Source organism: Arvicanthis niloticus, chromosome 5 (genome assembly GCF_011762505.2).
Source record: "Arvicanthis niloticus isolate mArvNil1 chromosome 5, mArvNil1.pat.X, whole genome shotgun sequence".
Lineage (NCBI taxonomy): Eukaryota > Metazoa > Chordata > Mammalia > Rodentia > Muridae > Arvicanthis > Arvicanthis niloticus.
The window spans coordinates 103,194,990-103,339,168 of record NC_047662.1 but is presented as its reverse complement, the minus strand read 5'-3'; the positions used below and the strand labels follow the sequence as shown (position 1 = coordinate 103,339,168).

At 43.1% G+C, this 144,179-nt stretch overlaps 2 protein-coding genes across 3 annotated transcripts; one reads left to right on the top strand and one right to left on the bottom strand.

Annotated features, from left to right (window-relative positions):
• The first annotated feature begins 32,012 nt into the window (after positions 1-32,012).
• Positions 32,013-87,068, top strand: Aco1 (aconitase 1). Of its 2 annotated transcripts, XM_076935172.1 has the most exons (22): positions 32,013-32,176; positions 51,785-51,903; positions 52,966-53,134; positions 55,653-55,790; positions 62,696-62,765; positions 62,881-63,064; positions 63,958-64,097; positions 66,044-66,215; positions 67,214-67,314; positions 68,141-68,257; positions 69,360-69,519; positions 70,784-70,919; positions 71,604-71,688; positions 72,905-73,061; positions 74,472-74,596; positions 75,771-75,875; positions 77,270-77,412; positions 78,745-78,892; positions 82,497-82,619; positions 84,872-85,057; positions 86,283-86,442; positions 86,777-87,068. In XM_076935172.1, the coding sequence occupies exons 2-21, from the start codon at positions 51,807-51,809 to the stop codon at positions 86,394-86,396; spliced, it is 2,670 nt and encodes an 889-aa protein (XP_076791287.1). In that variant the 5' UTR covers positions 32,013-32,176; positions 51,785-51,806; the 3' UTR covers positions 86,397-86,442; positions 86,777-87,068. The 2 variants fall into 2 exon arrangements, with proteins under 2 accessions (XP_076791287.1, XP_034358917.1); XM_034503026.2 differs by having other exon boundaries at positions 86,283-87,068.
• A 7,191-nt stretch (positions 87,069-94,259) lies between these two features.
• Positions 94,260-141,796, bottom strand: Rigi (RNA sensor RIG-I). Its single transcript, XM_034503779.2, has 18 exons — positions 141,549-141,796; positions 128,148-128,282; positions 123,046-123,227; positions 121,989-122,136; positions 120,772-120,894; positions 119,148-119,255; positions 118,656-118,809; positions 117,027-117,285; positions 115,227-115,389; positions 112,432-112,536; positions 109,157-109,314; positions 108,194-108,329; positions 105,643-105,791; positions 102,720-102,810; positions 100,630-100,800; positions 99,491-99,643; positions 97,457-97,599; positions 94,260-95,530 (listed from the first exon to the last, which is right to left on the bottom strand). Exons 1-18 carry the CDS (start codon positions 141,652-141,654, stop codon positions 95,234-95,236), a joined length of 2,781 nt encoding a protein of 926 aa, XP_034359670.1. The 5' UTR covers positions 141,655-141,796; the 3' UTR covers positions 94,260-95,233.
• Between the last annotated feature and the right edge of the window lie 2,383 nt (positions 141,797-144,179).

Sequence of the window (144,179 nt, the reverse complement as noted above, 5' to 3'; positions counted from 1 at the left end):
GATTCCTTGTAACTCTATGGAGATATGTTCTTCATCGTGTCTCTCAAAAAAAAAAAAAAAAAAAAAAAAAAAAAAAAAACCTCCACTGTCTGTAATTAAATGCATTTCCCAGCCTTAAGATTTTCTGCTTGTGGGAGTTTATAAATCTATAATGCAAAGCCAAGGAGATGCTTAGATCACTGTCTCTACCTCTTAAAGAAAATCTAGCCAGATTTCCCACAAATAAGATAACAAAAGCATGAAACGGAATTGTGCATAGATTTAATGGAGAACAACTTAAAATGTGAGAATCATTTTAAATCATGTTCTAAAGGCTTAATGGAGTATTGGAAATGTCAACATGCCAATCCTCGTTTTTGGAGCAGGTTATGTGTGAGAAATCAAATGTGGAGCCAAAGGGACCACTAGGTCTCATGATTATGCATCAGAGACCAACGCCACACGCTGAACCTGAACCAATCTCACCGTTCCACTCCCAACAAGAGAGCTTCACCCTTGAGGAATGTATTCCCTTCTGACAAAGTAAGTCTCTCTTGGCTTAAACAAAATGCCCTTGAAATTCCTGTGATGTTCAATCTCTGTGTGACTATCTCTGTAGTGTAATATAGGATACATATACGCTTCAGACCTGAGACTGAAATTCAGATCTTCATGGCTAAAGAGATAGCTCACTGATTACAAAGCTTGCTGCCATTGCAGAGAAGTTATGTTCCCAACACTGATATATTGGGTGGTTCACAGGTGATCCAATGCTCTGGTCTGGTACCCACATGCACACACATCTGTCCTCCCACCACACACACACACACACACACACACACAAACAAATCTTTAAAACAAACAAAGCCATCCAGGCAGTGGTGGCACACACCTTTATTCCCAGCACTTGGGAGGCAGAGGCCGGGGATCTCTGTGAGCTCAAGGCCAACCTGGTCTACTGAGCAAGTTTCAAGGCTACACAAAGAAATCCCCCTCCAGTTCAAAGTATGAACCTTAAGCTAGTCACTCTTCTCTCCTCATGAGTTTCTTTCTTCGTGTAACAATTGTCTCTCTGTGTTAAGTAAGATGCTATTTAAAAAGTAAACACCACTAAACAAGCACTTGACAAGGGTAGCTTTTTACTGGAAGTTACTGTCATTGTAAGAGGAAAGAGTTTTGCTGTTTTCCCATGATCTCTTTCTTCGCTAAATCTCTCACATAAAAAGAAAGTGTCTATGAGGACCCAAACACTGGGAGGTTCACAAACAGCAAGAAACAATAAGACTCCCATGAAAACTCTGAAGAATAGAAGCAAAAACAAATGAAAAGTAAGTCCCTTCCTTCTCCAGTCTTTCCAACCCTACCTAAGCCTCACGCTCTATTGGCACAGCATCACAAAGAGCGTCCTGCACAGCACATAGGAGAGCAATGGGTCTTGGACACAGCAAGGCAAAAGAGAAGGCAGAAGGGTGACATTGCAGGGAAAGATGAGACAACAGGTTTGTTCTCCTAGAAAGGCCAGTAAGATATACCCGGAGACTGGGTTGACCATGTGAAGGGCTTGGGAGTCACCATGTTATCCTAAGAAGCTAAGAGTATCAGAAGAGAAAACATCAATAACTCTCCTTAGATCATGAGAGAAATGCAGACTCCAAGCAAATCATTCCTCAAAAAAAGAAGAAAAAAACCTAGAGAGATGAAGAGGAAGATTCAGAGACTTGAAGCTATGGAAGCAGAAACCAGAAACTGGCAAGCTGAAACCTCCAGGGAGCCAAGTGGGAAACCTGAACCTTCCAGGTCAGTGGCTGGAGACTTGAGGGGCATGGGACTCAATTACAGGCTAGCGGGGAAGTGATGATAGTGTGGAGTTTGGCCTCAAGGAGTGCCAAGATCTTCACTGTGCTGGTCACTGAATGTACACCATGTGCTTCCAGCAAGGGGAAGAGAAATATAACCATTTACAAATATGCCAAGATCTGCCCTCAAAGAAAAAGATGTTACCAGGCTCTAGACTGCTAGTAGGTTATCATAGCCTAACCTTTACAGAGGGGTGAAAAAATACCCAAGGTCAGCTCTAGCCAACCATCTAGCCCCACCTAATGCAGAAAAATCCTAAGAAGCCCTAGTCAGATCTGCAGTCCAAAGGCACAGGTTTTCTAAGATAACAAAGAGTGATTATGAGACTAAAGAATGGCTCCCCTCACCAACACACTACCAAAGTTCTACTTACTGCAAGCTTTTAACCTGTACATCATACCTGCCATTCAACCAAAATGAACAGGGTATGTTAAAACTCAAACAAAATAAGATAAGATAAAACCCAACTTAAAGACACAAAACATGTAATAAAAATAGATATGGCAAGAATATCAGAACTATTAGACCAAAACGTTTTTAACTGTAGCATAGACTAAAGGGTCTATAGGAAAATTAAATACTTTGCAAGAACAGACAGGTAAGCATCAAGATGCAAATTCTTTGGAATATGTGTTTATTAATTCTTTGAGAATTTTATATACATATACAATGAATTCTGATTATATTCATACACATACACACACACACACTTTCCCTTCTACTCCTCCTGGATTCCTGCTCCACATATTCTTTCACACTTTCATGTCCACACTACAGTATAACCTACTGTAGTAGTTTATATGAAAATCGTCCCCAGAGATTCATAGGGAATGGCATTATTGGAGGTATGGCCTTATTGGAGTATGTGTGGCCTCGCTGGAGGAAGTATGTCTCAGTCTTCCTCCTGCTGCCTGAGGGTGAAGCCGTGGAACACTCAGCTCCTTCTCCAGCACCATGGCTGCTTGCATGCTGTTATGCCTCCTACCATGACAGCAGTGCACTAAAGCTCTGAAACTGTAAGCCCGCCCAATTACAAGTTTTCCTTTATAAGAGTTGCTGTGATCAAGGTATCTCTTCACAGCAATAAAACTATAACTAAGACACCCACTGAGTCTAATTCATGTTACCCATATCACATGGGTATGGTGCTATCCACTGGGGAATGGACACACCCTTGAAGAAAATAGACTCTTCTTCCTCAGCAGCCATCAACTGCCAGTAATTCCTCATGAGGTCCTCCCCTATCCATGATGGAATGTTGTTAGGAGCCGCAGTGAGAGTGACAACATTCACCATTACAAGATGGCGCTGGCATCCTGTGCTCCCACAAGTAAACAACTAACTACGCAGGTGCAAAAGGCAAAAGCACGTCAGTCACTGCCAATCCCGGGGTGTATTATGGGTAATGAGTGAACAGCCAATCAGAAGTGAACACACCACTCTAGGGTACATATAGCAGGGCCTTTCCCGGGCTTGGTGTCTTCCGCTTCTGCTGATACAAGAATAAAGCCTCGCTGTAGTAACCACCCGAACACTGCCTCACGTGTCTCTTTCGCAGGCGAAAGGCACTCGGAGGGGCACGGAACAGAATGTTGACTGGTTTGTTCTTGTGTAGGCAAACACATCCTCATCACCAGCTTCTCCTACAGAAGTGACAGATGCTCCATACTTACAAGCAGGGGTGCTGGGACAATAAGTCGACATGCTCAAAGACAATCCCAAAAGGTGAAAATAGAAACATGGGATTCTATCAAACAAAGACGCTCCTATGCAGCAAAGGATGCCAATAATAAGTAAAATTTGAATTGACAACCACACTGCTACTTATTTTAGCATCCTCCCCCACAAGAGATAATTATGTATCGACCCAACAAAGTATATATGTAAGATGGGAGGTAAAACTCCGATAGAGGAAATCAAAGGATAAAATAAATGATGAGAGATAGATGCTAGAGCATAGACTGAAAACAGTGTCAAGATGTCAGCTCTTCCCAACATGCTCTACAAATTCAGTGCAATTCCAGTTAAAGTCCAAGAATGTTATTTTGTGTGTGGATTGGGTGAGGATTTATCATCAATAATGTGACTCTAAAGTTTGTGTAGCATGGTAAAAGATCGAGAAAAGCCTACTCAAGGGAGAACAAAGTAGGAAGCTTGGCACTCCTCAAACTCAAAGGATGCTGTAAGCAGCAACAATCAAGACATGAGAATTAGTGGGCAAATCAAACAGCGTGAAGAGACCAGAAGCATACCCAGGCACACACATTCAAGTGATCTAGACAAAGAAACATATGCAAATCACAAAACAAAGGTAGCCTTTTGAAGACAGTGTTGAAAAAAAACGAACATCCATATGCAAAAAGTGACCCATGACACATCTTCGAGCTTCAGTAAAAATTAACTCAAAATGGATCATAAGAAGAAAATTAAATAATCTTAGGTATGATGATGACCTTTTAGATACACCAAAGCCATGGTCCATGAAATAAATAATGCAGAACTGGACTTCATTAAAATTAAAAGAGTTTCTCTGTGAGAGCTAATGCCATAATAATGAGAAGCCATAAACTGGAAGGAAATATTTACAAAAGCCACTTTGATAAGGGCTGTTAACAAAAACATACTCAAAATGTAATGATAAAATAACTCAGTCAACTACTGACTGCTCTAACTTGAAGCCCACATTAGGAGAGGGAGCCCATGTCTGCCACTATCTGGATGGCCAGGAACCAGAAGCTGGATGACCCAGAGAACTAGGGTAGAGCCAGATTATAGGACAAAAAAAAAAGAATGAAATGATTCCTAATGATATTCTGCTAGACATATAGATTAGTGCTGTATGAGTCAGTGTTCTCTAGAGCCACAGAACTTATGGAATGAATCCATATATATTAAGAGAATTTATTGGAATGATTTACAGGCCAACTAACCCCAAAATGGCCAAAAATGACAAGTCCAAGAATCTAGTAATCCCATGAGGCTGGGTGGTTCAGCTGGTCTTTTGTATAATCTGAAATCCTGATAAAGTAGGATCCAATAGATGTGCTGACATTACATTGTCCTAATCTAGGTCTCTCTCCAGCAGAAGGTATGGCCCAGATTAAAGGTGTGCCTCAAGATCTAGATTAAAGGTGTGTGTCTTTCAGCCTCAAGATCTGGGTCACAGGTGTGCCCTCCATTTCTGGATAGTAGTTTATTCTAGATATAGTCAAGTTGACAACTGGGAATAGCCATCACAGGTGCCTGATGAGAGCAGATGCAGAGACCCACAACCAAACATAGGCAGAGCTCTATGGAACTCCTCAGAAGAGAGGGTGGATTGTAGGAGCCAGAAGGGTTAAGAACACCAGAACACTACCCACAGAATCAGCTAAGTTCACAGAGACTGAAATGGCAATCATGGAGCATTTATGGGTCTCTGCTAGCTAGGTCTTCTACATATATGTTGTAGTTGTTTAGCTTAGGTTTTTCTGGGACTCTTAATAGTGGGAGTAGGGCTGTCTCTGACTCCTTTGCCTGCTCTTGGGACCCTTTTCTTCCTGCTGGGTTGCCTGGCCCAGACTTAATATGCAGGTAAGTGCCTAGTCTTATTGTAGCATGTTATGCTGTTTGGTTGATATCCCTGGGGTGGGTCAGCTCTTTTCTGATGGGAAATGAAGGAGGACTGGATCTGAGGAACAGGAAAAGTAGGGAGGGATTGGATAGAGTGGAAGAAAGAGAGGCTGCAGTCAAGATTAATATATGAAAAAAGAATAAGTAAAAAGGAAAAAAAGGAAAATAACTCAATTTTAAAAAAAAAGACCAGAATACCCAGGTGTGGCTATAAGCCAAGTAGAGTGGTGTATATGAATGGAAACAGCAAAATGAAATCCATTGTTTTGTAAACTAATTATAAAAATGAAAAAGACCCAAACATCAAAGAAGATACACAAATGGAAAATACACACAGATATTTAATATATATCAATTAGGGAATTACAAGTTAAAGTAAAAACAAAACACTGCAACACAAAGATAAAATGGCCCAAATTCAAATCACAGCCAACAATAAATGCTTGCAAGGATGTGGATATCTAAGAATTCTTCATTCTAATTGGAATGTAAAATGATGTAGTCACCTTGAGGAAAAACTTTATTATCAGTTATTCATAAAACTAAATGTATTCTAAATATTCAATTATAATCTTTGGTACTTGTTCAAATTAGTCAAAATCTTACATCAACACAAACACAGAGAGATGTTTAGAGAAGGTTTGTCTATAGCCAAGAATTGGGAGCAACCAAAAATAGACAAAGAAACTGTGATACACCCAAGCATTGGAATATTACTCCATGCTTAAAAAAAAAAAAAAAAAGAGCAATTGAGCCATGATAAGACATGAGGAACAGAAATGAATATTTCTAAATGAAAAAGATAGCCAACTTAAAGAGGTGGATAGAGTGCAACTCCACCAATTTTACACTCTATAAGGAGAAAAAGTGAAGATCCATGGTTCCCAGGGTCTGGGGAGGATAAGACACACAGGCAAAGTTTGGAGGATTTTTAGAATGGTGAAAAAGTATGATTCGTAACAATGCATATGTCAGTCTAGAGTGAGCCCTGCTGTAAAGTGTGAGAACTGTGGGTGACACTGAATGTGTCCACGTGGGGTCGTCAGCTGCAACAAAGACAGCATCGTGGTGCCAAATGTCAGTCGTGGGGAGGTAGCTAGGAGTGACACATGACAACTTTCTGTATTTTCTATTCAAGTTTATTGTGAACCTAAAATTACTCTTAAAAGTTCATTAATTTTCTAAGTTTCTATTTGTTTATTCTGTAAGGGGTCACATTGGAGGAGATGAGAAAGGTGAGAAGAGCATGCCCTGTGGAGAAGACCAGAAGCCTCAGACTAGACCATGAACCTGGCAAGTGTGGGCATCAATAAGATGGGCAAAGTGAACATGAGATATATCAGAGGCAGAATTTAAATTTTGTAAGAGCTCATTGAAGATGAAGCATTTGGATCGTATCAAACACCATGTGAAGCCGTAGGGGAGACCTAATGGTAGAGCAATGCAGTCCGATTTGTATTTTAAAAGGAAAACTCAGCACTCTGTGGATTGTAGTGGGAAATGACAGCCCAGGCAGAATGCTATCGAGAGAGTAGAAGGCAGTTATTGGTAAACTGAGGGAAGGAGGTGGTTGTAATGATAGGACAAACATAAAGAGACAGAGAGAGATTTTAGAGGGGAAATTGACTGTCCTTGGACAGATGGGATGTAGGACTCTACAAATAGACGAGCCAGGAGTGATTCCTAGGGTTTCAGCTCAAGCAAGGGAAGGTCATGCTGCTCCCTGAGATATGAAGGGTAGGGAGAAGTAAGACCAGGCTGCTGAGGAGAAGGAGTGAGATTCTCCTCTGGACCTATGACATTTGGAAGTGATTTGAGTTCCTGTGAGAAGAGCTCAGCAGGGAAAGGATCGCGTGAGTTTGGACAATAGGAGAGTCTAAATCTAAGAGCTGTTTTTGGCAGTGTTCAATAAATATTCTGGATAAGATCATCAGGAAAAGAGAAGGGAGGATAGAGAAATCCATAGCAGAATCCTAAGGCTCCCAACATTATTATGTCAAGCAGATGTCAATCTAAGTAACAAACTAGGGAGCAGTTCATTTATTTGGAAGTAAATCTCATTAGGAAAATGTATGTAGGAATATCCAAGGAGGCAAAATATATCACTGGTTTTAAAGATAAGACAAAGAATGTTATTTAGGTTGTTGTAATAATGATTCTCCTTGACTACAAAAATCAATAACAATGATATCATTAATCCAGGAGAATCATGCAGCTGCTGGGTGGATGTTCTTACAGGGAATATTTGTCCCTTAACGTTGTGGCTTAGTTCAAGGTCATGGTTACAGTAGTCTTCTGATATTTCTTGTTATCAGCTATGGGATAACCTTCTGCCTTTGTTTGTAATCTTTTTCTAGGCTTCGGTACAAATAACTTCATTATAATTCAAACAGCATTCAGAGTGAATGAAAAGAGAAAAGGGAGCTGATAAAGTGCAGCCAATGGAGGAAGCAGAATATCCAGAAGTTATGCTGCTGATGCAAAGGAGAGAGCGCAATTAGAAGGCAAACTAGGCCACCGCTGTCAGGAGGCCAGGAGAGATGACTGTTGGCTTGGCAACATGAAGTCACCGCAGCCTTAACAACAGGAGTTTCCAAGGACTGTTGACAATAGAAGCCAAGAGAAACACTGTGTGTAAATGAGAGTCAGAATGGCAGGGTGGGAAGCCTTGAATTCTCACACTGTAAATGCCTAGGTACATGGTGGGGGTTGGGAGGAGCAGGAACATTCTTTCAAGCTTGAGTCCAGTGGAGTTCTAGTGGAAGGAGAATGGAAGCTCTCCAGGAAGCCCAAGTGAAGAGTTTTGCATCATCTGGACATCTAAATCAAATTAGCAGCTGCTTCCCGTGAGAGTAAAGTGCCTTGGGCAATTGCACTCAGAGTGTAGCAAGCTCAGGATGTAGGGAATACCAGCCTGAGAAAGTAGCCCCTACCCTCAGGATGCTGGTGATAATTCTATGCTCTCTATCATATGCAAGTGCATGTTTATGAACACTTAAGGAAGTCGGGTCATACAGACAGCAAGTGGGAAAGAAGTCCACTCAAGGAACACAGTGAAAAACTACGAAGAAAATGAAAAAAATATTGTCTTAGGCAGGGTTTCTATTCCTGCACAAACATCATGACCAGGAAGCAAGTTGGGGAGGAAAGGGTTTATTCAGCTTACACTTCCACATTAGTGTTCAGCACCAAAGGAAGTCAGGACTGGAACTCAAGCAGGCAGAAACTTGGAGGCAGGAGCTGATTCGGAGGAGGGATGTTACTTACTGGCTCACTTCCCCTGGCTTACTCAGCTTGCTTTCTTACAGAACCCAGGACTACCAGCCCAGAGATGGCACCACCCACAATGGGTCAGGCCCTCCCACCCTTGATCACTAATTGAGAAAATGCCTTACAGTTGAATCTCAAGAAGGCATTTCCTCAAGGGAGGATCCTTTCTCTGTGATAACTCAAGCTTGCATCAAGTTAACACACAGAACCAGCTAGTACAAACATCTACTGAGGACTTATCACCTGAGATAGGATTATAACGTTACTGAAAAAAAAAATGTTCACACGATATATTCTGGTTATGGTTTTCCCTCCCTCAGCTCCATTAGATTCTTGCCACCTCCCCACCCACTTAACTCCATGTCCTTTTTTATCTCTCTCTTTCTTTAGAAAAAAAAAAGTAGACAAACAAAAAACAGAATTTAAAAACACTCATACACAAAAACGTAAAAACACAAAGTCAGAAACCATAACAATCAAAAGACCAATGAAACAACAACAAAAAAAGACGTGCCATAGAAAGCAATAGGAGACAAAGACCTACACAAATACCACTGAGATCATTTTGTGGCAGCCGTCTACTGTTGGGCAGAGCGCCCACCCTGAAGTGCGGTTTCCATATACAGTGAGACTCCACTGGAGAATGCTGTTTTTCTTTGTAAATGGTTGTCAATTGGAGACAGCTCTTTGGTTAAGGATGGGAGCCCATGTCCAGTTCCCCATCTTAGTGCTGGAAACTTGTCTGGCTTGAACCTGTGTAGGCTCTGTGCATGCTGCCACAATCTATGTGTGTCTGTCTCCCATGCCTGCTGGCTCTTAACATCTTTCCACTTCTTTCCTGAATAGCTGTCTGAGCCCTGAGGGGAAGGGTTTGATGAAGACATCCCATTTAGGACTGTTTCAAAGTCTCTCACTCTGCACATTTTTCAGTTGTGGGTCCCTGTATTTATTCCCATTTACTGCAAGAGGGAGTTTCTCTGATGATGGCTGAACAAGCCACTGTTCTCTTGGTATAGCAGAATGCCATTAAGAGTTCTTTTGTTGCTATGTTCCTTTAGGAGAACAATAGTATTTGGTGTTCCCCTAATGTAGTGAGCCGCTGTTTCAGTGGCTACACATTTGCATTTTCCAAGATGGCGTTGGCCTCGTGTTTCCCCAGCAGTAAACAATTATTCTGCACAGCTGCTAGGCAGACAGAGCGCCAAGTCACTGGCCTATCCCGAGGCGTAATATTGGGTGGTAAGTGAACAGCCATTCAGAAGTGAATACGTCACTCTAGGGTGTATTTAATCGAGCCGCTTCCGGTTTCTTCCGTCTTTCCGCTTTACTGTGTGGAATAGTAAAAGGTCCTCGTCGCAGTACACCCGATTACCGCCTCCTGTCCTTATTCGAGGGCGAAAAGGGATTTGGGGGGCGCTCGTTTCACCCTAAGAACATGACCTATCTAGTTCTGGGTTCTTGGCTACCCAAGCAGTGTGGAGACATGGGTTCCACATCATGGTTACTCCTATATCTGTGCTGCTACTGCAACAGCATGGCATACAAACATGGCATGGTTACACATCACAAGGTTTGTAGCTGGGTGATGGCTACCTCTCTCTTCTGGTGGTCCATGGGATGAAGGCTCTAGTCAGGCACCAGCTCGACTTCTCCATGTTCAAAATGATTGTTAAGTATAGTCTTCAACAATAGGGCCAGGATTATAATTTAATGGAAATTAAAATAAGCAAGTTAAATGTATAATTAGAGATTATAATAAAGTAATAGCCCTCTATGTTTGCGTTTCCTGACTGTGCTACTTAGGTGGTCAATAAGACACAGCTAGAGTTACTGGGAAGAAGAACCCATGATTGAGAAAGTGCCTCTATCAGATTGGTCTGTGGGCATATTTGAAGAAGCATTTTCTTAATTAGTGATTGATGTGGCAAGACCCAGGCCACTATGGGAAGTACCATCCCATTACAGGTGGTCCTAGATTGTATATGAAAACAGGGGAAGCAAGCCAGGCGAAAGCAAGACTGCAAAGAGCATTCTTCCATGGCTTCTGCTTCAGTCAGTTCCTGCCTTGAGTTCCTGCATAGGCTTCTTTCAATGATGACTATAATGTACAAGCCAAATAAACCCTCTCCAAGTTTCCTTTGATCAGAGTGTTTTTATAACTGCAGTGAAAATAGAATAGAATAGAATAGAATAGAATAGAATAGAATAGAATAGAATAGAATAGAAGCTGGTACCAGGAATGTGCAGCATGGTTGTGACAGACTTGACCATGTAGTTTTGGGGAGGATTGTAGAAACATTGAGAACTTTGGGCTGAAAACACTGTTGACTGTGCTGAGCTTAATGGGCTATCCTGTGGGAGCTCACAAGATAAGATTGTTTTTAGAGAAATACAGACAATGGAAGCCTGCCTTATGAGATTTTACAGGGGAGTCTGTCTGAAACACTATATCAGAGTTGTTAATGATATTTTTAACTAAGGATATGTGATTTCTTCTCAGCTGGGGCTGAAGAAATAACTGTGACTAATAAGAGACCATCATGGATTTCAAATCTTCTGGAGGTGTTTCCTCAGGAACAGAAGACAGAAGCTGTGGTCTAAAGGAAGCAAAGACTGCATCAAGCTGACAGCAGAATATGGCAAATATTGTGTGAGAGTCTTCTGCCTCATACTAGTTTTAAAAGCATGAAGGGCTCATGGACAGAGCTGAGTTTGACATTCTGTGGCTCAGTTGGAATTTCCCAAGAGAGGCCAGTAGAAGCCAATGGTGCAGGTGAGCCTCAGTTGCAGTGGAGATGCCAGGACCATGAGATGACACCAAGGGCAATGCACTGTGGAGTGGAGCCACCCTGAGCCTACAGGGGAAGCCATAAATTCTGTAGGTGGCAGAGCCAGACACGTGGAGATGCTCAAGCCCTCAGGCATCCCAAGGATAATGAGTGAGTCCCAGATGTCCAACACTGAACTATTTACATCCTTAGATTTTTGGATTTGCTTTGCTTTGATAGTAACTGTTCCCTGACTCTTCCCTCTTGAAATACACACACACACACACACACACACACGAGCCTGCAGCTGAAAATCTAAGGGGTTTGAATTTTTTAAAAACTGTCAGACTTTTAAAGTTGTATCGTATTTAATATTGTGATCTGTGCATAAGAAAAAAGAGTTACGGTTTAATATTTATCATGTATTTGCTTATCAGATTAACAAAGGAGTCAATTATGCTGTTTAGTTTTTGTCAACGTGACACAAGCTAAAGTCATCTGGGAAGAGGGAATATCAGTTGAGAAACTGCTTCCAACAGACTGACTGGTAGGCAAATTTTCTTGATTACTGATGGATGTGGGAGGTCCAGACACTGGGTGCAGCGCTACCCCTAGGCAACCACTCCTGGGTTGCATAGGAGAGCAACCTGAGTCAGCCATGGAGGTAAATTTGTAACCACCATCCCCTTCGAAGTCTCTGCTTCAGTTCATGCCTTCAGGTTACTGCCTTGAAATCCTGCCCCAACTTCCTTCAGTGATAGCCTATCATCTAAGAGTTGAAAGATAATAAGCCATTTCTCCTTCTCAGTTAATTTTGGTTAGTGTTTTGCCAAACAACAGAGAAACCTACCTTAAACATCCCTATACAGTTCTATGAAAGTGTATAATCAAGATGTCACTTCCAAAAACATCTTAATGACTCTTTGAAGTTCCTTGCTGTGTTACGTTTTGGTCCTCCAAATATCCCAGACCAACACATCAGTGCTGTTACTACAGATTGATTTGTACTTCCTAAATTTTATATAAAATAACTCACACAGACTGTACTTGTATAGGGCCTTATTTTAACTGGATAATATGTGGGAACCCATTCATTTTGATGCATGTATTGACAGTTTGTTTCCTTTTCATTGTTGAGTGGTATCCTATTGTGGGGCCACAACATAACCATGCAAAAATTGTGTTTTTCAATTAGCTTTTAAGAAAAGGTTGTGGTGTTATATATGGTGATTTAAATAAGAATGACCCCCATAGGCTCATATATTTAAATGCTTGTCATTAGGGATTGGCAATATTTGGGAAGGATTGAGAGGTGTGGCCTTGGAGGAAGTGTATCACTGGGGGTGAGCTTTGAAGTTTCGAAGGCCCATGCCAGGCTTAGGCTTCCTCTTTTTCTGCCTAAAGATCCACCATGTAGCTCTCAGCTCCTGCTCCAGCCCCCACCTGCGTACTGCTATGCTCCCCACCATGATACTAGTGAAGTAAACCGCTGAAACTGTACACCAAGCTCCAGTTAAATGCTTTCTTTTATAAAAGTTGCCTTGGTCATGATGACTCTTCACAAAAATAGAACAGTGACTAAGGCACTGTGTTTATCTAAAGCAATCTTATTAGGAGTTCCTTGTAGAGACAGGTAGCACCAGACATTTTGGTAGTCATAGGTCATCAATGAAATATAGGCTTGTGTGTGTGTGTGTGTGTGTGTGTGCATGCGCATGTGCACATTTTCAAGTATTTTTCAGTAAATATGTTTTACTCTTACAATAATCAGAGTGCTATAAAAAGCTGCTCCTTACTTCAATTTTGTTCGAATCCACATTTACTTACTACTTAACGACAAATGTCTCCTTCAAGAGTACTTCGTTTTTGCTCTCTCTAGAAGTTGTGAAAACAACTAAGAGACTGAGCAGTTTAATTGCAGTGATAATGTATTGGCTATACTTAGGGAATTAGCTCACAGAACTTTTCCCTGAGGCAAAATAAAAATGTCATGCACAAAGGCATCATGGTGCTTATGCTAACTCTGGCATTTTACACACTTGAGCTCAATATTAATCTCATTAATTTTGTGATTGTTAATAACACTGCTATTTAGATGTAACTTAGCCTTTGCAGATTTCCATCAAACACAGCAAAACCCAATGGATAATGGATCTAAAATGTTAGGCATGTGTCTGAATAATTTTCTGCAGTAGGAAATAGTCTTTAAGATTCCACACAGATGAGCATACTGTGATGACTGAGAAGTGTTTTCATTTATGTTTTGATACGTAGGGAAAAGTCAGGTAAAATGCATTCATTTGCTCAACTGACAATAAGAAAGATATATTTTTCTAAAACAATATCAGGTTGAAAACAAAAAACCACGTGAGTTCATTCTCCAATTGTAATATTTTTTAAACCCCAGCAAAAGCAATTTAAGATGGAAACATTTGTTTTTGCTCACAGTTCAAAGTTACAGTTCATCAAGTCAACATGAGTTTGGGGAATCAAACTCAGGTCCTCTACAAGAGCAGCAAGTCCTCTTACCCACTGAACCATCCCTCCAGCCTTTAGTTTGTAAAATTTTATAAAGATTAAAAAAAAACAGAAGTTTACAAGAAAAGTTGCTTGTTCCGCGCCCCTCCGGTTCCCCTTCACCCGCGAAAGAGACACGTGAGGCGGTGTTCGGGTGGTTACCACAGCGAGGCTTTATTCTTGTATCAGCAGAAGCAGAAAGACCTCAAGCCCAGAAAAGGCACTGCTATATGTACCCTAGAGTGGCGTGTTCACTTCTGATTGGCTGTTCACTCATTACCCATAATACGCCCCGGGATGGGCAGTGACTTTGGAGCGCTTTTTTGCCTTTTGCACCTGCGTAGTTAGTTGTTTACTATTGGGAGGACAGGATGTCCGCGCCATCTTGTAATGGCGAATGCTATCACGCTCACTCGGCTCCTAACATCTCCCCCTATCAATTTTATTAAGATGGAACAGCCTTTTGCCTATCAAGCGCGGCACCAACTCAGTGAGGGAAAGCAGAGGCCTGATCCCCTGTGCAAAATGAGATATTGTAATGGGTTTCTTCTCTCGTTGTCGTGCAATGAGGAATATTTCCCATACCCATCTCTTTTGATGGGGAAAGGGAGCCTCTGCCCTGTGGTGCCACCAGGGAAGGAGGTTTCTTGGCATCAAACCTTTGTGCAATCAGGCATACTTTCGGGAAATCTATCCACACTCGTGGAACATTCCCTGTCGAGTACCCATTCGCAACACCTCTAGATATTCTGGTACCACAGTTATTCAGGCAAGGGCTGGCTAGACTTAGACCTCTCATCGACCCAGTGCAATGGGCTGAACCCTTGGGGTGCATCAACTGAGGGTCTCAGTCATCAGCTACTTTCTTAGCCTAGATAGCCAAATTTCAGGGGGAGATGCTTGCTCAAGGCTACGAGTGCTTGAGCGATAGCAGCCTTGTCACGTTTTTGTTGGGCTCTGAGCTTGCAGACCAATCATAACATGAACACTAATCCACAACATAGGGCTGCACCAAACAGGCCTATCCCCACCCTTTAAGAAAGAAAGAAAAGGCAGAGGTAAGCCAAGAAGTAAAATCGCCAGGGGTAACGGTGTCCACTCGTGTTCCATTAAGGCTCGAAATCCGGATCTGCAATTGCTGCTGCATCTGGTCCAGCTCCCTAGTCCACTTCCCTTGTAAATAAGCAGAAAGATTATGGCTTTGAATAAATGTATCATTCATAAATCTCAGAGGTGTAATAACCTAGATGTGGGGTTGCTGACACGCAGCTCATTTGAACCACATCTGTGAGCTGCTCCACATGGGCTTGGAGCAAATCAACTCTCTGATTGACCAACAGGATGCCTGATGCCAGGTATGCATCCACTTTCTGTAGAATGGTCAAAGCCTCAGAGGTTTTTTCTGAGATTTGATTAACAACAGTAGCTGCTGTAACCTGATCAGCCAAGGCTGTGCTGGCTGTCATGGCTGCAGCTGCAGAGATGGTAATAGCAGTGATAATGGCTGCAGTTATATCAAAATCTCTCTTCTGTCGAAATAAAGTCAAGGTCCCAGACGTCTGAACGGGGATAGGGATCCATAGTGGTATACTGGCTATTAGGGCCTGCTTATAGACAAGAGCAGACCAGCACTGGGACATAAAGCAAGTTACATTGGTACAAGTTAGCAGAAGCGGCGCCTTTTAAGAAGGCAAGGGCATAGGTTTTGGAAAAGCAGATAGGATAGACATCTAAATTCACTATATATACTAGGAACCCGATTTAGGAGAGTCCAAATGAGAACTGAGAGCGTCTGCAGATGAATCCTTCGGGGGGTCATTTTCAGGAACCGCGAGTTGCCGTGTCAGTCACTCTGGCAGCCAAAATGGGTTGTCTTCTTCCTGTGGAAAAACACAAACCGCTCCCTGGGATCTTATTAAAATAGGATCCGGGCCTTTCCATTGACCAGTCAAAACATCTTTCCATTTTATCATTTCTTTTGGCCTAGTTGGTTCTAGGCAATGGTGATCAGCCGCAGTGTTGCCCTGACTGTCCAAATTCAAAAAGTTGAGGGTAAAAAGTGCCAGAGAAACAGTAGCTCGTGGCACCGTGGGCAGAGCTTCCTCAACTTCTCCTTTTTGTTTTATCAAATAAGTTTTAAGGGTACGATGAGCACGCTCGATGATGCCCTGTCCCTGAGGGTTGTAAGGAAGACCCGTCAGGTGTGTCACCTCCATATGGCGACAAAATTGTTGAAATTTTTGAGAAGTGTAGGCTGGTCCATTGTCAGTTTTAAGGATTTTAGGCTTTCCCCTGGCACTCCAAGCCTCGAAACAATGTTGAATAACATGGGCCGCCTTTTCTCCGGTCAATGGAGAGGCGAACAGAACTCCAGAACAGGTATCAATGGAGACATGCAAATATTGTAATTTGCCAAAGGATGGGATGTGAGTAACATCCATTTGCCAGATCTGTAATGGCCTAATTTCCCAAGGGTTAATTCCTGTATGGGGAACAGGTAGGAATTGACAGCAGTTTTGGCATTGAGTCACGATATCTCTGGACTCCTTTCTAGAGATGTTAAACTGACATTGTAGTGTCTCAGCTGTCACATGAAACCTTTTATTTCTAATTTTGGCGAAAGGGCAATTGCAATCAACTTTGTGGCTCTATCTGCCAGGTCATTTCCACGGGACATAGGTCCCGGTAAGCCTGAGTGAGCCCTGATATGAGTTATAAAGACAGGGAATCTTCGCTTAGCCAGGGTAAGCTGAATCTTTTGAAAAACTTCTACAAGTCTGCTATATGTCTTAATTAACCCAGCAACTTCTAATGCTTTTACTGCATTAACCACATAGAAGGAATCTGAAACAATATTTAAGGGACCTGGAAAGATTTCCAGAACCTCTGACACTACTAAGCATTCCACAATTTGAGGTGAGGTTTCCTGGTATTGTTTGGATGTAACCTTATCATTAACCACATAGGCACCCACTCCTGTTTTTGACCCGTCCGTATAAACTACCATTCCATCTGGGAGTGGCTCCTGAGACACAATATGTGGAAATATGATAGCTTGAGTTAAGGCAAATTGTAAGATGGGATGCTTAGGATAATGATTATCTATTTGACCATTGAAGGAAGTAACCAGCACTGCCCAAACATCAGAGGTTGCCGTTAATATTTGGACTTGATGGGCAGCATAAGGCACTATCAAAACCTTAGGCTCCCTTCCAAAATGAGTAATGGCTGCTTTTAGTCCACGAAGGGGAAGCTGAGCGACTGAATCTGGATACCTTTCAATAATCTTTGCGGGAGAAGCATTGGGATGAATCCATAACAAGGGCCCCTCCTGCCATAATACAGCAGTTAGTAAGTGTCTAGTTTTAAAAACACATAAGTCAAAGGTTTTGGTTTCATCTATGCGTTTCAACTGGGCATCTTGTAAAGCATTTTCTACTACTTGCAGAGCACAGCTCGCAGCCGGTGTTAAGGCCCTCGGTGAGGAAATATGAGCATCCCCTTCCAAAATATCAAATAAAGGTTTCAGCTCGGCCGAGGGAATTTTTAAAAATGGTCTTAACCAATTTATATCACCTAATAATTTCTGAAAATAATTCAAAGTATGTAAATGGTCTCTATGAATCTCCAATTTCTAAGGAATTATCTTTTCTGGATAGATAACCGTCCCTAAAAAGGAGCCAATTTCTGAAAATTGAACTTTGTCAGTAGCAACATGCAGCATATGTCCCGCCTTCCCACAGGCAACGAATTCTATGATTCTGACCTTTAAGGAGGACTGCAGCCATTTCTAAGTTTGCTGCTGCAAGTCCAGCACCAGCAAGGGGACCTCCCAAGCCGCGACTGACTCCCAACCAGTCTTGCAGCCCCCCCGGCTCTCCAAGGAGCAATGGCTGCACGGCATTCAGCCGTGGCATCCTCAAAGACCATCCGTTCAATCAATGGCATCTCTTGTTCTGGTTCCCCAAAGATTCTGCCAGCTGCCTCAGTCATGCGGGCCACAAAGTCAGAGAAAGACTCATTAGATGTCTGAATTATCTTGGACAAATAAAGGTTACTGCCTTCCTTCCTAGGGAGGGACTTCCATGCCTTTATTACAGCTGATGCTATCTGTACGTAGACCTGGCAGGCATGAGCGGTCTGGTCGTTCTCGTGTATGCCAACTCCAGCCAGCATGTCAAAAGTCCATAATTGTTGTCCCTCAGTGTTTGCATTAATCCTGGCTTGTGCTTGTAGTGCCTAGTGCCACAAGGCCTTCCACTCTAGGTATTGGCCCATATTGTTAAGTACCGCCTTCACTGTGTCCTGCCAGTCTCCTGGCGTCATAGCAGCTGTACTTAATCTCTCCACTTGGGATATAGTAAAATTAGCCCCAATTCCATATGCACTTACTGCCTCAGCTAATTCTTTGACCTGTCTATACTCTACTGAGGCATAGACACGAGCGCCTTCTGCCGCTTCAAAGACCGGAAATGCAAGCTGTAGTTGTCTCCGATCTCCTGGGCTAAGAAATGAATTAGAGGCGCTGCCCGAGGCATAGGCCGGAGGCAAGGCCAGGACCGAGGGGCTCAAGGTCTTTCTTAGTCTTATCCCAAAACGGCTATCCTTTGCACAGGCGGCTGCTTCCTGCTCTAGGCTCTCTTCCTCTCCTTGCATTAGGTCTTCCTCAGAGCTGCTAAGGTCTATGGAAGCAGGCTCCTTAATGGGGTACAGGGGAGTCCCCCCGAACTCCACTCTCTCTTCACCAGCCGGTAAAGGGTCCTTAACTTTAACAGGCCCTGTAGTGGCCTCCGTTCCTTTTGAGTACTCTTTCCTATGACCAGGCTCCTTGGCCTGCTTCTGTTGCCCAGGCTTTTTTGCCTGCTTCTCCTTTCCAGGCTCTTTGGCCTGATGCCAGCTAACACGCTCTGTTTCTGATACTCTGGAGTGGACCTCTCCTGAAACCTCTTGACTTGCACTAATAGCTGTGTTGCGAGCTGGATCTTTACAACACAAATAAGCTAAAAGCGAAAGCAACACAAACAAGAGGCCAACTATTGCTGCGGCGGCAATGGGTGAAAATCCGCCCACAACGAAAGCTTCCACCCCAAACATATCTCTCAGAGACGTACCTCGATCCTGTAATCTTTTAACCCGCCCCGAGTCTCGGGGGGTCTTCCACGGCGCCTTGAAGATGTTCCGCGCCCTTCTGTGTCCCCTTTACCCGCGAAAGAGACACGTGAGGCAGTGTTCGGGTGGTTACCACAGCGAGGCTTTATTCTTGTATCAGCAGAAGCAGAAAGACCCCAAGTCCAGAAAAGGCACTGCTATATGTACCCTAGAGTGGCGTGTTCACTTCTGATTGGCTGTTCACTCATTACCCATAATACACCCCGGGATGGGCAGTGACTTTGGCGAGCTTTTTGCCTTTCGCACCTGCATAGTTAGTTGTTTACTAGTGGGAGGACAGGATGCCCGCGCCATCTTGTAATGGCGAATGCTATCACGCTCACGCGGCTCCTAACAGTTGCTGTACTTTATTTCTTGAAAACAAAGCATGGCTTCCCAGAAAGTACATTTGCAATAATGGTGTAGCACACCTTGCTCACTGATAGAGTAACTCATAATTACTTATCTCCATCCACTGTGTCTCTATATAGTTGTAAAGTTATGAACAATAAACATTTATTCCATTATATATGACTATATAAAAACAGTGAAACTATTTTAATTTTTGTATTACTCTATATTGTCCAACCATGTGTAAAACATAATAATTACCTGCTGTTAATGGTGAAAAATCTAATAGCTAATATGATAATAGCATTTATTGGTGATAGAAATACCTCTATAGCATTATTGGGGATGGTTTTGTTTGCTTTGGAAAGATTGTTTTGTTTTCAGTACTGGGAACTGAATCCCAGATCTCATCCATTCTACTTGAACATTCTACCATTGAACCACATCTCCGATTCCTTTGGTGGAAATATATGTCAATTACAGAAAGTACTGTGGATATATCTCCCAACAAACATAGAACTATCTATGATATAGAGATCCCAATCCTAGATACATTACCAATAACTATGAGATAATTATGTCAAAGACATAACTATATTTTCACAGAAAGTAATTTGGTTTCAGTCCAAGTGTCCATGAAGATATGAGTAAATAAATAAAACGTAGTATCACTATGCACAGTTACCGGTCTTTATCAGTTGTGAGAATATAGATGAACTTGGAAAACAGTATTTTAAGTAAATTAAGCAGGCACAGAAAGACAAATGATGTCACTAATGTATGTAATCTAAAACACTTGAACTCATAGGACAAGTACGAGTAAATTGGTGATTAGCAGAAAGCTGGAGGGTAGTGGTAGGAGTTAGGAAGAAACTTAGGCAAAAATTAAAATTTCTAGTTTAAAAGGAGGACTAAATTCAAGAGGTCTATTTACGTCCTGGTGACTACAGATAATAACAATACACTGCATGTTTGAAATTGATCAAAAAGTAATTGTTTTTACCACCAAAATATACATAAAGAATTTGTGTTAAGTGACTTGATTAGCTATTTACGCATCGTACATAGTATATTTATACATCAAAACATAAGGTGATAGCTTTATATACAAATATATACTATTTTTGTTTATAATTAAAAAAATTACTACATCATATGGAGACTTATACTGATGGAGATTAAATTGTTGCCTCTCGGATACAAATCTATTCTTTTATACCCTGACTTTGGTGTTGAACCACATCTCTGTTTTGCCAGATATCTCCAGGTTAGACTCTGTTTAAGCAAAGAAACAAACAAAAGTTGAAGGTGTTACTTCTATAGAGATCAGCCTGCCAGGAGTGAGTTCCACAGTGCTCACTACAGTCTCTAAAGGAAATGGGGCTTTTTGGAGAATTGGCAGGTTCTGGTTCTGCATCGGACAAAGCAAATGAGGAGACATATTACATCAGAATGGAAGGACAATATCAAGGATGGCTAAGTTACATCAAAAGAACCCAGGAGCCAACCTGAAAGTAGTCTCACTGAGTAAAGGTAGATTAATTTAAGCATCAGTCAAACTAATCCTGCAGATATTGAAACCTATATCTCTAGATTCATGAGTTCATGAATCCAAGAAAAACATAATTGGTCTCTTTAGAAAATCATCAGAATCCAGTTTATTACTCTGGAACCTAGCAGTAAATAAGTAAATATGATTGATGAGAGTAAAATAAAATGTTTATCTTTCCTAGGAGAATTAGACCTAGAGGAAACCAAGTAGTCAATAAAGAAAGATGTTCACGTATTGATGATGAAGAAAAAAAATCCATATACACATCAAGGTTTGCTATGATCTCCACTTGCAATTGGTAAAGCATGTTCTTATTTTATGGATCTTGAAGAAGACGCAGGATGCCTGGGTCATAGGAGTCTCCGTACTCAGGACACAGAAGGCAGCATGAACATCCTATGGCACTGTTTCTCTTGGCCCAGTGGAGGGATCTAAAACAGTACAATGCATACACTGGGTTTGTGTCACAGCAGGGAACACTAAACTGATGACACTTAATGCCAAAGGAACCATGCAGCTGTGATTGAATCAAATCAGGTCTGAGAAATAAGGACAATCTCACTGGAGTGGGTCCAGTATAATCCCAGAGAGCCGTATAAGAAGGAAACAAGGGTGCCAGAGATACAGAACATGGAGAGTCAGAGAAATGATGATGACCATTGCTGGCTTTGACAGTGGAGAAAGGAGCCACAGCAAGGCATGCATGTTGTCACTAGCCCCCGGAAAGGAAAGGAGAGTGGAGTCCTTCTGCACTCTCTAGATGGAGCACAGTTCTGCCCACTGGAGGCCATTTCAGATTTCTGCCTTGCAAAACATAAGACAAAAACTAGTATTGTTCTGAACTTCTAGACACCTGATAACTTGTTATAGTGATAATAAAAATATTATTAGGAAAAAAAGGATTTTTTGAAGGATCATAGTGCCTCTTCCCTTAACCTGGACAATGTAAAGGGATGTAGGCCATTGTTAAAAACTCAGTAAGTTGCATATCCAACCACATGTCTACTGTCTTCAGGCCACGTGTGGATGGTTTTATCAGCTCTACAAATACCATCATAGTTAGCTTTTGTCAAGTCAACATAACTTAGACATACCTGGGAAGAAATCATCTCAGCTAAAAACTTGTTTCCGTCAGTTAGGGTATGGACATGTCTGTGGGTCATTTTCATGATTGCTGATTGATGTGGTGGCAGATGCCATGCATGAGGAGCTGCAGTGGGCAAGTGAGTTTCCTGGAGACTGGAGACAGCCCACCATTCTGTAGTGCTTCCACTTCCATGGGTGTACCCTGGAAGAGGCATAGCCCCAGGACTTTGTCTCAGGATTGCTTCTTGCAATATACCTTCTCATGTTTGTCATTGCTACATTCCTCATACATCTGGCATGGTGTGATTGGGTGTGGGGAGACCCTCACTGCCTACAGCCTGGTGTGATTCCTTCCTGGATGATAGACAGCCCACTCTATTGGACAATTTTCCTGCAGACCAACATAAAGATGAGCTTTGATAAAATATTATTTAGATGAATTAATTATTTTACAGGATCCCTGATTTTATTTTAATAGTTTATTTAAATAAATAGTTTATTTATTTAAATAGTTTTAGGAAGTTAGAGCAGTTGATAGGGAATTTAAGGAAATGGTTTAAAATGTTTTGCCAGAAAGATATAATGCAGTTAGAATCAAGACTAGAACGTGCCCCTTCCATGAAGAATAGCAAGCAAAGGCTGTGTAGGTTAGAAAGCTTTCAGGCATTACAAGCATGTAATTGTACTAGAGAGAAAAACAGGCTTGGGACAAGTTAATGATCAAAGAAAACATTTCTTCTAGGTTGGGTCTCAGTTCTGGATCTTGTGATCTAGGGATGTAGTCACAAGCACAGGTTTTGGTGTGCACCATGAAAAGTCATGGTTATGAATAGAGTAAATAATTCTATTATAAGAATAGAGGATAGATAATTAGCCAACTTAGCTGGACAAGATTTCATAAATAAGACATAAGATAGTTGATGACCTGATTCTTGGTAAATACACATTGTTGTCAGTGAAGCATGGGGGAAAAACTTGCTACTGTAGACTGACTTGCTTAAACTTCATTAATCAATAACAAAAGAATTATTGCTTTTGGGTTACATTGAACTTGTGGAGAGAAAGATAGATGGGAAATGTTTAGTTAGGTATGAGTTTCAAAAGAAGAATACATAATCAATAATGCTGTTGTAATTTCCTTTTGGGTAATGATTTTAATTTGTTTTTGAAAAATATGTTTTTGTGGTGATTGTTTTTAGAGAATATGTAACTTGTGGCTATGAGGTAGGTAATCTTTTTCTTACATAGAGAACTCTGTCTTAGGTGGTATAAAAAGGCTAAAAGAAAAAAAATAAAAGTTGTTGGAGTCAACTCATTGGAGTTTGCACCATCCACCAAATGTGTGTGTGTGTGGGGGGGGTGTAAAATGGTTGAAGCCTGCTTGTTGGAGCTTAGAGAGAGAAAGAGAGAGAGAGAGAGTAAAATGGTTAAAGCCTGCTTGTTGGCTGTATGTATGTATGTATGTATGTATGTATGCATGTATGTATGTATATATGTATGTATACACACACACGTATATGTGTATATGTATATAGCGACTGGAGCTTTGTTCTATTCACTCAATGTGTGAATGTGTGTGTGTGTATGTATGTATGTATGTATGTATCTGTGTATATGTGTCAAGTTGTTGAAACTTTCTCATTGGTACTTGCTCCATCCACCAAGTGTGTGTGCTTGTGTGTCTGCTTTATATTGTCACTGACCCCACATCCCCTCCTTGAATCACTGAACATATTGTTGGAGCTAGTCTTAGACAATGTGGTAGGACCTAGCCCACTATAGGCAGTGCCATTCCGTGCGACTGTAAAAGGTAGGTAGCTGAGCAAGCCAGACAAGGTAAGCAGATTTCTCTCTGGTTTCTGCTTCAAACTCTTAGCTGACCTCCCTCAAGGATGGACTATGTCATGGACGTGTAAGCCAGATAAACCCTTTCCTTCCCAAATTGATTTTGGTCAGTGCTCTATCACAGCAACAGAAAGCAAACTAGAACAGAAACCCAGCAGGAAAACTGGTGAATTTTTAGAAAAATGAAACTAAACAAAAAAAAGCACAACGGATTATTTTTAAAAACATTAAAAAACAATAGCTAAGCTTCAGAGAATGGAGATTTAGACAACAGAGGACTTCTCAACAAACACCACGGAAAACAGAGGTCTGGCCATTTTTAAGAGCTGGAAAAAATAATTGGGGGCTGGAGTTGTAGGAGTGCTCGCCTAGCATGCATGGGGCCCTGAGTTTGATGCCCAGCATCACGTAAACTGGGCATGGTGGTACATGCCTGTGATTCTAGCACTCAGGAAGTCTATGCAGGGCAGTGAGTGCAAAGCCTCAGCTACATATTGAGCACAAGGCCAGCCTGGGGTAACCCTATAGAAGTAGAAAATAAGAATTGGAAGTGGGAGTGGGAAGGAAAACAGAGAAGAGCAGAGGGGAAGAGGAAGAAGGGCATTTCCCCCCAAAGGAAACTTGTGCAGAATTGTTACCAGTAGACAGATGTTAGAGAAAATAGTAAGAAATATTACTAACTGAATAGGAGCCCAGAACCTCTGAAGAAAGCTAGACATGAATGAAAAACAACAGAACTAGAAAGTGTATACATAAATCCAAATAAATACTGAACAATAATAATGCTTTAAAGACTTATTATGTATGAGCATAACATACAAGACAATAATGGCACAGAATGGAAAGGCAGTAAAGTGGTCAGTGTTGTAAGAACCTGGAATTACTGGGGGAAAAAAAGCAAAAGTCATAATCAACATTAGATTTTGATATAACAAAGATGAACACTGTCCAAGCTTGGTTAAACATTAAAATGATAACCAAGGAGCTCTGGGAAAATAACAACAGCAATAATCCCCAGGTACTTCCAAGTACTAATTAATGTAATCACAATCATTCTGGGACCCACAATACCAAGCTCTTAACAAAGCCAATTTGCTGACCCAATGTTTTTTATTTCTACTCTCACATTTGGAACACTTAAGGGACAGAACATTCATTAATCTGTTAATGTTTCTTCTTTCAAAAACGTTTTATTTTAGTGTGTGTGTGTGTGTGTGTGTGTGTGTGTGTGTGTGTGTGTGTGACCACAGGCAGAGGCTAGATGTCCATGGCGGTCAGAGATGTTAGATCCCCTCAGGAGCTGGAGTTGCAGGGTTCTTGTGAGACACTTGATTCAGATCATCTGCAAAAGCACACATACTCTTGACCATTTCTCTGGCTCCAATTAATGTTTCTTCTTCATCATTACTCGATAGACGCTCTGCGTTGCCAGGTGACTGCCTGTTTACCACATGTTCACATTCCACCAACAGAGGGCAGCAGCAGACCACGATCCTGTTCACCTCATCTCGCCACTTTCATATCTGAACTTGGAATAGGCAAAATGTTTTATTCTGTGTTATAGTTTGTTGCTTCTTGTCACCAAGAAGGAGATGAACATGATGAGAAAGGCTCTTCCATGTTAAAAACCACTCCTCCAACTGAACTTCACTACCAGCCCCCAGCTATGCTTCTTCCTCAGCATTTAAACTTACATGTGGAAGTGGTTTTCATGAACTGGAAAAAGAAATGAGCCAGGCAAACAACAAATTTGCTTTTCTTTTCTCCTTCATCTGTCAATGCTACCCAACCATTTCATTGGAAACATAAATCAGTAGCAGCTGCCTTTGGTCATGGCGTTAATTTTCTGTGCCAGAAGAGATATGATGGGTCAGTCCTGACATTTTACTATCCACTTTTTAAAAAAAGCAATGCATTTAAAAGGGACCTAGAAAACTAACATACATGAAGAATACTAAACACTAGGCAATTATGTAACAATCCTGAGATTTCCAGTACCTGAAGAAACTAACACAACCACTCTGAACACCGTTTTCTCATCTGTGAAACAGTACTGGTAACGTCATACACCACAAACAGTTGTTTAAATGGGCATTTGAGAATACTTTTGATTATCAACAATATTGAGGGAAATGTTGCTTTATTATCAGTGACTGGCCAGGGCATTCTGGGAAGACCTCTAAGGATTCAGATACCTAGGCAGGAAGAAAGAGCAGGAAATTACGTATGTGGCAGATTGGGTGAGGGGCAGGCTTGAATATTATATGGCACAAAGACACTGCTGCCTTTCCTTATGGTGGTGGCTTTTTGCATTTTAGAACAAAAAAGTATTAATTTCGATTTTTCCTGTCATGGAAAGGGACACACATCGGATGAAGAAAAAAGTAGATATCTCAATAAGGAATTCAGAGGAAACACTTTATACTTTGTTCATTGACAAATTCTATTCCTCTGTGTTATGCAAGAGAAACCTGAACAGTGTGGAGGCTAACAGGAGCCAATGAGCAAGCAGTGGAGAGGTGGTGACAGCAGGCCAGAGTCAGCAACCCCATGCTGGCATCTGTGATGTGTCAGGCTCCGTGTGCCAGATAAGGAACAAACTGGCATGCTTCCCTACCCTCATGAAGTATATCTAGATAGCAGGTCCCCAGTGCCTGTCTATGAGCATGGTAGAACAGAACTGTGTGTGGCAAAATCTTAGCTTCCTCGGAATCTGAAAACAAATCCCATCCACAAGATAATGAATCAGACACTTTAGGACAGGGTACATGGGAAGCTATATTTTTAATGTGTCCTCTGGTGATTCTGAGAAATATCACCAGTGTTTCTCAAAAGGTGAACTTCTAACCACATTTTGTGTCAAACCAGCCTCTTTATGAGTGTAGTGTTTATGTTTTCAGGGTACTCTGAGGCTTGAGAAGCAGTATGATAAAGCTTTCTCTGATACCCCTTCCTCCCTCCCTATGAAATAATGCACATACGAAAGCACACTATACACTGTATAGCACGGTACAGTCAGTTAGATAGAGTTCTTAGAATCTTTCACCAAAATGAAAAGTCCAGTGTAATAATGCACCTTGTAACCACATTTTAATCCACAAGAGGCTGCCATGCAACTCCGACCACATATTCTAGCGCCTACTGATCAAGAAATCTTAGGGATGCATTTCTCAGAATGTGCTCCCACACCCCATATCACTGTGATGGAGTCAGTGTGGAACAGAAAGAGGCAGCAGTCCTAAGAGCTAAACAGGCCTCCAAATGTGCTGGTTAGTATTCTGTGAACCTGACAAAAAGCAAGGGTGATCTGGGAAGAGGGAATCTCAAGAGAGAAAAAGCCTCTGTCACATTGGCCTTTAGGCAAGTCTGTGGGGTATTTTATTATTATTATTATTATTATTATTATTATTATTATTATTATTATTATTAAGTATTGATGGGTTTCGGGGCTGGGCACTGTGGCACCTAGGCAGGTGGTCCTGAGTTGTACAAGTATGGGGGCTGGAAAGATGGCTCAGTGGTTAAGAGCACTGACTGCTCTTCCAGAGGTCCTGAGTTCAATTCCCAGCAACAACATGGTGGCTCACAATCATCTGTAATGGGATCTGACGCCCTCTTCTGGTGTGTCTGAAAACAGCTACCGCATGTTCGTATAAATAAAATAGATAGATCTTTAAAAACAAAACAAAAACAAAATGAAAGGAGATCAAGTAGAGCAAGCCATGGGGAGTAAGTCAGTAAGCTGCATTCCTTTATGGCTTCTGCTTCAGTTCCTATCTCCAGGTTCCTGCCTTGACTCCCCTCAGCGACAGACTTCCACCTTGAAGCAGAAGATAAAATAAGCCCTGGCCTGCCCAACTTGCTTTTGGTCAGTGTTTTATCACAGCAACAAAAACCAAACTAAGGCACTCATGAAAATCATTACTCTTCTCATGGTAAAGCCATGGAAAGTAATGTTTCTAGCTGAATATGGTAACTTTTCCTTAAGGTTCTTCTGCTGCTGGCCAGTAAAGTAGAACTGAGCACCCACAATACTTAAGTAGTTTCATCTCAGAAAGTCACAAAACATATACACTCTGCTAGGGTACTACAACTTTTCCTACCATGACTAGTATTTAGGAGGCAGATTCTGTGTAAGCATGGTCTCGTGGTTCTCAAGCCCCTGAATGTTCACCTTTCACAACCGACCATGAAATTCAAATTCAAGATGCAAGAGTCAGGACAACATAGAAACTAGGTAGATGGACAGAGAGTTAAGAGAGGACACTAAACTCCCACTTGAGATATGATGACTGACAACTGCCTTGAGAAATCCGGTGACGATGCTCCACACGACTAGAAATGAAGAGTGTGAAGATCAGAAGAAGGTTAAGTTACAGAAATAAATAACGGATACTACCCTGTATGGGGACCAAAATTTATTTTTGATAATACATTTCAGATGGTGGAGACATCGCAGACTTCATCTTGGAGTGGCAGGGAGTTTGCATGATAACAAAGGAAAACTTATCACCTTACAGAGTGATATAAGACACAAGATGCACAAGAGTATCATGGATGGGCCTCAAACAGAGGATCCAAAAATGAAGACTTGAATCATGAAAGCACAGAGTTGGAAAGCCTATATGAGATTAAATTTTCTAAGATTAATCACCACAGTTAAATAGCACAGAGAGGTAGCAAGGACAGCAATGGAAAAGAGGCCGCTATGTTCCCAAATATCGTGCCATTAATGCAAAGAGCGGCTGAGAAGAAGGGTATAGGAGCCTCCCAGATGTTGCCAAGCATGCTTAGCTGTCTCCTTTCTCTTCATATCTGTGATTGAATTGTTTTCTTCACAGGTTATCAGTTATAGTCATGTTGTCACTGAGCCTTAAGATAGGCCTGCCTCAGAACAAGTCAAAGTCAGCTTGACTACTCTCAACCTTTCATGGACTCTCACCTTAATACCCAGGGGATGCTAAAGTTATTGTCCGTCAGGTTTTGTGGTGAACATCATATAACATATGTGGGCATCCAAGAAAAAACATTGTTCACTGAATGTGAATGGAATTTGAGAAGTGGGTGAAAAGTCTCTTCTCTTGGAATACAGAAATTATACCTCCTCTTCAAAAATAAGTATAAGACAAAATTAAGTATAGGTAACATTATGTAGCATGATGGGCAAGGCATAAACAAAAACACAAAAGTCAGATATACTGAGGTCTGAATCCACTATGTCACACTTCAGACCGGCCAGTTCTTCAGTGGTGGTTGGAGGAGCTGAATTGAGTGACATGTGAAGGTTCAACCATGGGTCTCTACTTCTAGTGGGAGCAGTACATGGTAAGAGCATTACTGTATAGATTGGTCAGACAGATGAGGACCAACTCTCCCCCCATTGACATCTGGCTAGAGATTAAGCTCAGATGATAAGACTTTACTTCAAATGCTCACTTTCCCTCCTGATAAGCTAAGCTACTGGGAGCCAGAGCTCGACAACTGCCAAACATGTTCTTTGTACCCTACTTCCTTGGGTGAGGCTCTATCTACCAAGCAGCTTCTCTTGGCAACTGGCAGATTGTTATCAGGGCATTGTGGTTGCTTTAAATGCACCATAGATGCCCTGGGGGAAATGCTGAGACACCAATCCTAGAGAGATATGAAATAATGTCTACTCATGCCAGACAGGAAACTGATCAGAGATCAAAGTACAGACACTGTCAAAGGCCAACCTATCGAACCAATGAGTTTTGTGTTACAGAAATATGTGAGGGGTTACTGATAGGAGCAGAAATTACTCAGAGACATCTGTATCACTAAGCCCACCCTAGTGTGGATGACAGTTCACAAAAACTAAAAACCTGGAACACAATGCACATCCCACAAGCAATTCAGTATTTTGGAGAGGTTTTTTTTTTTTTTTTTTTTTTTCCTAGGTGGCTTAGTTGGTCTGAATCTCTTCCAGGTAACTCTGCTAGACTTTGCTTCTTCCAGGCAGATTGGCTTCTCTGAGAGTGACTCTGAACAATTCTTACTGCTTATATACACTTGAAGCAGGGAGTGATTCTGGTCAGTTTTAGGGACTTCCTGAAACCTATTTTGAGTCATTTACTTTCTGTTTTAAGAAGCTTACCTGCAGGATGAAGTGTTTCATCTCCGTATAAATAGCCTGTTTTGAAAATCCTGTTGTTTGACATCTCCTTTATATATCTTAACAAATTTCCTTCCAAAATGCAAGGCCGGCCTCAGCAGTTAGCTATTTCACAGAAACAAGGAGCGCTGCACCTACCGGCTGCTGCTGAGGCTTAAACTTTTGATGCAGGAGCCCCTGCTCCAATCATGACTTCTTCAACAAACTGTACTAGCTTTGGAAGACTCTGCTCTCCATAAGACATCATAGGCATTAAAACCTTACAGCCTTTCATCTAGAGCTAATCATATCTCTGAATTCACATTGACTTGAGAGGCTGAACTACTAAGCATGTACGGAACCCCCGCTCAGTCTCACAGCTCAGACTTTAGAACGGTGGACAGCATGTGCTATAATGGCTTGCTGTAGGCTAAAAACAAGTTTTATACATAGAAATTTTGCATTCTGTTTAAGCTACAGAAATCTTGAGGTCCTGTTTTTCCAGTGTGTTCCTGATGCCCACGTCCCATGCTTTGTGCAAGTAAAAACAGAGAAACTGACTTTTTTAAAGAGCTGGGCATGGTGGGGCATACCTGCAATCCCAGCACTTTAAAGGTGGTCGTAGGAAGTGCAAGGTCGGGGAGTTCCACCAAACAAAGAGCTAGCTCTAAGCCAGCATGGGACCCATGAGTATCTGTCTCAAAACCAAACCAAAATCCCAAATCAAGTAAAACCTCACGAAGAAATCTAAAGCAAAACAATAACTGGAAGTGAAGTGAAGGGCAAGTTGGAAGAGGTGGGGACACTGGTGGAGGGAAATGACTGATTATGCTGCGTACTGAGGTACTCAGAAAATGACGCCTGTACTTACCGCCAAGCATTTAAAATAAAGGTGGAGAAAGATTACCGTACAGGCTGGTTTTGTGGGTCAACTTGACACAAATTAGTCATCAGAGAGGAAGGAGCCTCGGTTGAGAAAATGCCACCATGAGATCCAGCTGTAAGGCATTTTCTCAATTGGTGATCAATGGGGGAGGGCCCAGCCCAAGGAGAGCAAGCGGTGCCATCCCTAGGCTGGTAGTCCTGGGTTCTATAAGAAAGCCGGCTGAGCAAGGCATTAAACAGTACCCCCATGGTCTCTGCATCAGCTCCTGCTTCCAGGTTCCAGCCCTGCTTGTGTTCCTGTCCTGACTTCCTCCAATGAATTCGAAGTGTAAGCCAAATAAACCCTTTTCTCCTCAGCTTGCTTTTTGGTCATGGCGTTTCATCGCAGCAACTGAAATCCTAACTAATTCCTTTCTTCTTCTGGCTTCCTGCACTAGTAAAGCAGTTACACGTCACACTCTGCCCCTCCTGGGCGACAGTCAGCCTTCCCCATGCTCCTGAGGAGGAAAAGCCTAGAAATGGGCTCTACACTTCCTGGGACTGAGCCACCAGAAAAGCTGGAAGCAGCCCCGGGGCCAGTTTCTCCCGCCTATGGGTGGGGCCACGAAAATCAATGGCCTTCAGCATCAGGCCTTCGGGCCTGGGCGGTACACAGAGGAGTGGAGCGCGTCCTAGGTCCCTCCCCGCCCCGCCCGTGGCCAAGATTTTCTGGATCTGGGGGTGGGACGGTGCCCACCTCCTCAACATAAGGCCCTTAGGTTGTTCAGGTAGGGATGTGGGATTCGTCCCTCGGTATGGCCTGCCTTCAGGCTCAGGAAAGAAGAGGTGTTCCCAAGCTCTGCCCCTTGGCCGCAACCTCAAGTCAGATCTGGGCCTTGGGGCGGAATAGGCCCTAGACTCCTCCCGTCTCCCAAGATCGGAAGGTTCCGAAGGGAGGGCGTACCCCGAACAGACTGCCAGCTTCAGCCTTAGCCTGCAGCTTCAGAAGGGAGGAGGTGCCCAGGCTCCGCCCCTCGGGGGGCGTAGTGAGGCCCAGACCCCGCCCCTCTCCTGCAGCAGCTGGTTCCGGCCTCCTCTCCCACCGGTCCCGCCTCGCGGCCGGAGCGTCTGAGGACCACTCAGTGGGAGGAGCACGGAATCGGCCTGGGTCCTTGGTAGCACCCGCTGTGTGCTCGTGGAGCCCCACTGTGAGCGGTGAGTACCACGCGGCCCCGGGGCGTCTGTGCAGGCCTTTCCCACGATGTAGACCCGGGGACACGGGGCGAGCTGGGGAGTGGCCGTGGAGCTGGCTTCTGGGGTGACCTCTCTGCCTGTTCCCCAGCCTGCGTCGCTTTAGACTGGGAGTGGCTCTACTGGGCGCCCCGGGAGTTCTCGCCTTGGTGTGAGGGCCGCACGGCTCGGGTGTCCGTCTACCAGGCCTGGCCCACAGGATAGAAAGGAGCGATTGTGCCCGGCAGATTGGAGTCCCCAACACCGGGCCAAGGCAGGTGGGGTGAGATTGAGAGACTCCCTCAGTGGAAGGGTTGGGCATAGAGTCCAAGGTGATTGATTAAGAAACCCAAGGACAACGGGACTGTACTACTTGGCCAGACCGGAGCACTAGAACCCCACATCTCCCTGCAGCACGCATGACAGCTTCCAAGCAGAAGTTGCCGAACTTTTGGATTTAGGACGGGCTGCGCGCCTAAGGAACCTTTGTTATATGGATTTTACCTATTGATTTTTGCCGCGTATAAATACAGCATATAGACACTTAATATACTTAATAATTCAGAATAGACCAATAATAGTTAATATAACATTTTTAAAAAATCTTGTATTTTCAAAAACAGTTATTGCTTAACCTTTCTGCAAATCTCTGCTTAGAAGACACTCAGCCCGTTGCAGTATGCCGTGTCATGTAGCTTCCTAAGACTTTTAAGTATATTGGTGAAAATGTAACATTGTATTGTTTAGAGGTGGTTTTGACCGCCCTAAAAACCCGCACCTGTGTTTCTCTGCAGCATACTTCAGAACCACTGAAGTGGCCAATGCTTAGGAGGCATAGTTCACTGGGTTTACCACTTTGTTTATGGTTATTCCACCCGGCACGGTGGAGCGAGTTAACCTCTGATACCTCTGAGCACTCTGGACCTCACTTTAGAACTGAGTGCGAGATCCCCACAGTTTGTGGTGACCCTGGGCTTCTGCAAACTCAGTGTGCATGTGTTCACGTGTACCTTGGTTGTTTTTATGTAAACATCCATTTCCATGTAAGCATCGGGTTGCTGCGTCGATGTAGCAAACCAAACCTGTGGTTTCCGGGAGGTGTGTATGAACAGACCATGCCAAATGTGTAGGGGTTGCTGTAAGATTACCAAGTAGTTGAGAGGTCATCTTTAAAATATCAGGTAGCATGTTTTTGCCTCCTTTCCCCTATGTTCAGCTCTGTTTGTGGTTTCTAGCCTTGGATTTGTTGAAATACTTGTCCTAGTCTCTAAATTCTGCCACCTCCACATTTCTGGTGAGCACTGTCTGTGGCCCTTTTTCGGCCAATAGAAAGCAATTGCCCAGTGTTGTCAGCGTGTGATAGATGGAATCCTGCATTAGATTTTTTTCCCTTTGTTTCATGCTACCTATACAAATTTGAGATAGAAGTTATATACATATTATCAAAAATATATATCTAAGAGCAAACCAATTTCTTTATTCTCTACCCAAAGAGGCTATGGTGTTCTGATTGAGCAGCTTAGACACATTAGGTCACGCATTAGAAATGATCTGTACACGTGCTCTTGCTCCCACAGTTGGGGGAAAAGGGGACTGGCATCGAAACTCTGAGCACTTGTGTTCTGGTGTAAGACTTCACCTTGATGCTGGAGCCTCCCTTTTATCTCATCCCCAACTCTTCTGGACCTTGGGAAATTCATGATTTTAAAAGACGAAGGGCCTGTCTGGAATTCACAGTCAAGAGCATAGGTAACTACTGTTCAGTTGAGATCATTTCCTGTCTCTACGTGTACGTGAAACACGGTCACGTAAGAAAGCAATACCTGCTAGTAAAGTGTGCATCGAAAGCACATGCGAAGGAAACCAGAGGCCTACATGTGAAGATGACAATTAAAATAAATGGTATTTATTCCCATGTGCCTGGCAAACGACATCGTCTTGTTTCCTCCATTCTTCTGTCTTTTAGGAGGAAACACTTCTTCATGAGGTAGCTAGAGTCTGGCTAGATAGGAAAATCCCTTCCAGCCTGTGTCTGCTCTTGGCCTTGTGGAGGTTACTGGATCTCACAGAACCTTAGTGTCTCTGACTTTAGGCTGTTGTTAGTAGGTGTCCCAAGCACCCATGGTTTCCTGAGAGAGATTTATACTAGTATTTCTGCTTGTTTCTTCTCAACTCTGGGTACAGCGGTGTTATATTTCTGTAGCTTGAAATAGGCCATAATGAGAATATTTACACCATGGAAATCATCCAGCACTCCACGTATGTACGAGCTTCTTCTACCCGGGAACAAATTGCTAAGCATTTACCAGCACACTGCTGCTGTTGTTGGAGCCAAGGTACATTTAATTGGTTTCTTTTCTCTTTCCTTCTTCTTTTTTTTTTTTTTGCGGGGGGGGGGGGGTAGGGGAGCAAAACCAGACCCCTTGGCCTGAATAAAGATACTAGGTATGGAGTATTTTATTCAAGTCTTCCAAATTTTTGATAGATGGGGTGGGGGAGGCTGTATTTAAAATATACTAATATTGATCAACATTCTTGTGTGTGTGTGTGTGTGTGTGTGTGTGTGTGTGTGTGTGTGAAAAACCAGACAGCAAAAACCACAACGATGCAGTTCTTATGCTGCTACTGTATGAAACAAGCCATGGCAATATATAAGTAAAAGAACGTATCTGTGTTCAAATACAACGTTATTTACAGAACAGGTACTGGGCCATAGTTTATAAACCCTTATGCTAGAATATAAAGAGGAACCCTGTTTCAAAAATATCTTCTGTGTAGAAAAGGAGATTCTTCAGGAATTCTGGGCGGGCCTGGAATCTTCAAGATGGATGTGTGTGTGTGGAAGTTGAAGCTACAGAGGACTTAGAAGCAATCATAGAGGAATGCAAAGTAGGTTGTTCACAGAAGGACTCCATGGCATGCACAGTGAGTGGGAATCCTTATTCCCAGCTCTCTGGAGCCATCTCACATTTACACTGGGATAGATGGACCCACCTTCTAATACAGTGTAAACTTTAATTGTAGGCGCGGAACCAGCAGCATCTAACAGCTATCCTAACTTCAGGAGCAGGGACATTGTGTATAATACATATGTATAATACATGTGTGTAATATTTATTGTATCTGTTATATATACATGTTTTACACATACTGTAGGTATGTGCATATTTATTACCTGTTTACAAATGTAATTTGTATTCCTGTGTGATCTCACACCCAGGAATTTAAAGTAGCCTTAGAAATGGAAAATCAACACTAAACTATTAACAGTTGCTGTTTTTGAGAAGGAGAGAAGGTGAAACCAAGTCAGGAGCCTTCTCCGTCCTAGTGTCTGTAATCTAAGAGCGTCATCTGTCCTGTCAGATTCATGTGTTGTTTTGCAACTTAAAGCAAAAAAGTAAATCCGAACAGCCTATGCCTTTAAAGGGAGATGGGGTGATTTTTTTGTAAGAATGCTCCTATATCACACCCCCTAAATAAGGTAAGTGTCTCAGTGTTCCATTGCTGTGAAGAGACATCATGACCGTGGCAACTCTTAGAAAAGAAAGCATTTAATTGGGGCTGGCTTAGTTTCGGAGGTTTAGTCCCTTGTCATAACCAGGGACTCGGTTGCATGAAGGCAGACGTGCTTGATCTACATCCAGATCCTCAGGCAGTAAAAGGAGGAGATGCTCAAAGCCCACCTCAGGGACGCACCTCCTCCAACAAGGCAATGCCTCCCAACCCTTCTCAAGTAGTGTGACTCCCTAATGACCAGGCATCCAAGTGTATGAGACCATGGGGGCATTCTTGTTCAAACCACCACGGCAAGTGACATTGTCATGTCACATTTCGGAACGAGTATATGTAATACTAGTATATTATTAACTCACAATATTCAGAGCAAACCCTCTCAAGTCAAAACATTTTAGTATATATTCCTACTGCTTGACTTAAATTCTTACCAGTGGTTAAAAGTGCTAAAAGCAAAATGTTTGTTGATGGGCCCTTGTACAAACCATTGCACGGGTGATACAAAGATCTGGTAGGTAGTTTTTAAGATAAAAAGTCTAAACTGAGTATTTTCCTGTGATTTCTGTTTTTGAGGAAAGAGTGTATGCTCATGGTTTTGTGTGTGTGTGTGTGTGTGTGTGTGTATGTGTGTGTGTGTTCATTTGGATAAAGAAACTGGGTTTATCACATTAATGAGTGGATTTCTTGTGACGGGGTTAATGTGGGTTTTGGATTTTCCTCAACCTTGCTTCTTAGAGCTTTGCAGCAAAAGTATATTCTAAATTTGCTTGTGATAAAAGCTAATCTCTGCAGTTGCAGTTGTTTTACAAGTAATTCATGGAGGAAACAGTTGCTCCATTCTTACCGGAGTTACCAACAGGCTGCCTGGCAGCAGAGCCTTTCAGGTCTTTTTCCCAATGAAGAGAAGAGAAGAGAAGAGAAGAGAGGAGAGGAGGGGAGGGGAGGGGAGGGGAGGGGAGGGGAGGGGAGGGGAGGGGAGGGGAGGGGAGGGGAGGGGAGGGGAGGGGAGGGGAGGGGAGGAGAGGAGAGGAGAGGAACAAGGCATGGGGAACTGAAAACAGGTGCACTGACCACTGCAGTCATGCTGTGCTGTGCTGACTTCCCCCTGGAGTCAGCTGTGACCCTTTGTCCACTTGATTGGGAGCTTAGAAGGTTCCTTATAGGCGTAGTGCCATCAGCTGACCATCTTCCTGGACCCTTTGGGTGCCTCCCTCCCCCTTTGGGTGCTTCCCCACCCCACCTCCCTCCCCTGTCTATCTCTGGCTTTCTGTCTCTCTCTTGCTTGCTCACTTGATGTCTCATTTTGAACTATTTTAATAAGAAATCTGGGGCACACAGGTACATGGAGAAGAGAGTGATCTGGCTTCTACAGTCTGAACATTCCCTAGTGACCAGTCCCTAGTGACCAGTCTCATTTCATCTGTATCCTTCTTCCTCCCTCCTCACCTTCTCCCCATGCCAGGAGTTGTCATCTTCATGTTTAGCTACTTAAATTAACAACAAGAACAAACACCTTTCTTTGTGGCGCTTTTCTTGTTTGTCTGTCTTTCAGTTGCCTCGTGTGAGCCAGGTGGAGCCTCTGTGAGCCTTGAACCCCTTCCAGCCTTTTCTCTTCCCTCTTCCTAAAGCCTTCCTCTGACCCCAGTTGTGACTAGTTTTATCTTCCTTCTGGGCCTTATTGTACTGTAATTAAATGTGTGCTTATGTCAGTCTTTTCTGTTAGGTTGTAATCTTTGTCTTAAAGGTGTGTCTTTTTATCTTCTTTTCTCCTGTGGCACCTAGTAATTACTACAAAGAAGATCCTCAAGAAATGCCAAGCTGATAAGACTCACTGGAGGGGGGCTGGATAGATGGCTCATCAGTTTAAGAGCACTAGCTGATCTTCCAAAGGACCTGGGTTCTGGTCTCAGCACCCACATGATAGCTCACAACCATCTGTAACTCCAGTTTCAGGGAATCCAATGCCACCTTGTGGCCTCTCCACCTGTACCAGGCACCCAGACATTGCACATGCATACATGCAGGCAAAACCACTCATGCATTAACTAAAAATATACTAAAAAGAATCAATGAAGGAATAAAACGAGTGTGAAAGATACATTTTCAGACATTACCTATGGCTGAGTGAATTTTCTCTCATTTGCATAGATTTTTGAAAGTCTTAAAAAGTTGTGTTGGACCAGTTATTTGCTTTGCTTGGTTTTGTTTTTGTTTTGTTTTGTTTTTGTTTTTTGGTTTTTTTGTTTTTGTTTTTGTTTTTTTAAATAACATCTGTATCTGGAGCCTTTAGATCCGTCTAATCTTACAATGCCTCTTCCCATTCCAGGAAAAATACTTAAAAATCCATATCTTATTGGGTCCCTTTTTTTGAATGAGAGTGTTTCTTGGTTCTTTTTAATAAATGTGTTTTAAAGTGTAGATTTAAATCTTTAGGAAGAGAATGGGCTTCTTTTCTAGCCTGCCAGACTTCATGCAGTAATTTGGTAACAATCTCATCAGTTACTGTAACTCATGTCGTAGAGCTCTCAGAAGGTACATTGCTTAATGTGTTAACTCATTCAGTTATCCCAGTACTCCTTGTAATGTGGGCAGAGATGTAAAGACAGGTACTGTGACTTTAAATCTGCAAAGAAACAAAGTGATGTTTCTTTAAGCTTCTTTAAGAAGATAGAAGAAATTCTTGTCTACTGCCCTAACAGGCAGTCAAACTAAAGTGCAGATTAGAAACCAAAGAATTGGGAATTAAATGTTACAAACTTGCAAGGACATGAAACCACATTGCTAAGCACTGTGTGTCAGAGCAACTCAGCACTGGTTCTTACCACTGGATTCTTTATTAACTACGTTATGACACCCAGCTCCCTGAGCCAGCAGTTTCTTAGACTTTGCTGTTAAGAGTTTCCCCCAGGCACTCTGTGATAGAATTACAGAACAGGCTACAGGTTGCATGGTTCATGAAGATGCACCATTCTAAGTTGGCCTCCTACATAATTCACTACTTTGCATCTTTGGTTGAGAAGAAGAGCAGCCAATAGACTTGGTCAAGAACTGCCAAGAACCTGCCATGCGTGAGAGCTGTACCAGGGAGATGTAAGGAAGCTCTGGGTTCCATTCTCCAGCCTCGGGACTCAGGATGTTGTTTCCTACATTAGCAAAGATAAGGAATCAGTAGCCTTCATGCTGCTGTTGCCTTTACTATTCACACCAGCCCATCCTTTCAAAGTTGCCCAAAATTAAGGACATTTTAGGGCGCTTGAGGCTGTCGGGTCCTCACATAGATGCCTTAGATTTGAAGAATATTTGTGAGCATATTTTTTTCAAACACTATTTAGTTCGGGTATTCGTATGTGAAATGTGGGTGCAAAAGTTGTCTGTGGCAAGGGAGGCCTGAGATTAACTCCTAGCTAGGTTACTACCCAGAGGCCTCAGCTGGTGACCTAACCCTTCTGTCTTGTCACCTATAAAATAAGGTAGTGGCACCTTGTGGATGAGTTGCTTAAAGATTTTATAGCGCTTTGAGGTGCCTGGCACTGCATTGACAACCCACATATCCGTGAGCAGTAGCTGCTTCTTGTGTATAATGCAGTTACTGTGCTTCCCAGTTTTGCTCCCGACCCCACCCACCTCTGGGCCTCAGCAAATGCATGAGTGGATCCCATCAGTTCCCTCTCTCATGTCAGGAGACATTGTAGTATAGTGGTGTTATCTCCAAACATATTAAGTCACGTTATCCTAAGACACATGTGGCCCACAAGCTGCAGGTTTGATATTCCTTCCTTGGACAGTCCAAAGAGGCACAGATACTAAGACTTAATGTCACTCTATTACTTGACACATCTCTGACCTAGTGAAGTTGGAATCACGTGCGTAAGCCATGCCATTCACTGAACTGGAACTAGAGTGTTATTGCCTAAGAGTTGGAGGGACTGCATTGTGCATTGCAGTCCCTATCTCAGCACGTCTGCCTATGGCTTCAGAGTATCCGACTGCCTGGCTGTGATAATGCCCTGCTGTGGGGCAGGAATATGCTGGGCAGAGAGAGGAGCCTCAGGTCCTGCAGGCTTTTGCTGTTCTTGTGGGAAATCATTGAGACCGATTTGTATACGTGAGCTTCTAGGAACTTGATTAGCATGGTCATTTTCTCTGAGTCTTAACAGTTCTGAGACCATGACTAGACCACCTTGGACCTCCAAAACCTGGCGAATGCCAAGGTAAAAGTGGCCCTGGGAGGTCCCTGGAGGCTACACATACAGCCTTTTGTGGTGACGTCCTTTCTCAGTCCTAAAATTTAAGTCAAAAGTTCATCCCCACATAAATTCAGGGGCTTGAGGAAATCATTCAGGTTTCTTTAAAAAAAAAAAAAAGAGTCTCAGCTGCTCCTGCTATATAACACTGCCCTCTGCTCTTCCTCCAGTCTTATATGCAAGCTGGGAATGATGGCACACATGCCTCAAATTCTAGCATTTGGGAAACTAAGGCAAGAGGATTGAGAGTAAAAGGCCAGACTAGGCTATGCCTGAAGACCCAGCCTCAGAACAACAACACACACACACACTCACACACACACTCTCTCTCTCTCTCTCTGTCTGTCTCTCTCTCTCTCTCTCTCTCTCTCTCTCTCTCTCTCTCTCTCTCACACACACACACACACACACACACACACAAATACAGGAATTTTAATCCAGCAACATGACTGCTCTAGCAAAGGATCACATCCATAGACTTTCTAGGTCTGTGTAATCTGGCTGGATTGCAGACACACTTGGGATTATAGTATGATCTGCCTGGACTGCAGACACACACTTAATACACACCTTTAATCCCTAACAATAAAGGTATAATTAGTTTGTAGAAGGAAGCACCCATGTTTGAAAGTGATGTCTAATTGAGTGGCAGACAAACTGATGAATCAGAGAAAGATTTGACAGAATGAGTCAGAGATACGATATTCCCAACTCTTACAGGAACAGCACCGGTAGGGGAAGCACAGAGAGAAGATGTGGCAGTTTTAACCAGACCATCTTTCAAAGACAGGTGACAGAGAGAACAGGTTAGACACAGGTCAAAACAGAGAGAGTAAGAAGGAGCCAGACAGATTAGATGTATTAGAATGTATTGCCAAAGTTAGTATGAGGCCAAGCAGAGAAATTGAGTGAGAGCCAAGAGAAACTGGATTGAATCAGTCAACTTGGAAGATTAGATTGTATGGAGGCTAGAAGCTGCCAGGCCTCGACCTAGAGATAGATAGACAGAGACAGAAATGCTCTGAGCTCAGCCCAAGCCGTGCACTCACACAGATTGGGTATGGCTCTTACCTCATTACGTCATCTGAGAAAATACACATCCACTCACTCTCACACATCTACAGCCACACACCCATTCACACACACACACATTCATATACACTCATTCACACACATACCCTCACATATATACACATTCATGCACACTCACATCGTAGGTGCAGAGAACATTGTTGGGGGGGGGTCTCTGCAGGCAAAACTTACTAAACCCACTAATGACCATAAGAAACCTCAAAGTGAAGATACACATACCCAAATGAATTTAGGGTTACCTTCCCAAGCAGAGAGTGAGGCAGGCTGGCCTAGAGCCCCACTTCTACCTCAGCAGGTCTGCTTTCTGGACTAGTGTTCTGTGCCCCGTGCCTATTTTTTTCTAGATGTCTACGGAATCTATAAATGCTGAAATTCAGCAACATTTTGAGAAACTGTTTGAATTAACTGCCCAGTGATACAAAAAATAAAAACCGAGTCTTCTGTTGTCTTGATTTCCTTCAGCTAACTTAAAATGAGTTAATTGGGTTCATTCTTTGTCTTTGAGATACAGGTACAGACACTGCCCCCTTCAGGATTGGGAAATCCCAAAAAGGAGAGAACTTGTCAAGCATTTCGGTGACCCTCCCCTGTCCCCCAGATCATGACCACATTTACAGAGCCTATAGAGATCTGCTAAGTACTACATGATCATTTCTGTGATGTATACCCAGAATCTCCAGTAAACTAAAAGGAAACAAAGGTTAGACTCAGGAAGGAACCACATCTTAAATTATAATCTAACATTTATCTACTGAGTTCATGTCTCATTAAGTTTTAACAAACTTTTTTTGTCAAAAGCCTCTAATTTAAACCAGATGGTCAGCCAGGAATGTATAACGGTCTTTATAAAGCCCCTCCAGTGGCTAAAAAGCCCCAAGTAGCCTGTTATGTTCCCAGCTTGGTGTTTTCCCTCTGGTCCTCGCCTCACCAGTAGGCCTCCACCACAGGGCCTTTGCATGGGATCTCGCCCTCTTGCAGATTGCTCATACCTTGACTGAGAATTACACGTAGGAGCTGTGCCTTCAATTCTCTGCTTGGTGGCTTCACTAAGGGATCTTTGGTCACCTGACCCTCCTTCCCATTGCCCCTGAGCTGCCTATTACCCTTGCCCTACTTTACAAAGAGCAGGGTCCCCACCCTACATTCTACGTGTACACTTACTTATTTGTTTAGTGTGTGTGTACTGGCCTATAATGGCAGGAGTTTGTCTCTGTCTCTTTGCTGGTGTACTCCTGGAACCTACCACAGTTTCTGCATCAATTAATATAAGTATCTATTGAATGCACGAGTCAGAAACTGTTTTTGAGGACTTTCTAGACCATCGTCCAGCCTTACCTTAGATCTGCAATCTACCTTATTTTGTGCATTGTGAAAGCGGAACACAGAAATGTTGGATGCCTGCATGAAAACCAATTCCTTAGCCTCCATTTCAAACTCTAGAAATATATGGCCTACTCTGGTCAGTTACCTAGGATAGGACAGAAGACAAAGGAAATAGACCAATAAATAACATCCAAACGTACCAAGAAGAGACAGCCAGGCGCAGGCTCTCCGACGGACGCTTAGCTTAGCCCCCGTGTACTCGGTGCTCCAGAAAGAGGTGCTGCCAGAGCTGGTGACTGCTTCATTGTTTCAGTTTGTTTTGTTTGTTTTGGTTTTTTTGTTTTGGTTTTTCTTTCTTTTTTTGTTTTTGTTTTTGTTTTGTTTTTCTTTTTGTTTGGTTTGGTTCTTTTGTGACAGGGCCTCACTATGTAGCTCTGGCTGTCCGGGAACTCACTATGTGGATTAGACTAGTCTTGAACTCATAGATCCACCTTCTTCTGCCTCCCAAGGTCTGGGTATACACCACCTTTAATTTTTTTTAAAGGTGTATGTGTGTGTGTGTGCGCACACATGCAAATGTGGATGTAATGCCTGCAGAGGCCAGAAGCAGGCATCAGATCATCTGAGCTGGAGTTAGATGTGATTTCGAGACATGGGTTCTGGGAATCAAAGTCAGGTCCTCTGGAAGAACAGGCAGCACTACTACCTAACCACTGGGCCAGCTGTCCTGTCCCAGAGCTGACTGACACAGAGCCACTGCTTCAGCCAAGGCCTTGGCTGTGCCACCATGGACTTCTAGTCTCTCCCAAAATAATTGTACTGGCTTCTCCAGTAAGTCATTTAGTTACAAATGCCACACACAAGACCCGAGCTTTTAGTTATAAGTTAAGAGGTTTTCATTCGCTCAAAATCACTTTTATAAGTAACTGGAAGGATCAGAGTTACCCTGTTTCTGAGAAAATCCATTTCTCACATGCACCCACAGCACACGGACACCAAGGCCTTCCTAGCACTGGGGACAAGCTGTGGTAATTCTGCCTTCTTGGAGACATCTAACCTCGGAGTTTATGCTTACATAGACATCCTTGCTTTTTTTTATACAAAAAGCTTGTTTATAAGTAGCATAGTGTTTACACACCAGTCAGTGGGAATAGGACCAATTAATTTCTCTTTAAATAGAAGAAATGGAGCATGGCATAGCTGTCTTTCCAGTGAACTGAAGTAAACCCTAAACGTGACGACTGACTTTGGAGTTGAGAGCTGTGAACATTCAGGCGGTATATGTTCAGAACGGACCATGAAGAAAGGAGACCACACAGCAAGGAATGCAAAGGAAACCTCTCCCTGTCGCCACCTAGACTATTAATCTGTAATCTGTGCTTGTTATCTCTTCGTGTCCCAAGTGAGCTGTCCTGGGAGTGTGCTGTGGTGATCCCTGCCCTGTCAGGCTTGTACAGAACATACAGTTCCCAAGAAGCTGCCCCCAGACAAAAACCAAAAGCCCCAAACTGTGCACTCAGCCCACTACCAATGGGGCTCCGTTGTGCAGGATCCTCTGCTTCCTCTTCTGAGGGTGCAAGGGTAGTGTTGTCCGTAGGGACTCTAACATAAGGCAGCTTGACAGGATTCAGTTCTGACATGAGGTGTGACATAAGCCTAGTAAAACTGTAGGCTGAAGTCCAATCAAGAAGATGCAGCCTGTTTGTTTGTTTGTTTTGTTTTGTTTACCCTGATCATTGCTCCAAACAAATATGTCTGGTGGACAAAACCAGCATGCACCCTTTGGTCCTGGTGCTACTTAGAATATGGCTCAACATGCCTTTCAAGCAAGGGTGATGGTTTGGCATCCATTCATAAGCAGCACTCAGTCTTTCTGTTGCAACCCTCTTGTAAGATTGCAGCTTGGATATGGAACTTAGTCTGGGGCCACACATAGCAAAGCACCTTGGCCTAGATGGGAGCTGTGCTCCCAGTTAAACCAGTGAGCCTCTTTTCCTGGTGTTGTAGGCAGTGAGGCTCTCAATTGTGCAAGCGCAGAGCTAGTTGTGCAACACTCTTTAGAGCTTTGTTTATGTAAGGGGGAATCTAGAGTCTGAGTCTCAAATTCAGGCACAGAGCAGGGGCTGTCCCATTCCCTCTGGGCTTACAGCACTGACTCTTATCAATATTAATATCTCACTTACATTCCTTGGAGATGAGAACATTTGGTCACCAAAGGCCATCTCAGTTTGTCTGTCACCCAGTTTGACCTTACTGGCAGACAAGCAGTTTACAAATGAAGTAGTTCACATATCTAACAGACAAATCAGAAATATTTAACTTTATTAGCTGTTAAGGAAATATAAAGATTGCTTTTTATCTCCAAACTTGGCAAAATGTAAGAACAAATTATCTTGCGGTCTGTTCACCGCTGGCAAGAAAGAACATTAATAGAACCTTTCCAGGGTGCTTGGGGGAAAGCAGAGATGTAAAATCCTTTCACCTAGCAGTCCTGCTTCTAGGAACTGTCAGCCGATGGTTTATTACGTGGATTAGGGGCCTCTAAACTCTTGTGTACAAAGGTGCAACATTGTTTGGTGATATTCAGTGGCAAACAGCCCAGGTCAGGGTGAGCCTAGGTGTGATGCATGTTAACGTGGTGCTGGATACACACGAGTGAAGGCTCCAGATCCCACAGGCATCCCACATGGAGGCCACAGGGCAGTTACCAGCAAGACCATGGAGAACTCAGAACTCCTTATCTGCATGGCTTCGCCTTTATGTGACTACCTCAGGTTAGGATATTTGTGCCTGATACTTAGGCATTTGTTTCTTTATTTTGTGATTTTGTACCCTGCTCTCTCCTGTGCAGTGCAGTGTGAGACTCCTGACGTGCAGTGCATGTAGCTATCACTTCAGAGCAGGTTACCTTTGAGCCACTATCTTACCAAATAATTAATTAACTTTCCTCCCAGGAGGTAGGTACAGAAGGGTTTCCCACAGAAGGATGAAGTCATCCCTTTATTAAAATCCTCCTGTGGAAGAACTCTTATGCTTTCACTGACTGAGTGGCCAGAGGTGAGTGTTCCAGAGCCCCAGGTGTTCAGCTAAGCCTCCAAGGAGGGCAGGCTCTGAATGACCGCTTTAGCTTCGCTCTTTAGGAGTTGCCCAGTCTTTCTTATTTTTTCTTGTCCTTTTTACTTGTTTGCTTTTCCTCCTGCCTCCAATATCATTGCATTCTGTGAAACAGAAAAGGCAGACGCCTAAAACATACTGCCATGCATGCTGACTCTTCCCACTTACCCACAGAAGAAACCAGAATAATGTGCTGGCCTCGTCCCCAAATCCAGTTCACTCTCTGGGCCCATTCCTGTCTTACCGTGTTCTTATATGCAGATGAGATAGGTAAAACAGAGGAAAGAGGCCAGAGCAAAACCATAGGGGAGAAAGCACAGACAGAGAGGAAAGCTGGAGCCTGTGTTTACTTAAAAGTAGGTAGGGGCCCCTAGTCAATTGGTGGGCTTCCTGGACAAAGCTGCAGCCCTTGAGGTAGTTTTGGAGTTTTGGGGACTATGGCAGTACTTGAGGGTTAGTAATGGGTTAGAGTTTGACCAGGGGAAGGAGCTGACCTAGAAGGCATTGACCATGCCTAGGGTCTGTGCTAGATCTGGACCTATTCCCAAGCCAAAGGTCTTTCCCCTCACTTCCTCATTGAAATGTGGTCATTTGGGGATTTCTGGTGGAATTACCAAATCACTGGGACCTCCTGTATGGAGGTTTGCACCAAGAGTGATAATGTGGGTGGAGCCTTGGAGTGCCCTTAGAGTCTTGAATCCTCCAGATTTATGAAGAGGAATTATTTTCCAACTTCCAGGCAAAACCAGTTTTTAGTTGCTGTAGCACAGCTACTATTGTTTTTGACCTGTGGCTCAGTAAAGATGTGTAGGGAATGTGATAAGGCATGACTCAGGAGAGGTGCTAGAGGAAAGAATTATTCTGCCATGCGATGCTGAGCTGGTCCTTGGAGATTTCTGGTAGCTATCTTCAGCTAGGGGCAAGTGGGTAGCCTGGTTGGGCCAGCACTACGTCCACAGCAGGAGTGGAGCAATGGGAACAACCAGGGTTCAAACCTCACTCTGTCTCTTCCTAGGATAGATACAGTGTAGTATCCCTCGGAGCTGCTGTTCTACAAACTTGAAGTAGGACTGCCGATGTGCACTGCATTGGTAGAGTTCTCACCGGGACTGCAGAAGACAGCACAAGGGCTGCCTTACTCACCTCTCCCTCCTCATCCCCTTTTGCTTGAGGGATTTTTGCATGACCTTGGGTATAGGTATAGAAAAGGCATAGACTCCAAGTATTTACTGAAATAAATATAAGGAAATGTATGTGTATAAGTGTGTGATATGTGTTAATTACAGTATATATTCACACATACGATTTTAGTATCTCTTAAGGAAAAAGCAAGTTTACTCACTAATGGGATGAATGTGCTTGTTTTATATGAAGAATTAAATCCTGGCTGAATATTTGATACTGTAGGGTTGGAGCTGATTGGTAACCAGATTTTATAACCATCAATGCCGAGAATGCTGCCTCAGATGAATATACAGTACAAAATAGCAAATGCACACTTCGGGACATTTCAGAAACTGATAGAAACTCTATTAAAATCCTAGTCCAAGATCTACTTAATGATTTTTTTTTAATGAAAAGTGCAATCAAATTGCACTTTTAAAAAAAAAACAAACATTTTAATACAGCACAACTCAAAGATACACTAATTTGGCATTTACAAGAATGATAGTAAGAAACGTTAAAAGCTTTTGTTTTCCATAATTAAATCACTCTATAAGAACAGAAAACTTTGACTGCAGACCATAATATACAGTAGTCTTGAATCTGAGCTGAGGTGCTGGGCACATTGGTTGGGGTTGTATGCTGTGGTGACATGCAGTACTGTGTGCACATGTGTATTCAGAGGCAAGGATGCAGAGACGTCGCTTGGAGCATTATGGGTGAACATTCCCAGAACCATCTCAGGATCATTACCCATTTGATTTTGAGTTGATTTTTAGTAGTTGCATTAAATTGTTCCTACCCAACCCCATGTACAGTTACATGATCCCATACAGACTATTTGAGAAGCTCGGGTTCTCAGCTTGGTGCCTACTTCTGCTCAGTGAGTAGGAAGTGCTTCCTTTGTCCTCTAACATCTACAAGTAGAGGTTGCTTTGTGGCCACAATACTGTTAGAGTTACCAACTTCCTAAGGAAGAGGGAGGCAGTAAGAAGTCTTCATACAAGCCAGTTTCTGCAGGAGCCTTATTGGGCACTGCATCCATCCTAAGATAGGAGCTGGCTCTGCAGGCTAGTGGGAGTAGCTGGAGTCAAATGAGGACTGGTGTTACACCCAGGGCATCTAAGAGCAGTGCTAAGGAAATCAGCTGATTGGCCCGCACTGAATAGCAGTAGATACAGAGCAATTGATTCACTTGCACATTTTTGGTTGGCTGAGGGCCTAGCACCTTTGGGACATGATATGGAGATAGAAACAATTCAGAGTATCTGAAGAAGTGAGTGGCAGGTTTGCTCAGTCCTTTGAGCATTTCCCACACTTCCTCTGACTGCAGATGCTCTCCAGTCAATCTTTTTTTTTTTTTTTCCTAGGCAGGAAAAACAACAGGTTTAGAGTTGCAGTTGTTATTATATGGGTGAAAAATTTGAGCCTGGGGCCTAAAGCGTGGGTGGCAAATCCAAAAGATGTAGCAATGTGGCGTTTATAAATAGATGCCTTCTTCAGATTAATGAATCTCAATTTCATGAGCCCAAAGATTTACAAACTACTTAAGGAGACAAGTTTTGATGTTTCTTATTGAAGAGTATTGATGGTTTATATAGACTTGGTTGGTTCCCCACTTACTAAGGCACATTAACAAGTCTCTTGCATTTGTGTGATGCTTTTCCTTGTGCACCCTCACTTTAAAAAAAGAAAACCATAATACATGGTGGTGCATGTCTCCTTTAACTCCAGCTCTTTGGAGGCAAGTATGTCCATGGGTTCAAAGCTAGTCTTATCGCATACCAAGTTCCAGGCATCAAGAGGTACACATTGAGACCCTGTCAAAAACAAGCAACAAACAAACAACAATAAAAACGTAAGTCACTGTCCAGTGCAGTCTCCTCTTTATGTGCAGGTACCTTGGTATGTGCTGGTTAGCTTTTTGTCAGCTTGACATACACTAGAGTTAATTAGTATGTTACTTTAGTTACTTTTCTCTTGCTGTGATAAAGCACCATGACCAGGGCAACTTACTGAAAAAGAGTTTACTTGGGCTTCAGGCTCCAGAGGGATAAGAGTCCATGGTGACAGCACAGATGTGGCAGCTGGATCTGGAAGCTTACATCTTGAGCCACAAGCAGGAAGCGAGTTGGGGTTGGGGAAGGGCTGAGAATGGCCTGTGACTTTTAAATCTCAAAGCTCCCCCACCCCCCACCCCCACCCCAGTCCGTAACATACTTACTCCAGCAAGGCCAACTTCCTAAAACAGTGCCACCAACTGTGGAGCAAGTATTCAAGCATCTAAGCCTCTGGAGGACATTCTCATTCAGACCACCACATCTGGGAAGAGGGACACACAATAAGAAAATGCCTCTATCAGACTGGCCTGTAGGCACATCTCTGGGCATTTTCCTGATTAATACTTGATGGGGGGGTTCAGTCTGCTGTAGGTGATGCCATCTGTGGGCCGGGGTCCTGGGCTGTATAAAAGAGCCAGCTGAGCAGTCCATGGGGAGCAAGCCAGTAAGCAGTGTTCGTTTGTGCCTCTGCATCAGCCTTTCCTTCGGATTCCTTCCCTAACCTCCATCAATGATGGATCCTGACTCCAGAGTTGTAAGATGAAATACACTTCTCCCCCGGCAAAAATTGTTTTTGGTCAATGTTTTGTCACAACAACAGAAATCCAATATATGATAGGGTATCTGGGGGCTGAAGAGATGGCTCAGCATTTAAGAGCCCTGTCTGCTCTTCCAGAGGTCCTGAGTTCAATTCCCAGCAACCACATGGTGGCTCACAACCATCTGTAATGGGATCAGATGCCCTCTTCTGGTGTGTCTGAAGACAGTGACAGTGTACTCATACATAAAATTAAAAAAAAAAAAAAAAAAAAAAAAAAAACCAGGGTGTCTGGGAGTACTGGTGGCACTGCTTCTCCCCAAGACTACCTAGTCCAGGCTGAGTACTCATTCATAAAATGCTTTAGACCAGAAGTGTTTCAGTTTTTACATTATACCTGGGCAGAGTGGCACTTGGTGTAATCCTACACACAGGGACATAAGAGAGTTGCTGGCATAAGTGCAGAGTTACCATTGGCTACATGGTGAGTGACAGGCCAGCCAGGGCTACATAGTCAGACCTGTGTCAAGTATTCTTTCAGATTATTTTTTATTTTTGAAATATTTGCATGTGCACAATTATATCTCTCAGGGATGAAATGAAGTCTCAATATGAAATTCATTTGTTTACACTTCATATACTGTATGTTCCGTGTGTGTGTGTGTGTGTGTGTGTGTGTGTGTGTGTGTGTATTCCTAAAGCTAATCTTGTACACTATTAGCACACCTGTGTTTTACTTGTGCCAAGTCACGTAAATTCAGTTATAAAATCTTAGGTTTATGGCATCCTCTCTGTACACAAAAACTCCAGGTTTTCAGTCATTTTAAATGTAAGATGTTTTGAGTTGGCACATAGTTCTGTACTGCACTTTGGATTGATGCACAGACAGCTGTTTCTTTTAAAATATGCAACTAGTTTTTTTAAAAACTTATATGTGCTCATAGTTTAAAATGTAAATGATAGTAAAGGATACATAAAACCCAAGCCTTCCTGCTGAGGCAACCAGTCCCAAGAGGGACTCTTGTGTGATTAGTGAAGAATTATACCACCTTTGTGAATAATTATAGACACCCATATTTTGGATCCTCACAAACAATTCTGTCCTGTGCAATAATAGCATCCTACCATATTGGTTGTTGATATATATAAATGTATCAACTATCTAAATAATATTTACTCATATAAACCTTGAGATGAAGCAGGGAAAATACTATTGTTATACTTAAATTAAACATATTAGTGAGAGCCTAGATAGATGGCTTAGAGGTAAAGAGTACTTGCTGTTCTTGCTGAGGACCTGGGTTTCTTTCCTAGCATCTACATGGCATCTCACAACTGTCCTTAACTCCAGTTTCAGGGGATCAAGCATCCACTCAGACAGCAGACACACATAGCATACATATGTTTATACATGCAGGCAAACATTCGTACATATAAAGAAAAGTAAATAAAAATATTGGAGAATAGATTCATGGAAGGGCAAGTCCTACCTTAGTGCGTTTTGCTCTCAGTTGTGTTGTTAAATGAAAGCATCTTTTATATGTATGGTGGACTTAGGAATAGTGTCTTCCTGAGGTAGGGTAACTGTCCCCGGCACACATACGTGAGGAGTTGGAGCCTGACCTGAAGCCCAAAGGAAAAGCGGGAAACAGCACAAGAGGGCAGATTCTCGGATGTCAGCACACTGTTTACTATGAGCTGCCAAGGCAAATTAAAGACTTCTAACTCTTGTATTCAAGTTTACTAAAAATGCTACAGAAATTTAAAAACTAGAAACACATAGAACAGTATCAGAAAACAGGCTCTTGGATCCCTGCTTCCAGTACAGTTTCACCAGTTGTGGTGGCTTTACTGAGGCAGAGACAGAAGGATCATGAGGTGTGTAAACTCACCTGCATGGCCTCCTGGCTTCTGCTAAAAGGTGAGTCCAGCTTCAAGGTCTGTCAGTAATGCCACGATTTTCTGTGAGATGCTTCTTTTATTTATGCTTTTTCTACGTGAAGTTTGTGAAGAATGTTGGAAGATTTTGACATAAGAGGGAAGGCACTTGGGCTCCTGAAGTCTGTGCTGCCTGTTACGGCAGAGTTGCTTAAACACAATCTTCCCATTTTGCAGTGATGATCTTCTCTTCTTTGGTTTCTTTATGTTTTTTATATATGGAAGAGAATCACTAGATTTTATATTTTAAAGATACTAGAAGAGCTGATTTAATTAGTATAAGTTTGGTTGGGCTGTTTGCTGTTGTGAGATGCTAATGCTGGCTTTCTGACACGGTAGCTTTATAAGAAACACATTGTTGAGGCTAGCATTCTTGTATTGAGTCAAGTCCCATCCCACCTTCTATTTTTGAAAAGTTAATAAATGATTTATGTATGTAAATGTATAGCAAATTTTTACAAAGGGTTCAGCTTCCAAAATAAAAATTGTTATCTTCTATTTTCAAATTTAATTGTTATTAATTCTTTGAGAATTTCATATATGAATAAACTGTATTTTGATCATATTCATCCTCCCCTTAACCTGTCCCTGTTATTTTGTTTTTCAGAGACACGTGACAGTCAATAATCATGAAGAACCCGTTTGCACACCTTGCTGAGCCCTTGGACCCTGCCCAACCAGCAAAGAGATTCTTCAACTTGAATAAACTGGAGGACTCGAGATATGGTGGGTGCATCGCTCTGTGATGTAGTTGCTGTTAGCAACTGGTTTCATGTTGTTTACCTGATTATACAACTATGTAGCCTTTAGGAGAGAGTTGGAAGAGATCAGAGGAGACAGTAGGTTTATGTAGCTTAAATACACAGACATGCACATACTTCTCCAAATACACATCTTACTGTCTTGTCTAGTTTGTAGCAGTAATTTTCATTTCTGTCTGTCTGTCTGTCTGTCTTTCTTTCTCTCTATCTTTCTTAAAGATTTATTTATTTATTTTATGTATATGAGCACACTGTAGTTTTCTTCAGACACACCAGAAAAGGGCATTGGATCCATTACAGATGATTGTGAGCCACCATGTGGTTGCTGGGAATTGAACTCAGGACCTCTGGAAGAGCAGTCAGTGCTCTTAAGCACTGAGCCATCTCTCCAGCCCCATTTTCATATATTTTAAGATAGAATTTCTATTTTGTAAATAAAATAGTTTTTTAAAATAAGTTATTGTTATATGAAGTGGCCATGCTATATTATGTTTAGGGTCATTTTCTCATTTTTTTGAGCATTAGTTTCTTAGGAAATATGATTGTGTGTATCTATGGAAATAGATATTGCTTGCTACATATCACACAGTGAGAGTCTGCACTGATTATGAGCTGTGATGACATAATGGGAACTTTTCTTTCTCTTACGGAATTCACAATAAGCAACCATTTAACATAAGTAAATAAACTAATTTTTTAGTCTAGTTTTTGAGTATTTTCAACTACTGAATGTCTCTTAAATCTATTCACTGTATATAGTTTTCACCTTATATACATTTTAAACTTGTCAATCACTTGGCCCTCTTTCCCTGTTAAAAGAATAATCCAATGTCATGTATCAAGTTTATCTAAAGATTGGCTTTCAAGAGAGTTCTGAACGAAAGGTGCCCTGTGGTTTGAGGTTTAGTGCTGTCTACCTTTCTCTGCAGGATGCTTACCTGTGGTTTGAGGTTTAATGCTGTCTACCTTTCTCTGCAGGACGCTTACCTGTGGTTTGAGGTTTAATGCTGTCTACCTTTCTCTGCAGGACGCTTACCATTTTCTATCAGAGTTCTCCTGGAGGCAGCCGTTCGGAATTGTGACGAGTTTCTAGTGAAGAAAAATGACATTGAGAATATCCTGAATTGGAATGTCATGCAGCACAAGAACATAGAAGTGCCATTTAAGCCAGCCCGAGTCATACTGCAAGACTTTACGTGAGCCTGCCACCTCTTTCTGCCTCCCTTGTCAGCCTATCAAGAAAGTTTTTACTGTGACAGAAATGCTTTGTCTCTGAGAAACCAGGAGATAAAAGGAAAGCAAGGGGCCCCTGAAAGAAGAGAAGACTGCTATGTCTCTAGTAGTCACCCCACCTCACCAGTGACAGGGTACCATCCTCAGAACTGATCACACTGGGAAGGGTAGAAGACAGCATTCAGGAAGGCTGTGTGGAGTGTCTGGTGCAGGCTGCTGTGCTTGCTCGAAGTTGTGCCGACCTCAGGAGAGGCGAGGTGCTTCACGAGGCCTGGCCTGCACTCAGCCTTTTGAGCCTGCTGCTCCTGAAATCTGTGCTGCCTCTTACGGCAGAGTTGCTTAAACACAATCTTCCCATTTTGCAGCAATGTTATTCTCTTCTTTGGTTTCTTTATGTTTTTTTTAATATGGAAGAAAATCAGTAGATTTTATATTTTAAAGATACTAGAAGAGCTGATTTAATTACTATGAATCTGATTGATAGCCCATTTTTCTAAATTCTGTCTATTTTTTAAACTTGTATAACGCTTGTATATGGTACATTGTTACATAAGGGAATTTTATGTAAGTAGGTAATGTCCATTGAGTATATTGTCCCCATACCTTCTACTCCCCCTTCCTCCTCCCTTCCCTCCATAGGCTCCACTGCTCTCTAAACAGCTTCACATCTACTTTCATGTGATATACATATAGATATTATACGTCTATGTAAAACTTAGCCACAAATGAGAGAAAGCACATATTTGTCTTCCTGACTGGTGTAGTTCATTCTATAGATTATCTTCAGTAGCTGCACATGGTTTAATTTTTAAGGTTAAATTTAATTCTTTGGGGCTAACATCGTTCATACTCTGTGCGCCATAATACTGTTTTTATCCACTGCTCTTTCTTAGATACCTAGCTGGTTGCGTAACTTAGCTGCTGGGACAGGCTACAGTGAACACCAATGTTCACTGTTCAGTGATGTGTTGACTTGGAGACTTTGGGTAAATACCCAGGAGTGGTATGGCCAGGTTATTTGGAACATCTAAAAACCATTTATGTTTTTTTTTTTTTTTAAAGAAGTCTCTGTCCGGACTGCCTGTGTGGATGGACTAATGTCCATGCCCCTGCTCCATGTGCTCTGCTTCCTTTGGTCCATGTCCTCAGTATGTGTTCATGATGTTCTTAATGACTGCCATTTTGACTAGAATAAAATGGATTCCCAATGTAATTAAATTCACTTTTCTTTGGTGGCTAGTGAGGAACTAAACATTTTTATGTATTTATTGGCCATTTATATTTTATCTTTTAGGAACTGTCTTTTCATTTTATTAGTCTTTTTATTGATTGGGTTGTTTGCTTGTTTAGTTTTTGAGATCTTTACATATTCTAGATGTTAGTTCTCTGCCCACTGTATCAATCGCAGAGATCATCTCCCATTGTGTTGGCTGCAACTTCACTTGATAAACTATTTCCTTTAGTGTGCAGAAGCCTCTAAGTCAAGTATGAAGAAATCTCCAGCAGTATTCTTTTGCTTAGTGTGGTGGTCAGTGTTGTCAGCTTGACAGAATCACCTGGGAGAAAGGTCTCTGAGAATGTCTGTGATGGATTATCTTGGTTGTATTCATTGATGTAGGAAGACCTGTCTTAATTGTGTATAGGACCATTCCCTAGGCGAGGGATCCCAGACGGTATGAGTGTAGAGCTGTGTGAGAGCTGAACATGCATTCTTAGCTCTCTTCTTGATCAACTGCTTCAAGCTCCTGTTTTGTCTTCCCCATGAAGGACTGTACCAAGAGTTCAGTAATCCACTTCTCCCTTAATAAATGGTGTTTGTCATAATAATTTATCACAGGAATGAGGAAAGAAACTAAGACACCCTGGGTTGCTTTGGTAGCCTGGGGTCTTTTCTGTGCCCGAGTAGCTTTTAATGTTGTATTTTTCTGTATCTGTGAAGAATAGCATTGGAATTTTGATAAGGATTACATTGAACCTGCAGATGATTTGGTAATATAGCTACTTTCACAATATTGATTCTTCTAGTCCATGAGTATGGAAGTCTGACCATCTTTTAGGGTCATCAGATTTTTTTCTTTGGTGTTTTGAAGTTGTCATTGTAAAGACCTTTCATGCCTTTGGTAAGGCTTATTCCACAATATATAGCCACTCCTTTGAGTTTGGTCTAAAGTTGAAGGGGTGCTCTGGGAAGCAGTCACTCCAGGAGAGTTCTTGAGCATAAACATACTGGTTTCCCACGGTCCCTTGCATTTGAGTTAATATATGGTGGAGTTCTACAGGGAGATTCTGCTCACTCATACCATTTGCTTCCTGTGTGATTTCTTCCCAAAGGAATTATGCTCAGAGTGTCACTTGTCTAAGTCACTTGTTGTTAGCTCCTCTGAGGGGACGGTCCCTTGTCAGTTATTAGCACTGGCAAACCTGCAAAATGTAGTCACTCACATTTACGGCTGTTTCATGCTTGCTTCTTTCTTTCCTTAGGGGTGTGCCTGCTGTGGTTGATTTTGCAGCAATGCGAGATGCTGTGAAGAAGTTGGGAGGGAATCCAGAGAAAATAAACCCTGTCTGCCCCGCTGACCTTGTAATCGATCATTCTATCCAGGTTGATTTCAACAGAAGGTGAGGAGACTTAGAAGGAATGCCGTGGGTTTCTGCTTTCTGCAAAGTATTAGAATATATATCTTTTAAAAGTATGTGTACATGTTGTGCTGATGACAGCTTAGTAGGTTGGGGTACTTGCTGCCAAGGCTGAGGCCCTGAGTTCCATCCTTGAGACCCACATGGGAGAAGAAGAAAACTGACTCCCACGAGTCATTCTCTGACCTACATATGAGGGCCATAGCACATGCATGCGTACACAAACCCATATACAAATAAGTAAATGTAAAAGGTTTTTAATGTGTGTATATATCCTCTGACATACACATGAGGACCATGGAACATGCATGCCCACACACACACATATAAATACAAGTATATGAAGGAATTTTTTAAGGTGCATATGTTTAAAATTGTTGCCAGGAAATTGACTCTCCTGTGAATGATACTGGGAGAAACGGTCTGTGTGAACCCTGTTATTGCTTGTGTTTGCTTTGGATAGAAGTGGTCTGCATCTGGTAGCTTGAATGTAGCTTGAAGTCTGATTCAAAACATACACGTACATTTTCTCATGAGAGATTGTCAATGCAAGTGCATGTCTGACTTTAGAAGAGTTGGGTTGCTCTGAATCCACTGCAGCTTTATTCCTGCTTTTATCACAAGTAACTGTCCTGTCTCCGGCTACCTGGGCCTCGCCATAGTGCCTACTTGTTATACCCTTCATCTCCCCTGCTTGGGATATATCCTCATCCTCTCTTGCCAGAATCCATTCCATGTTTCATAGCCAGCTTAAATTCCCATGTGTCAGAAATCCTTCATTAGCTAGCCTGTGTCATGTTCATCTTGCTGGACTCTGTTGAGAGTGGAGTCAGAAGTCCATGGGAGTATGGTGTCTTTAGTTGCCTGGTTCACTGGAATGGAGCTGTGCATGTAATACACATGTATAACTAAAGTGGTTGACCTTGAAATTATCCCTAAGTTAAAGGAGAAGTAAAGTTAACATGACTGAGGTACCCTGAGATGGGGACAAACTAAATCTCTGAAGCTGATTGGGTATCTCCCTTTCACCTATATTAGTGAACTTTCTGTCTTCAGTCTCATTCTTCAAAAAGCTTTGTTAAAGTTGGGGAATGAGTCTTTGGGTAGATGGCATCCAGATAGCAAACAGTACTGTGCGTTTCCAGTACCGCAGTACAGTCTGGGAAGTGCACATGGTGTACAATGGACCCAGAGAACACCGAAAAAAGTTAAACTTGAGAAGAAAAATCGAGTTTCCTCCGCCCTTTGAATCAAAATGGTGTGGACGGGCAGGAAAAGGGTAAGAGGAAACACTATTATTCGTTCTTTTCTCCAAAAGGCAGAGTTTATACCACCAAGCTATGAAAGTTCCTTTGCAAAGTTAGACATGATAGCGATAATAATCCTAACTAAGGTAGTTAGCCATTAAAGCATTATTATAAATGAAAACCTAGACCCCTTCTAAATGTCCCACAAAAGGAAATAATGCATTAAATCATGGCATACCCTAAGATGGATGGCTTGTGTCCCACAGTCACATTAATGAATAGCACTCCGGATGTACTCACATTGTAACTGAGTGTGCCAGAATCGAAGCTGTATGTATGAGTAATCACAGCAATGTCAGTATCATTTCTTTGTGAGTATCAAAGGAGGTGCCAGCCTGCTAAGCAGCCCCCTCTGAGATTTTAACTGGTCTTTATTTTTACAACAAGAAACTATTATTTGATCATTTTAGCGGATCATTCAAAAATATTCCCACAAAACCAGAAACGATCCGAAAGAAAACAAAATCAGTCCCCCATTGGAGATGTTAAGTGGGTTCCATCCTCAAAGGAAATTAGAAAATAAGGCACTCTAATTAATATTAAATATTTAAACCAGGTAAATTCAGCATGGAGAGAAACATAGCCAGTCTCCCAAACTGACTCTTAGATGTTAGACAGACTGACTTTTCACCTTTCCCTTAGCCCCAGAACCATTGTTGAGTGCTGTCTCTCTCCCAGGTCTCCTGTCATTCATGTGAGCACTGCCTAGGGTTCTGTTTTGGAAAGTAGAAGTTAAAATACAAAATAGTACCCTACTTGAGTAAGGATTTTTCTGAAGTCCTACCTCACAAGTGATAATAAAGCCACAAAGTCATAGCTGCTCCACCTTAGAGCAATGGTTCTTAACCTATGAGGGTCAGGCAACCCTTTCACAGGGTTACTGATATATCAGATGTCCTGCATATCAGATATTTACATTGTGATTCATAACAGTAGCAAAATTACAGTTATGAAGTAGCAGTGAAATCATTTTATGGTTGGGTCAGCACAGCATGAGGAAGACAAGCTGTATTAAAAGGTTCCAGCTTTGGGAAGGCTGTGCACCACTGTCTTAGAGGCTGCAGCTGCTGAGAGCTTGACTCCCTTGTACCTTCTTGAGAGGTGGAGGTCCTAGAAGCAGAGTGCAGTGATGTCGTGTCTGCCCCGCTGCTGTCAAATCCCAGGTGCTCACACTATCCCTGCCTCTGCGCTATCTCCTTGATTTTTTTCCCTTCTCTTTAAGTGTTGACTTTCATCAACTGTTTTCATTTTTTTAATGGACCTGTTTCATTTACACGATCATAATGGAAATGGTATTAGGAAAACATAAAATGTAATGGTGAATATTGCATATAATTTCAAAATAATTGCATGCACATATTAGAACTTTTAAAACATTTTTATTGTGATTTTTTTTAAAAAAAAAATTTTTAGGTTGATTTATTTTGTATGCATTTGTTTCGGGGTGTGGGTGGTGTGCATGTGTAGGTCTGAGGACATGTTATGTGTGGGGGTAAATGCTCTCCTCTCACCATGTGGACTTCAGGGATGAAACTTAGCTTGTCAGCTTGGTGGCAGATGCCTTTATTCACTGAGCCGCGTCACCAGCCCCCATGGTGGTAGGTAGATAGGTTGGTTTGTGGGTAGGTGGGTTGGTGGGTTGGGTTTAGTGGGGATTTTTTTGCTTGTTTGTTTTATTTTTCTTGAGTTTTAGTTTTGGAGGCGACCTAATCTTTTCCTTACTTTTTAAAAGAATTGAATGTGATATGGGCCAGCTGTTATGGAAATGAGTGCTGGCACATTCCCAGGTCTGCTCTAGAAAAGAACTGGGGAAGCTGGGTAAGGGGGTCGGGGTTACACATTGTCGGTGATTGGGACGCTTTGGTTTGAGTATAATTTAGCTCTCGTCATCGTTTGCACCTGAGTGCAGCTAACTAGTATGCTGCTGTCATGTGTCCCGTGTTTGTCTCACTAGCATCCCTGGTTTTCCTCCAAGAATTTCCCAACAGTTAGTGACTAGGTTTCATGAATATGAAAGCTATTTTCTCTGGGACTATTACTTGTGAGTTTCTAGGCTCTCTTCCACGAAAGTCTCAGGAACTATGTGAATTTGTATTATGTAATTAAGGGGATTATTATCCCTTCTGTTCATGAGGCCATTCATATTCAGAGGCCTCATTAGTTCTCTAGATTGGAGCTAGGTGTGCTGACACATTTGTAATCCTAGAACCTTCAACATTGAGGCACGAGGATGAGGAGCTGAGGCCAGTTGTCTGTACGAGACCCTGTCTCAAAAAAGAAAAGCTCACTAGGTTGGACTCATTTAGGAAAGTTTTGAGTGGTAATAAAAATAAATAAATTTCAAAATTTTGAATTCTAGGTCTGTTGGTTCATTCTGGTAACCACAACAAAGCTGAGCCATGCTTAGCACGGTACGCTTTCGTTTTCATGGTATTAGCTTAGAACAGCCCAAGCGTTCTGGCTCTTAGTCATTTGTGAAGGTATCTGTGATCATTTTGCCCAACATGTTCTAGGGCAAGCATTCTCTTCATTCCATGCTTCAGCTGCAGCGTCCTCCTGATGCTGGACGTTAAGGAAGCAAAGAGTGGTGACTAGAGTCCAGGAGTGCTCACATGTCACAGGAGAGAGGCCACAGCCACGCAATGAGTCACAGTCGCACCTGTACTGGTAGAAATAACGTTTGGAATCCCTTCTCTGCTGTTTTTTTCAAAATAAGTTTAAGAGACCTGTGTTGTACCCATATTATTCAATAAGCTAGTAACTTTCAAAGAGAAAGTTTAATGTATGACTACAATGCAATTACTAAGTGTGGTCACCCCCAAGGAGCAAATAATTCTGACTTGGAAGCCAGAGGGCTTTCCAGGTGGCCACTCAGTCAGAATCCCGAAACACCCAGACCAAGGGGGAGAAGTGTCAAAACATCATCCTAAGAGAAGATGGCGTACCGAATCATAAGAGAGCTGCCATGTGGTGACTTTGAGAGTTGGACTGGAGACTATGAAGGGTCTGGATAAGCAAGGTTCAGGTCAGGCTGAAGAATTGGCTTTTTGAAACAAAGGATTTACAATGTATTAGAATATGGCAAGCTGATAATAATGTAGGAGACTCAGTGGTGATACGGAAGTGAGTCGACTGGGCTGAGAAGCTAGCTGGGGTGATGTTCATGATAAATGCTTTGGTAGTCATAGGCACTAGACAGACGGAGAGGAGATCACTGATGAGCTGTGGACAGATGGAGGACAAAGATATAGGAAGGAAGGCAGGGTATTAGGGTTTCCTCCTGATGCACATACACCAGGGCAGGGAGAGACAGGCAGGAGCCAGAGGGCTGGAGGCCTCAGGAGGAGCGGGGAGATGGTGAAGCTGAGGAATGGCGCATGTGTCCAAATGATCTGCATATGTAGGTGCCTTCACTGGAGTCCTGCTTTGTTCTGCTCCAGCTGGACCCCTCCTTTCTCCATGTCTTTCTTTCTTTTTCTCTAACATGTAAACACTCAGGCATTCAGTTTCTCAGTAGGATCAATACTTTTTTTTCTACAAAGTTCAGAAGTAAATATTTCAGACTTTGATAGCTGCATGTTATCTCAGTCATATAACCCATCCCCAATCTTTAAAACAAAATCAATCTTTGGGGATGAAGCTTCTACAATATTGAGCTGAATTCAGCCCTGGAGCTAGAGTTTATAGACCCCTGCTGTAATGTCTCTCAGAGATTAATTTTATTAGAATATTGATGCCACAGTATGGGGACAAGGTCAGTATATTCACTAAATGTGGTTTTGAGAGGTAATCCATGCTGGGTGTTTTTATCTATAAAAACACAGCTCTCTAACTTCAAAGGGAATATGATATTTATTCTGAACCAAGTATGAGTTCCCATGGCCTAGGAGTATGGACGTGGGTCGCCCCCGAATGGCGTGCTACACTGTGGTAGTGGTTACATAAACTCCTTCATGAGCCAGGACATTTGCCATATACGTGGGCAGGGACAGCAGACAGGCAGGTTTCAGAGAGCAGTGAACTCTGATGGTGATGATCATAGATGCTGTCTCACATGCTTAGCTTTTCCAGTAGTAGAAGCTCGTGGTCTGTTAATAACTTAAAACATCCCAACGGCTTCACTAGATAGAATGTTAGGTCAGAAGCAGAGGTGGGCGATGCATAGCTGTTGAGAGAACTGATGATGGCCTGAGACAGCTTTAGCCCTGGGTCTGCAGCATTCCAACTCTGTGCAACCAAATGGTTCTACTCAGCCAGTCAGTGCCAACACCAGGGAGGCTTTTTTAGGGAACGCTAGTTCACATCTTCTTCCCAAGAGTGTCTGTCTAGTGTTCCCTGGCTGCCTCCCTTATCTTTCTGCCTGGATTGATGGCGGTTCCTCCTTTCTAAAAGCTTTGCTGGTCTCAGTTCATGCCCTCTCTGCATATGCCTGTGACATCCAGTGGTCCATGTCTAGAATTAGTAATAGCACTTCCTCCTTGTTTGGCTCCTGACAGGCCCTGAGCCTACCGAGCAGGGAAAATAAATGCAGCCTCTGCATTCTCAGTAGCTATGTTGTTAGTGAAAGGAAGGGCTGAGGGTAAAGTGGAGACTGGGGAACAGTCAAACTGGGATTCAGATGACAGCTCATGATTGACTGGTCGTCTGACCGTGACAACTCATCCAGCTTCCCTGTGCCTGTGCCTCCACGGCTGCTTCTGCGGGTTGTGATGATGACACAGTGAGACGCAAGAGACAGCGTGGGGTCGGGGTAAGGATGCCGACACCAATCCAGATGCTAGATCTCACCAACGTCTAGCTGTGCAGCACCGGGCAGCTGTAACTTCTGTCTATCTCATTCTCCTCACTTGAAAATGCATACATTAGTAGTCCCCAACTCAAAATATCATTTTAGAAATTCGATGAGAAAATTAATCAAGCAGTTAGAATAGTAGCTGTTTCCCAGTAATGTCAATAGTGATTATCTAATGAGTGGAGCTTGACTTAGGTATTAGCTGCTTAGTGTTAACTCATAGTCCATATACAGTGAGCTCCTTTTGTGTGCTAAACATGCAGAGTTGTGACTGTGACCTTGAGTAAGCCTCTGCATGTGATCTGGGGTTTACAGTTGTCCATGGAGAGATACCCTCTACAAAAACCCCAGTCTGAAAGACAGGAGGTTCTGATCGCAGTGGACCTTGCCATCGCTGTTTACCTTCTCCAGCGCGAACACATTAGCACAGACCCACATGTGGCTCAGCAGAGGGAGGAGGACCAGGTGCAGAAGCAAGGGTTCCCTGTGCATCTCTGCTGCTCTTGTCATACATGTCTTGAGTTTGTCCCTAGCGTCAGACATGGCACTTAACTTTCCGTGGAATTCAGCCCATGGTTTTCCACTGTGCTTCAGGGCTTTGGAGGAGTCACTTGAACCAGGTCATTTGTAACATGCGTTTGCAGCTTGCCTCAGTTTTCAGCGGGTGAGAGGGATGTATACCAGCCTTCAGACCTGCAGATGCTGTCTCACTGATTCATCACCAGCAGGTTGTATGGGTAACTTGCAAAGCCTTGCCGTTTTTACAGCTAGTTTTTTCTTTCTGACAGGGCAGACAGTTTACAGAAGAATCAAGACCTAGAGTTTGAAAGAAATCGAGAGCGATTTGAATTTTTGAAGGTATGGACCAGAGCTCAGCTTCTCTGCTTGGTTTTCCGTGGTAGTGGGACATTGAGGAGAGGTGTGTAGGCCAAGTGGAAATGTTTTCAGTGTTCTTCCTGTTATTCAATCCTAGTGGGGTTCCCAGGCCTTTTGCAACATGAGGATTATTCCTCCTGGCTCAGGAATCATTCACCAGGTGAATCTGGAGTATTTGGCAAGAGTAGTGTTTGATCAGGATGGATGTTACTACCCAGACAGCCTCGTGGGCACAGATTCTCACACCACCATGATTGACGGTCTGGGAGTTCTTGGTTGGGGTGAGTCTTCTCCCACATTCCTATCATGTTCACTCTTCTAGAGCGTGCAGCTCGCTCACTGCCTATGTTTGCATGGTCATCTAGGGCATGCATCTCGCTCACTGCCTGTGTTTGCATGGTCGTCTAGAGCATGCATCTCGCTCACTGCCTATGTTTGCATGGTTGTCTAGAGCATGCATCTTGCTCACTGCCTGTGTTTTCATGGTTTGCATGGTCGTCTAGAGCATGCATCTCACTCACTGCCTATGTTTGCATGGTTGTCTAGAGCATGCATCTCGCTCACTGCCTGTGTTTGCATGGTTGTCTAGAGCATGCATCTCGCTCACTGCCTGTGTTTTCATGGTTTGCATGGTCGTCTAGAGCATGCATCTCACTCACTGCCTATGTTTGCATGGTTGTCTAGAGCATGCATCTCGCTCACTGCCTGTGTTTGCATGGTTGTCTAGAGCATGCATCTCGCTCACTGCCTGTGTTTGCATGGTCATCTAGGGCATGCATCTCGTTCACTATCTGTATTTACATGGTCACAGAGGAAGGTGCTTTGTCTGCTCTACTTACTGCTGTATTTTCAGTGCCTAGAAGTGACATTCACTTTCTACTTGGAAAAATAAACTGAATTAAGTTTAAGGACATTTGTATAAGTGAAAATCAACTAGGCATTTGTTAACGATGGTGCCTCTTAAATCAACTCTCTATTAAGTGTGCCATTGAAGAGATTTTTGGTACAGGTCCTGGGAGAAGGCACACTCTGTAGAGGAAACAGAGAAAAATGAGTGTTCCTTAGGGAAATGCAGCTCTATGCCAGGTAAACGTGCTGGCTGGGCTTCTTGACTCTGTGGCTGAGGGACAGCGAGGACTATAAAAGCATTATTCTGTTGTGCTGTTCACTGCAGGTGTAGGTGGTATTGAAGCAGAAGCTGTCATGCTGGGTCAGCCCATCAGCATGGTGCTTCCCCAGGTGATTGGCTATAGGCTGATGGGGAATCCTCACCCTCTGGTAACATCCACAGACATTGTGCTCACCATTACCAAGGTAATGATGTGTGTGTGTGTGTGTGTGTGTGTGTGTGTGTGTGTGTGTGTTGCCTCTTCCATACCTTAGAAAGCCAGTGACAAACAGGGATTAAACACAATGAAGTCTGTGCTACAGAGAGGCTAGGATACAATACGTTAATACATATTAAAATAAAATGAGATGAAAGTGATTCTAAAAAAAAAAAAAAAAGAAAGTGATTTTTGTGGTTAAATTTAGATGTTATCTTTATTCTTTTACTTAATTTTAAAAATTGTGACAAAGTATGGGGAAATTAAAATCATGTTCATATTCCTGCCATTGAGATTTTTTTTCCAATCCCTGGCTGTCCTGGAACTCTTTGTAGACCAGGCTGTCCTCAGACTCAGAGAGATCTGCCTGCCTCTGCCTCTCAAGTGCTGGGATTAAGGTGTGTGCCACTACACTAGGCTCCTGTACCCAAGATTTAAAGATGTGATAAGGTCCTGCCAGATTTGCTTCTGAGCAAATGAATTTTAATATTTTTAATGAATTAATGCGACTTTATAATTAGCATGTATTTATGGTTCAGAAGACCTTCTCCTTCCCAGACATAATCACTGTGTTGAGGTTGAAAATTATCCCCACACTTTTTTTACACTTTTGCTACAATTCTTTGTACACGGATCTTTTTTGAGTTTTCTTACCTTTTTTACCTCCCTGTGTATATGAGACAAGCCAAGGCATATATGGAGTACAGAGGAGAGATAGCCTTTGGGATTTAGTTCCGTCCACTGAGCTGTTTCTCTAGTCCCACCTGGATTTTAAGTTACTTTATTGTAACAGATGTATCTACTAGTTGGAAAGTATTAGGGCTTTTTCTTAAACTCTTGCAGGAACACCCCCCCCACACACACACACACACTTTTTTTTTATTCACTTTACAAAAAGGATCCACAGAATTTTTCCATGGAACATGACTTGTGGTAGTAAGTATTGTGCACTATGTCTTTAAAAACAAATTACTTAAATACTGTGATTGTATAAGAAGTAAGGTGGTTTCATGGTCTTTATTTTAAACACTTTTTTTTTCTTAGTCATATAGTATAGAAACCATTTGTATAGACCCTGTGCTGAAAAAGCCAAAAGATTTTCTTTAACTTAATCTTTATAGACTATAGAATTGGATTTATTGGAACACCACAAATTGTCACAATTTTTTTCAAAAATAGAATAACACACCCAAAAGTGTGTTAAAATGTATGTAACCAAAGGGCTTTCTGTGCAGTCTCAGCTGTCTGTGAAGCTGGCTTCCTGGGAAGACAGGAGATGGGCAGTCTGTGGGATGTATGGTAAAACAGGGCTTTATGTGCATAAAAACAAATCATTTACCCAAATCCTGTTCTTCATTCTGATGTTTTTCTTTTTCTTTCTTTCTTTCTTTTTTTTTCTTTTTTTTTTTTTTTTTTTTTTTTTTTTGGTTTTCGAGACAGGGTTTCTCTATGTAGCCCTGGCTGTCCTGGAACTCACTCTGTAGACCAGGCTGGCCTCGAACTCAGAAATCCACCTGCCTCTGCCTCCCAAGGACTGGGATTAAATTCTGATGTTTTTTTCATTTAGAACACTTTACCTTGGTGTTAATCACATTTTTTTTTTTTTGTCATTTTTTTCTTTCTTTTTAAAATATAAGAATAAATTTGCTACAATCTCAGATTTACAGGAGGGTTGATGGGAAATGAGTAGAGTCCCTGCTGCTTCTTCCCAGCTCCCCTAATGTCACACCACAATGGCCTTCTCAAAACTAAGGTTAACGTTGGTATAGTGCTCCTAACTACAGTGTCACCCATCCCTCAGTTGATGACCCTTTGCTATTCTGGGATCCAGTTCTATATGCCTTGTTGCTTTTAGAGAGCGTTGCAAAAAAGTAGTTCTGTGTTTTAAACACATGCTGTCAAGCCTCACACTTTCCTATTGTCTCCACTGTATAGCACCTCCGACAAGTTGGGGTTGTGGGCAAATTTGTGGAGTTTTTCGGGCCAGGAGTGGCCCAGCTGTCCATTGCTGACCGAGCTACGATTGCTAACATGTGCCCAGAGTATGGTGCGACGGCAGCCTTCTTCCCAGTTGACAAAGTCAGCATCGCGTACCTGGTGCAGACAGGTAAGTAAAGGGCTGAAGGCAGAGACGCTGGGAATGACAGCCCTGCCTTCCGCCTCTGCCCATACCATGCTCTTATATTAGACTTACTCTCCCTCTCTGTGGAGACAGAATATGTTGTTGGATTTAAGGAGGTGTGCAGTAGAACTATGATGGCCAAGAAAGAGCGTTCTCTGGTGCCCCAGAACCCAGATGTGTGTGCTGGCTTTCAACTGATCTGTTTGTATTGACACAAGAGATCTTAGTGATGGTAACTGTTGTCCCTGGGGTGCCTTTAGGGTACCCCCTTCATACACTGGTAGGGTAGACTGATGGATTACTTGCTTAAATAATAGGAGGGGAAGCCTAGAATCAGAGCCGTGTAATTAACCAAGGCTGGCAAGGAGCAGATCGAGAATCAAAGGCCGTGGCTGGCTTACTCAGAACACCAGCGGGTTCAAGCTTCTATTCCTGGTGATATGATGTGAGATGTAAATTCAGATTCTTGGTTCTGCCTTGTCCTAGCTGTGTTCCTTAGAGAACTTACCTAATAATTTTCCTGAGCTAGCATTTCCTCATCAGTAAATGAGAATAATAATAATAGTTCTTGTTTCATGGGATGAGAGTTTGAAGTAATTCATTTGAAGCCCTTAGTGCACAGTGCCAGGCACACGAAGTGCTTGTGAGCCAGAGGTATGAGGTCGTTGGTAATTGTTTCAACAAAGGAATGTTAAGAGGGTCTGTGGCAAGTTGAGGGCAGATGCGTGGGTGGAGCTGGGTAGTGGGCTCCCGCTGAGGAGCCTCCTGATGAGGAACTGTCAAGTGGAGTCCTGTAAGTGGAGCCGGGATCTAGTCTGTCCATGTCACGTGGGTAGGAGCACAGCCGGTGCTGATGAGAAGCAGCCTGGAGGCCGATGGCAGCAGCATTGGTGTGTGTTCACAGGGGCCTGCAGACAGGCTTTCAGCTTGTAGCCTTTCACCAGGAAACAGTAACATGCTTATCTGTTACTAATGCCATTTAGGTCGTGAGGAAGACAAAGTCAAGCACATTCAAAAGTATCTTCAGGCTGTAGGCATGTTTCGAGATTTCAATGACTCCTCTCAAGACCCAGACTTCACTCAGGTATGAGAGAGCTACCAGCCAGCGCGTTTCTTCTTTCTGAGGTCCCAGTTGCAGTGGTCTTTGTTTTTTCAGGGATGGTTCAACTGTGGGAAATTAGTTTCTGTGTTTTTATTATAAGGGACAGAACAGGGTGGCAAAGGGTGAAAAATGAGAAGATTAAGGACATAAACACACCACAGTGACTTCTTAATATGCCTGCTGACCTAACCTCTGTGACCTAACCTCCCCCACCTACTGACTGATAACCTCTTCTTGGCAGACTTTATTGAGATTGCTGAGCTATTTAAAGGCCAAGGCCATCATTGTTACAGTCCTGGAAAGAACTAAATGCACAACCATATCAGTGGTTCTGCTTATCCAGTGATTTGCTTGAAAACTGAATCCATAGTTTTCCAAGCAGCCACGATTAGAAAGTAAACCAGACTTGGGGGTCCCAGTTTTCATGTATAAGGGGAAAAAGTACTCATTGGGTTGTCAGACTACTTTCTGCTGTGATGGATTGTGGGTACATCCCTCAGTAGAAAGCCTATCTCAACCTGAAAGCCATGTGTGAGCTACTCTACAGCGTAGGGAGTAGAAGAGAGCAGGTAACCTATGTCCACCCTGTCTAAGGCTGCAAAGAGTCCTGCCAGCCCATGCTACTCCTGTACCCATCTCAGTATTGGGAAATTAATCTTCCACACGGCTGGAGGATTGCTGGCTCCCTAGTTTTGGAACATGGCTGCTTGTTTACTTGGTTGTTTATTGTTGGGGTGTTCTAAGGTCTTTGGTGTGGTTGAGCTGTTTCTTTATGAAGTCTATAATTGCTTTTGGCTTGGGCGAACAGGTTGTGGAGTTAGATCTGAAAACAGTTGTGCCATGCTGCAGTGGACCAAAAAGACCTCAGGACAAAGTTGCTGTGTCTGAGATGAAAAAGGACTTTGAAAGCTGCCTTGGAGCTAAGGTAGGGCCTCCGGACTCTGCCTGTGTCTTAGGGTTTCACAACGCCTTGGTAGGAATTTTCCTGAAGCCTGGTGCCAGGGTCGTTTCTTCTCTATCCTAAACGCTTTCATGGTTCCCCCATTAGCTATGGGACCAGCAGCTTCCCTGCATCACATGCCTGCCTATCTATATGCACAACCCGTTTATGCATTTATCCTTTTCACATGAAAACCCATTTTCTTCAGTGTTGTTGGCCCTATTCACACATACTCTTTAGGTCTCTGGACTTCTTGCTCTGACCGCTCTGTGTGTGCATGTCTCTGCTCCATCCCCTGGTATCCTATTCTGTTCGATCCATAAAGTTCTGCTCAGATACCCTTCTCTGTAGCATGGCCCCAAGCATCTCCTAGCAGGAAGTCATCTTTCCTCAGTTGAAACTTCATGGCACTTAGCCGAAGCCCATTGGGTGAGGTCCCATATTCTTTAATTTAGAGTGTTGCATGTGTGATTTCCCTTACTGGCCTGTGCCTTTGAGTGTAAGATTTGCATCATAATTGTTCTGTTACCCCACAAAGCTCCCAGCATGACACCTGCTCTCAGTGGGTGTCTCCCAAACGAGAGGTTTGGATGGATTTTATCTACAAGGCATCAGCATTATACCAGATGTTCAGCTGTGCCTTACATTACTGATCAGAGTAATTGAAAGTAATATTAATTAATACCATTATCTCCAAATTTCCACGTGGTTACAATCAGTAGTCTCAGGCCATACCCACTGAACTGCACACTAATAATGATTTAGGGTTCTTTGCAGGCTAACTTAGAACTGTGTGTAGATTTAATCATCTTGAGGAGAGGAGAAAGCAATTGCTATTAACTTCATTGCTGAGCAAGATTCAGGACTCACAACTGCCTTTGTGAATATTTAAAAAGAATAAAGAGAAGTTGAAATTTTCTGGGCTGTTTCAAAGTTCACTCACAGAAGTATTTGTTCTGTTAACAGTTGGCACTTAAAATTGCTACCAAATTCTTCCAAAGTGAGAGGTTTTGTCTCTTTATAGCAGACTGTGTGTGTCCTATTTCTTTCTTACTACATGTAATATCTTCAACCTTCTCTTCCACAGCAAGGATTTAAAGGTTTTCAAGTTGCTCCAGACCATCACAATGACCACAAGACATTCGTCTATAATAACAGTGAATTCACTCTTGCTCACGGCTCTGTGGTAATCGCCGCCATCACTAGCTGCACAAACACCAGCAATCCTTCCGTGATGTTAGGAGCAGGTGCGTGCGTCTGGCTCCAGCCGCTTTACAGATGCAGACACTGATTGGCCCAGAAAATTCCTGTGCAACTAGTAGCATCCAATACAAAGTATTTGAAGTAGAAATTCATAGTGTCCAACAACCTTTCCTTTGTACTTAGCACAGAAAATACGTAGAGGAAAGCAGAGGAAGCAGGATGTCTGCTAACACTTAGAATCTGGCTCTGCCTGAGAAAGAAAGAAATAGAAGAAGAACCTGTTGTTGCATCATAGACTTTGTTCCCATAAGCTCCACCTGGACAGTGAACTTTGCACTGTCTTGGTGCACTGGCAGTTGCAGCCGGACTGGGGCACAGGGCACTGGCCGATCAAGCTCCCTGTGCCAGCCGCTTGTGCAATGCTGAGAAACAGTTAATAGTTACACAGAGTTCACGGTTAGAAGAGCCCTTAGTCCAGATGGTTAGTCACCCTTGGGATCCTCCTTAGCTCCAGAAAGCAGAGCCGACAGTTCTTTCTTAGTGGGCCAAGAGGAAACCTTTTTAGGGTTCATCTTTGCCACCTAAGCTTTCCATACTTATCTGGAATGAACCAGTTTTATCAGGCAACATCAGCAGCCCCCCCATGGCCTTGTCTCCTTGCTCCCTCACCTCTTTGCCTTGTATCTTCCCCAAAGCGGTATTGCTTATGGAGTCAGAGTACAGGCTGTCCCATCACAGTCTAGGAGCTCAGGGCTTCTGATCTTCTGCTTTCTGAATATCTGTGCTGTAGATCTGTTATAGGCCGCCTAGGTTCACTATCATTCAGTACACGATTGTGTGTCTCAGAAAGGCCTTCCCAGTTGCAGTTTTCATCTAAACCCAAGCAGATACTATTAGATAACTTTCCCTCCAAACTTTAAAAACTCATTTTATAAAATATTCCTAAATGGCTTGGATTTATTTCTTTCATTTGTTCGGTTGATTGTTTTTGTTTTTTGAGAATTTGGAGTGTACACCGGGTTGCTCTAACCTCACAGAGGTTCTGCCTCCTGGGGGCTGGGAGTAAAGACGTGTGCCACTGTGCCAGGCTGATTTGTGTTTATTAAAAGAGCAAGCGGTCCTACCTCTTGCTTCATTTCTGTGACTCACTTGGGCTTGCTGCATGCATCAACTGTCCCTGGGTAGTGACCTTTTGATCGATGTATCAGTCAAGAAATGTAACTGGAAAAAAACAGACATTTTCCTAATGTGTTCTTAGCATATAAATAAATGTCCACCCATGCTGTGTCTCTGTTCACCATTTCACAGGATTGTTAGCAAAGAAAGCTGTGGAGGCGGGGCTGAATGTGAAGCCTTACGTCAAAACCAGCCTGTCTCCTGGAAGTGGAGTGGTCACCTACTACCTTCGAGAGAGTGGAGTCATGCCTTACCTGTCCCAGTTAGGGTGAGGACGAGGGTGTTCGTTTGTTTGTTTTGTTTCTGCCTTAGCTTTTGTGGCAGTCCTCTGGTGTCCCTGTCTGTGTAGCGGTTTGGGGCTTATCTGGTGCTATGTACTTTCATAGTATTTTATCACAGGTAAAATGTGATAAAACTCTAGCATTCTAACTGCATGGGCCCAATGGATAGTCGTGCTGGTTCATCATACATACAAGAGCCAACCCTGGGTTTCCGCGTGACATTCCCTCCTTTCCCCAGAAGAGGGCGCCTTCCTCATTTGTACTGAGATGAACCACACGCTGGTGGTGGTGGCTGTGTAATTGAGTCTGCATTTTGGCATGGAAGTAATTACTTACACGGCTGCAGTCGTTCAGTCCTTGAGGCAAATGAGTGATTAGATGCCCAAACAGTCTCTCCCATTACTGTGTTAGTTTGAATAACAGCTATTTTCCCCATGTGTTTTATAAAATGCAAAAGATTTGGGGAACGCACAGCAGTAGGAGATGGGGACATTAAACGGCACATCTGGTTTCAGCTTTTAAATATTCTAAATCATTCACACCCTCTGTTACAAGCTTTAAAATGTCGGTAGCATCCTGTCCTAAACTTCCTCCGCTGCCATTCCTTTATGACGTGTGGCCTCCGGGAGCACTCCAGCGAGGGCTCACTTGTCCTGTGCTTTGATGCCTAGGTTTGACGTGGTGGGCTACGGCTGCATGACCTGCATCGGCAACAGCGGACCCCTTCCTGAACCCGTGGTAGAGGCAATCACTCAGGTAATTACGGAGGTCTGGGTTCTGCGGACCTCTTGTCTGAGTTCATATAACTCAACGTTTTACGACAGTCCTTGGGATTGGGATGTGGTTAAGAGTATGCTTTAGAAGTAAGGTTAACGAGCAGAAGTCACTAGCTGTGTGACACCGGGCAGCTAAATGAGCTGGTTCGTGCCTTGGTTTCCACAACTGTACGCTGGAGATATATAGCACCTGGTTTAGAGAATGCTGAATGGAGGGACTCTGGCCAGCCCAAGCGTGGCAAACATGGCTCTGGCAGACCTCGCTCTTCTCCCTCATTCCATCTGCCTTATTAAAAACTATCTCTTCCCTTACTTGGCCACTTCCTCCTCCTGAGGCTGACTACCAAGGTCTAGCTATCAAAGTATTAAAGTCCAACAATCAAAAACCCCCTTTGCTTGCCCTAATCATGTCCAATCAAAATGAAACACCTCATTCTAACACAGGGTTTCCCTCTTCACCTTTACAAACTGCCATTTCCCTGTGCATCACCTCTGTCTCCTCTATCCAGGGATAGTCCCTTGTCATGTGCCCCTGACACACACCCTTCCCCTTTCCCTCATCCTGTCTCCTGCCTTTGTCTTTTCTTCCCTGCCCCGTGACCCTCTGGGGCAAATAAATGTACTTGTGCTGAGAACTTGGTCTTGGGGTGTCTTGAGGGTCCCGACACTGAAAATGATGGTAATAAAAGTGAAGTGCTTAGAACAGTGCCTGGCACACAGGCGAGGGCTCAGGTCATGCTGGGTTTGATGACAAGGAACTCTAAAATTGTTGATTGCTGATCATTTGAAACTTGGTTCCAAAACATACACATCCCCTTATATAAACTATGTTGGTTGGTTTGGCTTCTGGCCCTACAGATCTATATCCCTGAAAAGCACTGTTGGACCTGTCACTGTCGTTTCCCTCAGCTGTCACCTTTTGACCTTTCTTGGTAGTCTCTCCTGGCCTTAGACTCTTGCAGCAAAAATTATATCATATGCTGACCTGTCTGGTATTTTCTCAAGAACAGTATTGACCACTACTCCCTGCATTTGACCTGAGCCTCTCCCCTTGGAATACCCCTCCATGCCCTCCTCCCTGTGGCAGACCTGAGGGAAGGGTGCTGATGTTTTTGTCCACATCATGTGAAAACTGACCTGACAGAAGTCTAGGCAGCGCCTGTCTTGTGAACTGATAGTTCTCTTGCCTCCCACAGGGGGACCTGGTAGCTGTTGGAGTACTGTCTGGGAACAGGAATTTTGAAGGCCGAGTCCATCCTAACACACGGGCCAACTACTTAGCATCTCCCCCACTCGTAATAGCATATGCAATCGCAGGCACCGTCAGGATTGACTTCGAGAAAGAGCCTTTGGGTAAGAGTTTGGGGTTTGTGGCCGTCTCTTTCTAGTGAATTGAAAAAATAGACTGGAAGGAAGTTGCTACTTTTGGGGGCATGCTGCCACATGTCTTTAATCCTAGGACACAGAAAGCAGAAGCAGATCTCTAAAAGTGAGCTCCAGGCCAGTCAGGGCTGCACAGTGAGACCCTGTTTCTAAAAACAAAGACTCTAGAGATGAGACAGAGTTCTCTTCACTGTTCTCCAGGAGAGAGCCAAAAGACAAAGGAAGAAACAGAGCTCTCTTGGGGTTGATAGGTGTCTAAAAGGACATAAAGCCCAAACGTATTAGCAATTTGCTGTTCTGTATCCTTCAGCGGTCCCTGGCTTTTGCCCCCTGCTGGCTTCCCGAGGCTGGCTCCCCGTTACTGCATACTCTGTATGAGCACGCTCCAGGTGTTTAGGAGTCTCACAGTCCCAAGTGCTGCTTTGCCCTGGGCTTTTGCTCTCTGCATCCTCACTCCAGCCTGAGGAGAGTCAGTGTGGCGGGCATCCCTTAGATTTGCATTTAGGAAATGGAACTCTAGCTACAGTTGACCCTCTGTGCCTTTAGATTCTACATTTTCAATTATCCCTACTCACTAAGATGTATTTGACCCTAAGTCAGTATTCCCAGTGTTGTCAGGGAAACGTGAGCTGGGGGAAGCTGCGTCACCCAGTACACATCTTCAGTGTGCCATAGCCAGACACGGCATCACTCTGTCTTCTTGCCTCGGCTCTTAAATCTGTAAACAAATGTCCTTACATAGTCAGCATTGCCGTCACTTTAGATAGCCTGGAGCGTAATCCTGAACTGGCATCCAGTATTGTACACACAAGAAGCCAGTGGTGTGCCTGACATTGGCACAGGCTTCCTTCAGGCATGATGTGTGCTGTTGGCTCTGAGTTAAGAACAGTATTCTAAGCCTTCCTCAGTGTCCAGACAGCATTGGCTTCAGGAACCTCTGGGGATACTGAAGTCTGCCAGCAGCAGATGCCTCATAGCAAACGACACCGTGTTTCGTGTTAGGCACAGGCCACCCCTAAGGACACTCATGACACCTACGACAATGTCAACGTTGTATAAATGTTGTGTAGGGAATAATGAGAAGAGGGATGTATAAGATCAGTGCAGACACTCTTTGTTTTCTGTTGTCAGTCTATAGCTGATTACATTAACAGATTCAGAACCTACAAGCTAGAGGCCCAGCTGTGTATAATGTCTGTAAATAAGACAGCATATGCTACCACTTAATATATTAGACACTTGATGGAAATATGGTCAGAGATTTTATTACAGAGAAGAGATTCAGTCTTCACTGGTTCATGTTTGCACAGAACAGATGTGGCTGTGTGATAATGAAAATGGGTGTTAGAGATTTTCTCATCAGTAACATGTCTTCCCCAGGAGTAAATGCACAGGGCCAGCAAGTGTTTCTGAAGGATATCTGGCCAACTCGAGATGAGATCCAGGCGGTGGAACGGCAGTATGTCATCCCCGGGATGTTTAAGGAGGTCTATCAGAAAATAGAGGTGAGACTCTCAAAGTAATTAAATAAATAGATACATAAAGCAGGAGAAAATGAGTGGGAAAAGAGCCTCAGTAATGCTCGTCCCCGATGGCCAAGGCCTTCTGGCCAAGGGTGATGGGCATGGAATCTTCTCATTGTTCTCCCAACATGCTGCTCACTGGAAAACAGTGTCAGGGGCTTATGCCAACCGTCTGACTAAACGAGTTTCGACAAAGATGAAATTACGGATCTCTGAAGAACATTCAAGCCAACTTAGGCACACAGTGGCTCTCACTTGCTGTCTAGTGTCCATGTAACCTGGAAGCCCAATATTTTAAGACTCTATATTCATTATCTATTGGTTCCATCACGGATGGGGATGGGACTCATGAGGCCCCATCCCTCCCTGATGAGCAGTGGCTTGGAGAAGAGGAGTCATTTTCCTCAGTAGTGTAGCTGCCGAGAAGGTATCCAGGCTCCAGTAACTCGCCCCAGCCATGCTCACACAAGCTATGCTGATTGAACTGAGCAGGTCAGAAGAAAAACGCATGCAGGAGAGGGGGTGAGAAGAAGGGAATGGCGTTAGGAAGAATTGGAGGGGACAAAAGGGTAAAGGGGGGGTGTGCCCTAGAACATTGCACACATGTACATGAAATCATTTAAAAAGAGATATAGACACATATATTGGAAATAAAAGTAAGTAACACTTAGTAAATTAAAACAAAAGCGTTTCATGCCTGTGGGTGCAGAGCCAGTGGGAGCCTTGGTCTTCCCAAGCTCTGAGCAAAAGTCGCCCATCTGGGCTGACACCATCTACTGCAAACCTCCCTGGGCTTTGGACTGAGGTCCCCAGTCCCGTAGTGGCTCTCAGGTGGCAGCTTCCCTCAGCATTGCCAACGTGGCTTCTTCAGTTTGACCATGGTAGATAGTTACCATAGAGGAATGATAGTAGCCAGTCTCTTCACAGGAAGAGGTCACCTGCCAGTGAGTCTCTGGGGAGAGGGCGAAGGGCCTTTATCCCAGGGCAGGACTGGACAGGATTCCTGTCACTTAGCAAGACAAAGGAATCACTTTGTGTATCTGCTTAGAATCAAAGTGGATTTTTAGTAGACTTCTTTTGAATGATTTTATTTATCAGATTTTTCCTGGACTGGAATGTGATTGGTTCTTTTCCCTTTTTTTTAAATTGCTTTCAGACTGTAAACAAAAGCTGGAATGCCTTGGCAGCCCCGTCGGATACGCTGTACACATGGAACCCCAAATCTACTTACATTAAATCACCGCCGTTCTTCGAAAGCTTGGTATTGATTTTTATTATATTTGTAGATGTATTTTTACATTGTACTTGTTAGTGTGTGTGTGATGCTTGTGTGTGAGCACGGGTGCAAGTGTGCCGTGACACGTGGAGGTCAGAAGCAGCTACTGAGTCAGTTCTCACTGTCCAGTGAGTCCCAGGGTCAGACTCAGGTCATCGGGGTTGGTGTTGGCAAGAACCTTTACCTCGTGCCATCTCACTGGCCTAATGTTCTTTTTTTAACATGTATGACGGTTTGGCTTGCACGTATGTCTGTGTACTACATGTGTATAGTGCCCAGGATGGTGACAGAGGTCATTGGATCCCCTGTACCTAGAGTTACTGACAGTTGTGAGCCATCATGTAGGTGCTAGAAACTGAAGAGTGTCTGGTCCTGACCTCTGAGTGATCTCTCCAGCCCCTGGATTTTTACTTTTAAACATAAGCTTTAAAAAAAAAAAAATTATGCCGGGCGGTGGTGGCCCACGCCTTTAATCCCAGCACTTGGGAGGCAGAGGCAGGAGGATTTCTGAGTTCGAGGCCAGCCTGGTCTACAAAGTGAGTTCCAGGACAGCCAGGGCTACACAGAGAAACCCTGTCTCGATAAATAAATAAATAAATAAATAAATAAATAAATAAATAAAATTATGTACATGTGTACACTGTAGCTGTCCTCAAACATACCAGAAGAGGGCATCATATCCCATTACAGATGGTTGTAAGCCACCATGTGATTGTTGGGAATTGAACTCAGGACCTCTGGAAGAACAGTCAGTGCTCTTAACCACTGAGCCATCTCTCCAGCCCAAACATAAGCTCTTCTAAAGGTGTTTTTTCTTATACAGTAAAACCTTTGCACACTCCACCTGATAATGCTGAGAGTGTTGTAGGAGGCTCGGGGGCTTGGCTGTAGGCACTGTTTCTCTGGCCGGAAGTTCTGTATGGCTGTGCAGGGACATCCTGGTGAGAAGACACCACCTAGGAGAGGACCAGCTAAGGTCTGCAGGACTGGTCCAGGAGAATATCCTCAGGGCTTGCTGCCATATTTATTTAACTCGTACACTCCATGATGGGTCCCTAAAGGGCAGGAGGGAGAACTCAGCCTCCCAGTTGTCTGTGGCATCTGAAGAATTACATGGAGAAGCAGAAAGGATGTCCTTGCAGCTGCGTTCCTATTGCCTTGGAGGACTGGTGTCATGTGTCACCTTCTGTCCAAGGCTCAGAAGCGAATACTTTCGGTTTACCTCACTTTTAATTGTAAATACCATCACTATGAGCCAGTACTTGGGGATTTTCCATGCATTGATGTAGAACTCCCAGTCTGGTTCACTCGGTGTCAAGCCCACCTGGTGGCCTGTCTGGGACACCTGTGCTAATGCTAACTTGTGCATTCTTCAATAGACTTTAGATCTCCAGCCACCCAAGTCTGTAGTGGATGCCTATGTGCTACTAAATTTAGGAGATTCAGTAACAACAGACCATATCTCTCCAGCTGGGAATATTGCAAGAAACAGCCCTGCGGCTCGATACTTGACGACCAGAGGGTGAGTGTGGATGAGGCAGGAAGGGCTGAAGGTGGAGGGAGGAAATACAAGGATGAAGCCAAGGCCACATTTCTCTCTTCCTGTGGTGAATTTGGGGTCAGACTGTTCTCTTTCTTTGCTGAGCATGAGTGCTTGAAAACCAGCTGGTTCCTGCTTTTGTTGTCTCATTAGCACTGTAGGAGAGCTTGTGAGTCACAGATGACCAGGAGGGGCAGCTTCCTAAGCAAGTGTAGGCTCATCCTTCTTACCTGGGAAGCCCTGGCAGGGCCTGCTAGAGGCCCAGCAGTGACATAGCCTGGAATTCATTGTCATGTTGTCATGTCCCGTTGACAGTACTTACAGGACTGCCTCCAGAGTGTGCAGCTCACTCACCCCTTCATCTTCTCAGACAAGCCAATAGTCTACCCACATCATTCTCTGTTATCAGCTCAATACAGATAATGAGTTTGGGGGTTCCCAAGTCTAATTTCCATGAGAGTCATCCTGATTTCTGTCCCTCCCTTCTGAATCAGTTCTCTTGAAGAGAGGGCTCAGAGCAAATTTGAGAAGCAGGACACTTTTTTCTCTGGGTGGAGGGATTCTCTTGACATTGGAGTTGTTTAGAGCAGTGATTACCAGGGACTATAGTGTCCCCCTCCCTGCAATGCACAAACCCACGACATTTGGGGTAGGATTTCAGAGGGTCTGAGGCATGCTTGCCTGCACCTGAAACCCGCAGAAGCTCCCTAACCTCCGGATAGAGATGTAACAATTAAATCATGTTAACACTGACCCCTAGAATCTAAGACACAGGCCAGTAATCTGGCTGCTGTGTTGTCTGAAACATGCTGTTCTTGCCGTCACAAAATTCCCTTCATCGGTTCTCACGCATAAGATATAGGATCTCTGGCCCTGCCATGAGTCTTCTCTTCTGAGACGTTGTGTGTTGCTTCCCTTGGCCTGCAGGCCCTGATTATTCAGGGGCAAATTCAGGCCCACATGGAGTTAGTTTAGTTCTTCTCCGTTCTGTGACCCATCTTCCTGGCCTCCCTGCCGCTTTAAATCCAGTTTTCACTTCCATGTAGCTGTGTGAGCTTCCTGCTGAGTTCAGAGGATATCCAGATGCAAAAGACTCTTGAGTTGATCCTGGGGAGCACTGATTCCTGACTGCTCTGCTCCTGACTGACTGACTGACTGACCCAGTTAAGGCTTTGAGAGCAACCTGGAGAGCAGTGTCTGGCAGATTCAATGACATACCTCGGTTATGGCTTTTTTTTTTTTTTTTTTTTTTTTAGTCTGCGCGTAAGCTAAGTTTACTCTTCACTCACATGCTACCCCACCTTCTGTTATTAGCCTAACACCACGAGAGTTCAACTCTTATGGCTCCCGCCGGGGTAATGACGCCATCATGGCACGGGGTACATTTGCCAACATTCGCTTGCTGAACAAGTTTTTGAACAAGCAGGCACCTCAGACTATCCATCTTCCTTCAGGAGAAACCGTGAGTATCATCTCCCTTGCTTCAGAAACTAATGTCTGTCAGGCTCTGATGCCTGATCTTCACAGTGGCTTGACTGATCTTCACAGCCACAGCCTGCCTGACTCAACAGTTCCTCTTGCTAGGTGTCTATGTGTGTCCTGTTTATCATGGTAGAGATTACAGTCTCCTGTTGATTAATGATTGGGCACCAGGGTTCAACTAACTCTCAGTTCCTAGAAGTTGAGCTTAAAAAAAAAAAAACTCTCTGAGCAAAATTTCATCTGTGTTTAAAGTACTTGAAGACTAAATTCCAGATTATTTAGGATATTTATCAAGAAGGACTGTTGTGTGTCCCCAGTGGTATTTGTTCTAGCCCATTGCATCCACAGCACAAAGAAAGGCCATGAAGGCCCTTTGAGGTTTGCCCAGTCCTGAAGGAGCTTTTTGAAGATGGTGTATATCCTGAAGTTGTTTATTTGTAGATGGTGGGTATATGAGGTGGGAAAGCCTGGGCTCAGAGCCATCCAAGGTGAGATCCCAGTACCAGTTATTTACCTCTGTAGGCCTTTTTATAAATTTGTGACCTAAAAATAACACCAGCCTTATGTGGCTTTGAAGCTTAAAACAATATGGAATGACCTGTAAGATCCAGGATGGCACCACATTTGCAGGTCCCCAAGGACTGTCATGGAACTGCCTGATAACTGCCCACCCTCCTTGAAAATGACCTGCCAGTTGCTGTTGCTGCTGTTGCTGCTGCTGCCTCTTTCTTCTCCTCTTCTTCCTCCTCTTCTCCCTCTTCTTCCTCTTTCTCTTCCTCCTTCTCCTCTTCATTCTTCCTCCTTCTCCTTTTCTTTTTCTTTCTACTTTTCTTTTACTGAAAATATATTTTTGTCATACAATATACTCTGATTACAATTCCCCAACAACAGCTCAAAAAGGGACTCTAGCTGGTGTCAAGTTGATGTAAAAATTACCTGGTACAACAGTCTTAAACAGTGTAGCAGGCAGGTGGGGTGAGAAGAAAGCAGGACACAGGGACACTGCAAAAAGTAGAAAACTTAAATAAAAATCATCTTCACAGAGATTTTTGTAGCAATAGCAATCATAAGCCAAGATCCTTGTACATTATGGAAAAAGAAAGAAAACATTAAAAGATTCAAAGGCGGGGCTGATGTCTTTAGAAATTTTCTGGGAATATACAGGAGTGACGAAGGGAGAGACCAAGGAAAGGGACTGAACTCACACAGCAGAAAATCTGATTTACCGCAAGTCCTATAGGCAAATGACTAATGGTGCCGGAGAGATGGCTCCTCAGTCAGGACCACTTGGTGCTGCCCTAGAGGCTTGTCCCCAGCCCCCACATCAGGCTGCTCACAGACACCTGCACCAGCAATTCCAGGGAACCTGGCACCTCTCCTGGCCGCCACAGGCACCTCTATGTAGGATGCATATGTACATTTGGGAATACACACAGACACAAATAAATCTTGAAAGGGGGATGGGGATGGATAGACATTACCAAATTACCTAAGAAACAACTCAAGGACTATGTTTTGAAAATCTCCACTGAACAGTAGCCATATGATTGCAAAGACCTTGTCAAGGTTACAGTGTTTAAAATTAGGAAAAATAGAAATTTTAGAAGGAACGTCAGCCTGCAGGTAACATGAGCTACTTCCCTGTGGGATTTTGCGCTGCAGTCTCAGAAAGCACTTTTAAGACACAAACTTTCATGCTGTTAATTCACAAGGCTAGTAATCTCTGGAATGTGGCAGGTAGGTGGTTTCCTTCTGATCCTGCTATTTCCTTGTGCAGAGAAAGGCACTTCCTGTTGTTGCAGTAGAACCAGTTTAAGCTTATCCCACTAACTTGAAAATAAATGAGACACAGACCGTGGTTATTTTATTTGGCTCTGACAATTACTGGGGATAACCCCTAATCTACTTTCCTAACTGTGGGCCTGGCCTGGCTATCTCCCCAGTGATGTACCCTGATACTTGCTGTTTCTCCTGGCCACATGCTCATGGTCCATCTCCCTTTGTGGAGGCTTTCTCCTCTTCTCTTGTTCCTCCTAGTCTTGATTCTCTCAACAAGGTAGCTCAAACCCACCTACCTCTAATCCCTCCAGTAATGGGCTGTAGCTACTTTTATTTAACCAGTAGTTTTAAATTAAGGAACAAGGTTTGCACAACCAAAGCTTGTAAACATGAACGTGAGAATTCACTCGTGGGCCTAGAACTCGGTTCAGAGACATAGCAGCAGACCAAACCCAGACCAAACCGCAACAGGTTGTGAACATTTCTGTATGCATGAGTTCTGTGCAACTCAAGGTTTAGGTGATACCAAGTGAAGTTAAGTACAGCCCCAGCCATCCACCAGGATTTCACCTTGTGAAAAAGGGTTTAACCAAAGGCTTGCCTTGAGCCCCTTTCAGGGGCTTTACCTTCTAGTCCACTTAGCAATAAACAAATAATTTTTAAATTCCCAATCACCAGTGATGCCATCAGATGTCTGGGGATTCTCGGCTCAGCAGAATATCCTGTGAGAAGCACGTCTGTTTGTGGGAGATGTTCCTCACTTATTCACTTAGCTGACCCTTCCCGACTGTTGCTGCACATTTCCAAGCATGCGCTGCTGCCTCTGCCGTAGCCTGCGCATAGAGGGACAAGAAGACTCTGTATTTGATATATAACTTACAAACATACTGTAAGGGTTCAAAAATCACTGAAGGAAGACCCCAGGCTCAGATAGTATACAAAGACAGAACATTTATTCTTCAGAAACATCCAGCATGCAGGGGTCAACCATTTTTTGAAATGGCTACCCCAGACAAAAGTGCTCAGGCCTTCTTATAGGGAATGGGGTTAGGAAGGCAGGGGGGTGGGGGTGGGGGGGAGACCTAGAAGTATTAGGTAGTCTAAAATTTCATTGGTGAGTACTGGTGAGGTCACAGGTGGTCAGTGGTTTGTTTTCCTTTGTCATGAATGTTTAACCACATGAAAAGATAGGGCTGCCCAGCCCAGATGGCCCATCCTGAAATAAGATATTTCCCATTTTTTTTTTTTTTTTATGGTTATCCCCAGGCTGTTCTTTGGGAGGGGGTTTTATGACCTTGTTCCTGGATTCTATGGTCTGTCCCTGGAGATGGTGCCTATGGCCTTCTTTTTGAAATCAGGCCTGGTCCTTAAATGGAGACAAATGGGCTCCATGTTGTCCTCTCTACCATCTGTCTTGCATTTCTCTACCTTTCAGAACTGACCACTGCTGGGCCTCTAGTACTGGGCCCAAACCTGGGCTTCATGGGATTTTTCTTTTAGTTGCAAATGGTTTAGTCAATGGAAGAGAAGGAAACAAAAACTTTTGTAGTTCCCTTTTTTCCCTCTGATGCCCTAGGATTTGAATTTATAAAATTGTAAAGCAGTTACAGTTCAGGCAGAAGTAAAGTTCAGTTTGGTAGAGATGAGTAGGACTTAGAGACGGAGCAAGTGGCTGGTCTTTAGTTGTTGTTGACTTAGCTGCCCTTGAGGTCCTTTGGACCCTGTACTGTTACCGGTGTCCTCTGGGTCTGTGTGCCTGCTCTTGCCTTTTGTCCATCTATAAAACCTTCCTTTTCTCTTCTCAGCTCGATGTGTTCGATGCTGCCGAGCGGTACCAGCAGGCTGGACTCCCCCTGATTGTTCTGGCTGGCAAAGAATATGGTTCAGGCAGCTCCCGAGACTGGGCGGCCAAAGGCCCTTTCCTGCTGGTACGTATGGAGCAGAAGCTCCCTGGTGGGGTCACTCAGAACTGGGGCCGGAACCAGGAGGGTGCTTGGGAATAGATGCTATGGTTTTGTTCCCAAGACACTATGAAAGAGCAGATTGTGAAGAGCTTGTGATATTCACCCAGACTGCTTCTCTGTGGATCTAGACCTCTTCCACCCAAAGGGCAACAGTCCATAGGGCAGCTGGCTCAGGTGTATCAGCTGGGCTTGGGGCTGGCAGCATCAGCTCTGCAGGTATCCTTTGATAATGTCGGAAGAAAGCTGACACATTCAGAAATGTATATGCAGCTATCTTTCATATATATATTTGTACATATACACACACACACACACACACACACACATATATATATATATATATATATATATATATATATATAGAGAGAGAGAGAGAGAGAGAGAGAGAGAGACTTTCATAATTGTCACCACGCTAGAGGACCTGGGAGAATAGAGTCCATAAATGAGGCCGACTAAAGTCTTACGCAGTTTCAACTCTGTAAAAATGATTGTTATGAAGTCTAAGTAAGACAGACATTAAATAAGTTATTATTTTAAAAAAGTCTTACGCAATAGCCAACTTTGCTCAGAGCCTCAGACAGTTTCTACTGTGAGAGTTAAGAAAGGTCACATGAGTCAAGCTCTCATGAGTCAAGCTGTATATTATCACAAGGTCAGGATGCACGTGCCAAAAACATGTTTTCCATAGAAGTCAATAAAGGATAATTTAAACATTTAATAGAATTATATAATAATAATTTAATAGGATTAGTAGAATAATAACAGCAAGCAATAATGAGTGACCCAAAATAAACTCACTCCTATCGGCTGCACCTGAGAAGGGCATCAGAAGCACATTCCAAGGGCAATTCCATGTTTTGGAGAAACTGAGGTCACAAAACTCTTGTGTTGTTTCTTGGAGTTTTCTCACAAGCACTCAGAATTCTCCTCACGTGACTCCATTCCTGGACCATGTTCCAACACACAGTCTCAGGGCTCGGAGCCCCGAAATACATTAAGGTTATAGTCCTCTGGGAATGTAAGGAGTAAGCTGCAAGCTGTAAGGGTGCAGTGAGGAGCCAGGTAAAGCGAGGGTGGTGCTTTCATTTTAAATTGCATGCATTTAGTATGTTCGCTCGTGCTCATGCATACGCAGGTGCATACACACAAGCGCCCACACAGCCACAAGTCAGAGGAAAGATAGCTTGCAGGAGTTGACCCTAGCCTTGAGGGACCTAAGGCATGATGGCAAGTGACCTTACCCACTGAGCTATCCCACCAGCCGAAGGGTGTGCACATTTGATATTCTGCCAATGTTTCTTGACTTTGGAAATACTTGTGGGCACATTTTAGGTATTCTTAGAGAGTACACTTCATTTAATAAAGGCTTAGACATTGGGATTTTTAAAACCTCCCCTGGTGATTCTAACATGCAACAGCTTCAACACCTACTACTTTATAACCAGGTTCTTGAAATTTAAATACAGTCATACACACGCACACGCACATGCACACGCATACACTCACACCCCTGCACGGTTCTGGTGCAGTAGATCTGAGTGGTATCTAACAATTGATAACTAATAGGAAGGCCTAGTTACCCCAGTTCTCTGCTGTATTGGTTACTGCTGTATGTTGCCAATTACACACTAACAATAAAAGGTCCTTTATAGGAAGCTTCATTGCAATACTATTAAGTGCAGTTTGGTTTTGAAACAGGTTTGAAAGCCAGGCAGGCTAATCATTTACTTAGTAGTACATTCTCAACTTTGATTAAACCCTTGGTGTTTGCTGATGTGTGCCCACAATAAAATAAAACTCAAAGAAATAAAGACAATTTTTTTATATATATTTGAGATGCATTCCAGATACAGATTAACTGAGGGCTCTTGTATCTCAAAGTGGTTAAATGCATGGTCAGACCATGGGTTCGAGTACTACATCCCACCTCTGAGACTCCCTCAGTAAAAGGGAATTGGAATAGCATTGGCTGCATGTGGAGGCTGCTGGAGGGCAGGAAAGAATTCAAGTAGGTGTTTACAGCATGCTGGTGAGTCGTAGGCAATCAGATAGCACTCACTACTCAGTTAGTTCTAACCAGAAGATAGCATATTGGATGAAGGATTAACAGGTCTACAATCTAGCCATGAGAATTTCCAAAGAAGCCCCTTGGAAAGTGCCTGTGTGCCTCCTAAAGAAAAGTTGGAGCTGTCTAAGCTTCTCTCTTGGTTCATCAGGGAATCAAAGCCGTCCTGGCGGAGAGCTACGAGCGTATTCACCGCAGCAACTTGGTCGGCATGGGGGTGATCCCCCTCGAGTATCTCCCTGGTGAAACTGCAGACTCTCTGGGACTCACAGGTCGGGAAAGATACACTATCAACATTCCTGAAGACCTTAAGCCTCGCATGAAGGTTCAGATAAAGGTAAGCAGGGCTTCTGCTGCAGACCTGCAGGGCCTGTTGTTGATCATCAGCTGATAGGAAGACAGAATTAGTCAGGTGGAGGAGAGTCAGCTCCAGATAACACCATGTGAAGCCTCCTGGTCTGGCTATCTTCCGGACAGAATAAAATCTGCTGATTAACACGGTTTTTAAAGTCACAGTGTTACCAGTTCCTTCTGAACTCCGTCCCCAGCCAGTCCCATTCTCTCCGGCTCTTTTAGCCCAGAGATTAGTGATAAAAGTTCAAAGGGGATGATTTTCCGTTATCTAAAATTTCCCTTCTTCCTTTGTTGATGCAATTGTGATCAACAGATCCTATATGCACTCCCTCCATGGAGATCATCCCAACCCCAGGCTTTAATTAGCCCCATGGTTGCGCTTTCAGAGAGAGGAGTCCCTGACAGTCTCCTGCATCTGAACTCTTGGTGACCAGCAGTGGTGCCTCCGGAGGTTTAGGTGTACAGCCTTGCTGGGGGTGGTGTGTGACTGGGGCAGAGTCTGAGAGCTCAGAGACTCACAATTGCAGTTCCCTCCCACTTGGTACCGTGGTTGAGGAAAGGAGCCCTCATCTTCCTGCTTCCTGCTCCTGCAGCAGTGCCTGCCACTTGCTGCCGCGGCTCCCGCCATGATGGCCTCTGAGCCTCTGGAAACATAAGCCAAGGTAAACCCCTCTGTAAGTTGCTTTGCTCATGGTGTTTTATCACAGCGACAGAAAAGTAACTAATGTAGAGGTAATGACACATCCTCAGGAGAGGCAAGAATAAAGTCCCCTGTACCAAAGTCCCACGGGGATTTAGCACTGCAGAGACAGCTGCTGAGGTCCCAGGATGACCCAAGGCAAGCAGATGGATCAGCTACCTAAGGAACAACCCCAGAGACTTCTGCTGCCCAGAGCATGTCCAGAAAAGACTTAGGGGAAGGCATCACAGTGTCAGTCATAGCTGCTGTCCTGAGAGGCCACTTTGTTCCCATGTTCCTCTCCCGCATCATTAATTCTGCAATGCTTCTCAACCTCTAGTGGACACGTAAATCCCTAGGGTTTTTATTGGGTGCAGAGACCACTGGTTCCATCTGCTGCTGGCACCGCCGGTATATACCACACCCCAACTGAGGCCAGTGGGCAGCCAAGCCAGGTGGAGTAGTCTCCCTGAGGCGGCATCTCGGTTCAGCCTCTCCTTCAGCATCACTCTGCGTCTTTCCTCTGCAGCTGGACACTGGGAAGACCTTCCAGGCCGTGATGAGGTTCGACACTGATGTGGAACTCACTTACTTCCGCAATGGAGGCATCCTGAACTACATGATCCGAAAGATGGCCCAGTAGGTGCTGGCCTCTCAGGAGACCCGCACTTGGTGCTAGACCCAATGAGGTACCAGGCTCCCCACTGGTGGAGGCCTGCCAGAGCAGCCACCACTATTTCTAATGAGGGTGCTGGCAGGATCAGCAAGTGGGCACTGCCATTCCTGGAGGCACAGAGCCAGGAGTCTCTAGTTTTATGATTTGTTAATCTTTTTATCCCTTTCTATAATCTGGAATCTAGAATCACGGGAAGGTCCATAGTACCAGAGAGAACTACCTTCTCTTTAAAGTCATGGACATTGATTTTTTTTTTTTCACTTTGACTAATTTTCAGCTGAACACTAGCCAGTATTCTCAGAAGTGGCTCCTACCCTTTCTGTTTTTCTGTGTTTTTCTCTGCTCAGTGACACCCTTCCCTGGAGAGCCCAGTCCTCCGTATAGTACACCAGTGTTAACTGACATAGCTTAAGAACTTCTTCACACTTCAGAATCATAGCAGTGATGTGATCCCTTCCTTCCAAGTGAGCAAAGACCTCGTGGATAGGTCAGCTGTCAAAACTGTTTGATGACCTACCTTTCAATCAACATGAGATTGCCTCTTACCATTCTCAACGTTTGTTGACAGGGGTTTGAAAGTAACTGGGGAGAAAGACGGGATTTCTAATTTGAATAAGATTAAATATATTTTCATGAAAAGTGTTGGCTTTGGAATTGAGTTTTGTTGGGGTTGTCGTGACACTGAGAGCCCCGAAAGGCCTTCGAGTCTGCTGTTTGTACCACTGCATGTGAACAGCAGGTGCAGAGGGGACGTTGAGGAGGCAGCGTGTGAGCTGCCAGTGTAAGAGCAGTGGACAAGAAGACGGGCTTCTACCTTGGTCACAGCAAGGAGCAACCGTAGCTTCTTGGTGCCCTAAAGTCTGTTCACTGATCTTCATAACTGGAAGTAGGTTAGGGAGTGCTTTATTCCGCTCAGGCTGCTGTAACAAAGGCCTAAAGAAGAACTAAAGACCAGGACTGTACTGGTGATGGCCTGAGCCCTGAGCCTTGGCTCCAGACCACCCAGTGCCTGCTCTGGATTAAACTTTCCATTGGGGGAGGGCTTCTTTGTGTCTCTTAACTTTTTTCTTTCTTCTTTCTTCTTTCTTTCTCTTTCTTTCTTTCTTTCTTTCTTTCTTTCTTTCTTTTTGTTGTTGTTTTGATTTTTTTGAGACAGGATCTTTCTGTGTAGCCTTGGGTGTCCTAGAACTCACTCTGTCAATTAGACTGGCCTCGAACTCATTGAGACCCGCCTGCCTCTACCTCCTAAGTGATGAATTAAAGGTGTGCCCACCACCACTGGACTGTGTATCTTATTTTTTTAACTAAAAAGTAAAAATTGTATTTACTTTGTATATGATTTTTTCAAATATGTAAACATCATAGAGTGACTAAACTAAGCCTCACATTCTTACTTTTTGTGGTGAGAATACTTCCAAGAATATAGTTTTAAAAGAATATAGGGCCCAGGCGATGGTGGCGCATGCCTTTAATCCCAGCACTTGGGAGGCAGAGGCAGGTGGATTTCTGAGTTCGAGGCCAGCCTGGTCTACAGAGTGAGTTCGAGGACAGCCAAGGCTATACAGAGAAACCCTGTCTCGAAAAACAAAACAAAAAAAAGAATATAGGATGTATAGGTATTAACAGCAGTCTCCATGCTGTACCACAGAGCTCCTAAGCTTCTTCCTCCTGAATGAAATACCATGTTCTTCCACGTTTTCATGTACAGCTTGTAATATTTTCTCCATTCATTTTCTAGCTGACCCTTCCCTGCTTCCTTAGCAAGGGTGTCCTCTCGGCCCCTTTTAACTACTATTGTGTACATTTAACTTTAGACATAGTGAGATTGTGCAGTTTTTTTTTTTTTCTTTTGTGCGTGGCCTTTTTCATTTAACACGCTGTCCATAAGGTTCATCCTTGTTGGCACAAATAATATATTTGTGTGTACACACATGTGCCTCATCTTTTCTTTACTGATTCAGCCATGAATAAACAACTAGCCAGATTATACCTTAGCTTTTGTGAATAGTGCTGAAATGAATGTCGATACAGGTGATTCATCAACTGTACTGGCTTAATTCCTTTGGATGCATAGCTAGAAGTGGAATTTCTGGGTCATAGTGATGTCCTTTGTGAGTTTCTGGAGAGTTCCAACTGCTTTCCTTAGTGTCTTTACATGTACGTGTAAATGGCCTCCAACTGTGTGTGCACACCCCTCCCCCATACTCTCGCCAGCACTAACCTTTACTTTTTCTGTATGGTTTTAGCTATGGTTTTATTTGCAGTTCCCCGATGATTAATGATGTTGAGTATATTTTCATATATGTATTGATCACTTTTGTGACTTGTTTTGAAAAATGTCTGTTCCAGTCCTTTGCCCATTTTTAATTGAGTTGTTTCATTCTGTTGTTGAATTCTAATACCACCTACTCTGCACTGTAAGTATTTATGAAATATTTCCTCCGATCTTGTGGTTAGTCTAACTCTTAACTGTTTCCATAGCTAGGAAACTTTTATTTTGCAGCAGTCTGATGGGCCTGTTTGCCTTTTTGTTGCTGAAGACGTAACTATAAACAATGCCATAGCATTTCCTTTGAGTTTATCTAATCGTTTTTTAGAGTGAGGTCAATGTATCTTACGTTGATTTTTCTGTAGTATGAGATAAGGGTCCAGCTCCGTTCCTTTGCATGTGGCCATCCAGTTTCTCCAACAGCATTTATTGAAGAGACAGCTCTTCTCCGTTCATTGTGTGTCTTGGCTTCCTTGTCAGTCAGAACCACAATACTTCCGCAGCCTGTGTTCTCTTCCATTGGGTTCTGCATCTCTTCTTATGTTAGCGGAATGCTATTTTCATTGCTGTGTCTTTGTAATATATTTTGAAGTTTGATAATGGTAATAATTCCAGTTTTGTTTTCCTTCTCAGCATATCTTTGGCTGTTGGGAGTCTTGTGGTTCCTCGTACATAGAGTAAGGCAGCTTTTGTTTCTTAGAAAAATGTCTTTGGGGAAAAAAAATAGCATTGGGAATTTCCTAGGATCGCATTGAATCTGCAGATCATGGTGTTAGTACAGACATATTAATAACTTTAATTCTTTTACTGCCAGTGATTTAATTTTGTTACTTTCCCCTTTGGCTCATTAATTGTTCAGGAACATAGTACTTACACATTTTTTTTTTTTTTGCACATTTCTAAAATGCCTTCCTGTTACTGGTAAATGAAGACTTACTTGGCTATGGTTGTCCCTTCCTGGCTCCTTCCTGTATGTGCAGGTGATATTCTTTAGTGGGGTCTTCTGTCTGTCTAGTGGAGGTTTGAAGTTGTGATCATGGTGAGTCTCCAGGAGTTATGTGATATCGAAGGCTGTTTAAAAGCTAGGAGCACATATGAAAACTTGCTCTTCCTCCCACATTCTGTATTTTAACACCACACTTTGTTTTTATACTATGCATCTAGTAACAAACACATGGTTGTGATTATCATTTTAATGGTGTGGGAAGATGGTTGGAAGATTTGCATCCCATCCAGCAGCCATCTCATGTTGAGAGCCGCTCTAGCCCATGTTGGGTGTCAAAAATGTTGAGGCCCGAGTTACCCCACGTTTGGGGGCCAAAATGTTGCAGACCGCTCTATCAGTGTTGGAACCCGCACTGCCAAAAGCCTTGGGGGCTAAATTGTTAGAGCCTGCACTGCCCCAAGCTGCTCCAGTCCACGGGTTGGGGTTCAGCAAGAGAGAGAGTGAGGACGGATTCAAGGAATGGAGACCAGACAGTGTGATTCAATCCCATTTATTCTTCAGTCTGTCTTCCTAGTCCAAGTCCCAAGTCTTGAGTCCCTAGCCCCTAGTCCCTAGTTCCTAGTTCCTAGTGCCTCCAAGTTCCAAGTTCTTTCTCCAAGTATTAAGTGCCTAATACCTAATGCCTAATAATAATAATGATTTCTTCTGAGTTCTCTAGTCCATGTGTCTTCTACCTAATTGCCTAATTCCTACTCCAAGTTGTACTGAACTCTTCTGTCTGCCTCTCACCTTTTATGTCTCACTTCTAAGCCATGCCTCTAAGTCACGCCCTTAATTCACGCCCTTAGGTCTTATCTCTAAATCACACCTTAAGTCACACCCTTAAGTCATGACCTTAAGTCTTGGCTCTAAATCTGATCTCTAAGTCTCACACACCCAAGGGAAGATCCTGGGTATCTAAAACAAGATGTTATCAGAGTGTGCTCAGCTGTTGCAGGCTGATGTAATCAAGTCTCTTTTTGGGGTATATGGCTCAAGATGGCTGCAAGGATGATAGCCGCCTTCTGTTGGCTTCCCACAATCCCATTGGCTGTGTATTGGATTTCCCTGTGGGTTTTATGCTTTTGTGTCTTTTTTTGTTTGTAGCTCCAGCTTGAGGTGCCTGTGGTGTTTCCTGTAGTGGGGCTGTTAGGATGGCTCCCTCATCTTGTATTTGAGAAAGCCTTGATCCTTTCTTCAATTTTGAAGAACAGCTACGCCAGGATCAGTATTTTGGGCTGGCAGTTTTAGGGGTGGGGTTGTTTGATCTTGGCTTCCTCGACCCCCAGAAATATCAATGCTTAAGCTATCTCTTCTGTGAGGTTTTGTTGTAGCAGCTCGAGCAGACTCAGACGCTGCCTGTGAGGGAAGTAGCCTCTGAAACAAGCTTCTTCCACTCTCCACTCCTCTAGCTAAACCAGTCCTCTGCTCTTTGTGCTTCAGTATTGGCCAGTGTCCAATGCTGGCCCAAAGTTAGACTGTACAGCCTTTTACCTGAGTTCTCAAGGCAGTGCTGGCCCACCTACTCCCCACCCCTTTCTCCTTCTTGTAAAAGAGATCGATACCTCCTTTGTGTTTATGATTTTGCAAGTCCATTACTGCCTTCTCCTTCCTAAACAACAGGCATCCCTTGCCATCCACAGCGACCTAAATGGCAAATTTACTTAACACAGCAACAAAGTAAAAGTACCTTTCGTGTGTGTGTGTGTGTGTGTGTGTGTGTGTGTGTGTGTCTGTGTGTCTGTGTGTCTGTGTACATACAATGTTTTTGTGTTTCATAGAAAATACTATATAAAGGAAGAATATGTTAGTCATGTCAGTCTTGGGTGTAAAAAGCATTACTCAGTGTGGCTTAAGCAAAAGAAAAGTAAATTGGTCCATGTAATAAAGAATAGTGACATCATGGCCTCAGGCTTAATTGGTTCTAGTGATTTAAACACAGGCCACTTACCTATTATCTCTCCTCTCAGCTCACGTTCTAATGGCCTCTGAGACAGCATTTGTTAGGTATTCCTGTTCTGAGGCCCTCATTGGGTAAGGGGTATGGCTGCCATCTGTTGTTTGGTGAGAGTTAATCATTTGTCATTGCAAACATCTGTCTTGGGCACAGACAATAGGACTTCCTACTCATCAATGAAGAACCTTAACTTTGGCACAGCCTCTCTCCCTCAGGACTGTGTTGGTGTCTATGTTACTTTTCTATTGCTGTGGGATTATATCCTGACAAAAGCAGCTTAAGGGAGAAGGGTTTATATTGCTATAGGGTTCCTGACCAACAGTGTCCATCCTGGTGTCGAGAACATGGTAGCAGGCAGGGAAGGCATGGCAACTGGAGCAGGAGGCTAGCCAGTCACATTGCATCTAAGGAAGCTGACTGAACAGGAAGAGGAACCGGCTATAAAGTCTCTAGATCCATTCCCAGTGACACACCTCCTCCAGAGAAGCTTCATCTCCTACAGGTTCCCCATCCTTCCCCAACAGTGCCACACTTGAAGCCCAAGTGTTCAAAGGAGGAAGCCTTCATTAAGATGGCGTGAAGCAGCCCGTGGGTTGTATAGGAATGAAACAGCATTGCTTGTGAAAACAGGAACTGTGGTTTCACTTGCCTTTTAGGAAGTTGTTAAATGTTGTAAGCACAGATGTGATTTAACACTCAACTAATTTCTGTACTCTTCGTCAAATTGCCATAAACAAAGATAATCATAGCTGGCATTTTTATTAGGAGTTTAAAAGTTTGCATCCAACAAGCCTGTACCCGTTTATTAAACACAGATTTGTAAAGTGAAGTAGTAGTTATATTTTATGGTGTATTAACACAGTTACTGGCATGATCCAGTTTACAGTTCACTTTGATTCTACCTATCTTGTTGATATCTCAGCCAGATACTTGTTGCTGGGTTGTTTTTTGTTGTTTTTTTTTTTTTAAGCAGGATGCTAATTAAAAGGTCCAATGAACAGAAGTGTTTCAGGAACCACTGGTTCAAGTGGATGTTAAGATGATGGGAGCAACACAGTGACCCATAGGCTCTAAAGATGGAAAAGATAGAAAAGTCTCCCTGGCCCCTCAGTGCATCCCTCAGGGGACCTCACAACACCATCCATCCCACAAGACATGCGTGCAGAAACACCCGAGTTAATACTGAGTCTGCTTTAAGTACAGGAGTCAGGAGTCCAGCAACCTTATTCACAATGAGGCCTTCGACTGAAGGCTCTGGGTCAGGATGAAAATGCCATGACATCAGTACTGACCACAAAACAGCAAGGTCTGTGGTTGCAGAACAAGGTCTGTGGTTGAGCTTCAGAAAGGACACGTGAATGGCAACCTGCAAGGACTCTAGTGGGGACCAGTGATGTGCTCATGGGAGACTGCAGATGCAGCTTCCATCAGGAAGTCCAAAGACCAGCATTTTCCCATCTCTCAAAACCTACCTGTTCTATTCATTCAGTGCTTAGTAACCCAGGGTTTGCTCCATTCTGTGGCATATTTGGCAGTGGCTTAAGGCTGTGTACAACTCAAACCTTTGTTCTCAGCTTTAGCAGTTAAGAACACTGGCTGCTCTTCCAGAGGTCCTGAGTTCAATTCTTAATGCCCACATGGGAGCATAAAACCATCTATAACTATAGTCAGAGGGGATCCAATGCCCCCTTCTAGTGTGCATATGTACATGCAGGTAAAACACCCATATATATAAAATATATAAAATTTTAATTAAATCATTGTAACGTTTAAAAGTTTTTCTCAATTTCCAGTAGATATTTTATACATGCTAGAGAGTTCTTAAACTGTAGCAGTAAAGACTAAAAGAAATAAATGAAAGTCAGCCAATTCATTTGATCCATTTTATTGCACTTATTAAAAATTTTACCAATGACCATTATCAAGAACTACTACATACCATCTTTTTTTCACATATCAATTAAAAGCCTAATCCCTGTAGGTTCCCCCCCCCCTCCTTAGAGACTTATGTTGCTGGTTAATTTCTCTAGGCATATGTGGGAAATGTGCTATTCCCATGTCTTTCCATTGACCTCCAGGGTTGATCTGGGTAGTTTGGGTGACCCACTGTGCTCTGGGTGGACTTGGGATAGTCTTCGGATGTAAGTGTCATGTGAAAAGTTATGTGGTCACATGATCTCTGCAGTTCTGTTTAGGCCATTGATGGTCCTAGTGAATTACAAGTACGTTTTAGGAAGGTGTTAAACCCACTGTACTGCCTATAAAGCCAGTCCAGTTCCTTCCCTGAACTGAAGAGTACCTTGGTCTGTTGGCAGTAACAGTACTCAAGCACTTGTCTCTTGCTCTGAAGAACCCCAAACTAAGCTCTCTGAAGCATTAGTAAACCTTGAGAAGAAACATGGAAATGCCATTTGAATATATAATGTTTAAGAAGAACAGGCAGGCCAGGCACAGTGATGCAGGGCTTCCATCTCAGGACTTTAGGAGGCAGGAGCTGGCTGATGTCTTCGATCAAGGGCAGCCTGGTCTACAGAGCCAAGGCTACACAAAGGAACAGTGTCTCAGAAAGTAAACAATGACAACAACAAAAAGCCATGTTAGGGAATGAACTGGAAGTAGTTCAAATGTTAAACATCGGCCTTTATTGAAAGTATCTAGAGCCTGGCACGGTGAGAGATTTTAATTTCAGCACTGGAGAGGCAAGGGGATCTGTGAGTTCAAGGTCTAGATATCGAGTTGCTGGTCTACAGAGAGAGCCTGTCTCAAACAGGTGGGGGACGGACATACAGATAGGCATACAGGCAGAGAGATAGTTTGAGATGTCTATTCAAGAAGGGGAAATGGCCAAAATTAAAATAACAGATGAGAGAAAGGTGTATAGTAAATGAACCGAACAGAAATACCTTCTCCGTAATCGTAGCTGTCAACCCTAGTCTTTTACATTTTAAAAGTATATGTCATTTTAATACATATGTGTGTGCATATTGAACCTTGCAATCACCAAATCTGTGTCAGCAAAGAAACCAATGGAAAAGACTGGGAAGAGACAGAAACCAGGAGAATCTGCAAAGGGTGACAGGGTGGCAGGGCCAAATCAGGAAAGGAGTCAGCGAGGGACAGAAGTGCTGCTGGATCTGGCAGTCAGTAGGTGGCCTGGAAAAGAACTAAGTCAGTGGACTGTTGAGGGCAAAAGGCAGCTTACAGCAGGTCAAGCAAAGAGGGCAGTGTGGGAAACCTTCCAGCACGCCAGCCATCATGCGTCTCGGTGTACGGAGTGGCTGCGCATTCCCTGGCAGGCAGTTCCAAAAAGTGTATAAGGGAAATTCTTCAACCCCTCCCCACCACTGCCAAGTGCTATGAGTTATTGGTGAACAAAGTATTCAGTTCATGCGTGTGTGCTCTGTGTGGACAGAAATGGCTTAGAACAAGCAGGTCAGGTTATCTGGCATTCAACACAGTGCAGGCTTGTGTAAGAAAGGATTGTGCAAGCTTGGGTAGGAAAGGATTGTGCAAGCTTGGGTAGGAAAATGTGGACTCATCGCTTCCACACTTAAGGCGTTGCTCCCAGTAGCGGGAGACTGAGGAGCCCGAGGTCATATGGACATCTCTGCGGGATCAAACTGTACTCTTTCAAAGTGAAAGTCCTTCCACTTCGAGTGCCGGTTCTGAACTCCACTGGCAATATCTTCCACAACGAAACTTTCAATTTTTATGACTGGAATCTCGAACGTCTTGTATCTCACAAAAATTCCCCAGTCGTGGCTGCAGTTCTGTTTGGCACAGAATATTTTTGCTTTCTTCTCAAAACTATCATAGATCTTTGGTTTAGGGTGTGGCTTACACACAAAGTTCTCCTTAAAAGCATTTCCAAGTACAGTGTAGTGGGATTTCTAGGAGGAAGAGATGGAACACACAATGTTAGAAACTGTCCGAAAATGACTTAAAAGCCACTCAATAGCCAAGAATGAGGAATGAGTGGAATCTCATTTATTTTACAGTTGGAAGAAAAAACTATATAGACAGTCTTCCCCAGGCCAATTAGAATCCATTTACTGGGCCTCTTGCACCTAAGAAGGGGAGAAACCCAGCTTTGCAACTCAGAAACAAAAAGAAGTTCACAAAGTGCAAGTTCATCAGAGGCCAGAAAGGCAAGACCCAAAGCACAGGGTTAAACGCCCAGGGGTCACAGGGTCTGTGTGTGAAGAGACTCAGGAGCTATACTGTTCAGAGTTGACTTAAGAGCGGACCCTGCAAACATAAATGCAGATCCAGCGCCCAGTCCTCCAGGGAAATTGTTTACAGGGGTCACTATGAACAGGAAGACTTGAAATTGGAGCTGAAAGGACCTTTGACATCTAAAGAATCAGACTCAGAAAATGGTTGACACTCATTATAAGTAATATACCCATCTACCCATCCCCAGGCTAGTCCAGCCATCCGCTACCTGCCATTGGTAGCAAGAATGATGACAACAAGATTAGTGTCTGTCTCTCTCTCTCTCTCTCTCCCCCCCCCCATTTTTTTTACAACCTTTAGTTAAGTTTTAAGGAGACCATATATAATGGTGCATGCCTTTAAGTCCCAGCACATGGGAGGCAGAGACAAGGGGATCTCTACATAGTGAGTTTCAAGATACCCAGTGCTATAGAGAGAGATCCTGTCTCAAAAAAAAAAAAAGTTTTAAGGGAGAAAAGGTAGAAGGCTAACCTGCAAGTGTTTCATTCTTTAAAATGAGGTATTTCTTTTTCCATTATAAAAAGCATTTTTTAAGTCCCAATAAGGAAGTTTAGAAAACAAAATAGGAAGAGAGAACTTCCCTAGCAGAATGTATCATTTTTATATATTTAGCCTTTTTTTCCCCTTTAGACAAAGATGGACCCACACTGGTCATGGCAGAGACATTGCTGCTCACCCCGTATGCAGCCGTAAGAAAAGCATCCTTGTCATTTTATATTCACGTTATTTCCTCACCTTACCATTAATTTGCTGGCAGGTTTACACTATGCCATGTGTGCTTCAAAATCACAGTCTTTACGGGGGTTTTTGGTATAATCTTTGACATGCAGTAATGTTGCAGAGATGCCGCAGAAGATTTGTGAACGCCTTGAACCCAGTTCCGTTTTATACGCAGTCACACATTTGTTAAAACTAATAAATCAGTTAGAGATTTTTATGCCTGATCCTTATTTGTTCCTGGAACTAATCAAGGACATACCACTGTATCTAACATAGCCTTCATCTTTTATACCTGCATTGGAAAAAAACAAAAAACTATTTCTTTGGAAAGAGTGGTGGTGTAGTCCCTGAACTGGGGAAACTGAGACACGGAGAATCACAAGTTGAAGCCAACCTGGTCTACTTAAGTGAGACTGTATTTCAGAACACACAGTTGTTCTCACTTGGGGTGTACAGTGTGATAATCTAAGCATGCAATGATCTCACCAGAGTAATTAGCATTCCCTTCTGCCTGAACAGTTTTCATCTCTGCATGTATGGCGCTTTGAATTTCTCTCATCTAATTCTTTGTAAGAGTTGTTAATGAATCGGAAACTCTAAGCGGTGCTCGCCCTGCTGTGCTGTGGAACCGTAAACTTCATCAGCCCTGCCTGACTGTCTGGGGCAGCTGCAATTAGACCCTGCTCTACTCCCCGCTGCCGGCACCATTTTCTGTTTTGTACTTCAGTAACATCAGCCTTTTATATCTTAATACAGGGCCATGGCCAACACTCGCCACCCCCACAACAGAAAGAGTGTTCTTGCTACAAACATTTCTCCAGAAGATGGTAAGATTTAACTGGTGCTACCCAGGGCCTCACCTCAACCACTCGAATGTCGGCCGTGTAGCATGCAAAAGTCTTGCACTTTCCACACAGCAGCTTCTTGTTCTCTTTGTCGGGCACAGGTTGTGGTTTGTGGTGACTGTCTCTGAGGAACTTCTCATCCAGCTGTATGCGGTGAATCCTGCAGGCCGACAGAAAGGGTTTGTTTGGATGACCATAACTAGCACACAAAGATAAATAAATGTACATGGCCATAACACACACACATACACACGCGAAAATAATTTCCATGAGCGTATTTCCATATAGCACTTATTTGTATCGTTTTGCTTGTAAAAACCAGGTTCATAATTGCTTTGGTGCTCCTAACCGTTTCGTAGTCGGCACTCACCTGCATCCTATGTGTTAGTCCTTCAATGACTGCCATAAACGTGCCTATAGAAGGGTCACGTGAGCCATGCTTTCTACTTTAGTGGTTTGCAAAATGTTAGCAATCCTTCACAAATAGACTTATCACGTGGATACTTCAGGAATGAGCCAAAGGGCCAAGGGGAGGAACAGTTCTCTCCCTCTGAAACCTCCTCTCGGGCTCAAACCATCCTGCTGAATCCCAGCGCAGCAGCACAATGCAGCTCTATTCTAACCCAAGTGTAGGCTTTGGCCAGGTACAGAAAGAACAGTGCATCATAGACAAACCAAATAAAATTTCATGAAGAGTGAGAAGAGGGCAGGCCAGCCAGAACTACTGGGGCCCTAGGAATATCATGCTGGGTTCCCTGGACTTCCTCCTCATCTGATAATCAGAAGTACCTGTGGGCACAGGGAAAAAATTCCAGGAAAAGCCTGGTGTCCCTCCGAAAAAGACCAGAAAAAGGGAGCCTAGCAAACAAAATCTTTAAAGCTTAAAATTTAGACAATAAAACTACTTTGCTCCCAGGGTGGGGAGGTCCTGTGGCCTAGCCTCTCTCTACCTGTATCAAAGGAGAACTAAGATTTCTATTTTACAAAGCTGTATGTAATTCAGCCTTAGTTATCAGGATGGAGCCAGGGTCTTCAGCCTTGTTGACTGGAAGCATAGATACACACCACACACACACACACACACACACCACACACACACACACACCACACACACATACCACACACACACACATACACACATATATATACACACACATATTTATTAAATAAAACTACCCCAATCAAATAACACAAAGGAAACAGACTAAAACAAAACAAAAACAAAAGCCAGACTCATTGGGACACATAGCTACTGAAGAATGTTTTTATGTCTAACATCCACGTCACCGGAGTCCAGAACCATGGCTGAACAATTCTAACTATGAAGAGCAACATGATCACAGAGACATAAAAGCCAAACTAGCCTCAAACAATATAAAGCAAAGATGTTCACCCAAAGGTGCTTATAATTAAACCTCTGGAAACACTGTCTCTGCAAAGGAAAAGCAGTCTGGGTGACTGCAGTCAGTCCTCAGAAGTCACACAGGCCAGAAGGAAGAGGCACAGTTATTTCTCAGGTGCTAAAAGAATTAATAAAGAGAAATGAAGGCATTCACAGAGAAAAGAAAACTTAGGATTTGCTGCCATGAATATAGGTTAGGAAGTAATCAATGTATGATATCCATGGCCTCCCACCTTCAGGCTATCCCAACTGGGCTTTCCTTTCTACGCCTTCCCTACACTGAGCTCCCTCTCACCTCAGGCTGGTCCCCTCGTTCCCCCAATATGGCCTTTCTTTCATGTCACTTGAATTCCATCACTCTCCCTTTTATCTCTAATCCCAACCCTTGAGAGGTAGGGACTGGAGGATAAGAAGTTCAAGGTCACCTTCAGGTCCATAATAGGTTCAAGTTTTAGGCCAGCCTGAGTTTCTTGGACCCTCTCAAAAAAACACAACAAATATAGACAGACAGACAGACAGACAGACAGACAGACAGACACACACACACACACACACACACACACACACACACACACACATATTCAGGACCAACTACAGTCATTCATTATTTCTAGTCAGATTCCAAAAGGGTAGCACAGAGAGACTTACTGTCTTTGCAAATTTCATTTCATCCCATGTCTGCAGTCTTAAAATAGATTCATTCATTATTTTTTCCTTGACCATATTTGCCTTTTCTTTTTCAATCACATCAGCGCTGCTGGTCAGGAGGAAGCACTTGCTATCTCGTGCTCTTCCTCTGCCTGAAAGAAAACATTTTATTTGTGTGTTAATGTAAAATTCTGATGTTATGTGGAAAGAGATGTGAGAAGTATTTCTAGAATTCAACTTTGATTCACTGCACCCCACTTTCTAGGGAAGCTGAACTGTAGAGTAAACTCAAACGCAGGTTCCAGCGTGCGTGTCCAGCACACAGATAACCACCTATGGTGGCTTTCATGGGCTCTGCAATGACACAGTCTGATTGCACAGCCGTATTACCAGCGACACTGATTTACAGATAATCTGGCATGAGCCCTCAGCAATAGCACCATGCACGACTACCTGACCCTTCTGCAGTGTGGAGAGAGGTTCATACCCCGGGAATGCAATTGTCAGTGCTATTGCAGAGACAGATATAAAAGGTCCTGGTCATTTGAAGGAGTACTTATTCTAGCTGGAAGAAGTAGGTTATGTGTGGAGGAGACAGAGAAGGACCTAACACACAGAGCGGAAGTGTGTGAGAAACTGGACAGGCAGTAAGAGTCTGGCTGGCTCAACTGCACAATAAGCTGAGGAGGAGGATGAAAAAATGGGACATGAATGATGAGTGACAGGCACAGAGGAATTCAGGTAAAGGATATTCAGGTAAAGGAATTCGGGGACTATTCTTGGGCGGGAAAGAAAGGAAAAGGAAAGAAGACTCTGGTCCAGAAGAGACCAGACTCTGGAATACAGGAAGCTACTCACCACACCATGAAAGGTCTACTTGCCAACTGGCAAAGCCTCAGGCCTGGTGGCTATGATGTTTTCATGAGTATGCCGTTGAATGCTGGGCAAGTAAGCAGTACCATCGGTAAAACTGTAACCACCCTGACCAAGTCAGTCAGCTTTTAGACTACGAGTACCAGAGTCAGCTGTGTCATCAATCACATAGTACAGCTCAGGAAAGGAGAAAGGACAAAGGACAAACACACTCACCTGCCAGACAAAATGGGAGCGGGGTAGGAAGGAGGTCAGCTGCTCTCACCTCTGGTTTGGATCATCTTGATGACGTTGCCCACGTACTCATACAGGATGACGAGATTGCACTCAGCAATGTCAATGCCCTCATCAGCGACCGAGGTAGCAATCAGAATATTGTTATCTCCACTGGCTCTAAATGCCTCCAGCACACACTTCTGTGCTGGGAGCGTCATTCCTGTGTTGGATAAAGAGGACACTGTACAACTCACTCAGAAACTGGCTACTAATTATGAACCATTTAAAACTGGAAAAGTTATTTTCACAAAAAAAAAGCTCAGGTTTCACCATTTATATTAACCTGTGAGCTGGGGACAACTACCATTCATTGTTCCATTTGACAGATGAAGAAAGTAAGGCCTAAATGTTACAACCTGCTTCTCAAAGTAGGAAATGAATCTGAAAATGTCCAAACATCAAGCAACCTGTAGCTTTTTGTAAAAGTTTACATATTTTCCTAGGGTAGCTATAAAACAAGAAGGAATCATCCCGAAAACAACAATAGCAGGATCATCTTAACCCATTTTTATTCATTCATCCAACACTCACTCAGCACTTATGGATTATGGCTGGGCAGGTAAGAATATGACGCTTAAAGATTACATTTTTATCTGTAAGGATGATGAGCAGGAAGCCATGATGGAGGAAGTGGGATGAAATCTGTAAGATGGGAACGTGGAGGGGGAGGGGCTCAGGTATTAGATGACAGGGATGGCTGCTCCGAAGAAGCAGGTGCTGAGTAAGGTCTAAACGCATGACGGAAAGATGGATGCATGCATGGATGGGTGGGTGGGTAGACACATGCATGGATGAGCAGACAAAACATTATCCAAGGCTCTATTTATATGTCAGTAAATAAGTTTGAAAATCAAGTTGGATTTATGCAGGAGAGATGGCAGAGAACTTTGAAATCCAGCCACATTAGGGTAGTGTTAGACTGGAAACCACACATTCAACACTTGAGTCCATTCTATAGTTATGAAATCGGCAAATTCCACACTGGAAAAGTACAAGAGCAATGCCTGAGGGCAGAGAGAGCAGGGTGGAGACTTGTTTAGTGTAAACAACGCTGGCAAGAAGAACAGCGAGGACAGGTCATACGGTCCTGAGATGTGACTTGGGACAAAGCTGTGAGGAGAAGAGGCACATGGGGCGCTTCCGGGAAACGATAACCTTCCTCCCAGACCACACCAGCTGGAGGTCAGGATTGCCTGGACTGTTTTTCAAAAACTACAAACTAGGAGGTAGGTAGAAAAAAAAAAAATCTACTGTGCAAAGAATAACAGTACAATAGACCCAGACTATTTTTATTTCCAGAATTTGGAGAGAGAAATTGGCTTAAGAAGTGCTAAGAAAGTAACTCTGGCTTTGTGTGTAGAACACAAAAGAAGGCAACTTCCTCATGGACGAGACTAGGGTAGCTTTTGGCACCTGGGAAATGTGCAGGCCTTCTGAGGCACTGCCTGGGACAGCAGAGCTTCCAGCAGGTGCTGCCGTGAAGGGAGTCTGCAGACATGGTTAGGATCCCTAATCAGTTGGTGTCCAGCTAAATGAGAAGTGAATTCCTCTAAGTGGGCCTGACCTACTCTCATTACTTTTTTTGAAATAGGGTTTAGGCCTTCCCTGAGCTCAGTGAACTAAACAGTTCATGGGGTGGGAGTTCCAAACTGCTCTTGGTTTCCATTCTGACTAATGCCCTACAGGTTTCAGACTTGTACTGCTAGCCTAAGTGTGTGTTCATTTTCAAATCTCGGTGTACTGTATACAGATATAAATACACAGCTGGGCATGATGACATGCAGGCCTTTCATCCCAACACTCAGAAGACAGAGGCAGGTAGATAGATCTCTGTGAGTCGGAGGCCAGCCTGATCTACAGAGTGAATTCCAGGAGAGCCAGGGTTACAAAGAGAAACCCTATCTCTAAGTACATAAACATACATACATACATACATACATACATACATACATACATACATATAATCTAGTAGCTTTATTTCTCTGGTTGAGCTCTGACTGATATAAACACTAAAATAATTAGTGTAGTGTACATTTCATATGGTTAGTATACTAAATCTAAATCACTAGACATAAATACCTGCTGCCTGGTTTGTTCTGCCACGTCCAGTCAGTATGCCAGGCTTTAGAAAGCTCAGTGCAGGGTTTTCTTCAATCCATTTCTTCAGAGCCTAAAAGTGAAAAGCAACAGCCAGTTGAACACCACTTGCAAACTTGAAATCTCGCATCAATTCGATATATTGAATGCATATAGAAAAAGAGAATACAGCTGAACAGACAAATAGATTTCAGACTGGAAACCCTAAATTCCAAGCAACAATCAATTCTAGTGATACAGAACTCTGACTCATTATGATTTAATGTAGGAGATATTTTCAGTGATTAAAAGACAAGCTTCAGGCAGAGAATAAGTGAATTTATCAAGACTTTAGAGTGAAAGATCAATACGTGTAAGTTAATCACACAGTACATATCAGCAGCAGATAGCTGTGATTTGAAGATCTGTGTGCTGTGTGGAGGTGTACATGACCTCCACACATGTGCGCCACACATGTGACCTGACCATGTGGCTGACCATGTTGGTGGGGTGTATGCATGTGTGTGTACATGCATGTGGAGGCATGAAGTCAACCTCATTCCTTAAGAGCCACCCACCTTAGTTCGGTCTGAGACTGAGTAAGTCCTCGGGACTTAGGCATTGCCAATTAGGCTGGCTGGCCAGCAAGCTCAAAGGTTTTATTATCTCTGCCCCCGCAGAGCTGGGATTACAAGGATGCACTACTGTACTCGGCTTTCTGGCCAGGTTGTTGGAAGCCAGGTCCCGATGCTTGTACCTCAGACACTTTACTAACTGAGATGTTTTCCCAGCTCTCAATGAGAAATATTTGAAAGTACAATTTCAGAATGACAACACTAAAATTATACCTAGGTGTGAATCTAACAAAATATACACAGGACCTCTATACTAAAAATGACAAAACACTAATAAAACACAGCAAAGGGGGCTGGAGAAATGGCTCAGCAGTTAGAGAACAGGCTGCTCTTCCAGAGGACCTGAGTTCAATTCCCAGCAACTACATAGCAACCCACAACTGTCTGTTAACTCCAGTTCCATAGAATGTCATGCCCCATTACTGAACTCCGTGGGCACTGCATGCACATGGTATACAGACATACACACAGTCAAAACACCCACATACATTAAAAAAAAAAAAAAAAAAAAAACAGCAAAGATCATATGACAAGCAACCTCCAATGACTTCCACATCTTATATTCCTGAAAGACTCTGTAGCTTATCTCTGAAATATGGGCGATGTGTTATGATATCAATTCCAAGACAGACTTTATAAAATGACAGTGTCTGTCTACTAGGTCCTCTTCTTCTCAGTCTCTCACCTCACTCATGTAGGCAAGAGCAGCTGCCATGTGGAGGCTCATCTTTATAAGCCTGCCAACAAACCTGCAAAAGGAGCTGAGAGGTCAGTCTTGAGTCTTGAGCTGACTGCGGCCTCATGAGACCTTGAGGCATAAGTATCCGGTTGTTTCCAGATCCTGACCCATGGATTTTATAAAATAATAAAGTTGGAAATTTTCTGGCTCTGTCTTTGTAGGTAATTTACTACTCAGCAGAAATAATAAACACCACATAAGCAGACAGATACGCTATGGCTGCAGACAGATACGCTATGGCTGCAGACAGATACGCTATGGCTGCAGACAGATACGCTATGGCTACAGGCTCAAGACTCAATAGTGTTAAGATAACTTTCTCCCCATAGCCACAGATCCAGTGATACCTCAAGAAAGATCCCAGGAGATATTTCGTATAGACGTGGATAATACGATTCTAAAATGTACACAAGACAATGGAATGGGGCTTTAAAGGCTTAGAAAAGAGTTAAAGTATTTACATTGTCCCATTTAAAGTTTATTAGAAAGCTAACGTACTCATAACTATGGAATGGATTCAAGAATTGATGTTTACATCAAAGCAACAGATGTATATAAATCAATAAGAAATAGTAATAAGTCCATCCAAATATAGTCAAGTGATTCTTCTAAGTTACAAAAGTAATTCAATAAAGGATTGCCTTGTCGACAGATAACAGGCTGTACAAATCCAAAGGAAAAATGAACTCACTCAACTATATCTCACACTAACATAAAAATTCAAAAACTTCTAGATGACAACAGAGGAAAAAAATGTGTCCTTAAACACCAGCTAAAGCCAGAAAAATGGGCTTGAAACATTCAGTGTGCAGAGACACTATTAAAATAATTAAAAAGCAGTCTGTGGGCCAACAGAAAACACTTCAAATTGACTGTCTCACAGAGGACTGTTTTGGGGCCAGCCTGCAAAAAAAAGAATTTTAAAAACTTAACGATAAGATGGTAATCTATTTTTTTCCCAGAACTGGGATCAAAGTCATGCATGCCAGGCAGGTGCTTGACCATTGAGCTGTATCTCCAGCCCATAGCCCAATTTTAAAACTGTTTTTTAAAATCCGAATAGGTAAGTTTTTTAAGATGACATCAAGAGAATTGTGATATACATAAGACATCCGGGCACATTAGTCACTAATCAAAACCTACAGAATGGCTGGAAGAGAAAATTTTAGATTTTAAAAAAGGATGCAGTGCTTACTCATAGTGCCAAGACTTAAAACTTCGGGTCAATAAAGCAATGGCAATTAGTGCAAGAATAAATAATCAGAATATGCCCACACTAGTATGGACACTTGATTACAGGGCAGTGAAGAATGGGCAACCTTTTCAATAAAGCAGGGCTAATCTGTAAACACACACACACATACACTCATATACAAACACACACATACATATACAAACATACTCAATACTCACACATACACTCAAAACAACACACACACAGACACGCATACATACACACTCACACATAGACACACTCATACAAACTCATACTTACACAAGCTCTCTCTCTCTCACACACACTCACTCACTCACATACACATGCACAGCTTACATCCACAAGTGCTCTGGTCTTCACGAAGAGGATGGTCTTCGTCTCTGGCTTTAAGTGGTACTCTTCTTGTAAGATCAAGTAGAGGTCTCTTAGTTTAGGGTTCTCGTTACTGGGATCCCTGGAAACTTTTTCTAGTTCCTCCAGTTTTTCTGCAAATAGAGCATTTTGCAAAGGGCTCACAAATGTTAGAGCTTTAGGACAAATTGTGGCCTTCTATTTCAAACAGTTAACCTCTCCATTGTTAACCAGAAATCTGAAAGTAAACACTAATTTCAACTGGAATATCCCTTTTAAAAAAGCAGATTAGCAATATAAAGCTCACACATTCTTTGCCGGCAGCAATCCACAGCTAGGAATTTGACTCATAGCTCTATTTAGAAAACTCTGGAGAAGATTCCAAGGACAGTCGGTGTTGAGACTATGAACTAAATACAAAAAACAACCCAAACACTGAGTACTGGGAAACAGCTTATCAGATCCCAGGCCACCCAACTGAGGTAAATACACTGATATACACTGATGCTATTAAAATTCAAGAGGTATATACATATATGTTGATATGGAAACATCAAAAAGATAAATTTTTGTGTTTTTTTTTTTTTTCGAGACAGGGTTTCTTTGTGTAGCCCTGGCCATCCTAGAACTCACTCTGTAGACCAGACTAGCCTTGAACCCAGAGACCCACCTGCCTCCACCTCCTGAGTGGATTAAAGACATCCACTACCACGACCCAGCTTTTAAAAGTTATTTTAAGTTAAAAATTAAAGCACAAGATATCTTATCTTTTTAAATAAAACATATAAATGTGCACAGGACACACACACACACACACACAAAATGGTGGTGTACTAGAACCAGATCAAACCAGATTATGATAGCCAGTTAAGTTCTTAAGACTTGTAGACCTGGTTTTAAATATAACTATTATTAAAAATTCAACTCTTTATGCTTCCAGCTCAATGACTTATACTAAAAATACATATAACAAAATGGCCATGCTTATTAATTTCCTAACTCATTATAATTTACTATTACTTATGGTCTTGAGTGTGTACTTATCTACAGCGTATGTAAGGTAGAAATGTTAATGTGTGTTACTGCTCAATTCTACACAAGTTCAGCAACATGGTGATAGTTGGAAATTGATGACCCTATACCCACACCATAGAAATGAAGATAGCACCTGCTTCATCCTTTGTTGTCAGCCTAGACTTTGTAAAGTGCCTAGTATATAATGTAGATTAAATTTAGCTATTATTTGTGTATCAGGTAAAAATGCAGAAATGTCCCACCTATGTTTGAAAAACTATTATCTGGCTTAGAAAAAAGTTGCTCACATCACTGAGAAACCAGCGAGGTTCCAACATGCCTTTGCTGTTTCATTGTTCTTACTCCTGGAATTAACAGAAAATAGAACTGACTTTCATTTCAGAACTCCATCCTGGGTAATTGCAATTGGCTCTGGACACAAGGATACTGAAAAGACCACCAAAGGCTGTCTGTGGAACACAATAGCTAAAAGTAATTTACGGGGAAGAATTTCATGTTTACTATGTGTGTGTTGTGTGCTACCTCTTACATCAGGAAAATTTATAATAAGCATATGTGCATATATGTGTATACATTTTCCCTCAGAAAACTGATGGTGTATTTATCAACACAGCATGTCACACATATGTACAGCAAATAATTTAGTATAAACAGAAAAGTTATTAATAGTGATTGCTTTTAGGAAAAGTAATTTGAAAGGAGAAAGAAAACATTTTCCATTTACTGCCTTCCCACGTTTGGAGTATAATATAAGGGTAGTATGATATAAGAAATATTTTATATTTTTTATATAATATAAGAAATATAATATAAAGAAAACATTTTCCATTTACTGCTTTCCCACGTTTGGAGTATAATATAAGGGTACTTTTCTCATTTTTAGAAGTATATATAAATTGGGCATTGGTGCCACACACCTTTGATCCCAGCACTCTGGAGGCAGAGAGGCAGATGAATCTCTGTGAGTTTGAGGCCAGCCTGGTCTACAGGGCGAGTTCCAGGACAGCCAGGGCTCCACCGAAAGACTGTGTCTCAAAAAACCAAAGGGGGGTGGGGGGGCGGGCTGTGACAATAAAGCACAGCTTTCTCAACATCACCAGAATACGTGGAGTTACTAAACCTTCTAGATTACTGAGTTAATCAGAAGGGCGATACCTATTACCCGTGGGAAGCACCTTTTCCAAATTCCACTGTTTCCCCTTTTCCCACGTGAAAAGTGGGATAGATAAGCAACAGATCTGTCCACAGGCGTTAGATTTCTCTGAGGCCGAACCCTCCTGTTTTCAGTTAGTTGGCTGTAAAGCTCTGGCATGGTTTCGTTTGTAGTGCTGGGGATTTCAGCCATGCTAAGGTCATGCTATGTCACGGCCCCTATAAATCCCACCTTAAACCCAACACAACGGCCTGAGCATCAGCAAATAAATGTATGCTAACTACGATGTGCACACTGCCACTCAAGCCAACGGCCCCGGTGACTTCCGGCCTCGGAAGTCACCCTCACCTTCAAACCTCCGAGTAAGATCTTGCTCAGTCTCATCAAACGCTGCTTCTCGGACATCATGGAAGAAGGCTTTGAGGTAATTTAGAGCGTCTTTCATCTGTGCATCCTCGCTGATGATGAGAGCATCGTTGTATTTCTGTTTGAAATGAAAAGTGATTCTCAATTCGTTTCTGAGGTCGCATATGTTCACTACACTCAAGTTCAACTCGCTGCATTTAGCACAAAACTGGTTTGGAGAAAATCTTTCTTATGTAGTGCAGCTGAGGTTTGAAAGGCAAATGGCCCTTAATGGGTCTATAATTAAAACCTCTGAACCAAAAGCCAGTTTCTAGTTTTGGCTCAACTAGAAATTTAAAAGTAGATTCATTTTGGATTATAAAACTCCACCTTGGGAGAGGAGAAAGAACGTATCCTAAGAAACAATAACAAAAGCAAGTTGGCTTTGACATTCCCCTTAAATTCCAAGTCATTCTTTAAGTGTGCAATGGGCCCTTCATGATGATAGCCCTTACCACCTATGCTGAAAGTCCATTAACTTAAGATTCCACAGACCCATGGTGTGCAGTAAGTCTTTAACTATTTCCCACAGAACAGCAAACAGAGCTGAGGGCTCTTCCGGTTACTCCTCCCCTCTGTGTTAACCAGAGGCCCCAGGGGTCTAATACGTGGCTTTATAACAAAGCTAAGACCACACAAGCTTCAGGATGTGGCCATAGGAGCCACTTCTTGAGCTCAGTTAGACGGTGGTCACCAATCACAAGCTGGAGGCAGGCATGGCATAGACTCTGAGCCTTGGCTCCAGTCTTGGAGACTTGCTGGTAAGTTTCAGAAAACAAATGAGGTTGGTGATGACTTGGAAAGGTTCCTCATTAGTTTGATGAGAAGCTAATGTTCTCTCAGCTGCCATGTACAGATTCCAGGAGATGTGGTGACAAGAATGTGCCCTGGAGAGCAGCCATGTACCCGCAAGTGTGACGTGTACAGAAAGAGCGCTTTGCAGGTCCGGCTCTCTTCCTCCTTGTCTGGCATCTGAAACACTGTGCACGCTTTGTGAACGGCGACAATCCACTGCTCATATTTCTGGGTGCCAAATTCTCTATTTTGAATTTGAAATAACTTTCCTAGAGGGTAAGAACAGAAATAAAAAAGGGATTTGCAAGCACAGGTCCTAGCATGCCTCATCCTCTGATTTTCTTTCTTATTCATTCTAAGGAAGGTGTTTGTCTTGAAGTAGGTTGAGTTTTCAGCTATGTGTGGGGGGGTGGGGTATAGAATAACTATTTACTAAGTAGCCTAAAATCAAAGTGCATAATTGCATTGAATTTTTCTAATTTCATGCAGTCAATATTTCATTTTAAAAAGAAGAAACTGATTCGGAAAGACTGAGTGGGAGCGGGGAGTTAGGCTCATGTAGAGGACCCAAGTGACCTGCACTCACATTGGGTGGCTTCCAACCACCTGTAAACCCAGTTCCAGGGTATTCAACGCCCTCTTCTGGCCCCTGGAGGCAACAGCACTCATCCCACACATGTACATACACATAATTTTTTAAGTAAATACATATTTCTATAAAAGGAAAACTAAGTAATTTACTCACTGTCATAAAGCTCATAGTGTGTGAGTGAGACAAGAGTTCAAACCCAGCTCTGCAGGGTCTAAGCTCTACAAGGGCTTAAGGGGCTGACAGCCAAAGTAGTTCAGAAATAAAATAATGGAGAAGGAAGAGGGGGGAGGGGAAGAAGGAGGGGAGGGGAAGAGGAGGAAAATGAAGATACCATTAGAATAACGAATCTCAAGAGCTGCATCAGAGACAGTTATATAAAAATGGGAGCACCAGGACCCTTCCCAGCATGCTCTACTTTGCTTTGAGCCCTGATCTCAGCATCACTGGCAGCACCAACCACAAGGCGGAGCTCAAACATGTTTATCCTGGAAGCACCTGTGTGTGCACACAGGCAGTTAAGCCTCAGCTGCTTGGTTCAGCTGTGGGATCACAATGATTCAGACTCTGATGGGAATGTTGGTGTGGGGAGGGATGAAAAGACAAAGTGGGAACAGCCCCAGAGGCTTGATCTATTGTTTCGTGCCCTGGGCTTCTCGAGACAAGCACAGTACAGTAAAATTCAAAGAAAAGAAATGTATTTATGTGTTAAATGGCTCCCCTCACCCACTCATTTTCAATACCATAACACAGGACAGGTACCAACAAGAAACAGTGGCAAGCTCTTCCCCACCTCCTCCCCACAGACAGGAGCTCAGTATGTAGCCCAGGCTGGCCTCAGACTCAGGCTCCCAGCTGCAGGAAGCAGAGATGGTGCCACCACACCCAGCTCACGATGAGAAACTTGCCAAGTTCCAGAAGAAATGAGGCAGCTATTGGCTTATACTCATCTTGAGGAAGTAGGGAAACATTCTAAAGTGCTGATGCCTCAGGAGGCAGAGGCAGGCGGATCTCTGGGTTTAAGGCCAGCCTGGTCTACAAAGAGAGTTCCAGGATAGCCAGGGCTACACAGAGAGATTGTCTCAAAAACAAACAAACAAATAAACCCAACAAAACAACAAAAAAGTAAGTCATACAATTCTATACTCGTCTGTCTGTCCATCCACTGCTTTAGTTTGATGGTGTCATCTTGTTCCTAGGTGGTCCATGTACTTGCTACCTAGCTGGTCTCTTTATCATTTACCTTACAGAGAGTTTCCGAAATTCTAGAGGAGAGAGCATGCTCGCTACCCTACTACTTTAGAATCCTTAGTGGATTCATTATTCAAACCCCTCCCCCAGTGCTGTGCCTCAGCTACTGTTAAAGTGTCTTCTGGGTGCTCATGTGGCAGAGGGCTGGTCCTCAGTGTGCTGACATTAGGAGGTGGTGACACTTCCAAGAGCTGAGGACCATGAAAGGGTGTTAGGCCATTGGGGGCACTGCACTTGGACAGTATTAAAGGCATTCTAATGGTGGCTCGATGATGATGCACATCTTGGGAGGAGGGGGAGGGGGAGGGGGGAGGGGGAGGGGGAGGGGGAGGGGGAGGGGGAGGGGGAGGGGGAGGGGGAGGGGGAGGGGGAGGGGGAGGGGGAGGGGGAGAAGGAAGAGGCTCAGAGTTCACAGTTCAAAACCAGCCTGCACTGAATACAGAGATTCTGTCTCAAGAGAAAAAAAAAAAAAGAAGAAGAAGAAGTGTTAGGAGCCTCGGCGAGCGGTGATAACATTCGACATTACAAGATGGCGTGGGCATCCGGTGCTCCCACAAGTAAACAACTAAACTGCGCAGGTGCAAGAGGCGAAAGTGTGCCAAGCCACTGCCCATCCCGGGGCATAATATGGGGTGATGAGTGAACAGCCAATCAGAAGTGAACACGCCACTCTAGGGTGCATATAAGCAGTGCCTTTTCCGGGCTTGGTGTCTTCCGCTTCAGCTATACAAGAATAAAGCCTTGCTGTAGTAACTACCCGAACACTGCCTCCCATGTCTCTCTTGTGGGCGAGGGGACTCGGAAGGGGCGCGGAACAAAGAAGAAAGTAAATTTAGAAGACCATTTAAAGACAGTATTTTTCAGGTATGTATGTCCAGATGGGATGTGTTTTGTATTTAAAGAGAAAAAAAGGCAAGAGAGAATTAAAGAATTCTTACAAGGCTCCTACGTAACCTGGAATTAAGAAAGTACATCTGAGCCAGGCATGGCGGCGCATGCCAGAGACCCCTGGACTCAGAAGCTGAAGCAAGAGGACCCCTGCAAGTTCAAAGCCAGCCCCATCTACACAGCAAGTTTCAAGCCAATCAGGAACACAGGAAGAGACCTTGTCTTAAAAACAACTAGAGAAATGGGGGCTGCTCAGTGGTTAAGAGCACCAGCTACCCTTCCAGAGGACATGGGTTCGATTCCCAGCAGATGTAGCTCACAAGTGTCTATAACTCCAGTTCCAGGATATCTGATACAGTGGTACTCCTACATACATGCAGACAAAAATACCTATACATATCAAATAAAAATAAAACTTCTTAAAAAGGACTAGAGAGGAAAAGAATGGCAAAAGAAGAATGAAGAGATAAAGAAGATAGCAAGAGAGAAAGAAATACGTGTGAATAAACGAGAATAAGTCAGTCCACCTCTGGGTATAACCTCATCATTAAAGTAAAGACACTAATGAACAATACATGAGTGTCTCTAAATGGAAGGGCCACACACACACACACACACACAATGAGATTTACCTCTCCATGACTTAGCACAGACTTACCGAGCTCCTCAGAGACATTCTTTGCCAGCTTCTCTGTCTCCTTCATCAGCTGAGATATGATGCATTTAAACGTGTTCGAAGTCCGTGATTCCACTTTCCTGGAAACTAGGGTCAAAGGAATGTAAGTAATTTGAAGGAAACCTGGGTAAAACGCAACCATTTCCAAATCCCGCTCCGTCCAGTTAAGTCCGCTAAAGCCATAGCTCCAAGCTGTGTGAGTGGTCCAAATCACAGTGAAGAATGAAAAATTATAAAAATCATTTTTATAGAATATATACATATATAGATGCCTTTTAAGTTCTTTTAGGGACATGAAAAATTTTCTCTGAAACAAGCCAGGCCAGTTCCAGGAACTGGCTGTAAGGAGTGAAAGTCATTCAGGTGGTAAAAACACAATGACAGAGCTGTGGCTTTACAGCTGGAGCTAGTGAGAATAAATAGTTGATAAATGACAAGGTAGGGCAGTGACTTGGTGAAACCACATTTTTGAGAAAATGATTGTACTGGGTAATTTCCATGGCCATTAACCTTTTAGGGTGGGTTTCTTTGGAATGTATCACTATTCTTATGTTATGTATCCTTGGCAACTCCTCACCCCTTCCCCACTCCCCTGGTTTGTGGTTTTGCTCTTTAAAAGACCCCGTACCCATCACTCAGGGCCAAACCTTGCTTGCTCTTGCGAGACAGCTTGCTGTTTGACCGCCTGCCTATTTCCCTAATAAAGCCTCTGCCATTTGCATCCAGGTACGGCGTCTCACGAGAGTTCTTGGGTGGCTGCGATTTCCCGAGACTTGAGTAAGGGTCTCCCTAATTTGGGGGTCTTCAACAGCAGGTGGTCAAAAGCCTCGAAACTGCTTCCTGTTGTTGCCCCTTGCCCTGAGTTTACTGTCTCTCCTGGTCTAGTCGAAGCCAGCTTCTCAGTTAGCTTTCCTGGGTGCCTCTATTGGGACGGGTCTGGCAGCCTTCTGGTTTCTGCAAATACTCCAGCCCGGTTTTCCTAATTTCCTATTCTTCTACGCACCTCCGTTGATTTTATTGTTCACATTTGTGTACTTTCGGCAGAAATGGCATTGCCTGTCACATGTCACGTTTCAGTGACAGAGAGTTGACAAGAACTACCCTATGCTGCACAGAGGGCAGGTTCTTAAAGGAAACAAAGGTGCACCCCTAACCCCGTCCATCAGAGTCCTGCGAAGCAGGTGCAGGCAAGGCATCACTGACCATGAGGAGGAAACCTCATTCTCTCTGGGGAAGCTGCTGTAAAATGAATTCGGGGAAGGAGTAAGGCGTGGCATCGCCAAGACACACCCTCAGAATAGCTCCTGGAGGGTCTGCAGAGCCAGCCAGAGAAACCAACACAAAATGACTTTAAAGTATGTGAAGCTCTGAGGGCTCAAATTACAGAGAAACCCTTGAGTGTTGCTAAGGGGCTGCTGTGGGTGGGGAGGCAACTTCTTCACTCTCCATAGGAGACTCTCAGAAAGAACCAGGGCTGTGTCCCTCCAGTCCCCTGGGCCCATCCTGCCACTGACTGGAAGAGCGAGTGCTCAGGCCAAGATCCAGCCATGGGACTACTGTACCTCGCTGCTCACACGGTAGTTAATAATAACCATCTATCTGCCAGGGAAGCTCAATTTTAAAACATGTTCTGTTTTCTTGATGAGAACTATCATGATTCGGACCATGCCAACTACAATGATCAGACACATACACAAACAAGATGGCCCCTTAGCACTTGCCTAGGGCCAGGAGCACAGAAGCCTGACAGAGCCACTGTAGAGTGAAAAATTATAAAGACCATTTTGTGAAAAAATATGCAGGCTTTTTCTTTGCCCTTAGACCTGAGCAGAAAGAGTGTAAGTTCCAGAACTTGGAACTGAGAATAAGATTTCAGGCCTTCACTGCCCCGGGACACATTCTGGGTGGAAGACATTTTCCCTGAATCAGAGGACACTTGCTGGATTACATTCCTCAAGCCTCAGGGAGTAGACTCACCTGTGGGTGGGAAAAGCCCAAAGCAGGAAGACACATTCCTGACCATAAAAAAGATACAAGTCATCTAGATGGGGCTGTGACTGGAGAAAGTGAGAAATACTTAACCTGAAATAGTTGGTAATGACAGGGTAGGGCACAGTGATATGGTAAAACTACATTTTTGAGAAGAATGAGTGTGCAGAGTGATTTTCACATGGCTCTAAATCATTTAGGGTGAGTACCTATGAAATGTTCCACTATTTTTATGTTATGTATCCTTGACAACCCCTCACCCCCCTTCCCACTCCCCTGGTTTGTGGTTTTTCTCTTTAAAACTCTCCTCAGACTGGCTGGCTTGGTCAAACTCTACTCCTGTGTGAGTGTGCAGTTTGGCTGCTGGCTGCCAGCTTTCTTCCCTAATAAACCTCTGCATCCAGGTATGGTTTCTTATGATTTTTGAGTGGTCGTGATTTCCTGAGACTTGAGGAAGGGTCTCCCGAGTCTGGGGGTTCTTCAACACCAGCGATTCAAGCTTTCAAAGTGCTTGAATCTCCTCATTGCCTTCTTCACCTGCTGCTGGTGCCTGTGGATGGTGTTAGAGCAGACAGTAAGGATGTCTGTCCCTTTCCGGCTACCTTTGAGACTCATGCGTCACTAGGGAAAAGAGGTTGACTAGGGAGAAAGATAGAAAATGTGACTATGTCTGGAGTTAAAATGCTTTTACCAAACAAATACAGCATCAAACTTCATCCACTGTCTCTGAAGTAGGGGGAAGAGAAGGTTACAAACTCCCAAGGGGTGTGCTGCTGAACTCCACTTACTTTTCTGGGGCTTATAAACAGCCTGCTCCAGTTCTTCCACGTTGTCTCTGACTGTGGCAATCACTGAGGCATCAAGGGCGGCGCAGAGTTTGCAGATATGTAGCATGGCTTCCTCCACGGTTTTGGCATCTCCAACACCAACTGAGGCAGTCAGCCCAATGACCTGTAAGGAGCAGCCCAACACTGGCTCTCTGACCTTCTCCAGGAAGTTTGTGAGCACAAAGGCCCCTGAAGCTAAGCTCTAAATAAATCTTGTCATCTAGATCCTGATCAGCATAAGAATGGAGAGGAAACCTTTCCGGGCAGGGCTACTCCTTTCTTTATCCCCAGTCTCTTACTAAGGGGGAAAAAGGAAGGGCAAGTCCATTCCAGTGACCTCCAAATCACATGCATTTTATGTGCCTGGACAAGTACCTTCAACAAGCAGTGAAGCTGGGAAATTGCCATGTACAACAAGAGCTGTGTAGATTCAGTAAGATAACATCCTACAGTAATCGCTCACCTGAAGGATTAGCTCCCCAGTAAGAAATCTGTTTACTATCAACAATACATGAAAATAACAAACTGTGGGCCCTATACTAAATGTCCTTTAACCTGCCCTTCCTAAACAGGTAATTGTTGGAGCTAAAGAATTGCATGGTTTACAGCCTCTCGGGGCCTCTGATAGATATAACACCCTCATTCTTTATTGCATCTAACAACCCTCATCCCCTGAATCCAATTTTTTTCATCCTCTCCAGACCCCTCTCTTGTTTCTATATCGTTGACTTTCAGCAAAGTGCCCACCTCTCCTATGATCGACAGAAAGGAGAATTTATACTCAAGATTCTCTTCCTTCCTGTCACATGTAAGAATGACTCTCTGAAGTGACTCTTCTCATATGACATTAGAAGGGTGTTGCTTGTTTCTTATGCTAAGCTATCCACTTACCCACTGAGGCTCTGCCCTCCTGATGTCTCCCGGGCCCTCTGTCATAACAAACAGCTTGACTGTTGTTCCTGCCTCACACTCTACACTCTAGTGATACTGTAGAGTTTTAAGGTTCTGGGGCATGTCAGGCTCCACCATTCCTCTGAGCCCCTGGACACACAGCATCCTCTTACTGGAAACCTGGCAAACTCTTGTTAGTTTCCCTCATTTCTATGAGATCTTGCCTTACTATCCCTTATGTTCTGACAACACCCTTTACCTGTCTCACGATAAGCTGTGACTATTATGTTCCTGGCTCCCTGTGCAAACTTAACTGTATGAGAGCCAGGACTATATCTTCTGTATTGGTGTCCCAGAGCCTAGAACAATGGCACAAGGTCCATGGAAGCCCATGATTTATACAGTTGGCCCTTCAAATCCAGCGGTTATATATCTGTGAATTCACACAACCATAGATCAAAGGTATTTTTTAAATCCTCATAAGTACTGAACATGTATGAATATCCCACCTTTATTCCCTAAACAGTACAGCAGAAGAACTATTTATATAAAATTTACACCATGCTGTACAATACCAGTAATCTAGAGACGATTTAAAGTATGCAGGAGAAAATGTGTAGATTATTTATAAATGCAATGCCATCTCATACAAGAGACTTAAGCAGCCTGGATTTTGTTTTCTGTGAAGGGAATCCACCCTGGACACCAAGGGACAACTGTTTGTCAAATGAATGGCCAACACTGAACGCTGAGTTGTAACTGATGGACTGAGAACCCGAAGAGGGCAAGCTTAAACGTGACGACAAAAGAGCAACCAAGTGGGATCTGGAAGACTGTGGCTCTTCTTAGAAGTCACCTGACTGAAAATACCTGAGGCAATGGATCCGGAGACCCTCCAAGTTTGTGGTCTAGGTATCTGAACATGATCTGATTGTAAGGGTGGTGTTTGCTGGTGTTATGACACTCATCAAATATCATCAGAGTGAAGACAGACAGGGAGGCGATGGCTCCATTGTTGAGATTGTTCACAAGAATCTGGGGTGTCAGGATGATGATGTCATTGTTTTCAATGATGTGCTGTACTGAGACGTTATCAGTTGTTGCCCCAGAAATGCCCACAACGTTGTACCTGGGAAATGACAGAAATTCCTTATCACCAACTGTAGAGTGAAAAATAAAGACCATTTTATGAAATATATATAGGCTTTTTCTTTACCCTAAACCTGAGCAAGAGAATGCAAGTTCCAGAAAGCGGAACTGGATGTAAGATTTCAGGCTTTCACTGCCCCGGGACATATTCCGGGTGGAGGGCATTATCCCTGAATCAGAGGACACTTGCTGCATTAACATTCCTCAAGCCTCAGGGTGGGGCTATGGCAAGTGAGAAATAGTTAACCTGAAATAGTTGGTAATGACAGGGTAGGGCACAGTGACATGGAGAAACTACATTCTTGAGAAGAATGAGTGTGCACAGTGATTTTCACATGACTCTAAATCATTAGAGTGGGTTCCTCTGAAATGTTCCACTGTTCTTGGTTACCCTCCCTCCCCCCGAGGTTTTCCCAGTGTTATAGCCTGCTGATGTTCAAAATTTGTAAAACAACCAATCATGTGTAATCGCTAGAAAATGCAACCAATCTCGTGTAACCTCGTGAAAATTCCTTCCTTTCCCCACCCCATGCTATAAAAAAAAAACCTCAGCTTGCTGGCCTTTTGTCAAAATTCTGTTCCTGCGTGGATGAGCAATTTTGACCTTGGCTAGCCAACTCTCCCCAATAAACCTCTGCTGATTGCATCCAGGTATGGTTTCTTGTGACTTTGGGTGGTCGTGATTTCCTGACACTTGAGGAAGGGTCTCCCGAGTTTGGGGGTCTTCACAACCATGATGTGAACAAGGAGACAAAGTGGAAATCTAGGTCAGAGCAGCAAGTAAGAAAGTTCCCTCCCCCCACCCCAAGCCCAAAAGAGTACAGCTAGGGAGTACCTTGAGCTTTCTCACAGACCTGACACAAAGACAGGGATCAGGAAATGCAAGGGGTTCAAGTCATTGGGAGATAAATGATTTTTAAGAGAGTAATAGCCAATCAAGTATGAAATCATTAAGGATGACCAGTGATCAGCTAAATGTTAAATTGGGCCACCAAGTCATTAACTGTCAGAGCAATCCATGAGGGTTTAGCATTTCTGGTTAAATAATGTTATTTCACAAAGGAACTACATATGAAAGTTAAATCCATGGTAATTTCCTTTAATCATAGCTTTTAAAAACAGAACAATTAGGCACAACAGTACACACTGTAATCTTAGCACTTGGAAGGTAGAAGCAAGAAGATCATCTCTTCTAGGCCAACCTCAGCTACATAGTGAATTTGAGGACAGCTCAGGCCACGTGATACCCTGTCTCAGAAAACAAACAAACAGCAAAACCCCAAAAACCAGACAAAGAAGGTGGAATTAAAACCAAACAACCAAAGCAGCTGGACTGATTGTAGTACATACCCAAGTCTTTCAAAATATCGAGAGAACACAGTAGCCTGCTGTTCAAAGACAGGGATTTGGTTGGCAAAAAAGACCACTTTCCCTTTCTGTCCGTGTGGGAAGTTTTTAAGATGATGTTCACATATAAGAAGCGACACAAAGGTTTTTCCACAACCTTTTAGTAGGGAAGGAAAAAGAAAGAGATAACCAGTGTTAGCTGTTTTTCCAGAATAGTACTTAGTTTAGTCTCTATCACCACTGGGATACAAATAAACTAATCCCTCCTCTGCACTGACAATGACAGTTTAAACCATGGCTAAAAAATGCCAGGCTAATTCTTAAGTGACAAGCACTCAAGTAGCAAGAACCAAAAGAGGACACTTATACAGTGAGACTACTGAAAGGGCAGCTTTCCCAATGGCAAATACCATGGGGGAAACTCCTCATTTTACAGCACCCAAAAGGAAAAGAAAAGGCAAAGAGAGAGTTCTGTGAGCACAGCAACTGACTCACCAGTAGGAGCACATATTATTGTATTTTTCCCTTTCTTGGCAGGCAGGGCAAGCTCCAGTTGGTAATTCCTTGGCTTCAATGGGCTGTGTAAATCGTTAGAAGACATTTCTGTAATAGAGAAGAGACAAAGTTATCGAAGGGCTCATGCCATTCAGTGGACCTGAGTTCTCACTCTGGCGACAATGCCCATTTGAGGTGGTTTGAGGCGGTTTGGGATCTTGCTCCTTATTGATTGTTCCACTTCCCCCTATGAAGGACACTCTTATCTCTCAGTGACAACATATCAACAACAAGGAGGCAGGGGAAAAGCCAAAGTGAATTCTTTCTTCCTTCCTTCCTTCTTAAATATTTATTTATTTATTGAATGTATGTATATGAGTACACACACTGTAGCTGTCCTCTGACACACCGTAAAAGGTCATCAGATCCCATTACAGATGGTTGTGAGCCACCATGTGGTTGCTGGGAATTGAACTCAGGACCTCTGGAAGAGCAGTCAGTACTCTAACCTGCTGAGCCATCTCTCCAGACCCATGCATTCTTTCTTAATCATGGAAACTTTATCAAGAAAAAGGAAAACAAAAATGGCCTAATTCAAAACAAAGCCACTTGGAACAAAGTAAGAACAGATCAAGGAAACAGCCAAGGAAAAGCAGCTGCTAGCACCAGATTCTCAAAGCAAATGCTTAGTGAGTAGAAGCCTTGCTGTATGCTTCTCAGAACCTCCAATGCTATTCTCGATCCGCACAACCAGGTTTAGTGACCTGAGGCTTTATCTCAGTAATGAGTCAGCATACAAAATGTCAAGAGACAGAAAAGGCTGAGATCACCTAGTGTGTCTAATCTTCCCACTGGAAGGAAAGACTTTCTAGGTGAAGAAAGTTGCCTTTGTTTAAAAGGCATGTATGGATCACTGTGTGTCTGAAACGTTTAGATCAATCCGTACTGCGTAGCTCTAGGATGACAGAAACCTGTGTCACTCAGTTGCTGACATCATTCGTAAGGTATCTTTTTTTATATATTGTTCTACAAAAAATAGTGTTAAAAATCTTTTAACACTATTCATCATTAATCTTGTCTCCTTCCTGATATATTTTTTAAACAAATAGTTTGTTATGGAATGTCTTACAACTTTCTGGTCTCTTTATGATGAAGATGCATTTATTTCAAGGAGCATTAGGGCCCTCCCTCGTCCAACCACAGGGAGCTAAACAGCACATGTGTACGAGAAGTTATTGTGAGCCCCACACAAGGGCTGCAAACAGTGGACACAGAGCCACCTCATCCACTTGTATGGCAGCCCTGGGACCCTGGGAGCAGACTGAACAAGTGTCTCATAAACAGAAGTATTCGTTAGAAAGAAAGACTGCTTTGGAATGTCAAGGACATTGAAGTTCTGGGGACACTGTACAAATGAAGACATACATACTCGGGTACAAGGCAGTAAAAGCAGCAGAGGCCACACAGAGGCCATGGAAGGCAGGAGCAGGGGTTCTAACTATGAAGTCCCTATTGCCCCACAAATCCTCTTTCTTTTCTTATTCATCCTTAAAAAAAGATTTTTTAAAAGGCTTCAAAATGCTGGGGAGACACCATCATGGACAAGAGCAAATGACGCTGGTACCTGAAGGAGGCCAGGAGTTCTGACTGAGATTCTGACCTTCTGGCTCTTCCTGAATGAAAATCTGTATGCTGGATATTTCCACTCCATCATCCTCAACAGCCGTACTCCCAACCCTTTTGAAACCTTTGTGATAAACAAGCAAACAAACAAACATAAGTAACTGCTTAGAATCATGACGCAATGTGAGGATGGTTTTGGTTGAAGAAGCCTTGAAAAGCCCTGACACTAAACACCTACATTTCCGCTGAGCTCTTACAACCATGGCCTGGCACCTTCCTAACATTTCATTTACTTTTGAAATGGACTTGTTTATTGTGTGTGTCACACATGACACAGTGAGTGTGCGAAGGGCAGAGGACACTGGTTCTCTCTATCATGTAGGCCTTAGACGTTGAACTGGGGTCTTCAGGTTCAGTGATGGGAACCTTATCTGCTAAGCCATCTCACCAACCCCACCTTCACGGCTTAAAACAACTGCAAGAATCATTTTGAGTTTGCAGCTCAATTTGGTGTTTGAATTCCAGTGTCACCTGGAACTACAAGTGACTCCAAGCGTGGAACATGCTATTATTAGCAGTATGTATCCGGAGCCCCTCCTCACGCCGTAGCCCATGGCAACAATGCAGGAGAGTCAATCCTGAGCACACTGAAGAGACACTCATGATTTCATCTCTGACCAACGATATAGACAGTTTCTGGACTAATTTATGTTCTAAGGAAATCTAGGCGAGAACCGAACCTAGAAACTCAGGTATTTATCAAGGTCTGGTTTAAAGCAAGAAGTGAGTTTCCGGAAGCCAAAAGAGCTTGGCTTAAATCACAGCATATCTTTGTTTACTCCTGCCCTGTTCAGGTCCAGATGGCTTCTGGGCAAGAGAACCAGTCAATAGCTGTCACTCCCAGCACTCAGCCTCTACTCTGACAGGGCGCTAAGTCTTGCAGTTTGAACCTTTAGGTCCGGAATTCTCAAGCTATTTCTCTGATAACTTAAATTTGGGCTGGAAGCCTTTATTCTTCCTTCCCCAAATTCTTTGACCTGGGCGGGTTAATTCCATGACATGTAGCTCCCTTCCTCTCAGAACTCAGCTTCCCACTGCCTGTGTCCTAGGGATTACAGCCTTCGGTATCTGAAGTGAACAGTGTCTCTGATGGAAAGTGAAGTCGGGAGAACTGCGAGGAGCACAGCGCAGTCGGAGCTCTTTCTTGGAGCAGCCCACCTTTATCGAGAATCCACAGTTCACTAAACTTGTTGTTGTCTCTCTCTAAAGCCAGTTGCAAAACCTTTGGCCAGTTCTCCTTATCGGATCTGATCAGACATTGGGCCATCTTCTCCGCACCTGCCATCCTCCCTTTAGTGAGGCAGATCTGGGGGAGACAAGTGCACCACACTGATCAGTCCGCTCAGCCTTTCCTCTTACAAGCTTTTGCTGAAGAAACATCTACTCAAGCAGTATTTGATTGAAATCGCTGTGAGGTATAGGTGAGTAGATCTCAGCATCATCTCTTGCTCTACCCAGCATTCGGTTTTAAGACATTCTTCCCTTCACCTTGTCTTTTATAATATGCTATCAATATGCCAAGGCAAATGTTCCCATCTCCTGAATCCTCATACCCATTACCATCAGCAATCCCGGGGTAAAAAGTTAACCCTAACCGGTTATTCACCCTAAGGGTGTATCAGCTCACAGGGCCATGTGGAAATGCCTAACAACACAGCAGCAGGTTCTTTTTCAAAGCAGGTATTCTATGACTTTTACTTCTGATGATAACTAAAATGCACTGTGTATATATTGCTATGCATCAAGATGACATACACACTTTGTGCATGACATCACATTTAACCCTGAGAGCATGCTAATAAGCTCCATTTTTCTTACTTAAGACATGAAAAAAAAAACAGATGCTTAGGGAAGCTAAATGAACTGCCCAGCACCACGTCACTAGTTAAGTGACTGAGAGACTAATAAATACATCTACGCCTGGCGTATTTTTCCTTTTATCTGTTGCACTGTTAGACATGATTTACATGTGCACAAAACACTATTCAAAGAAAAAGCAAGGGGGCAACTTTAACTGCAACTAGGTTAATTTTCCAATAGTCTAGCACAAAAATTATTCCATTGGCTTTAAAAATTCTATTCTAGTCATTATGTCTTCTAGATGACAGCTTTTATGGGTTTCAATTATTCTTGGGCCTAAAACAAGACAGAAAACAGGGGCATTCCCAATGTCTCAGCATTTCTTCTTTAAATTTAGTACATGACATTGGTTTACCTGTGTGATTTCTTCACATTCCTGATTAATCAGACACTCGGATACTTCAGAAAGAATATCCGTTGGGCTAACTGTGGCCTTAAATTCTGGCTCTAAGCGTCTTAAAAGTAATCTGTGTTCCTCTAAATTTTCAATTTTTTGAAAGTCCCAACTTTCAATGGCTTCACAAAGTCCACAGTAACCTGAAAAGAAAGAGAAACGGGGATTTCTTATATGAATCCAACATAAAAATGCGTTGACATCAAAATCATAGGAATCCTGTTTGCATAAATGGCAAGGGAACTCAAAACCATCTGCAAATGGCCTCAGTCACTGGACTGTCTGGGGAGCCAGACTGTGAGGCTGAGAGGTTGCAGGCTTGGATCCTAGCTGGTGGCCATCTTTACAGGTGACCACACCATGTGGGTCCTGATGTCACCACTGGCAGCACATTGAGTTCATACAGAAGGATCATTTGCAGACTGTGGCCTCTTTGGCAGAAGTGAGTCATTGGAGATGTGCTTTGAAGAATGCATCTTGTCCCTCGGGCCCCTTCATGGCACCCTTTGCCACCTGTCCACCAGAAAGTGCCACTTTCTGTCACACATGCTCCTGCTATGGCATCCTGCCTCACCACACATGGGTGCAGAAGCTACAGATTCACTCGGCTCTAATTTTTCTGCTTTTTCTTTCCTGGGGTATTTACTCACAGTAGTTAAAGTCAACTAATACAGCTATTCATGATTTTCCAAAATGAAAGTGATACTCATTTTTGGTACCCAACAGTTTCTTTCAGAGTAAAGTCCTAAGGACAGATATGAGGCCTTGTATTTGACCTTAGAATAAAATCTTCAAAATGCCCCTCCATGCATTTTTAATAACAACCCACAATTTATTTTTTAAATATTTATTTTTATTTTATTTCACATATGTTTGTGTACCATGAATGTGTCTGGTGCCTGTGGAGAGCAGGAGAGGGTGTCAGATTCCTGGAACTGAAGTTACAGATGGTTGTGAGCCATCGTGTGAGTGCTAGGAACCAAACTTGGGTTTTCTCAAGAGCAGCAAGTGCTCTTAACCACAGTCATCTCCTCGGGCCTCTCAGTTTACTTTTAAAGCAGTCAAATTCATCATGTTTATCAGGAGGAAATAGTAAAGAAGACAAGAGGAAATATGCACCTTACATCCTGCCCTTGAAACATGCTTCCTTTCACAGCATTCCAAGAAAAGATTAAGCCAATGGTCAAATTGAGAAGGAAAATGACTTCCAACTAAAAGGAAGAACGTCTTACTCTGGGGTTCTTCAACAGAATCACCAGGCTTGCCTGTCTCTCAGACCTTCATTTACTTCATTCAGGAGCCTGGGAAGACAATGTTTTTTTTTTTTTTTGTTTTGTTTTGTTTTTTTTCCCTATATACCTAAAAAAACCAAAACAATCAAAGTAGCTCTAGGACCAGGAAGGTGGCTTAGTAGGCAAAGTGCTCACCACACAAGCCTGAGGACCTGAGCTCCTGTCCCCAGCTCTCATGTAAAAAGCCAGGTGTAGCAGCATGACCCTATAATCCAAGCCAGTCTAGCCAAAAAGGGTTAATTCTGGGTCCAAAGAGAAATCCATTGCCAGAAACATAAGGTGGAGAGCTCCTGAGGAAGATACTTAATGTCAGCCTCTGGGCTACATGAAAATACCCTCATACCTGTGTGCTCACATACGTGAACGTATGCACGTCGTACTTCAGCTAGCTAGGCTCTACCTCCTAAAACCCCACAAGCTGTGGACCAAGCACTCAAAACATGAATGTTATGGGGACATTTCAAATTCACACCATAGCACACGATTATGCCTGATACCCCTCATTCCCATATGTATATCCACTTACCCCAATGGATTTTCATAGTAAAGAGGCTGGAATCTTTGGCCATATCCTTCACAGTTTACTTCTGGGCTAGCAGTCTGTTTATCTTGCTTTATAACTGCTCTGTACTGTTTTGATTATAGTAGCTTTGTGATATGTTTTGACACTAGAAGTATAAGTCCCCCATGGTTTCCAAGTTTGTTTCTCTTTTCAATATTTTGACCATTTGAAGTATATTGAGATTGCATATGAATTTTAGAGTAAAATTTTCTATTCCTGTTTAATAAACAATCCTCCCACCACCATTTGGCGTTTTGAAAGGTATTACTGTGTTTACTCTGGGTAATGCTGGCATCTTTTTTATCTTTAGCTTCGTCTATGTGTATGGGTGTTTGCCTGCATATGTTTGTACACCACGTGCCTGCAATGCCATGGAGACTGGAAAGGGCATCGAACCCCTTAGAACTGGAGTTAGAGATGACTGTGATCCACTGTGTGGCAGCCAAGAAATAAACTGGTGTCCTCTGGAGAAGCAGCCAGTACTCTTAACTGCTGAGCCACCTCAGCAATGCACACATTTATATCTTAGCGGTAAGTCCAGCTTCTAATTCATGAATGGAAGATGTCATGTTCACGTCCCTATGGTTCAGAAGTGGTTTATGGTCCTCAGATCTTTCCCCTAATCAGCTGTGCTTATTCCTAACTTTATTTAAAGTTCTCAGTGCTGTTGTAAAAGGAATCACTTTATTAAAATCTTTTTTGCATTATTTGTTAATACATAAACTGGCAACCTATTTGAGGATGTTAGCTTTATATTCTGAGCCTTTTCTGAATGGATTAGTGTGAATCTTCCTTTATGAAACTCTTAGGGTTGTACACACCAAGTACCTCATCTGCAAACAGAGATGTTCCACCCCTTATGTTCCAATACAGATGTTTTTAAATTCCCTTTCTTGCCTAAATGCGAGACTTTTCCTAGTAAGCCTCATATAATTTCACAGTTAAAGTCAGCTGCACCAGTTTTACTTAAGAGACAGGTCTTAAATATAATACTCAGATTAGTTAGAGCTCCCCAAACGGAAAACAATGGCTTCTCTGACAGGGGCTATATAAGAGATGAGAAAAGTAAGCTAAAGCTGAGTTTACTTTTCTCTTCATCCCCCACTGGGCCATTTGAAGTGCTAGGTAAGGGCTGGGGAGATCACTTAGCAAGTAAGGTTCATAATGTCCTTGCAGAGAACTGGGGTCAGATCCCAGCACCCATGTCAGAGCCACAACTGCTAGTAACTCCAGCTCCAGAGGAATGTCTGGCCTCGAGGCAATGCGCTCACAAATGCATGCCCACTCTCAGACACACACACACAATCTTAAAAACTAAATAAACAGGTAAGATAAGCATGAATCACTGAGATGCAACTAGATAATACGTCACATTGACAGTCTATTATAAGGCAGGAAATAGAAACAATAAGTCAACTACTAATCCTGGAAAGAGCGGAAAACTGAGTTTTATAATAAATGGCATTTAAACCCTTTTACCTAATTAAAAAGAAAAAGCATTAGTTTTTATACAACTGCTGCCAACACACTGACAATGTGTGGCTTCCTGAGGGACAGCATCACCTGAGAAAGGTACTCTGTTTGCTTTAACAATATCATGTTAATGCAATAGACCTGTGTTAGAACATGATAGTTATATTTCTTGGTGAGAGCAGCCATGACTGGGGAAACTCACAGGGATCTGCCTGCCTCTGCATCCCCAGAGCTGGGATTAAGGGATTCACAGTGAGCTGACAAATTTTCTTTGTCTGTAAACATTCCACTACAATGAAAACAACAGGAGCCCCCAGTGGCTTTCTTTTCTTTGGTGTTTCTTACATACACTGGACCTGATTGTACACATGTTCTCGCTCACTGTTTGTAACACTGAGGAAAAGTATTCTTCATCTTCTTTCACCAGTGAAAGAAGTCCAGTAGTCCCTTACTCAAGTCTTGGGATGTCATGGCCACTCATAATTCACAAGACACTGATCTAGATGCAATCAGCAAGAGGTATATTTCAGGATCAACCGGCTGATGATCAATTCATAACCCATGCAGGAGCAGAGGAATTGACAAGACAGCCTGGTTAGGGGTGGTCTTATATAGGGGAACCCACAAACTGGGGGGTGGAGTGGGGTGGGTGAAGGGGTAACCAAGGAAACATAACATAAATACAGTAGAAAGTCCCAAAAAGTCCCAACCTGTAATTCAGCCAGAGTCATGCGGAAACATCTTGTACACTCATCTTTCGCAAGAATGTAACCTTGCCCAACCATCCGTGCTTTAGGCCTTCCCCACCTGCAGTGTCCTCTGATTCAGGGATAATGTACCTCTCCCGGAATGTAGAATGTATCCTGGGCAGTGAAGGCCTAAAATCTTACATTTAGTTCTGCTTTCTTGGTGGAACTAGTATTTTTCATAAGTTTTCTATACCTTTCAGTCTAAATAGTCATGTGGCATTTGTTTCCTTCCCTATATGTTTAGCTTGACACATGTGAAACTTTATAGCTATTATAGTTTATGATATTCAAATGTAAATACTGCATGCCTACAGTTCAGCTGGGTTGTCATTTGTAGACATGTTCACATGCTTCACTGCAGGATAATGGAGCACTGTGTAAACACTTGTGATGATTTGTGTATGTTTGGCCCAGGGAGTGGCACCATTAGGAGGGGTGGCCTTGTTGTAGTAAGCCCATCACTGAGGGCAGTGAGCTTGAAGACCCTCATCCTAGCTGCCTGGAAGTCAGTATTCTGTTACTAGCCTTCAGATGAAGATGTAGAATTCTCAGCTCCCCTTGTACCATGCCTACCTGGATGCTGCCATGTTCCCACCTTGATGATAATGGACTGAACCTCTGAACTGTAAACCAGCCCCAAGTAAATGTGGTCCTTATAAGAGTTTCCTTGGTCATGGTGTCTGTTCACAGCAGTAAAACCCTAACTAAGACAGTACTATAAAACTAATTTTTTCATTCTCCTCTTGGAAGATACTGGCGTGCTAGTAATATTGCCACCTTTCCTACTAGTTATAACTCTGTAGGTTACTTTGGATATTTCTGGTATCAACCAGATATTTCTCTCATCTGCTTCAAAATAATCTTTACGTTTCCTCGAACAATGAGGCATGAGCCACACACAGAAGCCACAGAATGAATCACTTTTCTTCTCAGTATTCTGACACAGCAAAGTGAAGTACTCTGAACTGTGAGGAAGAAAGAACCAACCTGCATGGTACAGGGCATCCAAAAAGGCCCGGAACCAGCCCTCTGTCTGCAGCTCCAAGAGGTACCGGAGGAACAGTGAGGCGGCCTCCATTGGGCCCTTGTTGTTCTTCTCAGCCTGAATGCACTGCACTTCATCTGCAGGGAGAAGCAAGGACAAGTAAGCAGCCTGCAGAACATAGTCACTGGAAGATAAAACAGACCACACCTTCCCATGTGGGGCTGGGAGTCATAACAAGTCAGAGCCAGTAGGACTTTGAAGAAGCAGCAGGTGCCACTCCTCCATCTACACACACTCCCATCCTCCACTCCTCCATCTACACACACTCCCATCCTCCACTCCTCCATCTACACACACTCCCATCCTCCCCTCCTCCATCTACACACACTCCCATCCTCCCCTCCTCCATCAATGCACACTCCCATCCTCCACTCCTCTATCTACACACACTCCCATCCTCCTCCACTCCTCCATCTACACACACTCCCATCCTCCACTCCTCCATCTACACACACTCCCATCCTCCCCTCCTCCATCTACACACACTCCCATCCTCCCCTCCTCCATCAATGCACACTCCCATCCTCCACTCCTCTATCTACACACACTCCCATCCTCCTCCACTCCTCCATCTACACATACTCCCATCCTCCACTCCTCCATCTACACACACTCCCATCCTCCACTCCTCCATCTACACACACTCCCATCCTCCACTCCTCCATCTACACACACTCCCATCCTCCACTCCTCCATCTACACACACTCCCATCCTCCACTCCTCCATCTACACACACTCCCATCCTCCACTCCTCCATCTACACACACTCCCATCCTCCACTCCTCCATCTACACACACTCCCATCCTCCTCCACTCCTCCATCTACACACACTCCCATCCTCCACTCCTCCATCTACACACACTCCCATCCTCCACTCTTCCACCTACGCACAGTCCCATCCTCCACTCAAGTTCCCCACAGTAAGCAGAAGTCACAGTAGAGGGTGTCACGTGGAAGGAGAAAGGCTTCCTCTCCTTTAAAACTCTGAAGCAGCTGCTGGACTAAGAGGGTGAGGGTGGGAATGAATACCCCATGGCAACAGTAATGAGTATAGCAGACACGGCAGGCACTTTGAATTACAAGTACATTTGTGGCCTTTCTTTCCAATTTTTGCTAACAGAGTAAAAGAAACACTGCAGAAAAGTGGAAGGGGAGGGGGGAGCTAAAGAGACCAGTGAGACCAGGTGACAGGAAATGCTAGCAGCTGCTGCTTTCAAAATGGTATTCCTTTTGAATTTTCATGCTAACTCTGTGCCTGGGGTATAACCCACTGTCCTCCTATAGCCTCTAATACCCAAGTTTTTCCACAGCAAATGGAGCACAAATTCCCAAGGAGGGAGCCAGTTACCAGTGTGTTTTCAGTATATTCTTAGAGCTTAGGAGACCTGGCCCAGAACACTGGAGGAAGGTATACAGAAGGAGCTAGGAGAGGGAGAACCATTTGCCTTAGCCCTCATTTACTGATCTCTATCAACAGTAAATCTACTGATAACAGTCAAACTTGCTCCTTTTGTTGGAATTTCGAGTTGGGACTCCATCACCACTTTTGAATCACAATAAAAAGAAACTATTCACCCATTTAGCAATCACTCTCTCCCTCTCCTCTTCCTGCTAGATGGCCACTAACCAATTTCTTTCTCCACTTTTACTAATCAGGACGGTTCAGGACTTGGTAGGCAAGTGCTCTACATGAAGCCCCTGCTCTCGTCTGAACATTCACACGAATGGGGCCAGGTAGCATGTGGTCTTTGCAACTGGATTCTTCCACTTAACACGTTTTAAAATTCATTCATCTTGTACACACTATCATTCTTTCCTTTAACAAAAAGCTATATTTTAAGAACGTGATAAGCCAAACAAAATCCCAATGCATGGATATTTCACATTGCGAATGTCCAGGTAACAGTCAAGAGGCGTTTGGGGCTGTGTCTGCCATTTGGCTATTAGGAATAGAAATGCAATGAGTGCTTCTCTTAGTCACTAGTTTTTGCTGTGAAGAGACACCATGACCATGGCAACCCTTATAAATGAAAGCATTTAATTGGGGGTTATCTTCAGAAGATAAGTCCATTATCATCACAGTAAGGAATATAGTATCATGCATGGCTCTGGAGCGGTAGCTGGGAGCTCCATACTGACCTGCAGTCAGAGAGGGCCACACTGGGCCTGGCGTGAGCTTTGAGGTGTCAGTGATGACTTCTCCCTACTCCCACAAGGCCATACTCCCTAATTTTTCTAATCATTTAAAACAGTTCTTCCACTCTGGTGACTAAGCACTCAAATATATGAGCCTAAGGGGGCCATTCTCATCTCCACCACCACAGCGCTCATGCACAATGTCTGTGCAAATGCACTTTTCTTAGGTACACATATATAGGTGTGAGACTGCTGGGCCATGTAGTAACTTCACTTTTCACACTGCACAGCACTGATAAACCACTTTCCAAAGAAGCAAAACAACTTTGCAGTCCCTCAGGCAATCCAAGTAACCAGTGCCAGTTTTCTTCCATAAGTTATCTGTATGAATTTCCTGTGGCTGCAGTGACACTTTGAAACAAACCAAGTAGCTTAAGGCAATAGAAACTTTCCCCACCCCGCAACAGCTCTAAAGCCTATACAAGTCAAGGCATTGGCAGGGCCATTCTTCCATCAAGGACTAGAGGAAAATGCTTTCTTTGCCTCTTCCAGCTTAGGTAGCCATCAGGATTCCTCACTTGTAATTTTTGCACTCCAGGTCCTGCCCATCTCCACACTGTCTTCTCCTCATCTGGTTGTAGCTAGCTCTCTTACTGCACATCTGCCACTATGTTGACAAGGCATTTTCTTGGTCTTTATGCCTACACATGTCTGTTATCTTATAGGGACATCAGTCACGCTGGTATACAACCTTCCTCCAATATCCTCATTTCAGCCAGTTGCCACTGTAAAGTCCCCAAATGATATCATGTTCTGAGCTACTGGGAATTAGCACCCCGATATAATTCAACTCATAACAGCAACCCATCTGGTCACTTCTCCCAGCTTCCCTGGCTCCACAACCTTACCTCTTTTCTTTGAATCTGTCTGTCTTGTTACTAAACTCAGTGCTATATGGCTGTGTTCTTGCTTCCTGTAACCTGATCCTCCCTTAAACCAGCCATCAATGATAGAGCATGAAAACAGATTTATCTCAGCCATAGTGGGGACCTTCCGGGTTAAACTGTTCTCCCATTTCCCATACAAAGTATGAACCGCCCATCCTGCTGTTCACCACACCCAATATTACTGCCTATAAGTCAGTAATAATTTCATCAAAATCATCAGATTTTAAAGTAGAGAAAACCCTGTGCTTTGGAAATAAATCAACAGTTCCTACTGTGTTTGCTGTTCTGGGGCTCCTGTGATACTGCTCTCAGCTTCCCAAAGTAGAGGTTTTTAAAATCCCTTCTCTGTGCTTCCCTATACTCCTTGAAGCCTCTGACTAGGATATTTTACACTGTATACAATTGTGGACCTACCTTCTTGTTCCTAACACTGCCATAGGCATGTTTCATTCATCTTTACACTCTACTAAATGCAGTACCTTGTTTATTCATGTATCTATAAAGTGTTCCTAAGAAATATAAGCTACTAAAAAATGATGCAGTGGCACATGCCTTTAATTGGGAGGCAGAAGCAGACAGACCTCTAAGTTTGAGGCCAGCCTGGTTCAGAGCAAGTTCCAGGACAGCCAGGACTGTTACATTGAGAAACCCTGTCTAAATAAATAAATAAATAAATAAATAAAATCCTATGGCCTACACCCAACCACATTTTGAAATGGTCTAGGGAGCCTGTAGTCCACAGGGACGCACTTAAGTTTTCCAGAAGAAATGTGTCTTCAATAGTTCTTTCATGAGATGTAACCTGTGCCCATAATCGTAAGTGCAGTTTGTAAAGAGGATTAAGTAAAAGGGAAGGGCGTGGAGAGTGTAGAGTAAATTCCTTGTCTTCTAATAAAGCAAAAAAGTCCAATTTTTATACCTAGCCATAGTACCCATTAGTGTCCCAGGTCCCTCTCTGAATCCTTACTGACAGAGTATATTTGACAATGAAGGAATTTTATTCAACCAAGAGAATCCAGAACTTCTATAGAAGCCAGTACAGGGAAAAGAAGGGAAGGAACAGAAAGTATTGCCAAGGAAACAGAAAACTGAAGAAGGGGAAAGCAAAATATTTGTGAATAAATATGATAAATTATAAAAATATGATTGAGCAAGACACAACCAACTTTTTTTTTTAACTTGGGGTTTCACATAGCCTAGATAAGAGCTTTGCCACTGAGCTACACTCCCAGCCTCTTACAACCAACTTTATTACAGTCTTCTAATGGGAGGGGGATAGGGAGAGATGAAAAACCTCCAGTGTACCTCTAATAAACTGGATTTGAAAATTATGCAGTCTTCCACTTATCTTTTTAACTTATCTGAAGTATTTTTATCATGGTGTAGCATACCTATGAACTAACTTGGGGAGAACTAACACACACACACACACACACACACACACACACCTAATCTAGTCTTTATCAAAGCACGAATGTACATTTCCCTTAACAATCTGAAATTTGCTGAACCCTAACAATCTTTGAAAAGCACAGACAAAGCCAATCCAAAACCAATTGTTTTCAATACCTCTTTGTTTTTTCTCTCCCTTTTAAAAAAGATTTATTTATTTTACTTATATGAGTACATTGTCACTGTCTTCAGACACACCAGAAGAGGGCATCGGATCCAGTTACAGATGGTTGTAAGCCACCATGTGGTTGCTGGGATTTGAACTCAAGACCTCTGGAAGAGCAGTCAGTGCTCTTAATCACTGAGCCATCTCTCAGGCCCCTTGTTTTCTCTTTTTTATCATAGTATTTTAAAAGATTTTTGTTTTACAATTGTATTAGTCAGGGGTCTCTGGAATTACAGAACTTTTGGAATGTCCCTATATATTAAGGGAATTTATTTTAATGACTTACAGTCTACAGTCCAACTAACCCAACAATGGGCAGCTGTGTATGGGAAGTCCAAGGATCTAGTAGCTGCTCAGTTCTATGAAGCTAGTTGTTTCAGCTGGTCTCCTGTATAAGCTGGAATCCTGAAGAAGTAGGTCCCAACAGACGTTCTGGCAAGGAAGTGCAAGCAGGCAAAGAAGAGTGGGTCTTCCTTCTTCCAATGTCCTTATGTAGGCCTCCAGCAGAAGGTGTGGCCCAGATTAAAGGAGTGTGCCACCATATCTGAATTCAGAACTTGCTCTGTCCCAGGCTGCCCTTAAACTCAGAGATGTGCTTACCCCTCTCTCCTGGGATTAAAGGTATGTACTATCTTGCATGTGCCTAAATTTTTCATGGCCACTATGCCTCAATATCTGGATCAAAAGCTTGTGTCGTCCAGTGTCAAGATCCAGGTCAGAAGCCTGTATTTTCCAGCCTCAAGATCTAGATCACAGGTGTACCCTCCAATTCTGGATTTTAGTTTATTCCAGATGTAATCAAGTTTACAACCAGGAATAGCCATCACAACAACTGTGTATATATTTAGTGTTGGTGTCTAGGTATGAGCATGAGAAGAGGGTGTCAGATGCCCTGAGCTGGAGTTATAGGCAACCTGATTTGGGTTCCAATACACTCACTAAATTGCTGAGCCCTCTCTCCAGCCCTTCTCATCTCATGTTTTAAACTAAATCTTCGGTTACATTCCACACATTCTCTTTTGAAAGAGTTGTTTACTCATTAAAAAAAAAATCAACTCGTAAGAATCATTTGTGTTAAATGATGGACTGGGTATTAGGACTACCTTGTACCTCACTGGTACAAATTGGCATAGTTATGCTTTAATTGTATTTTGAGAGAAAAGTTTTATTTTAACAGGAAGGGTGATATGTAGGAGGAGGTAAGGGGGCAGGAGTACTGAGAGGAAGAGAAGGAGTAAGGAGAGGAGGAGAAGAAGGAAAAGAGAAGCTAGGTGATGAGAGAGAGAAAGAGGGGGGAGACAGGGAGGCAGATGTTCATGTATCTCCACCAGTCAAAGATAGTTGTTATATCTAGGTTGGGTAGTGGGTTACACCTCTGATTGAGCATTACCAAACTTATAAAGCCTTTGATTAACATTTTTAAAAAAATGTAGAAGTGCAAAAAGGAAAAGGGGGCATGAGATAGGTTTTCTAAGGGGGGGGGGATGGGGAAAGGGGATGGCATCTGAAGTGTAAATAAAATATCCAATAAAAAAATGAAAAAAAAAATAAAGGAAATGCAGGGACAAAAAAAGAGAATAAAAGAGAATCCTTTGTGTTTTAGGAAACGGTTGATTTTCTACCTTCTGGAATATGAAAACATTAGGCACCTTTTCTGCAGTAAGATGCAAAAACCCTATTAACTCTGTCCTTAGAGGAGCATTTTAAAATTTTTGTTCTTTATCTTAGCTGATTTGCTCTCTTTGGGATTTTCTGGCTCTTACTGTTTCTGGTTGCTATCATCTTTTGTATGCAGTGTTTTGTTTTATAATAGTCAATTTCACTAATGCCTTCAAGTTACCAATTAATTCACTTAAGCTACAATTTCCTCTCTGTTTAGAGGCTTAGCTGTTATCTTAGATGTGTAACATCTAAGTCAAGTTGATTGGTAGCTTTACTTTAAAAAACAGCCAGCATTGCTTTGATTTTCTTTTGGTTAAGAGTTACTTAAATGTGCTATTTTATTATTTGCTTCTGTGTGTGTGTGTGTGTGTGTGTGTGTGTGTCTGTGTGTCTGTGTGCTGCATCTGTGTGGCATGGCAGATGTGTGGAGAGGCCAGAGAATAACTTGTAGAAGTTGGTTCTCTCTTTCCACCTTTGAGTCCTCAGCATCAAACTCTGGTTGTTAGGCTTGGTAGAAAGTGCTTTTATCTACTAGGCCTTGATGCTTTGAAATTATGTAATTTTTTTTTTTTTAAGTTCCATGATTAATTCTGGGGACATAGAATACCTGTCACTAATTTAGTGTCATGGACATTTATTCTCTCTGACATCACTGTTAACTCACATCATACAGATGTAGAAACTGGAAGAGTTAAAAATACTTCCTGGGGTCCTGGGCCTGTGAATAAAAAGACAAATTTATTTAAGCTATGCTTTCAACATTTGCTAAGGATTTGTGTAATGTGGCATCTGAGAAAGCTTACTGGTTGAGAGCTCTCTCTCTCTCTCTCTCTCTCTCTCTCTCTCTCTCTCTTCCTTTCAGAGTTTGAGACATGTTTGTTTCTGTGTAGCCTTAGCTGTCCTGGAACTCACTCTGTAGACCAGGCTGTCCTCAAACTCAAGAAATCCATGTGGCTCTGCCTCCCAAGTGCTAGGATTAAAGGCATGTTCCACCATTGCCAGGCAATGGATTCTCATTTGTACCTATAGGGTACAAACTATGTGACCTCTCAGTGATTCTTCCTACATTGAACAATGTCTAGATATTTTTTTAATATAAATGAACTAATTTAACAATATTGATAAAATGCCTGGTAATACCCTAGTTTTTTGAGTTTTACGATGTCACATTCACTACCCAACAAAGCTGCATTGTGAATTAGCTACCCTTTGTGTCTGTGAAATATGTTTTAGAATTAAAATTAGGTCTCTAGCTTTCTCATCTACATTTATTTAATATGTCTGTCTCACTTCTACTTTTGATTGTTTTCTTTAGATGGGTATCTTAGTCACTGTTCCATTGCTGTAAAGAGACACCATGACCAAGGCAACTCTTGTAAAAGAAAGCATTTAATTGAAGCTTGCTTATAGTTTCAGAGGCTTAGTCCATTATCCTCATGGCGGGGAGCTTAGCAGCATAGCTGTTACATCCTGGTCTGTAGGCTGAGAGAGAGAGGTGACAAAGGACCTGGCTTTTGAAACCTCAAAGGCTACCCCCAGTGTTACACTTGGTCCAACAAGGCCACACCTCCTAATCCTTCTAATGGTGCCACTCTCTGGTTACTAACCATTCAAATCTATGAACCTAAGGGGCCATTCTTATTCAAACCACCACAATGGGTATCAGGAAGACCCAGATTCTACCTGTGGACTCATCTTTGAAGAGAAGTTTGACCCCAATGGACACAACCAGCCTTCCTCAAATCATCTTATACTTCATTTTCTATTTCCTAGTTAAAGTTACTAAACATATTTCTCTCCCTTTCTAGAAAATACGACCAGTATTATCGTCTTCAAACTTGTGGGTTACTATGACATGATGTGCTATGCTTTCTGTCTCCTCACTTCTGAGGTGAGGAATTCCATTTGTTATTCTTTTCCCCAGTGCTTTACTATTTATTTTTTTAATTCAAATTGCTTTTAAATCTCTAGCTAAATGAACAAAAAGAGTCACATAACAAACCTAAAAAGAAAAAAAAAAAAAAAGAGGAGAGTACCACAGAGTCCTATAAAATGTACAGAATCAATAGGAAGTACTCTGAAAATTTACACTTAAAGCAAACTAGAAAAAATGAACGAATTCCTAGATACTTACGACCTATCAAAATTTAATCAAGAGGATATAAACAAACAGATCTATAACAAGAAATGAGGCTGAAACAGTAATGAAAAGTCTCCCAACAAATAAAAGCCTGGAACTCAATGGATTCACTGCTGAATTCACCCAAACCTTGAAAGAAAAGCTAACATAAATATTCATCAGCGTATGCCATAAAATAGAGGTGGGGGGGACATCACCAAACACATTATACAAAGCTAGCATTACTCTGATACCAAAATTAGATTCGTATGTAACAGAAGGAAGGAAGGAAGGAAGAAAGGGAAGAAGGGAGGGAGGAAGGGAAGAAAAAAGGAAGGAAGAAAAGAAGGGAGATAAAACAATTTCTCCATGAACATACAAACCAGTAGCTTTCCAACATGCCACTAGGAAATTTGGCAAGAAAGGAATCACAAAAGGGCATTCCTACCACAATAGCCACAAACAAAAAACAACAAACCTTACCCAAAGAGGTGAAAACTACTACAAGGTAAACTTTCAAGACAGAAAAAAAAAAAAAAAAAAAAAAGAAAGAAAAAAAGAAAAAAGAAAAAAACAAAACCAATCACTCTCATCTTAAAGAGAACAAGAGAAAGTTTATTCTGGGGCCATTTTGAATGACCATGGTTCAGTAATACAGATTTAGGTTAGCCCAAATTCTGTTCCAACTGGAAACAGTTTCATGAAGTGTTTTTGTTTTGTTTTCCAAGACAGGGTTTCTCCATGTAGCCCTCATGACTTTTCTATAACTCTCTTTGTGGAACAGGCTGGCCTCAAACTCAGAGATCTGTCTGCCTCTCAAGTGCAAGGGTTATGTGCCACCACTTCCCAGCTCAGTTTTACTGAGTTTTATATATTCATCCATTGATGGACACTTAGACTGAAGACACTCCTCTCTGGGGAGACCCTCACTCAAGTCTCAGGAAGTCACGGCCACCCAAAAACTTGCAAGACACTGAATCTGGATGCAAACAGCAGAGGCTTTATTAGGGAGAATTAGCCGGCTAAAGATCAATTTGTCCACACAGGAGCTGAATTGACAAAGACTGGCTGGCTGAGGGGCTTTTTAAAAGGGGAAAACCACAAGACAGGGGAGTGAGGAAGGGGTGAGGGGTTGCTAAGGAAACATAACATAAAAATAGCGGAAAATTCCAGAGGAACCCAACCTAAGTGAGTCAGGGTCATGTGGAAAATACTCTGTATACTCATTCTTCTAAAAAATGTGGTCTTGCCATGTCACTGTGGCCTTGCCCTGTCATTGTGGCCCTGCCCTGTCACTTGCTCAACTATTTCTCAGTTGCTCGGACACGATCCTGCCCTGTCATCATGGTTACTAGTTTCTCAGCACCACCTAGATGACTTGCATTCCTCTCTTCCGGTTCCTGAAACGGGCCAGTCTACATTTTTAGCTTGCTTCAGAGAAAATTTTCCATGTCCTTTAAAGTGAGGCTTAGAGAAAAGCCTATATACATTTTATAAAATTATTTTTATAATTTTTTTTATTCTATAAGACTGCTTCTGTTCCCTAGTTACTGTGAATTATCAGGTATCTCCTCCCCCATGCTACTCCTCCCCCAGGCTACACCTCCGCCCCCACCCCCATGATCCTATCTTCTTGTTTCTCTTCGCTATTTTCTCTGCTTCCATGGCCAGTCTGCTTCTGCATCCCTCTGTTCTGGACTCTTCCAGATACTTTTGCTTGCTTGTTCTCCATTGTAGCAACAATTAAAAAAACAAAACAACAACAACAAAACCCAAAAACAAAAACCTTTCTCCTGGGAAGAGATGGAACAAGGAGAGAAGATGAAGAAGAGGAAAAGCTAGGTGATGAGAGAGAGAAAGAGAGAGGGGGCATGGAGGCAGATGTTCACATGTCTCCACCAGTCAAAGATAGTTTTTATATCTAGGTTAGGTATTGGGTTAAGCTTCTGATTGAGCATTACCAAACTTATAAATCCTTTGATTAACATTTTTAAAAAATCGTATAAAAGCAAAAAGGAAAGGGGGGCATGGGACAGGGGTGTTCTAGGGAGGGGCAATGTGGAAAGGGGATGGCATCTTAAATGTAAATAAAATATAAAATTAAAAAATTGTTTAAAAAAATAAAATAAAATAAATAAAATAGTAACCATTCACTGCAAAAAAAAAAAAAAAAAAAAAAAAAAAAAAAAAAAAAAACCCTTTCTCCTGGTCAGAAGGTAGAGGTGCATGCCTTTATTCCACAGAGCCAATTCCAGGACAGCCAAGGCCACACAAAGAAACCCCATGTTGAAAAACTAAAACCAAAACAAAACAGAACAAAAAAGGCCTTCCATGGAGCCATGGAGCCGTGGAACCATCTCTGGTTCTTCACTGTGCCTCAGTCACATGACTAAGCTCAGCAATGAGCCCTGGTATGTGAATGTAGCCACAGTGTGTTGGAGTTTGAGTTCCTTAGGACTATGTCCAAGAGCAGTACAGGGCTGTGATCTGGTAGTGCTGTTTGCAGGCTTGTTTTAGAGACCTCTATAGTGATTTCTATAGCAGCAACAGGAGTTTAAATTCTCAACCGCAGAAAACAAGGTTCCTTCTCCTCCATATCCTTGTAACTACGGGTGGTTATTTGTCTCTTTGATAGGCAGACAATCTGATTGAGTGCACTGTCCTTTCTGTTAACAGTGGCCTTGGCTATTTGGTCTTCTACGATTCCTTGGGATTTGTTTTTGTTTGATTGTTTGTTTGTTTTTGCATAGACAATGGCAAACCTACAGGCGACATTATATTAGAACCTGAAAGTGTTTCCTCTACTGTCTGGACTGAGACAAGTGTGCCTGTTCCTTCCACTCTTAATCAAGAAAGCGCTTGAAGTCCCAACTAGAACAGTAAGACAAGAGACAGAAATAAGAGGCAACTAGTGAAGGAATCAGTCAAATGATTTCTATGTCATCCTATGAAGACCCCAAAGACTCTACCACAAACTCAGCTCTCATAAAAAGTTTCAACAAAGAGGCAGGGTTCAAAATAAACATACAGAGACCAGTAGCTTACTTACATACCAATAACAGCCTGGCGGAGAAAGACATGGGGAAGGAAGGAGTTCTATTCACAACAGCCTCAAACACACACACAAACAAGCAAACAAACAAACAAGCAAATAACAAACCCTAACCAATGAGGTGAAAGATCACACTACAATTCAAACTTATAAGACACTGAAAAAAATTCCTGAAGACACTAGAAGATGGAACCATCTCCCAAGATGGGTAGATTAATACTGTGCAAAGGGCTCTAGTGCCAAGAACAATTTACACATTCAACATAAGCCACAATTTAAGAAAATCACAGAACTAACAAACAAACAAACAAAACAACCTAAAATTCATGAAATTAAAACAGGCATCCTGAGAGGGAAGGATGCTATCTTAAATGGAGGAGGGAGAGAGTAAGATGGGCCGAATGTTATAAGAAAGCAGAACAGGGTACCATTTCCAGGAGGGAGGGGAACCATCCAGAGAGGAACAGGTAAAGGGGATGGAAGACCAACAGAAGAGGGGAATAAATAAGGGCGAGCAATGACAGGAATGTCTGAACTCGCAGTACTGAAGCTAGTAAATTACTTTGTATGCTAATGCAAATAACTAAGAGGATTGGAAGGCAGAGGACCCTGGGGCTAAGAGATGTCTTGGGTTGGTTTCCTTTTTCTTCAACACCTCCCCTCCCCCCCAGTTATTAGGATTTTTTTTTTTTCTGCTTCTCTCTTGCACAACAGGTCATGGGGACTCCTGGGTAGAGTTCTTTTACTCCACACTGCATAGCCTGTTAGGCTTCGGAACAAAAGAGTGACAGAATTAACCTGCAGTTTCCACCAAGGTCCAACATTAGGAAAGACATCTAGGCTTTAACTTGCAAAAAGAAACATCTAGGGTTTAACTTGCAAAATGAAAGTAGCTGCCAGATGTCCTCTGTTACCCCTTCAAACACCCCCTCCCTTCTCCCTGGGGGTGGGGGAGAGGGAAACTCAGATGGAAGCACCCAGTGCAATTTACAGAGTCTATTATCCACCAATCAAGTCCCCAAAGCTAGTTGCAAACAACTGTGTTAAACTCTGAACACATGGAGTCTGGGGAAAGTTTTCCTCCACGGAATTCCTGTCAGCAACATCTTTTGACAGAATTGTGTGTGTGTCAGTCCTCTTGCTTCATGGGGCCCTCACCTCCACCTTTGGCCATGGCCCAAAGCCTTGCTCTTTGCTCTGTACAGGAGTCTAAGGAGGGGCGGCCGCATTCTTATTTCTCAATCTCTTATGACAGGACAACGGGAGGCACACAGCAGTCTAGAAAGTGTAAATAAGAGAAACAGACTTATTTCCCCAGCTTTGAAAGTAAAACAGGCTGGGCAGTGGTGGCACACACCTTTAATCCCAGCACTTGGGAGGCAGAGGCAGGCAGATTTCTGAGTTCGAGGCTAGCCTGGTCTACAGAGTGAGTTCCAGAACAGCCAGGGCTACACAGAGAAACCCTGTCTCGAAAACCAAAAAAAAAAAAAAAAAAAAAGGAAGGAAAGAGGGAAAGAGAGGAAGGAAGGAAGACAGACTGATAGACAGACGGAGTGGCATCCTTATGCAACTTACTACACCTTGCAGGAATCTTGTTCCTGACCATCAAATCCCCATGCTGTCTACCCTAATATGGCCCGGGAGTCTCACATACAACCGGTAGTCCTAGGTTAGTTACCCAAATTGGCGGGGAGATGGGGGTGGGGGGTGGGGAGGTAGCGGAAGAGAGCCTCCAATTGTTTTTGATCTGAGTGATTTTCCCTCCCTAAGGTAGACAGCCTGAGAGCCCCAGCTGGGGACCACTCACCATCCTGGAGCCAGGGACCCATGTAGCTGAGGATGTAGGTGGGGTCCAGAATCTTCTGGATATAGTCCCTGAATGCTTGCAGATTCTGCCGCTGCTCGGCTGTCATTCTGTGGCTCCCCGGGATCTATGAGCGTCCTGGCTCCCAAAAATTCTCCCGGGATGAACGCGGTGGGGATTTTCCAAGGAGTCCCTATGAAAAAGCCTCCCCGCCCGCCGGCTAGCGCTGGAAATCGAAACTGCCTCAGGGCGCTGGGGGCGGGGATCTAGTTTCGTTTCTGATTCTAGCCAGCCACTGATCCGTAGGGACCCAAAAGTTCCTTGGGAACTGCCTGGAAGTTTGGACGCAGCTTTCGCGTGGTGGGTTTATGTTTGTAAAGTGCGCACAATTGAAGTGCACAGTTCAATGAGTATCGAAAAACACCGGTTACCTCTTCCACAGATCAGCTGGGGCCTGCAGTAATCTTTAACCTTTTATTTTTCTTCCTTTTTTTTCCCCCCTTCGGGGCAGGGTTTCTCTTGTCTTGGAACTCGTATAGACCATAATGGCCTCAAATTTACAGAGCTCCGATCACCCCTGCTTAGGCCTCCCAAGTGCAGGATTAAAGACCTGGCAGTGCCCCCCCCCCCCCCGCCCCCTGCCCCCTGCCCGCAGCCTTGCCACCGCCACACCACCACCTGGCCTTATTAAAAGAGTTGTGGGAAAGATTGTGGGCCGGCCAGGAAGGGGATAGAAACTCCACAGGAAGATCAACAGAGTCAACAAATTGGATCCTTAGGGCTCTTAAGCCACTGAACCACAAACCAAAGAGCATACACAAGGCTGGCCCCTACACCTCTCCGCATATTTGTAGCGGATGTGAGTATGGTCTTCATGTTGGTCCCAAACAACTAGAGTGGAGCTATCCCAAAAGCTATTGCCTTTATGTGAGATATGTTCTAACTGGGCTACCTTGTCTGGCCTCAATGGGAGAGGATGCGCCTAGCCTTACAGAGACTTGATATGCCAGGGGGGAGGGGAGGATAGCCAGTGGGGCTCCCAACCGCTCAGAGTAATACTGGAGGGGGCATGGGGTGACCAGGAGGCGGGGCAGTGAGAGGGATGTAAAGTGACTAGGTTAAAATAATAATAATAATAATAATAATAATAATAATAATAATAATAATAATAATAATAATAATAATAAAAAAATGCCCTACAGGACTGCCTACAGGGCAATCTTATGGTTTTCTTAATCGAGGGTCCCTCCTCTCTGATGACTTCAGCTTGTGTCGAGTTGACCTAAAAGTATCCAGCACACCAGTTCTGGAAGTTATTCAGCGCTTCTTTTAGAGTGATTATGCTTTTAGTTTTACTCTTGGATCTATGGTTATTTCAAATGAACATTTTGCTATAACACAGAAGACTAAAGCAACTTTTCCCAGACTTGTAATTGTACTCTCACGTATGCTGAAAACCTGTTCTTCCTCCACTGAATAGCCTTGAGACCTTTATCAGGAAGGGGAAAGAAAAAAAGCCAAAAAGGACAAAACTGACTTTACCTGTGTAGATCCATTTCTGACTCTCATCCGTCGGTTTCTATTCCCTGACATTTATAACAGTACCTACCACTTTCTCTGGGTTCCTTCAGATTGCAAATGAATCTTGAAATCAGGTAGCATTGAGTCCCCCAAGCTTGTTTCTCATTATAAAGAGTACATCGGCCACGCTGAGTTTTCACATTTCTATATCCAATACCAATCAACAGATCAATTGAAAAACAAAATCAAGTAACTACCAGCTAGATTTTTATCAGGATTGCACTGAGCCTACAGATGAAATTAGAGGACCGAGTCTTCTCCATGAACATGACATTTCTTTCCATTTATTTAGGTCTGATTTCTCTCAGCCATACCTTACAGGGTTTTTTGTTTGTTTGTTTTGTTTGTTTTGTTTGTTTTTTGGGGTTTTTTTTGGTTGTTTGTTTGTTTTTTTGTTTTTTTTGTTTTTTGTATTTTGTTTTTCGAGACAGGGTTTCTCTGTGTAGCCTTGGCTGTCCTGGAACTCACTCTGTAGACCAGGCTGGCCTCGAACTCAGAAATCCGCCTGCCTCTGCCTCCCAAGTGCTGGGATTAAAGGTGTGCGCCACCACCGCCCTGCTCATACCTTACAGTTTTAAGGGTACAAATCTTTTATATGTCACATTCACTTTACTCTATTTATGTTCTTTAATACTATTGTAGATGGAATTGTTCTTGAATTCTTATTTTCAAATTGTTGCTACCCTACAGAAATACAAGTGAATTTTGATTGTTGACTTTGTATCATGGTACACTACTAAATTCATTTATTAGCTCTAGAAACTTCTGTAGATTTCTTAAGCTTTTCTGGTAGGCAATCGTGTCACCTGTGAATAGTCTTACTTCTTCCTGTCATGACATTATAACTTTTATTCATTTCCATTCCTCAGAGGTTTCCCAATCTTTATGCCTTTTGTTTCCATTCCTTCCCTTGTGCCTCTGATAGAAAAGGAAATGAAAAGGTGACAGAATTGACAAACTTTATCACTGATAGTGGTGGGAAACAATCCGTGCTTCAATTTAACTGTGATATCAGACGTGGGTATGGCTTGCTTTCTGTTGCTGTGATAAAAC

Excerpts from the sequence above, each read along its gene's own strand:
- Aco1 (XM_076935172.1), top strand. The coding sequence starts at position 51,807 with ATGAAGAACCCGTTTGCACACCTTGCTGAGCCCTTGGACCCTGCCCAA. Across the intron at positions 68,258-69,359 it reads AAAGCTGCCTTGGAGCTAAG|CAAGGATTTAAAGGTTTTCA; the intron begins GTAGGGCCTCCG and ends TCTCTTCCACAG. Across the intron at positions 78,893-82,496 it reads ATCTTCCTTCAGGAGAAACC|CTCGATGTGTTCGATGCTGC; the intron begins GTGAGTATCATC and ends TTCTCTTCTCAG.
- Rigi (XM_034503779.2), bottom strand. The coding sequence starts at position 141,654 with ATGACAGCCGAGCAGCGGCAGAATCTGCAAGCATTCAGGGACTATATC. Across the intron at positions 120,895-121,988 it reads ACTGTGGATTCTCGATAAAG|GTTTCAAAAGGGTTGGGAGT; the intron begins GTGGGCTGCTCC and ends TTTATCACAAAG. Across the intron at positions 119,256-120,771 it reads GAACTCCTGGCCTCCTTCAG|AAATGTCTTCTAACGATTTA; the intron begins GTACCAGCGTCA and ends TCTCTATTACAG.